Source organism: Castor canadensis, chromosome 4, assembly GCF_047511655.1.
Source record: "Castor canadensis chromosome 4, mCasCan1.hap1v2, whole genome shotgun sequence".
In the NCBI taxonomy this organism is placed as follows: Eukaryota; Metazoa; Chordata; class Mammalia; order Rodentia; family Castoridae; genus Castor; species Castor canadensis.
Genome location: NC_133389.1, coordinates 85,880,967 through 86,025,145, shown reverse-complemented (window position 1 = coordinate 86,025,145; position 144,179 = coordinate 85,880,967). Strand labels below are relative to the sequence as shown.

The 144,179-nt window shown below is 36.2% G+C and overlaps 1 protein-coding gene across 1 annotated transcript; it reads right to left on the bottom strand.

The window, feature by feature from the left end:
* Positions 1–111,773: 111,773 nt before the first annotated feature.
* Positions 111,774–112,640, bottom strand: LOC109702867 (lys-63-specific deubiquitinase BRCC36). Its single transcript, XM_020188107.2, has one exon. It carries the CDS (start codon positions 112,638–112,640, stop codon positions 111,774–111,776), a length of 867 nt encoding a protein of 288 aa, XP_020043696.2.
* Positions 112,641–144,179: the final 31,539 nt, after the last annotated feature.

Genomic DNA, 144,179 nt, shown 5'->3' with positions numbered 1-144,179 from the left:
AAGGTCAGTGGCTTTTCACAAGGCAGATGCGCCCTACTGGCTGTACCATGCAGGGATTTTTCTGGCTGTTAGATGCAATTAAAAGCTATTTTCAGGGTCAGTCTTTGAACTTTATGTGTGCCCTATATGTTGGCATTTATTTAGTTGGCTAAAAAGAATAAGAATTACCCAAAAGTAGCTATCATGACTCCAAGTATTTTCTGAAATCCTGGCGCTCAGCAATTCTGATTCACTCTCCTATCCACCATTTTGGATCTCCCTGTGTTAATTTTCAAAATAATCTTCTAACTTTGCACAGGAAATCCTGGTTCTACCATTTTAACTATGTCATCTGAGTCATTGAAATAAATATTAGGACAAAGACTGACATTTTATTTGAACAGATATTATTCACTAAAAGATACAATGTTTCTGTACCATTTTTGTTAACAATCTTTAGTCTACATCTAATCATTTGGAAGCAGAAGGTAATGTCCAGTAATAAACATTCTATAAAATCTTTAACTTGTGTTCTTCAACAATTTCTAAGTGAAGAAAGATAAAACATATGCTTCAGTGTGTCCCAGATAACCAAGTTACCTGGTCTGTTATGTAATTCATGGAACTCTTAGATTGAACCATTGAGGCAGAGATAGTCATTGGCTAGTATCTTTAGAGAATATTGTTTAGACATTTAAGAAAAATTTAATATGAACCGAGAGCTATTCATTAGCAGTGTATAAAAGTAAAATTTGTTGATTTTTTAAATTATCATATGGTTTTGTAAAGAAAGCCCTTATTAAGGAGTAAAGAGTGATGATACCTCTAACTTCTTTCAAAGTACTCAAAGTTTTTGTACTGTGCTTGTGACTTCTCTATAAATTTCAAATTACATAATTCATTGGCTGAATTTTGTATGGGAAGATTTATAAAAACTAATTAACTCTAGAATTATGAATACATTATATATACCTTTAATTATTGAGTTAAAATGCATCAACAATTAATCATGCAGTGTTAAATAAGCAATGTCTGTGCACATAGGTATTATTCTAAGAATTTGGAGAAATAAAAGTACTTTTAAATATGTCTAGTTTTCACGAAGCCTATAATCTTGTTAAAGAATCAAAGCTATCAAGTATGAAATTGAGTAAGTGTGTGATATATGGAATATTGAAGTACAGGAAAGGAAACGTACCATGAAAGGACCAACACATAATGTAATGGATTCTTGGAAGAAGTGACTTTGTGGTTCCTTCAGTAAACGTGGAACAGAACACTGGAAATCTGGGAGAAGGAAGTAGGAAGTTAGAAAAGGAAAAAAATCTGATCAGTATCTGGCATTGCTTGGTATAATACTCAGTGTTCGCTACTTTAATTCATATAACAGTGCTATGAAGGGGGAATTTTTGTTTCTCACAAGAATGGTTACTGAGAAAGTTTAAATAACTTACAATTTACCCAAGATGTTGTAATTAGGGTTTGCATTCACATCACTCCCATTCCAAAGCCAATTCTAAAAATAAACTATGGCAAAGTATTAAAGATCTTAATAAACTTTTCTGATCTTTTTTTAAATTTCATTTTTCTATTTGCAAATCAGTGTATGGGTAGCATTCTTCTTTATCATTAACCATCTTGGGAAAGAAAAAAATGATATTATCTAAACCAATTCCTTTATAAACATGCTAGTAACAGAATTCCATATAAAAGAGGTCATTATATCCTGCTCTAGTTTTTATTTGTCCTTATCCATGGAATGCCTTTAGCATATCAAATCAGGACTATTTCTGATTTTTTATTTTTTCTACAGTTTTTTTATTATTATTCATTTATTCACATGTGCATACATTGTTTGGGTCATGTCTCCCCCTGCCCCCCTTTCCCATCCTCTCCCCCCTTCCACCCTCAGTTCCAGGCAGGTCCTGTTCTGCCTTTATCACTAGTTTTGTTGAAGAAAAGAGACAAGCATAATAAGGAAGACAAAGTGTTTTTGCTAGTTGAGTTAAGGATAGCTATCTAGAAATATTCTAGGTTTGCTTTCGTGTACACATGTTATGACCCTTGTTGATGAATCAACATCCATCTCTAACTGATATTTACCCTGGATACTGATCCCCTTCTCATAATAACCTCTGTTGCTTTAAGGATTCTGTATTAGTTCCTCTGGAGTGGGGACATCAAATGCTTTCATGTTTTGGGTTTTCTTTTTTTTTTTTTTTTCATTTATTCACATGTGCATACATTGTTTGGGTCATTTCTTCATCCTGCCCCCTCCTCCATCTTTCCCACCCCCCTGAGTTCCAGGCAGGTCCTGTTCTGCCATTATCACTAATTTTGTTGAAGAAAAGACATAAGCATAATAAGGAAGACAAAGCATTTTTGCTAGTTGAGTTAAGGACAGCTATAAAGAGAGATTCCTACTATTGCTTTCATGTACCCATGTGTTACTACCCATGTTGATTCAACTCTAATTGATCTTTACATTGGTTCCTGATCCCCTGCTCATGATAACCTCTGTCATTTTAAAGTTTCCTCTGGAGTGGGGACATCAAATGCTTTCATGTTTTGGGTTTTCTACCTATTTCTATAACATCCATATGTGCTCTCCCCATGTCATATGGTCCCAGTCCAATCACATTATTGCATTTGCCCTAGATCTAAAGTCCACATGAGGGAGAACATACTATTTTTGGTCTTCTGAGCTTGGCTGACCTCGCTCAGAATGGTGCTCTCTAGTTCCATCCATTCACCTGCAATTGATAAGATTTCATTCTTCTTCACGACTGAGTAAAATTCCATTTTGTAAAAGTACCACATTTTCTTGATCCATTCATCAATAGTGGGGCATCTTGGTTGTTTCCATAACTTGGCTATTGTGAAAAGCTCTGCAATAAACATGGGTGTGTAGGTGCCTCTGGAGTAACCTGTGTTGCATTCCTTTGAATATATCCCCAGGAGTGGGATTGCTGGATCATATGGCAGGTCTATGTTTAGATTTTTAGAAGCCTCCAAATTTTTTTCCAGAGTGGTTGTACCAGCTTGCATTCCTACCAGCAGTGGATTAGGGTTCTTTTTGCCCCACATCCTAGCCAACACATGTTGTTGGTGGTGTTTTTGATGATGGCTATTCTAACAGTGGTGAGGTGGAATCTTAGTGTGGTTTTGATTTGCATTTACTTTATGACTACAGATGGTGAGCATTTTTTCATGTGCTTTTTTGCCATTTGAATTTCTTTTTTTGAGAAAGTTCTATTAAGTTCAGTGGCCCATTTTTTAATTGGTTCATTGAGTTTAGGAGGGTTTAGTTTCTTAAGTTCCCTATATATTCTGGTTATCATTCTCTTCTCTTATGTATAGCTAGCAAATATTTTCTCCCAGTCTGTGGGTGGTCTCTTCAGTTTAGAGACTATTTCTTTGGATGTGCAGAAGCTTTTTAATTTTATGAAGTCCCATTTGTCCATCCATTCTCTTAGTTGCTGGGCTGCTGGGGTTCTATTGAGAATTCCTTGCCTATACCTATTAGTTCCAGAGTGTTTCCTGCTCCTTCCTGTAGTAACTTCAGAGTTTCAGGTCTGATATTTAGGTCCTTGATCCATTTTGAGTTGATACTAGTACAGGGTGATAGACATGGATTTAGTTTCAGTTTCTTGTAGATGGATAACCACTTTTCCCAGTAACATTTGTTGAAGAGGCTGTCTTTTCTCCATTATATGTTTTTGGCACCTTTGTCAAAAATGAAGTGGGTATAGTTGTGTGGATTCATATCTGGATCTTCTATTCTGTTCCACTGGTCTTCATGTCTGTTTTATGCTAGTACCATGGTATTTTTATTGCTATTGCTTTGTAATATAGTTTGAAGTAGGGTATTGTGATACCTCCAGCATTGCTTTTTGCTGAGTATTGCCTTGGCTATTCGTAGTCTCTTGTGTTTCCAAATGAAATTTAGAGTAGATTTTTCAATCTCTTTGATGAAAGTCATTGGGATTTTGATGGGAATTGGATTAAACATGTAGAATGCTTTTGGTAGTATAGCCATTTTTACTATGTTGATTCTACCAATCCATGAGCACAGAAGATCTTTCCATCTTCTGTAGTCTTCCTCGATCTCTTTCTTCAGGTGTTTGTAATTCTCCTTGTAGAGTTCATTCACATATTTTGTTAAATTTACTTCTAGGTATTTGATTTTTGTTTTGAAGCTATTGTGAATGGAATTGTTTCCATATATTCCTTCTCAGTTTGTTTGTTGTTGGTGTATAGAAAAGCTAATGGTTTTGTAGGTTGATTTTGTGTCCTGTCACCTTACTGTATCTGTTTATGGTGTCTAAAAGTTTTTGGGTCTTTAAGGTATAGGATTATATCATCTACAAATAAGGATATTTTGACAGTTTCTTTACCTATTTATATTCCTTTTATTTCCTCTTCTTGCCTAATTGCACTGGCTAGAAATTCAAGTACTATGTTGAATAGGAATGGAGATAGTGGGCACCCTTGTCCCATTCCTGATTTTATGGAAAATGATTTCAGTTTTTCACCATTAAGTATGATGTTGGCTGTAGGTTTGTCATAAATAGCCTTTACAATGTTGAGGTACATTCCTTCTATTCCTAATTTTCTTAGAGCTTTTATCATGAAGTGGTGTTGGATCTTGTCAAAGGCTTTTTCTCCATCTATTTAGATGATCAAGTGGTTTTTGTCTTTGCTTTTATTAATGTGCTGTATTACATTTATAGATTTGCATGTGTTGAACCATCCCTGCATCCCTGGGATGAAGCTGACTTGGTCATGGTGTTTGATCTTTCTGATGTGTTGTTGGATTCAGGGATCCTGCCATGCATGGGTCTGGCACAGGGCTGTGGCCTGGCACAGCCTGAGGGGCAGAGAGCCTGGCAGAACTGAGCAGTGGCTCTGCAGACCTGTGGGGCGGGGATTTGGCAGGCTGTCTGTTTTTTTATTAGACTGTGGCATGGAGAAGACTTCCATGATCTAAGTGTTTGGAGTGTCATATTTTTGGCTCTCCCTGTGCTTTTTCTCAGCCAGGTGTGTCTCCAGCTTCTCAGCAGGGGCTCTGGGGCAGGAGCTCATGAGATCTACGGCTCTGTCTCTGTCACCATCTTGGATCTCCCTATTTCTGATTTTTTAAATCAAGTAAACTGAAATGCATGACTTTAAAGGGCATAAAGTATCATTAGAACTATGTGATTATCAGAATATGAATTAAGGATGTTTTATAAACAAAATAGTCCCCCTTTGTGATAATGTCCTATGTATATGTTGAATAAGAGCCATTGTAATATGGTCAGGAAGAACCTAAGGAACAATTTGGGTGCTCAATTCCTCACATATATCTTATAATTATTACCTATGCCCTTAAAGTTATTACTAAAATTTGAGACTGCATAAGATTTCTGATTCTTATGGGCCTGACATAAGAACTCATAATAACATGACAACTCAATCTTGTTATCACATCATCCTGTCATAGTATTCTCTTTGAGAATTTCTTCATACCATTGTATTTATTGATTTGATACTTACTGTAAAGTCACTGTATGTCAAGGTGGGGCTGGTCAAAAGATATACAATGCAAAAAGCTAAGATAAATGTCATATATTTTATTACTACTTCCTTGACATATTAGAACTTATGTTCTCTCTGATGTTCTTTTTGTTTTTATTTTTGGGCTTTTTAAAAATCATTTTTGCATTTACTCACATGTGTATACATTGTTTGGGTCACCTCTTCCCCATCCTATCCCCACTTCCATGCAGAACCTGTTCTTCCCTCTTGTTCTGTGATTTTGTTGAAGAAAAACATAAGTGATAATAAGGGAGACATAGCATTTTTGCTACTTTGAGGTAAAGATGGCTGAACAGAGAAATTCCTAGCATTGCTTCCATGAACATGTGTATTGCAATCCATATTGGTTAATCTCTACCAGACCTTCTCACTAGTTTCTAGTTCTCTTCCCATAGTGGCTTCGGCCAGTTTAAGATACTATATTCTCTCCTATAAAGTGAGCACATCAACCACATTCAAGTTTTGGGTTTCCTTTCCTTTCCCTATTCCTCCTGTTTGTGTTCTCCCCTTAGTGTGTGACCCATGTCCAGTAATATTACTGCATTTGTTTTAGGTCTGTAATCTGCCTTTGAGGGAGAACATGTGATTTTTGGCCTTTTGAGCCTGGCTAACTTTGCTTAAGATGATATTCTCCAGTTCCATCCATTTACTTACAAATGATAAAGTTTCATTATTCTTTGTAGCTGAATAAAATTCCACAGTGAATAAATACCACATTTTCTCAATACATTCATTGGTAGTGAGGCATCTTGGCTGTTTCCATAGCTTGGCTATTGTGAATAGTGCTGCAATAAACATGGGTGTGCAGGTGCCTTTGTAATAGCCTAGGTTACATTCCTTTGAGTATATCCCTAGGAGTGGTATTGCTGGATCATACAGCAGATCTATGTTTAGTTTCTTAACAAGCCTCCACACTGTTTTCCAAAGTGATTATACTAGCTTACATTCCAATCAGCAGTGTATGAGTTTTCCTTTTCCCCTGCATCCTTGCCAGCATTTGTTGTTGGTGGTGTTCTTGATGATAGCTATTCTAACAGGAGTGAGGTGGAATCTTAATGTGGTTTTGGTTTTATTTCCTTTATGGCCAGAAATGGTGAACATTTTCTCATGTGTCTTTTTGCCCATTTGGACTTCTTCCTTTGAAAAAGTTCTGTTTCATTCAGTTGCCCACATTTATATTAGTTTGTTGATTTGGGGGGAGTTTAGATTTTTGAGCTCCCTGTATATTCTAGTTATCAGTCCTTGGTCTGATGTATACCTAGTAAATATTTTTCCCACTCTGTGGCTGGTCTCTTCAGTTTAGAGACCATTTATTTTGTTATTCAGAGCTTTTTATTTTCATGTAGTTCCATCCATCCATCCTTTCTCTTAGTTGCTCGGCTGCTGGAGTTCTACTGAGGAAATCATTGATTTGTTGCTAGTGCAGGCTGATAGGCATGAATCTAGTTTCAGTTTTCTGAAGGCAAATAACCACTTTTCCCAGCAACATTTGTTAAAGAAGCTGTCTTTTTTTCCATCGTATGTTTTTGGTGCCTTTGTCAAAAATAAGGTGGGCATAACTGTGTGGATGTTCTGGTAGCATTTCAAACATTTTGCTGTAATATTACCTTATCATATTATGTAATTCATTAATAACTGCTCCCAGTCACCAAACAATACATAAAGACAAGGACTTGTTCTTTTTCTTCATTGTATCTTTCCTAATCATGACCACAGTACACTGTCATAGTAAGGACAGGTTAAAAATTCATGAAAGAATAAAATGTTTTTCCTTCTTTCTGATGTTATTCTGACCAGGTCTGTGGTCACTATTTTTTTAAACTAATAAAAATGGAACAATTTTATATTTATCATTTCCCTTGGAGGAAAATAGTATTTCCTCAATATTGGTAAGGAGTATTTATACCTCTTCCCTCCCTGTTGCTTTTCTTCTTACTGAGTTTGCTTCCAAAAAGTAGAATCATAAAGGACAGCAGAGAGTAAAGTTAAATTTCATACCTTCCTCTTAGACAACTCTAAAGAATTTGGTGTTAGTTATTAAATTTATCATACTTTTCCTGATTTGATTAAATGATTTTGCAACAAATTTAATTCCTTTCTTGAGCACCCAACTTCTCTGCATGAATAAGTCAAAACAAGCACTGCTACAGCAAGTGGCTGTACTATGTATCACAAATTCTTATGATTTATTAATTCAAGGTACGTATAACAGGAAAAGATGAATCTCCCCTTTCATCCTTGGTGAAGAGACTTATTCATTCACTTGCATTGAATTCCACAAAACTTATGGACTCTATATCTTAATTAACATTTTAACAACAAAACAAAAATAAGAATTTGGCATTTTTCCATCTTTCTCTATTTCCTAATTTAAATTCATTTTTTCTTATAATGCTCCAGTTCTGCAAATACAGCCAATTTTCTTAAGTAATTAGGTTGTTTATTTTGGGTAAACATGCTTCAGTGTGAGGATATGCAAAAGCGTCTGTGTGACTTGATATAAACTGTGTTAATTAAACACACCATTGTTTAGAAGAAACATCTAAAAACAAGCCCTAGAGAATTCATTTTCTATGCAGTAATCAGATTCCTGTGCTTGGAAGATTTAAGCCTAATGAGCTCTAGCAACTACCATCTAGGAAAGAGTTTTTGTTCTCAGTGGTTTGGGCCAATGTGGATCCAGGGAGTTGGGATGGGGCTTCATGACCAAAATGTCTCATCCTATGGATAGCGGTGCATATGACAGTCAGCTGAAAGTGAAGCTGGGCATATTGATCAAGATCTTAGCTATGCCTCATCCCAACAACTGGATGTGGTATGTCCTTCTCATGGCATGGCAGCTGAATTCCAAGAGCTATAATAACAGAAGAAATAACATTAAGGATGGACAGATTTTCTTAGTCCTTTTAAAGAGTTGCTTCCAGTTGTTACATAGGCAGCAAGAAAGAATTTTTGGCTGTATTCAGTCCACCTCTGAAGAATGGACAAAGATATCCTACCATATAGATTGATAGAGTGCCACAGGCTTTCAACACTCAACAAGCAAACAAACTGGTTATAACCATCAGAGTTTCAAATTATTTACCAAGTCAAATGAGCAATTCTATTACTTTCTGAATTTCTTTTTTTTAGATGCTGATGCAGTAAGTAGAGAAAAAAAGTAATATATTACCCTTGAGGTAATCTAGATTACACTTATTCCCAGAAAGAATATTTTGAACTAGGAGAATAAAGATTATCAACCACACTTATTTTATATTATGTATTGAATACTAGACAAAATAAACTTGCCACAGTGTTTCTCAAAGTTACATGGGACATGATAGATTAAGATTAATTGTGGGTTTCAGCACCCTTCTGAATATGATTACGTTTTTAAACACTTGCATATTAAAGAACTAACAAGTTTTCTTATGTAAATTTACCAAAGTTTAAATTTAGACACATACAAAAGTATGTAAAATAAGAATCTAGGTTTTTAGCTTGAATGTATCATAATGCAAGCTTCTCAAAAGGAAGGGGATGTGTCTAAATGCTCAATTTGCATCTATGGAATTTAGTATAATGTCTGTAATCTGCCTTTGCTTAATTGCTTTTAACACAAAGCATAAATCAATAGCATCAATCCACATACCAAAACATGGGAACTGAGGATGTGCAATCTCTCAGAGTAGTGAACATTTATAAAGCAATACAGGAAGTCACTAATGATAAATAATATCTTAACATTAAACTTAACTATAGTTAATTCATTAAAATGATTTAAAGTACATTCTGGGATAATATAAGTAATAAACTGGCCTAATCTCCTATAGCTGGTACTTCCTTCATTTTAAATCACATTTCATTAAGTGACAATAAGAATCATTAAACTAAAAGCCTAAGTAGCCTTAGCACAGAATGCTGTGCATTATAATCTTCACAGACTTTTAGAAGGTTTTCATGAAGAGAAACTTAAAACTGACGTAAGAGAACACACATTTACTAGTCATCTTGCCATCAGACTGAGAGTAACTGAGAACTGAAGGCATTATCGGTAAGAAGAAATATCTTAGCTTTCAGTTTGTTTCCCAGAGAAACATGGATGCAATGGAGAAGCAGAACTGAGACCCACATTTAAACCAGATCCCCAAAATCTCAAATGTAAAAGTGCATCTGGTGACCTTTTCAAGTTTCAAGTTTTCTCTAAGCCTGGGTTGTAAAGCAATGAACAAGAAATATACTGGGGTTTGATGTTTTGGGTACTCGTGTTTAAAATAGAGAAAAGTAATTATATGACAATGTAACTGGAATAATGTTGATGAAAACAACTGATAGTGTATGTTTTACTAATAATATTATACTTAATACATATTTATGTAATTCATACTTTATAACAATTATTAGTATTTATTACTAAGGCCTGGGGTGATAAATTAATAGTTAAATGTTACCTGTGAAAACTAGAAGGTTTCCTTGGCAACATATAAGAAGATGCTCACCCTCTGCAGTGGGAAGACTGAAAAGGATCAGGATTAGTGCAAGGACATAAGAATTGCAGCAAAACTCCAGAGAAGGCTGAACTTGTGGTCCCATCAGATCTACTACCTCAAAGTGAAGATTCTGACTAAGAAGGAAAGGCATTCTGAAAAATGAATTTAGAGACTTTTGAAATGGTGCCCTTGGAAATATTCCATCCTCATGCCGTGCAGAAATGGCCCACTCCTCCATATTGAAGACTACTGCTACCTTTTGCTCGAAGGCCATCAGAGGCCTCTCTTAATCTTCCTCCAATTACCTTTTATCCATTAAACCATTAAATTGGGTAAATTAGCTTAATGGAGAAGTACTTAGCCTTCAAAAGAAGATGATCCTATGCTGAATGCCCTGCAGAACCAGCCAATGCATAGGTAAGACTGGGGAATGGATGTTAGAGGTATGGCTCAAGTGGTGGAGTAACTGCCTAGCAAGCACATGGCCCAGAGTTCAACCCACAGTACTGCCAAAAAATGTTTTTAAAATGGGAAATTGGAATGTGCAAATGGATTCTGGGTTTCATGATCAGGAAGCAGGGTTTAAATACAAAGCTTAATAAAGATGATTTTATTTATGTGGGATCCCTCTTTGTATTTATCATGGGAAAACACAATTCAAGATTGTAGTAAAAAGTGCTTACATGGATACTGGAAGCTTGAAAAACCCAGTGGAATGCAGTAAGTGAAGTAGAAATACTTCAACTATTTATGATAGATAGTAAAGTAAGGAATAAAAAAGCTTATGGAATTAAGTGTTCTAGAATACATGATATGAAAGGAAGGGATGGCCAAAAGATGACTTTGCTCCCAGAGACATTTCCTTTACCCAAATCATAAAGAATACATTGACGAGAGAGGAATTAGCATCACTTTGAAGCCCTTAGTATGTGTTCCCTGAAGTCTAGAGTATATGATAGGAAATACAGTTGCAGAGAAAAGCTAAATGATACCAATGGGAGTTGTAGGCTTTGTAAAAGATAAGACCTAAAATACAATTGGTCACAATTTTTTATTGTTGTAAAGAGCAAATCAGAGAAGTGGGAGTCTGGTACAGAATTCAGGAGATGATCAATAGTACATGGTATTCCTTTCCAAGCTAAAAGCAAATGATAACATTTTGTATTCCTTACCACTAAGAAGAAAGTATGGCATATTGAAGGTTTCTTTTAGACACTTGGGAGTTCTGCTGAAGTTATAGATATGATGAGATATAAGACTAAATATTTGAGTTGGACCCAACGTATCCAACAGCTTTGTAGCAAATAAGGGTATCTGACCATGTGGACCCTTGATATTTGAAATATCTCTGTTGAAAAAAGAAACTATGTAGAATTTATAGCAAGACTCAGCAGAAAATTGTAATTCTCAATTGTTCTGGAGCAAGTTCATTCCAGTGGAAGCAAGAATAAACACCATTCAAAATCTGCTCCAGGCATGAATATTATCTCTTGTATAGACCAACTGCTTGATGATGAGGCACAAACTGATTATGTAGACAAAGCTGGAATGACTTGGCTTTCACCAGTCAACTAAAATGTCAGCAACACTTCCATTACTGTACAGGCCCATAGGACAGGAAAAGTCTGTACAGGAAGTAGGCTGCAACCTCACATTATTTACCACTTTTTCCCTGGGTCCTTTTCTTCATCTCACATAAACAACTACATGGGAGTTTCCTTAGGATCCACTGACAACAGAAGGAAAAGTCCAAGAAGGCTACATGGTTGAATAATTTGTATTGGCTACTGAGCTGATACAAATTGAAACTGGGTAACTATAGCCCTACTCAGTGATGACCTGGAAAAATAGTGATTAGGGAAATCCTTCAAAATGCAGAGTTTCATAGTATATCTGGTCATCTACCTTGGAAAGAGATAGGTCCCAATGTTTAAACTTATATGAACTCAAAGGGATTTGGTGTGCATATATTGGAACATGTATAGAACATTTGTAGAAGATACTGGATGGATGATGGGAATGGTCAGAAAGTATGAAGTTATTTTGTGCTGTAAATTGAGGCTCTAAACAATCAAATAAACAAAATTACACAGTATGGAGCAACCAGCCACTGGATTGGCCAAACCTGTGCTAGTGTAACAAGACTATTTACAAATTAGCTATGTTGGCTGAGATAAATGTTATATGTAAACACTAAAGCAAGAGATATCTCTTTCCAAAGCTGGTTTAACTTTTACAGCAATCATAACTGTAAAAATTAGACGAATATCAGGTCTTACATATGGCATCTGCCCTCAGAGACCAACCAATCCCTTCAAAAGTAGACTACATTGAGCCCTTCCATCCTAGAAAAGATAACAATTGACCCACAACAAAATAAAACCATATTGTTGCTATAAATTCTTCTTCCCTTCCCATAAGACCTAAAAAACTCACATGGTGTTTTGGATTCATTAACAAGTGAACTTACTGTACAGCAAGGAGGTCCTTGTATAATGTTTTAGCATTATACAGAAGCTGATGGCCTACTATAATATTGAAATATCCTAGCAAAGGTATAGCTGAGTCACCAGCTTCAAAATGATACCACAGAACGGGCCACAGTTACCTAGCATGTAGTACGTGCTCAAAATCAAACACTATAATCCATCACTGTGTCTGAAATGAGTAGAGTATGAGTCCAAAAACTAAGTAGAACTCATTGTGACTTAAGTGTTTGTCATTTTCTTTTTTATAATTCTGTGTTCTACAGGTTTAGATCTTTTCAAAATTTCAGAAGTCAGTCTCACATATAAATTAAACATCATGGCAAAGAGTTTCAAAGAATACCTAGTCATGTAAAGAAAAAAAAAATAAGAATCTACTTCATTCCACTGAGTATGTTTTAGAATAATGAGTAATTTTAAATGTGGGAGAAACTTTCAAAATGTTATAATCTGATCATCTGTATTAATCAATGGAAAGATTAAAGTACAAGGAAGTCCTGGTATTTTATTCAGGTAATATGACTAGCTAAAGACATAAAAGTAAGTATAATCTTATTATCCTAATCCCCTTTGTTTTTTGATAAGACTGTCTGGCTGTGTATTACAGTCTGCCTTGAAACTTGTGATTTTCTTGATCCAGCCTCCCATTTGCTGATATGTTGTCACTCCATACCCAGATTAAGATTCTGTAATAGTACATTTTGACTTGATCAGGACATTTATCTTAGAAGCTCTGTATACAAATTTAAAAATTATATTCTGTACTATTTTTCTAACTAATTATCTGTGGTGAGAAAGATAAAAAATAAGTGTATAAACAGAAAAAATTATCACATCTTAATTAAAGGAGCTAATAAAAATGTTCATGACACAAGAAAATATTCAAGAATTAATTGAATAGTCGATTAAAATAATTATTATCTCTTTACATTAGGGAACTGAAAGAAAAACCTGTTAGGAATAAATATAATCTCCTAAATATTTCTCAGAGATCATTTCAAACTAAGGGATAATAAGGAAATATTTAGTAAGTTCTCCCAAGGGTATATAAACATAAAAAATAGCAAGGTAAAGGAAATTAATTAAAACTTTTTAATATAAAATTAAATTAAAGAAAACTCTTATAGGACACAGTTTTTTATTACTGTAATGTCTGGAGAATAGAAAGAAGAAAAGAAAACTCCCTGTCAATGCATGAATGGGTACATGTTGAATCTCTTCCATATCACATTAATTAGAGTGGAAATAGGTCACAGACAGGTATTTTCAAATTTCTAAGGGTCTTTTTATAGGTTTCATTTTCCACAGGGAACAGGTGAACGTGATTTTAATGAGCTGTGAGGCCACTGCCTCTCACTTCTATGTATATTTTAAGCTGAGTAGAGATACAGTAGTTTGGAGCATCTCCCTAGTCTGCTTTGTGGCCTTCTCTCTCCTGCCTCAGAAGAGTTAATTTAGATGATATGGGAATAGAAACAGCTCTTAGAGAAACTGATGCTATATTGAATAGTGATACTGTATAAGCAGAATATGAAGTGAAATAAGATAAGTGGTCTAAGACAAACAATACATTTGTGACAGTGCAATTCTAAGTTCTATTCATCAAAACATTTGTATCTTTAATTTGAGCCTCACATAGGATTTTAAATAAAACCATGTATAAATACACACATAAAAAGCTATTGCAAAGTAAGTAATTTTCAGTAAAAATCCACAAAACTATTACTATATCACAATAAATGTTCATTTATAAAAGCAGTGAGTTATTCTTTGTTCACATGAAGACTGAGGAAAACATAATGAAGGGTTAAAGGGTTAATTGACCTATAAGTGTAATTAGAACATATTAACAAGCCTGGAACTTCTTGTTGTTGAGGCTTAAACTATTCTCATCTTTTTTGAAATTAGAATTATTGTGAGCTGAGAGAATTTCTCTGTGACTGCATTACTTTGATATATCCTGATGAAAAGAAAATGTATGATCATTCAGCCATCCACCAGAAGCTTTGTCTACATAGTGTCAAGTATCCAGATATTTGGAAACATATTATTGACTGAGGCTTCAACTAAAAAAGCCCCAGTTCTGAACTAGAAGCTCATTTTAGAATGATTGGCATATCCTAAAATCACACATGTTTTGAATTGCCATGTTATTGGGCTGCAAATTTGAAAGAAAAGAATAAAAGAAATGGCTATAGTTTGGAACTGGAATGTCCCCAAAGACGCATGTACTAGATAAAGGCTTAGTCCCCAGTTTGGTGATATTGGTTGATTGTGGAATCTTTAATGGGAAGTGGTGGTGAGGCTCATGGGAAGTCTTCCTGTCACTGGGAACATGCCCTTTAGGGGATGTGGGTTCCCTGCTTTGTAATGCCCGTTATTGCCATGTGGTACCTGCATCAGAGGCCTAAACCAATGAGTCCACATGACCTTGAGCCTCCAAACTATGTGCTAAAATACAACTGTATGCTTTATAAATTGATTAGTTCAGGAATTTGTTGTAGTAAGAGAAGGCTAGCATAGAAATTGTCATGAATTTATACACAAGCCATATTAAATGCTTAACATAAATGTACAAATTTTGATACTTTTATAATTTCTTACCATTGAAGAAACTTTTATCAATATAAAACATTTCAAATGTTATTTTACACTGACTATAAGGTATTTTATACTTTTAAAATTTGGCTTGCATATAACTTTAATTGGAGATTTCTTTTTTACAAAACAAGTCCTCTTCCATTAGATTTATTTCTACTTAGAATGAGAGAAAATTAGCTTACCTTGATATATACTGTTCTAAATTGTAACTCCATAAAGGAAGGAACCATAAACTATTTTCCTGTCTTCACACATGTATGTCAATGTCCAGGCAGTATCTTTCATACAACAGGAACTCAATAAGTACACTGAGTGTTATTCACATTAGTAAATGGAAAAGAGAAGTTAAATACATCATATCTATCAAAGGTTTGTGACATTGCCTCTTCAACAGTCTCTCACATTAAAAAACTATAGGTATTATTCCTGGAAATTATGAAGATAACATCATATGGCATGTACACAGGACAGTATATATGACATAACATTTTAAAAATTAAAATAGAAATTTCCTTCTTTTATTGTATGAATGAACATTTTGACTTTCCAGTCACTAACTCTTCAAATACTCTGGTAATTTAGGTAAAAATTCTGATATGTAGTAAGGATAAAGTAATGGATTGGTTCAAGTACATACATTTAACCTTTCTTCTCTAATGTAACCCCATAATGACTCTGTATGTGTGTACACATATACTGGTATGTGCTTATGCATTCATGTAAACACATGCAAGATTTTTTTATGTCTAAATTATTATTTTTTAATTTCTTATATTCATATGTGCATACAATGTTTGGGTCAGTTCTCTCCCCTTCCCCCCACCCCCTCCCTTTCCCCCATCCCTTCCCTCTCCCCCACTACCCCCTTGCTACCAGGCAGAAACTATTTTGCCCTTATCTCTAATTTTGTTGAAGAGAGTACAAGCAAAAATAGGAAGGACCAAGTGTTTTTGCTATTTGAGATAAGGATAGCTATACAGGGAGTTTACTTGCATTGCTTTCCTGTACATATGTGTTACATTCTAAATTAATTCTTCTTGAACTAACCTCTTCTCTAGTTCCTGGTTCCCTCCTCCTATCGGCCTCTGTCACTTTAAAGTATCTGTATTAGTTTCTCTGCATTGAGGGCAACAAATGCTATCTGGTTTTTTGGGTGTCTTACCTATCCTCATACCTCCCTTTTGTGCTCTCACTTTATCATGTGTTCAAAGTCCAATCCCCTTGTTGTGTTTGCCCTTGATCTAATGTCCACATATGAGGGAGAACATATGATTTTTGGTCTTTGGGGTCAGGCTAACCTCACTCAGAATGATGTTCTCTAGTTCCTTCCATTTACTTCCAAATGATAAGATTTCATTCTTCTTCATGGTGCATAAAATTCCATTGTGCCCACTATCTCCACTCCTTTTCAACATACTATTGGAATTCCTAGCCAGAGAAATTAGGCAAGAACAAGTAATAAAAGGAATACAAATAGGTAAAGAAACTGTCAAAATATTGGTTTGCCATTATTTTATTGAGGATTTTTGCATCAATGTTCATTAAGGAGATTGGCCTACAGTTCTCTTTTTTGGAGGTTTCTTTACCTGGTTTTGGGATAAATGTAATATTGGCTTCATAAAATGTGTTAGGCAGTTTTCCTTCCCTTTCTATTTTGTGGAACAGTTTAAGGAGGGTTGGTATCAGTACTTCTTTAAAGGTCTGATAGAATTCAGCAGAGAATCCATCAGGTCCTGGACTTTTCTTTTTTGGGAGACTCTTGATTGTTACTTCAATTTCATTTTGTGTTATAGATCTATTCAAGTGATTATTGTCCTCTTTGTTCAGTTTCCAGCTATTTGCATGTTTTTTTTTTATTTTTGTTGTTGAGTTCTAGATTTAATGCATTGTGATCAGATAGAATGCATGGTATAATTTCTGTTTTCTTATATTTGCTGAGGTGTACTTTGTGCCCTAGGATAAGATTTATTTTGGAAAAAGTTCCATGTGCTGCTGAGAAAAATGAATATTGTGTAGAAGTAGGATGAAATGTTCTGAAGACATCAACTAGGTCCATTTGATCTATGGTATGTTTTAAATCTAGGGTTTCTTTATTGATTTTTTTGTTTGGATGACCTATCTATTGATGATAGTGGGGTGTTAAAGTCTCCCACTAACACTGTGTTGGAGTTAATATATGCTTTTAGGTCCTTCAGCGTATGTTTGATGAAATTGGGTGCATTGACATTGGGTGCATATAGGTTAGTAATTGTTATTTCCTTTTGGTCTATTTCCCCTTTTATTACTATGGAATGTCCTTCTTTATCTCATTTGATCAATGTAGGTTTGAAGTCTACTTTGTCTGAGATAAGTATTGCTGCTCCTGCCTGTTTTCAGGGGCCATTGGCTTGGCCACTGTCAGCCTTAAATCCTAAGCCTATACTTATTTCTATCATTGAAATGGGTCTCCTGTAAGCAACAAATTGTTGGATCTTCCTTTTTAATTCAGTTTGTCAAATGGTGCCTTTTGATGGGGGAGTTAAGTCCGTTAACATTAAGTGTTAGTGCTGATAAATATGTGGTGATTCCTGTCATTTAGTTGTCTTAGTTGTTTCAGGGTGTGTAGTGAAATCGATGTTACTCTCTATTTTCTTGCTTTTTCTTTTCCTGTAGTTTGGTACTGCCTGCCCTTTCATGGTTATGTGGGTTTCACTTTCTGTGTGCAGAATCCCTTGAAGAATCTTTTGTAGTGGTGGCTTTGTGGTCACATATTGTTTTAGTTACTGCTTATCATGGAAGACTTTTATTGCTCCACCTATTTTGAATGATAGTTTTGCTGGGTAGAGTATCCTAGGGTTGAAGTTGTTTTCATTCAGTGCCCAGAAGATCTCACCCCAAGCTCTTCTTGCTTTTAATGTTTCTGTTGAGAAGTCTGCTGTGATTTTGATGGGTCTACCTTTGTATATTTTTTGTTTTCCTCTCTTACAGCCTTCAATATTTTTTCTCTAGTCTCTGTATTTGTTGTTTTAACAATAATATGTCATTGGGTAGTTCTATTTTTATTAGGTCTGTTTGGTGTTCTGGAGGCTTCCTGCACCTGTATGGGCATAATTTTCTCTAGATTTAGGAAATTTTCTGTTATTATTTTGTTGAATATATTTTGAGTCCCTTTTGCTTGTGTCTCTTCTCCTTCTTTAATGGCCATGATTCTCAGGTTTGGTCTTTTGATGGAGTCAGTAAGTTCTTGCATTTTCTTTTCACAGGTCTTGAGTTATTTAACTAATAGTTCTTCGGTTTTTCCTTTAATTACCATTTCATTTTCGAGTTCTGAGATTCTGTCTTCTGCTTGTTCTAGTCTGCTGTATTGGCCTTCCATTTTGTTTTGCATTTCTGTTTCATTCTTTTTTCTGAGGTTTTCCATATCCTGAGTTGCTTCCTGTTTAATATTGTCTATTTTTGTCCTGAGTTCATCTTTTTATTTATCATATTGTTTGCTTTACTTTGATGTTTATGCAGTGCTCCTATAGTTTCTTTTATTTGTACTGTGCATTCTCAAATTCTCTATTTTGGTTGTCTTGGAATTTCTTGAGTGTCTCCTGTACATTTTGGTTGACCATATCCAGTATCATCTCTGTAAAATTCTCATTGATTACTTGCAGGATCTCTTCTTTCAGAGTGTTCTTGTGGGCTTCATTTGGTCCTTTGGCATAGTTTATCTTCATTTTGTTGGAGTCTGGATCTGGGCATCTGTTTTCTTCATTTCCCTCTGGTTGCTGTACTAGTTTATTATTGGGGGAGAATAGTTTCCCTCTTTTTTCCATCTTCCCATCATTCCCCTTGCTACTGTTACTGTCCCTGTACTGTGTGTAATTCAGTATTGTCTAGCTTGTAATAGTAACAATGATGATATCTAAAATGGAAGGGAGAGAGGAAAGGGAAAGCAAAGAAGATAAAGAAAAAATGGAAAAAACAAAACAAAACAAAAAAACAGAGCAGAAGAAATAAGCAGGAGAGATAGTGCGCTAATCAACAGTGAGATAAACAGGCATTAGAGGGCAGAGAGAGGATAAAAAAAATAAATAAAATAAAATAAAATTTCCCAAGTTAAAATGAAATGAAGTTTCAGACTTAATAGATTTCATGTTGGTCCTTGAGCATCCAGTCCTGGTGGTAATGTCTCAGTAGTAGTTCTGTTGTTGTCTCAACAAAGGGGAAAAAAAAATCCCAGGTTCAAATGCAATACAGTTTCAGTCTTAATAGTTTTGGTGTTAGTACTTCAGTATCCAGTCCTGGTGTTGGTGTTTGAGTAGTACTTTTGTCACTGTGTCATCAAAGGAAAAGAAAAAGGGGAATCTGGAAACAGCTTTGGGAATGTCTATCTGAGACTCTCATCTGCCTCCTACTGTCAGCCATTTGCTTCTGCAGGCCTTGTTTATTGAGAGTTCTCCTGGATGCATGCCCCTACCCACCTGTTACAATTGCAGTCCTTTTTTACTTTGGTTCATGTGGGGAAGTACCCCTCCCCCACTCTCCAGTGTAACATGCCACACTTCAGCCGCTGTTGGATGCGTTCTCCTCTCCAAGCACACTGGGGGATGTGGCGCCACTCCTGCCTTCTCTGGCTGGCTTGCTTATTTACAGTTTGTGAGAGGGAGTGCCCCTCCCCTTCTCTCCAGAGCTCAGGGTGCCCCGTCCTCTTTGCTATGTGTCTTTTTTTTTTCAGCTGCTTGTTTATTATTCAATTTTTTTTCTTTTTTCTCTGGGTGGGGGGTCAGTCTGTCCAGGGGGCTATTCTGATTTGTCCCAGGGAGTACTGCATGCTGCTTATTTGCTCACCTGGTGGTCTCCCAAGCAGGCTAGGGGCTGGCATCTGGTGGGCCTCCTGGTTTCTCCATTTAATGTGGAATGGGGATGCTATGCATGGGCTGTGGGTGTGGAGATGTTGGAATTTTGCCTCTTCTTGGTGGTTTTTCCTGCAAAATGTTTCTCCAGCATCTCTCCAAGAGTTTCCTTCAGGAAGCATGTTTTCTGCTTCCTACCTCTAGTCACCATCTTGGAATTTCCCCCACATGCAAGATTAATTTCCATAGAAAATATTGTGGAAACCCCAAATTCAGAATTAATGTATAGGAAGAAGCTGTTAGTATCCAATAGACAAGAACAGAAATTCAACAGCCCAAATATGAGTAGCAGAAAACTACGAAGAAATTAAATGCACTAATTTCTGAGCAGAGGAATAGAAAACATCAGAGCAAGTACTGGGACACTGTGAGTTAAGAAAGAAATTCTAACAAGTGATCAAATTGGTCTACTTCCACTCTGTCTATGGCCACTAATATCAATGCCAATCAAAAAATTAAAATGAGAAGCTGTAGCCCAAATGAAGTGAGTAACTTTGTTTGGGCTCAGATTTAGTTGGCCCAGGGAAAAATGAGAAAAAAGGACAGGTTCTGGGGAAAATCTGAACAGATTGTGGCATAAAGTAGAGTGGTGGGAAAGAGCTGTTTTGTTCGTGAAGGAAATTTATATAAATTCTCAGTGCCAGAGAAAACTCCCCTGGTTCTGGAAGTTAGAGAAGGTCCTAAGTTTTTCTTCTAGCTTCAATCCAATGGACCCTAGAAAGAAGAGTAATCTTAACAAACAACCCCTTTTATGGAAAGTCTGTGACAGTCTTTTCTCTTTCATAAACCTATCAGTAATCTAACCCAGTCACAAAGAATCACAAGCTCTTTGAGAAAAATAGTTTTAAAGAAAAGAAACAAAGTCAAGAAATAAGTCACAGTGGCAGGAAAATATGCTGACAAGAAATGTAGGTAGTAGTAGAAATTTTAAAACAAACTCTGTTTATAATTAAGATATTTGACAGATTGTTATATCCTGGAAAGAATGAGGGTTATGAAAATTAAGCAACTGAAATAATTATAGACAAGTAAGTCTGGCATTAGTAGCTCATGCCTATATTCCTAATTACTTTGGAGACTGAGAGTAGGAGGATCAAATTTTGAGGCCAATCTGGAGGTGAAAACAAAAGCACCTGAGACCCCATCTCAATGTAAAAAATTGGATATGGTAGCATATGCCTGTAATTCCAGTTAGAGTAGGAAGCATAAAATAGGAGGATCACAGTGAAGGCTGGACTGAGCAAAAGTGAGACTCTATCTTCAAAATAACCAGAGCAAAAACAACTGGAAATATAGCTAAATGATAGAAAGTCTGCTTATTAAGCATAAATCCCAGGGATCAAGCCCTAGTACTTCCAAAAAGAAAGTCATAAGGCAAGTGAAGAAACATAACCTAAATTAAAAACAATGTCAAGATGAAAAATGACATGAAAAAAACCCTCAATCTGAAAAATTAGAATACTAGAAGGAAATTACAACAGCATTGTAATACTGTATTTAAAAGTTAGATGCCATGCAATATTAAAGTACAAGGGCAATTATTGTTTTAATTTGGAACAACAGAAAATTTAAGTACATAGTGAAATTCTATGTTAACAAAAGGTAATATCAAGAAAAATAAATTAACCATAAATTAATATTTTAAAGCTTCTAAATATATAAGGCCAAAGTAGAAACTGAGAAACTAACACTCAGAAGGACAGTGGTAGAATGCAGTGCAAAATTCTCCTTGATCAGTAAAGCAAAGTATCATGGTAATAACGGAAGCAGCAAAGGATTTGAGTGATACAGTTAAGACACTTCTAGTCATTTGTTCAACAAATGCTTATTGGGCACTCACCAGTGATTACTTTCTTAATGTTTGTGATAGCAACAGTTCTTTTTTTAAAGTCCCTCCTGGAGTTTATATTCATATTTTTAGGGGAGAAGAGGAAAAATTTTTAAAAAATAATTAAATATGTGATATGTTGAAACTTATATTTGGAGAAAATAGTGCAAGGAACAGGAAAAGCTAGTCTGGGTGATGAACTAATTAGGATTTCACAGGGGTTCTTAGGGATGCCCTTACTAGAATGAGACACAATGAGCACAAAGAACATGAAAGCAAACAGGAGATTTTTGAATACAACAGTGACAAGATCCAGCTTCCAATAAACATTCTGACAATCCAGGCAAGACATGAGGACAGCTCAGACCTGCTTGTAATGGTGGAGGTTGTTATAGATGGCTTCTCCCTGTATTTACTGTGAAACCAAAGAGAATATAATAATAAAAATATGCTTGATTTTCTGTGTCTTCATCTTAGTCTATATCTTTAATTCCTATATCTGTATCTGGTGAGCAATCCATAATTTTGTCATTTATAAAAGGAATTCAAATTACCCTCAAATATTTAAAAAATTCATTAAAAAAAAGAAGAGTATTTTATATAAAAATTAAAAGAACAACAGACTGGTTTCAATTGAAAATAACATTGCCATCTGTGTCAGGTGGTTCACACTGTAATCCCAGCACTTGGGAGGCTGAGGCAAGAAGATCAAGAGTTTGAAGCAAAAATGGCTTATGTAGTGCTACCTTGTCAACAACAACAAAAAAGGCATTATTCCAAAATAATTATTTATCCACTAGGATTTGTTTTCAACATAGGTAACTCAATAATTTGGATGTTAAGGAAAGCACTACAAAACAAGAACACTGAGGTACACCTAAGGAAGAATTTAGGTACAATTCATTGTTCAACAAATGTTTTACAAAATAAGAAAAACTAAAATGGAAGTCACACAAGAAAGATGAAAATGGAAGAGCCAAAGGAACTCTTCCAAGGAATAAGAAAAACATGATTAAAGACTTAAAAACAAAAGAAATGTTTTTTAAAAGCCACTACCAAAAATAATTCTTGGAATATATAAAAGATGGTCCTTTGAAATGAAAATAATTTTAAAACATGAGAAAAGAGGAGTTAATTAAGAACAAATTAAAAATATAAAGGAGTCATAATTCTACATATATGAGAAATCAAATAATTTATGTATAAATTAGTATCATGCATTTTAAAACACTCACTAAATGTATATATTCCTGATGAAATGTTACTAGAAATATTCTCTCCAAAGAAATAAGAAACAGAAAAAAATCAAAGAACGAAAGATGGATAAATACTTTCATACCAAAAATATTCTTCTGGAAACCCTAAATGTGCTGTAAAGTAAGAATGAGTTAATGTACTGGAAATAAGTATTCCTATTAGATCCCTTTAATACGGAAATATTCTTCTGAAGTATCCAACTGTTATTAATGTTCTCACTCACTTGTAAAGATGTATTGTATCTAATGCAAAGTAATCTCTGATAATAACTTAAACAAGGTAAGATAATGTGTGAATAAACTATACTACAACAATATTTTTTGTCAACAATTTTGTAGTTTAAAGTTCAGGTAGATTTATGTGAACACACACAAAATATTTTAATATAAATAAAAATAGGTTATGAAGTTGTGTGTGTATGTATGCAAACATGCAGAAAACTATCTTGAAGGAGTTAGAGGGTTTAGCAGGGTTAAAAGTACACATTCATGAAGAAAGGAATTGGGTAGAGGGAGCAAAGGTAAAGAGAACTTTAGGTTTTCCTTTGTATTACTCTACTGTTTTCATTTTCTGCAAGCAAGATGATTTCATATGTTTTTGGTAAGATAGGAAATTAACATTTAACCACAATTAACACTATGTTGGTGCTCAGGGTGTAACTGGAAAGCAGGAAGCATTGTGAGTATACAATAAAGAGAATATAACACAGAGTTTGGTTGCACAGATGACGGACCAGTTGAGGAGCCAACAAAAGAGAGCAAGGCAGTTCAGAGACTTGCAAACACAGAAAGTCAGTACATCATTGGCATCAACAGAATGCCCCTGGGCATTGCTGGATCCCAAGGGATTGAGTCACCCTGCAGAAACAGGAATAACCACAAGAGGTTGTGTTAAAGAGAAGATATAATACTGTGATGTGTACTGCCTGAGGAACCTAGTTGCCCCAACCTTTACTGCTATGTGCTCTTCTCTGAAATCAACTGCCACCATCTCCCACTGGCTGAAACCCAATTGGCCACAGGTGACAAAGTAACTTGGGAAACAGTTCCCAAAGGCCATCCCACCTGCACAGCTAGCAGGAAGTCAGAAGGATGAAGAATGGGTGTTAGTGTACAAAAGCCCTGGGCAGACTGAAATGTGTATAATGACTAATGATTTGTGTGGCAAAAATACTTTTTATAATTTTGCAAACCAATATTTATATTGAACATATAGTAGTAGATATTCAGACTTGTCAATTAGAAAATTGAAAATGCTCAGAATGTCAGAGGATGCAGCTTTCATATAACTGTATACAATAGAAATGGACTATAGGTGGCATACATGTCCTCACTGGCATGATTTTTTGCTCTTCTATTTTTCTAATATGCAATAAGACTTGGAAACTTATACCATATAGAGCAGACTTTAAAATTTAATACTAATTCAGAAGTCAAGAATTCTAACTTTATAAAAACTGGCAATGATTTCAGTTAAGTAGATATGTTATGCATTCTTGCTTGATTTACAATACTAAAATTCCTGATTTCCCTTTTTCCAGGGTTAAATCATTATGTAAATTTTTTCTGTGAGGAAGCTTACACAAAAGCCATCAAGTGTTTCAAGAGGAAACAGCAGGCTCTTGAAGGCCTGTGAAAAGTCTAATGGAACTGGGGGAATGGTCTCCCGAGGAGGTTCTTTTGTTGAACTGTGAAGTTTTAGGAGCTGTCTTCATTCATTCAAGTGAATAGACACCAAAGAAAAGAAATAAGAAGTCATTTTGAAGATACAAACATAATAAGGACTTGCTCTTTAATTATCAAGAAACTACAATACCTAGTCAAATACTGAATATTTGTGCAAAAGAACACATACAAATAAAAAAGGACATATATAACAGAAAGATGAACAATTCTATGAATATAAGAAACAATGTTTACAGTGAAATGAGCAATTCTATAAATATGAGAAATAATGTTTGCAGTGAAAACATGAACTTGGACTAAATGCATAATTGCATTGATAGTACAAGGATGTGAAATACATAATAAGTCTGGAGTAGCTTTAAGTAGCAAATGTTCTTTGGTAAATAAACACACTCTAATTGGGTACTGGATTCTAATCTCACAACAATATTTCCCTCAGCATGTTGGTCAGCTTTGTTCCTAGTCTCTGGTATTGCCTTGGAGGAAGATAAATGCCATTCATTTTGATTATTACATGTTTATCGGCTATTTTGTGGTTTTAAATTTTCCTTCTCTAAAACTTTTTAATATTATTTTTTATTCCTGGTACTCTGAGATCTCACAATAGTGTGACTTAATGTAGGTATTCTTCCATTCATTGCATTTTTCCTTTTTGCTCTCTGGAACTCTATTATTTCTGTAAAATTATGTTCACTTTCACCTACTTTGTCCATTCATTAGTCAGATATTGCAATGTAGATTACTTCATTTGCTTTTCTTTTCTCACTTTTTTAATATTCTTGATACTTCCCCTTTTTCTTCACAAATATATTCCAAATATACTCATTTCAAATTCCTCTGTCAGATTTGCATTTTCTGCTACCATAGTTTAACTTCCAACTATATTCTTTTCACTATGATTGTCATTTTTGGAACTTAGTATTCCTATTCAATAGCTTAAATATGTTATCATATTTCTCTGAATATACTAATTCAAATTTTTCATCAGACATTTGACCTCTGTATTATTTCTGCTTGTTCCATATTGGCTTTTTTTTCTATTTGCAGCTATTTCTGTAGAAGGTCTCAAACCTAAAAACAAAGGTCAACACCAATCTCTGGTGAGCACACAGAGCAACTAGTACTTACCTATTACTGGTGAAAAATGTAAAATAGTACAGTACTTACCCATTACTGGTGAAAAAATGAAGATAGTTTGGCAGTTTCTTCACGGCATTAAACATAAGGTTACCACGCAATGCAGTAATTTTGCTCCTTGGTTCTTACTCAATTGTCCTTAAGGTTTTTATGCATAAAAACCTATGCTTGCATGTTCATAGCCATTTTCTTTATAATTACAAACACTGGAAGAAATCAAGATGTTCTTCTCTAGATGAATGTATAACCAGACTCTGGTACACCAGACAATGAAATAGTGTTCAGAGGTGGCTTAGTCCATTTATATTGCTATAGCAAAAATACTCAAGACTAGGTAATTTATAAAAACCAGAAATTTATTTCTCATAATGCCGGAGACTGGGAACTGAAAGAACAAAGTGCCAACCTCTGGTGAGGCCCTTTTTGCTACATCTTCATAAACAGGAAGGCAGAAGGACAAGCTAGAGTACAAGAGCAAGCTACATAAGCTACAGTGGAAGAACAGAGTAGCACCCCAGATAAACTCTGTATGGAGCCTATTTAATAAGGTCCATAATCCCATTAACAAAGAAGAAGACCTCATACCTTAAAGACTCTGCCTTTTAACACCATCACATTGCTAAGTTCTGAATTTTGGAGAAGGCACATTCAAACCATAGCAAGAAGTAAAAAGGTAATGGATTCAAAGACATGGATGAAATGTAAATGCATATTGCTAAGTGAAGGATGTTGACATAAAAAGCATGATGATATGAAATGATATTCTAGAGAAGGTCAAGTTACTGAGATGATAAACCGTGCAGTCCCAGGGATCACAGTGGGGGAAGGGCTTGAATAGGTAAAGAACAGGAGATTTTTAGAGTGGTGACACTAGTTTTATGACACTGTAATGGTGGACATATGGCACTACTCATTTTTCAAACTTTAAGAACTTTACACAAATAATGAACCTCAAAGTATGCAAATTATAAAAAATCTTCAGCAACTTGATGAATTCCAAGATGGAATGTTGAAGGGACAAGAGAATCTTACTGGATTACAAACCTCACTGTAGGGGTCAAGGAGAAAATGTTCTGACTTCCATACATTTGGAAATGAATGGAGCCTCTAATACTTAAGGCAGAAGGATCCAAACACACACTTTCCTCCAACTGATGATGTTGTTCTACACAGGAATATGGATATCGGTTCTGAAACCACCACACATGAATCATAAATAAAAGAATTTAACATTTACTATAGGTAAGTGGGAACCAAGTCTCTCACTGTTAGTAAATTTTAATAAGCAACAACAATGCTGTAATAAATTTAAAGAAAGAAGTATAAGCTACTCTTAGCTGACTACAGTCACAGGTAATTACATATAGATATGTTAATGCATGATATGTGTATATGTAAAATCTGATCAATGCACACACATGTATTTCCTTCTGTTAGCTTATAGGGCCTATGAAGCAATAATACATTGTTAGAAAGAAGTATATTTATATCTAGATCTTATTTTTTTAAGTACCATTATTCAATAAAAGGGACCAAGGGTAGTGGTAGGATTGGCTGATTCTAGATCCATGGCCATATATATACAAGATAGACTAGGAGCATTTTGTAGTGTTAAGAAGCGTAGAAGTTTTAAACACCACACACACACACACACATACACACACACATATACACACACACACATACACACACACACATATACACACATACACACACACACACATACACACACACACACACATACACACACACACACACACACACTGATAGAAGTATGTCATAAGATAAAAGAAAAGAACAAACTGAAAGAGCTCCCAATGGTCAAAGTTGGAATCACTTGGATAACAAAATTAGTGAAGTACTAGGGGATTAAAAACCAAAGTATAAAATACATATTCTTATAGAAATACATGCATGAGAAAGCACAGACAAATCTCTACAAAGAATAACTAATTTATCCAAATATTTCTTTCAAGGAAATAAAGCATGCCTCCTCTCTCCTTTCATATGGACTATACATGATGAGTCCCTTCCAAAGAGTATAGCAGAAAGAGAAAGAGAATAGCATTACAATGAAGAACCTGACAAGTAGTCATCCAGGTGGGCAAGGTTAACTTCAACAATAAGACTTCTGATAGCATGACTCCTAAAAATATGAGGATAACAGCACTTCACCTCCTCCTCCCAGACATGTCACCCAGTCCAGTGATAAGAAACACATTAGGCAAGATGCAGCTGAAGGGTGCTATACAAAACTCCTGACAAGTACTTCTCAAAATGTTCAAGGTAATTAGGCAAAAGCATAAGAAACTCTCATGGTCAATGTAGCCTAAGGACAAATGATGGGTAAATGTGATAATGTATCCCGGATAGAATACTGAAACATGAATTTAGTATAGTTAAGGAATAGGAAGTTTTGTTAGAGATCTTTGCTAGAAATCAGCTAATAATGTATGAGTATTGGTGCACTAATTGTGACAAAACTGCCACATCAATGTAAGAAGTTAATAATAGAAGAAGCTGCTGGGAAATAAGAACTGTCTGTATTGCATAATTTTTTATTAGTAAAATTATTCTAAAATCAAGTTCTTTTAAAAAATATTACACTGAGGCGTCAAATATCACAAGATTTATTTTTTTGGTAGTAATTTGTCTGAATTTTGTGCTTTGTGCTTGCTAGGCAGACTACCACTAGAGCCAAACCCCAGGTCTTTTTGCTTTAGCTATTTTTCAGATGGGGTCTCTGAAATTTCCTTGGAGTCAACCTCAGAGAGCAATCCTCCTCCCTGTGTCTCCCATGTAACTGGGATTACAGACATGAAGCACCATGGTTGGCTTGTTTGTTGAGATAGAATCTCACTAGCTTGCTTTGTTTTCTTTTCTTTTTTTTTTTGGCAGAGGGGAACACAGCTGGATTGGAACCTAAGATCATTCTACTTTCTATCTCTCTAGTAGGTGGGATTACAGATATGAACCACCACAGTCAACCGAGATTTTTTTTTTAGTGTTTTATTATTCATATGTGCATGTTAGGGTACAAATGTTAGGGTACCTTTGAGGCTTGCAGCCCACTCAGCCTGAAACCGGCCATGGCTAACATGACCCAAGCCACCACTTACTGGAACTAAGGGAGGTGGGATGGTTTCTGGGAACAGGGACTGTTTCTGGTTAATCTTGCTAAAATGGTATGTGAGTCAATGAGTTGAGACACCTGGTGTTTACCAAATTCCTGATAAATGATCTTCAAGTAATCTTGCCCCACCACCAGGATGTGGGAGATATCAGAAATATGTGACCCCAGGGACCATAAAAATTGCTGTGTAACCATGACTAATGTCTAAAAAAATATAAAAGCAGCCTGAATTTTGTATTCAGGGTCTGTGTTGAAACCCACTGCATCGGGCAGATGCCCGGACCCCAGCTGGCTGGAAATAAACCTCGCTTTGTGGCTTACATTATCGTGAGTGTCTTTTTGTTCCTCTGAGGGGTGGTCAACTTTGGACCCCAACATCTGGAGGTTCCACCGAGATCTCAGCCCCTCCCTGAGAGGAACAAATGGCCTCCGATACCGAGGTTTAATTGGGAAAGACCGTGGAAGGAGGATTGGCCACCTCCATTTGGAGGGACTTAGAGTCCCTGTCTGAATTTGGTTGAGAATTCTCATTGAGTGGAAGGAAGGGGTTACAGCCCTGGAGGCTTCACTATTGGAAGTCGTGGGAGACATCCCCAACGGTCAGGAGCTGTGCCGGCGTCCTCAGTGGATGCCGTTTGGGCAGTCTTTGGGTAAGGATCCAGAGTCTGGTGTGAATGGAGGTGCACCTATGAGAGTAGTCTGGTTGACTGGCCGGTACTTGTGTATGTTAGAGAGTCCTGTGCGAATTTGTTTGTCTGCTGGAATTGTCTCTTTTGTTCTTTGCTGTCTCCTCTGTCCATCTCTCCTGATCATCATGGGACAGGCTCAGGTAACTCCTAAGACCCTTTTTCTGAGTCATTTTTCAGAAATCTGTGCTAAGGGACACAATTATGGTGCGAAAATTAAGAAAGGTAAGTTTGACACCCTTTGCTCAGTGGAATGGCCAACCTTTAATGTAGGCTGGCCTCCTCAAGGTACCTTCTCCCTGGACACAATTAAGAAGGTCCTAGATGTCATTAATAGACCCGGTCTTCATGGCCACCCTGATCAATATCCCTACATCCTTATGTGGCAGACTTTAGTAGAAGACCCCCCTTCCTGGCTGGAGCCATTTATCCATGGAGCACTTACAGACCGGCCCGCAATACTGGCCGTGTCAGGGAACACCCCCACTCCCGTTAATTCCCCTAAGAAGCCTATTCTGCAGGAAGACCCAACTCTCCATCCATCCTTGATAGACTTAGATTGTGAAGTAAATCCCCTGCCATATGCCGCTGCTGCGCCACTCCAGCCAGAGGCAGATGGCTCCTCTGAGTCTCCCCACTCATCAGCCTCCCCGTCTGCATCCCCTGCCCCGGTCTCCAGACTGGCAAGGGGACTCAGGCCCCGTAGGCAGCGAGAAGAAACCCCAGAGGAGGAGCCCTCCTCCACTTCCACTGGGCCCCCCATCCTCCCGGTGCAGGCCCTGGGTGATGCTGGTCCCGATGGGGGATGTACCTATCAGTATTGGCCTTTTTCAAGTACTGACCTGTACAACTGGAAAGCCCAGAATCCTCCTTTTTCTGAGAACCCTAGAGGCCTGCCTGATCTGTTCGAGTCCATTTTGCATACTCACAGTCCCACATGGGATGACTGTCAGCAGCTCCTTCGGACCCTATTCACCACTGAAGAACGGGAGCAGATTCTCACTGAAGCCAGAAAGAATGTCCCCAGTGACAATGGGCGACCGACCACCCTGTCAAACCTGATTGATGATCGTTTTCCTTTAAACAGACCTGACTGGGACTATGGGACTGCAGAAGGTAGGGAGCATCTCTGGGTCTACCGCCAGACTCTTATGGTAGGTCTCCGGGCTGCAGCCCACTGCCTACCAATTTGGCTAAAGGTAAAGGCAATAATGCAGGGGGCAAATGAAAGCCCAGCCATGTTCCTTGAGCATCTTTATGATGCATACAGACAGTATACCCCCCTAGACCCATTAGCAGAGGTGAATCAGTCAGCTGTGATAATGTCCTTCATAAATCAGGCTGTCCCTGATATTAGGAAGAAACTATATAAGCAAGAAGGGCTTGGGGAGATGACTACCCAGGATCTGATGAAAGTAGCTGAAAGGGTTTTTAACACCCGAGAAACCCCGGAAGAATGAGAGGATAGAATCAGGAAGGAGAATCAGGAACTACAAGAAAGGATTCGGAAGGAGGACTGGGAACACCAGAGTAAGGAAAACAAGAATCAGCAAAAAGAGATGGCTAAGATATTGCTAGCAGGAGTCCAGGGTCTGGCTGGACCGAGTTCTGGACGGGCCAGCCCCACACATTCCCAAAGAGATTGACCTAGGCTAGACCAGGGACAATGTGCCTATTGTAAGGAATATGGACACTGGAAGAAGGAATGTCCCAAACTCCAGGGTCACCCGGGACCAAATAGCAGCCCTAATAATGACACCCGAGTCCTGTTAGCTGGAATGGACAGTGACTAGAGGGCACGGGACTCGGACCCCCTCCCCGAGTCTTGGGTAACCATATATGTGGAGGGAAAACCCGTGAGATGCATGGTAGACACAGGGGCCCATATTCAGTCCTTAATAAACCTACTGAGCCACTGTCCCAGAGAATTAGCCTTGTGCAGGGAGCCACTGGATCCAAGGCATATCAATGGACTAGCAAACGTCAGGTGGATTTGGGCCGACATCAGGTGACCCATTCCTTTCTGGTCATTCCTGAGTGCCCTGCCCCCCTTCTGGGACACGATCTGCTAACTAAGGTGAGGGCTCACATTCACTTTGAGCCGGACGGTATCAAAGTGACAGATGGACAAGGACAGCCCCTCCAAGTCTTGACCATGTCTCTCGAGGATGAACATCGCTTGTTCTCCTTGCAGGACCCTCCCCTGAAACTTATTGAGTGGTCCCCTGAAATGGCTTATTGGATTCAAACCTATCCCCAGGCTTGGGCAGAAATAGCAGGTGTGGGGCTGGCAGAACATCGAGCCCTGGTAATAGTAGAGATCAAGGCTTCAGCTCAGCACATCCAAGTCCGTCAGTATCCCATGTCTTCCGAGGCACGGAGGGGCATTGCCCCTCACATAAACTGTCTCCTGGAGGCTGGAATATTATGGCCCTGCCGTTCTGCTTGGAACACTCCACTCCTCCCCGTTAAGAAGCCCGGGGGAAAAGACTATAGGCCAGTCCAAGATTTAAGGGAAGTAAACAATGGGTTGAGGACATCCACCCCACGGTCCCCAACCCTTATACCTTGCTGAGCCATTTGCCCCCCCTCCCATGTTTGGTATACCACTTTGGACTTGAAAGATGCTTTTTTTAGCATAGCCCTGGCACCCAATAGTCAACACATTTTTGCCTTCAAATGGCATGATGAAAATACGGGAACCCCCGGACAGTTAACATGGACTAGACTTCCACAAGGTTTCAAAAACTCCCCTACTCTGTTCAATGAGGCTCTTAATCAGGATCTGGATTCATATCGCCGGAGGCACAGTTCTGTCACACTTTTGCAGTATGTAGATGACTTGCTTCTGGCAGCTGCATCTGAAGCTGAGTGCTGGCAAGCCACTGGAGACCTCCTCCAGGAGCTGGGGAAGTTGGGCTATCAGGCCAGTGCAAACAAGGCTCAAATTTGTAGACAAACAGTCACCTACCTGGGGTAGGAACTAAAAGAGGGAACCAGATGGTTAACGAATGCTATGAAAGAAACTATTCTCAGACTCCCCGTCCCCACCTCAGTTCAAGAAGTCCGCAAGTTCCTGGAGATGGCAGGCTACTGCCAGCTGTGGATATTAGGATATGCTGAACTGGCAAAACCCTTATATGAGGCAACTAAGGACAAGGCCCCTTGGGCCTGGGGGCCAGATCAACAAAAGGCCTTTGAGGAGCTCAAGACTGCCCTCTTGAGATCCCCAGCCCTGGCGCTGCCAGACCCTCTAAAGCCCTTCACCCTCTTTGTAGACAAAAGAAGGGGGATAGCAAAAGGGGTACTAATGCAGCATCTAGGGCCCTGGAAGCATCCAGTTGCTTATCTATCCAAAAGGTTAGACCCAGTTGCAGCGGGCTGGCCCCTATGCCTGCGGATCATAGCGGCAGTTGCCCTAATGGTAAAGAATGCAGATAAGCTCACTTTTGGGCAACATCTGAATGTGGTAACCCCCCATGCAGTAGAGGGAGTCCTAAAGCACCCTCCAGGTAGATGGATGACCAACGTCCAACTGACTCATTACCAAGGGCTCTTGCTGGATGCTCCCCGAATCCTCTTCTCTGACCCAGTTTCTCTAAATCTGGCCACCTTGCTGCCAAATCCAGACCTGGAAGCCCCTCTACATGACTGTCAGGAGATTATAGCTGAAATCACCCAAGTGTGCCCCGATCTCCAGGACTCAACCCTACCCAACAGTGAGCTGGTATGGTATATAGATGGGAGTAGTTTCATCTCGGATGGGGTGCGTAAGGCAAGCGCAGCGGTGGTGGACCAAGGTGGGAACATAATTTGGAGTGCCCCGCTGCCCCCGGGGACCTCAGCCCAGAAGGCCGAACTGATCGCGCTGGCAGAGGCACTCGAGCAGGCTGAGGGAAAACGAGTGACTGTTTATACTGACAGCCGTTATGCTTTTGGCACCATCCATGTACATGGCGCCATCTACCGGGAAAGGGGTTTCATTACAGCCGAAGGAAAGGAGGTATGTAACCTCCCGGAGATCCAGAGACTACTGACTGCGGTGCAGAAGCCCCAAGCTGTGGCGGTAGTACATGTTCCTGGTCACCAATCTGCCCAGACTCCAGAAGCTACAGGGAACCGGCGTGCGGACATAGTGGCCTGAAATGCTGCTTTGGCCTCCACGACCCTAGCACTGACCTTACCCGTGCCTGAGCTTCCATGCTTGCCACCACGACCCGAGTACATCCTGGAAGACAAACAGTGGATCCAAGATCACCGGTGCCCAGAGCCCAATCAGCAAGGCTGGTATTATGATATCAAAGGCTGGCTGATCCTTCCTGAAAACTTAGGACTATTTCTCCTCTCCAATTTACATCAAGCCAACCATTTAGGCAAGAAGAAACTACTTGCCCTCCTCGAGTCGGCCCGCCTCCGGTTCCCGCATCAAACAGCCCAGATTCAAAAGATTGTGGACCAATGTGCCGGGTGCCAGGCTATGAAACCCAGCAAAAGGGGACTCCTACATACAGGTACACGGGTACGGGGGAGGGCACCAGGACGGAGCTGGGAAGTGGATTTCACTGAGGTGAAGCCGGGAAGGTATGGGTATAGGTATTTGTTGGTTCTGATAGACACCTTCTCAGGCTGGGTGGAGGCTTTTCCTACAAAACGAGAGACTGCTCAGGTTGTAGCTAAGGTTTTGCTGGAGGAAATCATACCCAGATATGGCATCCCCGAAACTCTAGGCTCTGATAACGGTCCGGCTTTCATCAGTAATGTCCTACAAGGGCTGGCCCGGGCAGTGGGGACTAATTGGAAACTGCATTGTGAATGTAACCCCCAGAGCTCAGGGCAGGTAGAAAGAATGAATCGGACCCTAAAGGAGACCTTATCTAAATTAGCCATCGAGACTGGTGGAGACTGGGTGGCCCTCCTACCCTATGCCGTCTTCTGGGTTCAAAATTCACCATATGTACATGGATTGACAACTTTTGAAATTCTATACGGGGCTCCGCCCCCCATTATTGTCCGAACCCTACCGGACCAAGACCCCAGTACGGCCCCAAATTACTTGGCCAGCTTAAAAGCCCTACAGGAGGTCCAACGTGAAATCTGGCCCATAGTGCGCGCCTTGTAGGAGACAAAGGACACATCGAACCCGGAACATGGCATCATCCCAGGGGATTGGGTATGGGTAAAGAGGCACAGAGCCTGCACTCTGGAAGAAAGATGGAAAGGCCCTTACCTGGTCATTCTGGTTACCCCCACTGCTCTTAAGGTTGACGGCATCGGGCCTTGGGTCCATCACTCCCACGTGCGTCAAGCCAATCATCAGGAACAGAAAGAGGCTAGAGAGTGGACTGCACAGTGGCACCCAGATAACCCATTGAAGCTGAAGCTTTTGCGACCCTGGGAACATGCAGAGTCTTCAGGAGCAACCACAGATGGGTTGGCTGGTCGCTCTGATCTTGCTCAATGCCCAGAGCAGGAGCCTCGCAGAAACCAACCCTCACCAGCCCTATAAGCAAACCTGGATACTCACCGATGGGGAGACTCATACCACCCTTAATGAGACTACTCACACTGCCCCCATAGGAACTTGGTGGCCGGAGCTTCAATTCTGCTTCAGAGACATCAATCCTGCCTACAAGTCTACTGCCCCGGAGTCAGCCTGACGTTATGGTTTTTATGCTTGCCCCAGCCACAAAAAGAACAAGGACTGTGGGGGGATACAACACTCCTTCTGTAAGTCATGGGCATGTGTCACATCCAACGATGGTGAATGGAAGTGGGAGATATCAAAACCGGACCTAATCAAATTTGCCTTTGTAAACGGGATATCCTGGGGGCGCAGAATTCCATCACCCACCCATAAATGCCAGCCCACAGATACAGATAGAATCAAGGTCACCCTCACTGACAGTGGCAAAGAGGACACCCCCGGGTGGATACAAGGTAAGGTGTGGGGACTTGTGTTTTATAAATATGGTGGACATTCTGGCTCGACCATAATAATCAGATTAAAAGTTGAGCCCATGGGGCCACCATCCAAAATGGTAAGCCCCAACAAAGTACTTAAGCTGCCCTATGTAGAGCCACCTCTCCAACCTTGCACAACCCCAGTCCCTACCCAGCCTCACACAAAGGCTAGTATTAAAACTCCAGGACCATTAGGCACCGGCCCTCCCTTGGTGAAGCCCAGTCTTATGACTGGGTCCACGGACCCCCTCTGGAATCTAGTAAATGCTGCATTCCTAACATTGAACCACACCAACCCTAATATGACTACCTCCTGCTGGCTGTGCTATGATGTGAGGCCCCCATTCTATGAGGAAATAGGGCTAAATGTCACCTACCATATCTCAACTAGTGAAAACCCTACCCAATGTTCCTGGGGAGACCGTAACAGAGGTCTGACCACACAACAAGTGAGCAGCCAAGGAACCTGCTTAGGGAAGGTGCCAGTGGGAAAACAGGACCTATGTGCTGCTGTAAAAGACAACCCCACCTGGGGCGACGGTATTAAGTGGGTATTTCCAAAAGGCAATGGATGGTGGATATGCTCACAGTCCAGCCTCACCCCTTGCCTATCAACTAATGTGTTTAACGGCTCTAAAGAATTCTGTGTCCTAGTGGCTGTGCTGCCCCGCATCATCTATCATCCCGAGGAGAGCCTATATTCATACTGGAATACAGGAACAGGTGAGAGAAAGAAGAGAGAGCCCATTTCTGCATTAACCATTGCTACCCTACTTAGCCTAGGGGTGGCTGGGGCAGGAACCGGCATAGCCTCCCTGGCTACTCAACATAAAGGGATGTCCTCACTGCGCGCGGCCATAGACGAGGATATAAAAATGATAGAAGCCTCCATTAGTCACCTAGAAAAATCCCTTACCTCTCTATCTGAGGTAGTGCTTCAGAACCGACAGGGCCTAGACTTACTGTTCTTTCAGCAGGGGGGAATATGTGCTGCCTTAGGGGAGGAATGTTGTTTTTATGCTGATCATTCAGGGGTAGTTAGGGATTCTAGGCTAAAGTGAGGGAAGGACTGGCAAAAAGGAAACGGGAAAGGGAAGCCCAAGAAAATTGGTTCGAAGCTTGGTTCAATAGGTCCCCCTGGTTCACTACCTTGGTCTTTACCCTGGTGGGCCCTCTGGTCATACTACTGCTTATCTTAACCTTCGGTCCTTGTATTCTGAATAAGCTAGTGACCTTCGTGAAAGATCGAGTTAGTACAGTCCAACTAATGGTCCTGAGGCAGCAATATGAACAATTACCTAGCCCTGAGGATGTTTACGCTCGCTGCCCAGATGAGCATGATTACTCATTATGAACAACTAAAGGGGGGAATGTTAGGGTACAAATATTAGGGTACCTTTGAGGCTTGCAGCCCACTCAGCTGGGTCATGGCTAACATGACCCAAGCCACCACTTACTGGAACTAAGGGAGGTGGGACAGTTTCTGGGAACAGGGACTCTTTCTGGTTAATCTTGCTAAAATGGTATGTGAGTCAATGAGTTGAGACACCTGGTGTTTACCAAATTCCTGATAAATAATCTTCAAGTAATCTTGCCCCACCACCAGGATGTGGGAGATATCAGAAATATGTGACCCCAGGGACCATAAAAATTGCTGTGTAACCATGACTAATGTCTAAAAAAATATAAAAGCAGCCTGAATTTTGTATTCGGGGTCCGTGTTGAAACCCACTGCATCGGGCAGATACCCGGACCCCAGCTGGCTGGAAATAAACCTCGCTTTGTGGCTTACATTATCGTGAGTGTCTTTTTGTTCCTCTGAGGGGTGGTCAACTTTGGACCCCAACAGTGCATACAAGGCTTGGGTCATTTCTCCCCCCTGCCCCCACCCCCTCCCTTACCACCCACTCCGCCCCCCTCCCTTTCCCCCCCACCCCCTCAATACCCAGCATAAACTATTTTGCCCTTATCTCTAATTTTGTTGAAGAGAGAGTATAGGGAATAATAGGAAGGAACAAGTGTTCCTGGTTGAGATAAGGATAGCTATAAAGGGAGTTGACTCACATTAATTTCCTGTACGTGTGTGTTGCCTTCTAGGTTAATTCTTTTTGATCTAACCTTTTCTCTAGATCCTGGTCCCCTTTTCCTATTGGCCACAGTTGCTTTTAAGGTATATGCTTTAGTTTCTCTGCGTTAAGAGCAACAAATACTAACTAATTTTTTAGGTATCTTACCTATCCTCACCCCTCCCTTGTGTGCTCTCGCTTTTATCATGTGCTCAAAGTCCAATCCCCTTTCAACCAAGATTTTAAAAAGTAAAAATTTGAGAAACTCTGGTCAAACAGGCACAAACTGCACATTCCCTCTAGAGATGAGTTTGACAGAACCAAAACTTCAAGATTTTAATTTTTAGAGCCTCACACCCACCAACTTTTAAAAATTAACTCTGTGACATATCTCCATTTCTGTAAGTACACATTTCCATAAACATTTTTCGTTGCAGTATTCTTTGTAATAACTTGGAAAATCCCAATTAAATGCCCACACATAAAATAATATTTGATAACATATGGATCACTAGGAATCTATACAAATTAAGATATTTATGAAATAAAATGGAATGAGAAGATCATAGTGCAAAAGAGTATATGTAGCCTTCTTTATCATGTTAATAAAGATGAGGAAATGGATAAGGAAACATTTTTAAATATCAGTATCTGTTGGTCTTTCTCCATGTTAGTGTTTCACCACACAAGATTTCTACAATGACATTTTGGGATGGGCATGTTGAACTCTGAGCACCATAGTTCTATGATCAGCTGGAGTGGGGGTGGGGGTCCCGGAGTTCATTTAGTAATTTGTTTGTTTATTTGTTTAAGTAATTATTTTCTAACAGAGCAGTCAGGACTCCTTCAGCTTCACCTTGTTTTCCTGAAATTTTCAGGTTAATGATTTCTCAGGATTAAATATCAGTTCTGCTCTTTTTAGTATCAGGACCTATCCTGGATCCTACATCATGAGGTAAAGAATCTATAGACTTTACAGAAACTTTTTTCCATTACCTTTTCAGATTTTATTCTCACTCTGAGCCTTGCTTTTATATGCCAGTGTTTCAAATTTCTGAGAATTTCTGACAGAAATTATTTGCTTCTTATGGTTTCTTTCCCTGAAGGTTTCAGAAGAGTTTTCTGAAATAAATTAGAACCTTCTCATTTATTTCCTTCTTGACTTCCAAATTTTTGTTGTTTTATCTTTTTCTAATAATTTTTACACCTGTTATTTTTCCTTACCTGTTATGTTCGCTTAGTATTAAGAAAGAAAAAAGAGAAATTCATACATCAATATAAGTGTTTTACTTGTCAGTGTTAGGGTTTTATTGTTGATGTTCTGAACTCTACCACATGAGCCACACTCAGCCCAAGATTTGTTTTTTAATTTGCAATATATTGGATCTAAGTAAATATTAAACTATGTTTTACTTGGTAGAGATTCATTTTTGCCAAATAACTTAATTTTTTTTGTCTTCATAAAGTTATTCAACAAAACAAATTCACTTTAAAGATAGGTGAGAATTTTTCTGTAGCCCAAGCAACATGATATAAATTCCTCCCAGACTATATTAAAATATTTACTTCATATTTTAAGTAAAGCAGGAAATTCTTATGGGTTTTAAGTAGTGTTTCAAAATTATAAGGATGTATATTTAAAAGTAGATCACATTAGCTGCTACAAATAAAATAAATTGAAAAGACATAATGTTTACACCAGGGAGACCAGTGTGGGAAGCAATTTCTGAAGGGAAAGTAAATGTAGACAGTGACTTGGACACAGTCTTGCTAGAAAAGGAGAAAGGATAATGAATTTATTTGGGAAATTGAGGTATTTATTGATTGAAAGGTAAATTATACAATTTTTGACTCTATCTAAAGGGTCAATTCCATTCCTGGGGATATAGCCAAAGGAAAGTTAGTCAGGTTGCAACAAAGACACCTGCACACCCACGTTTATTGCAGCACTATTCACAATAGCTAAACTATGGAAACAACCAAGATGCCCCACTACTGATGAATGGATTAAGAAAATGTGGTATTTATATACAATGGAAATTTACTCAGTCATAAAGAATGAAATTTTGTCATTTGCAAGTAAATAGATGGAACAGGATAGTATCATCTTAAGTGCAGTTAGCCAGGTATGGAGAATCAAAAGCCACATGTTTTCTCTTATATGTGGAATATATACCTAATACAAATACAGCCACCCTTTGAAAAGAAGAAGGGGACCAAGGAACAAAGGAGAAAACTATAGATGAAGAACCAATTTGAGCTATAATACAAATATTCATGGAAATGTCCCAAGGAAACTCCCTGTATAGCCATCTTTAACAAACAAAAATGTCATTTTTTTTCTTTCTTTTACAAAATCATTGAACAGGAGGGCAGAACAGGTCCCGTCTAGGTAGGTTTTTTATCAGTGGGAGAGAAGAGGAGGTGGGGAAAGGGTGTGGGAGGGTGAATATAGTACAAATACTATGTACACACCAATATAAATGGAAAAATGCGACCTATTGAGACTATTCCAGGAATTACGGGGAAGAGGGGTAAAAGAGAGTGATGAAGGATGTGAATTCAAGTATGATATATTTTCTACATTGTAAGAACTTTTGTAAATTCCACAATGTACCCCCACCCAGCACAACAATAAAGGAAAAAGAGAAAATGGGGGAACAAGCACAACTCTTAATTTCTGACTTTAACAAGTATAGTGGTTACTTAACTGGCAAGACAAGTGGTTAATGAGTTTGTTTGGAAGTAGAGAATGAAAGGAATGTGTATTCCAAAGGCTACATTTCACATGTTTGCATCCAAATCCTAACTTCCAGAACAATCTGCAATTCCATTAGAGTAAGCACCAAAGCCAGAGAGATTCAACTTTCTGCTCTAAATTCTTGAATTAAAAATAAAACAAGCTATAGAACCTTTTCTTATTGATTGGACAGAAATGTGACCTTTGGCTAAATAGAAAATTAAAAGTGTTTAGGAGCCCAATTTTCAGAGATACCAATTCAACAACTACAGTGCTGCTTACTAAGATAAAGTTGAACACTTGACCTGACTTATTAAAAAACGTAATTATACAGCATTCATACCATCAAAAATGGTATTCATATTAGTCCTTAAGTATTTTTCTCGCAGGTTAAGGTTTGTGTTTTATTTCCACTTTTTGGCAAAAATGACAAAATTGAAATGTGTACTGTGTGTCATCAGTGGTAATATATGAGAGCAGCATTGCCTTACTGTATGTCAGCTCCAATATGATAAGGCAGAGGTAGAGTAGAGTCATTATATTGAGAAAAATACATTTTCACTTCAGGTAGTAAAATCATCCTCAGTCACTGTTATCTGGACTTGACTGTCTCCCATTATCAGAAGCCAATACTTGAAATGAGGAGAGGTTGCTGTAATGAGGTAATTAGACACAGTGGTTCCTATTAACATAATCACCCTTCCTGCAGGAATAGGTCTTCTCTCTTGCATGTTTTCACTGTTAAAATGCTTTCAGTGGAGAAAAGGTGGGGGAGAGGCTTAGCACTTAAGCAATACAATCTAAAGCTAGAACTGCTGGTTAATGGTCCCCTAGTTTGTCAGACTGTATTTCCTTATCTATCAAGCAATAGTCTCCTAGATATTCATTTCATACCCAATAAGTATGTGGTCTCTGTGTTTTCTTGAGTATTTTTCTACTAACCTATAGAGGCCAGAAAATGGGGAGAATGTTACTGCTAAGATATCACACTAAACCTTTTGTTTGTTTGTTTGGTGTTTTTTGGCATTTTATAGCTCATGAAGTGGATAGAATCATCACTAGGAGGGTTATGAGACCACCCAAGACAAAGATATTTGCATCACACAAACAATAATAGCTCTTAAGATTTTGCCTTAAATTTTTTTTTCAATTACTGATGTGTGTTTTCTTGTGGTACTGGGGTTAAAAATAAGTACTGAATTCATGTACACATTTGAAAAATTTGGACAGTTCTATTCTTTGACACTGTAAGCCAGGTTCTCTTGAGCTTTCTATTTCCTGACTTGATCCTAAGGAATCATGTAATGAATTGTGAGCAAACTAACAAATCACTGAAATACTTTCTTTTAATGGTGGCCTTCTCACCCATTCCTGCCTGCCTTTTTATTAAGTCTCCAGGAGTTTTCCAGACACAAGTCTTGACTTAAAAATCACCCAGAAACTGAGGCAGAAATCATAACCACATTTAAGGTTTGGTCTTCTTTGTGGCTTTCTTTCTTCCTCAATGTAGGCAACAACTCCAGAACTGCATTCAAGGTACAAATACCCAGCTTTGCTGCTAGCCCTGCCCTCTCTTGCCTAGCATTTTAGCCAGTTAGGGGCTGCAATTATTTCCATCTGCAGCTGTGAGGTCTTGATGGTGCCCTCAAGTGAACCAGCAACAAACTCACAAATGTTAACTGTCAGAATCAAGATCAGTCAAGGGTAGACTTTCTATTTTTGCCTGTTTTGTGACTCTTCCTAAGGCCTTCAAACTGTTATGATTGCTGCGGTTTTAATACTTTGTTCAGATTTCATAACCATAATGTGCACCTAGGTTCACTCAAGGAATGTAACTCACCAAATCTGGAGCCAGGATAAAATGGCAACAGAAGTTTACAGAAACAGAATCCAAAGGTGTTAAATTTGACCATAAATTTTTTGAGAGCAGAGTTTTTGACTAATGTTTGTCTCTGTCTGAAAAATATATCATACTAACCGGAGAACGTATACTCAGTAAATAGTATGGAACATACTTTCAAATATAAGAAAGCTACAAAAGATGTACTACCAGATTCTGTTATGCACATAGACCAAGGAGGGAGAATTAGTGTCAACACCAATTCTCCTTCAGCTGATGTCCTTGTGAAAGGAGACAGAAGTTGGTAGAAAGTTGACTGGGATCACTTTAAAATTAATACATATCTATGTAACCAGGACTACAAAAGGGAACAATCTTTAGTGGTAGCCAGCTGATGTTGCTAGTTAGTTTTGCTGTGCTTTGTTATTCAGAGATTCAAACTTAAACTGATTTTCTTTCTCTCTCTCTCTCTCTCTCTCTCTTACTCTCTCCCTCTTTGGTGGGTAGACCAAGGTTAACACTGTTTCTTTTTTCCAATTAAACCAACCAATCTTCTCTACACCTCCACTTTGACCTCTTTGAAGAAGTAAACCACTGTCAAAGGAGACATACCAAATTCAGGAATGTGGTGTCAGTAAATTATGAGTAGTGGCAATACCAGCACCTCACCTGGGACATGCATTTCATCATAGATGTGGAAAACTCCTGACCTCCCTGTTAAATACTGGACATTTGCTCTCAAAAGTAAGAGTGTAGCTTTGAGGTAATAGCCCATACAGTCCTCACTTTGCCTGACAAAATTGATAAGCATTATTTTCCTTTTCCTCAAAACTCTGCTCTCATAATTTGTAAATTTTCATTGAATTCAGGGGACTGAATTTCCTATAATATTTAAATACTTCTAAGTAACTCAACTAAAATCATAACAGTTATTATTTATTCAGTGCATGCAATGTGCCAGATACTGTATACAAAATGCTTTTTATATTTGACCTTATTTTAAACATAAAAACAAGTGTGGTTTGGGAATTATTTCCTTTTTATAAATATATTTGGGCAAAGCAAGTATATGCAATTTCTAGGAACCACACCCTCAATAAGCACTAGAATCATGATTCGTATCCCACAAACTCTCATTACAAAGACTCCATTCTACCCACAGTGGTAATTGTTTAACTAGGAGTTTGCCAAATAAATTAATATACTCTATAAGAAGAGTCCTTCATACAAACATATAAAGGATTAAGATCTATATTATGCATAGAACTCTTATAAGTAAATAAAAAACAGTGAAAAATTCAGTAATATTTTAAGCAAAACAATTTGTCAACTAATGAACAAATACATATGCTTTTTATATAGCAAAAAAATGTAAAGCAATGCAGGTCTCATATTTTATTAGGTGAAGAAAAAATATGAAATATGAGCTGAAGGATGTAGATTCAGGTTAACCAAAAAAAAGAAGAGCTGGTAAAAGAAATAGAAAGAGCACAGATTTCAGGTATAGGCAGCAGTCAATTTTAATGAGTTACCTAGGAAGCTGTAGCTGTAAGATTTGCTATTGGTTGTTAAGACAATCTCTTTCATAGAACTCACTTAGATTTATTTCATGCTTTCAGTACACATCAATTCTTTTCCTACTTGACAAACCTTAGGAATTTATATTATTATTACCTAAATAAAATGGTCTATCAATAAAGAAAGAAACAATGTATGGTACCTCAGTGATCAAGCTCACTATTGCTATACCCAGTCTTGTATTGGCTTCTTCAACCATCTCTTCTATGTTTTCCTTATGATGCAGGGGTATAACCGAGTAGATAATTTGAAAAGTACCTTGAATAAAAATGAAACTAACCTGTTTATTCACTTCTCTATAGGGAAATCCTGTGAGTAATATAACTTTTCATAAATAGCACTATCATTTTTACAGTTGATGTTACCACAGAAGACCTTCAAAATTGTCCAATGTAAGAAAAAAAATCATGATTTTTAAAAGAGAATGGAATATGATCAAGATACATAGTTCTTTTGGAAGTTTTTTTGTCTCAGATATATAATCAATAAGCCAAATGTACAGATTTCAAGGGAAACACCATGTATTTCAAGAAAACTTTGGCCTATATGTAGGATTAGAAATCACCACATAATTGAAAACATTTAAATGTACACTTTTAAGAAGTATCACTATATTTCACAATAGTGTTGGAATTAACATCAAATTTCACAAGGTCAAGATTTTACAGAGCATATTTGCCAGTCCCTCCAAAAAAGATAAATTTATGCAAAAAACTTGTAAAAATTAATTTCCATATATGAGTAAGAAAAAATATCACATAGGGCCTTCCATGAACGTAAGCAGCAACTCCAGAATTGCATTCAAGGTACAATTGCAAGCCTTGGTGAAGGAACGTGTGTATCTTCTTTCCCTCCTGATGTAGAGAGTTGAGGACAGAGTAAGCTTGTATAGGAATGGTGTTAGAAAAGTTGAAGACGTGATGAATAATACTGAGTCAGTTCTATTCTTATTACTTATGATATGGGTCAGAGTTTGTATAAATTATGTAGTTTAGCCATTATTATCTGTAGGTTTGTACCAGCTAGAAATAGATACCGGTACTCTGCACAGGTTCTACATAGTAGTTCATTTGGCGACAAAACAACATTCAAGCAGAAAGATATGAAGTAGTAATTTCAGTTTCTTCAGTGACATCTTCAGTATACTTCCTATCTACAAGAAAGATATGATCTTTCCTTCTTAGTTCTTTTGATACTATGTCTGAGCCACTCTTCGAAAATGTACCAAATGTTATCCTGTACTACTGGAATGTTTTTCATTTATATCCTTTACACATTTATTCAAAAATTCACTATCATTCAATCAATATATATATCAGAAACCAAAATCACCTTAAAAAATCATTAGATATATGAATGCAAAATACTGCACTCAGAAAAATACTTCTTGTTAACACTGATCTAAAATATTTCTACTGAGATTATAATATTCATAAAGGTAGGACTGTAGTTTGTTAATTGCCATTTCAAATAGTGATTCCTACCATTTAAATAAATTAATTAGAAACACTGCCTTTTCCTTTAATAAAGATGGCCATATCTTTGACCAAGCAATTCTGGTTGCTTTAAAACTTTTTTGATTGAAATATATAGTAACCTTCATTAAAAAGTACATTTTAAAATCTAAGTCAGCATAAATATATGTGAACATATGTGACATACATATTCAATGTATAAAATCTAAACATTGATCTACCATTGATCCAGCAATACCACTCTTGGGGATATACCCAAAAGAATGTGATGCAGGCTACTCCAGAGGCATTTGCACACCCATGTTTATTGCAGCACTATTCACAATAGCGAAGTTATAGAAATGGCCAAGGTGCCCCACCACTGAAGAATGGATCAAGAAAATGTGGTATTTATACACAATGGAATTTTATGCAGCCATGAAGAAGAATGAAATGTTATCATTTACAGGTAAATGGATGGAATTGGAGAACGTCATTCTGAGTGAGGTTAGCCTGGCCCAAAAGACCAAAAATCATATGTTCTCCCTCATATGAGGACATTAGATCAATGGCAAACACAACAAGAGGATTGGACTTTGATCACATAATAAAGGAGAGCACACAAGGAAGGTATGAGGATAGGTAAGACACCCAAAAAACTAGATAGCATTTGTTGCCCTCAACGCAGAGAAACTAAAGTAGATACTTTAAAGCAACTGAGGTCAATAGGAGAAGGGGACAAGGAACTAGAGAAAAGTTTAGTTTGAGTTAAATCAATTTAGAAAGTAACATACATGTACAGGACATCAGTGCATGTCAACTCCATGTATAGCTATCTTCATCTCAACTAGCAAAAACTCTTGGTCCTTCCTATTATTTTTCATACTCTATCTTCAACAAAATTAGATATAAGGGCAGAATAGTTTCTGCCGGGTAGCGAGGAGTAAGGGGGATTAAGAGATGGGGGGGAAGGTAAGGGAGGGGACAGATGGGGGTAAGGGGGGAGAAATGAACCATTGTATGCACATATAAATAAAACAAAAATTAAAAAAAACAAAAAAACAAAACCACACATACACATTTGAACACTAGCTATTACAATGTGCATTATTTTCCATCAATTATAACCCCTTTTATTTTATTTTATTTTATTCTATATCATTTTAAAATGTTGGTTGTGACTTACTGTTAATTACAAGTCCCCTAATGAGTTGTAACCTGCTGAAAAAAAATACCCTCAGGAATGTTCATAACATTGATGAAATAACAACCTATAATAACAAATTTGGGGATAAATATCAGAATGGAAGAATAAATTTTGGTATACATAAAATTGTTGAATACATGTGAGTAGAAATTAATTCTATATATATTATATGAATGGACTTAGAAATAATATTGAAAAAGTATGGAGTCACAGAATTATACGTAGACTATGTTTTAGTTTATGTAAACTATTGAAAGTAAAACCAACTAGCACTTTTTGGGAAAAGAAACACGTGGAAAAAAGAGCAATGACACTAATATGAAACATGTTCACTATTAAATTCAAAATAATGGTTACCTTAAGATTTTAGAAAAAAATATTTTAGAATAGAATGTTTTTATGGTAAGGAAAAGGTACATAGTGGGATGTAAAGGGATAAGGTGGAGTTTTAATGGAAGGGGATGAATGGAACAAAGTAAAATACACCCACGGTGGACATACAATGAGACACCCCTTTGAACATCAACTTAAATATTAATAATGAAAACTAGGACTGTAAAGTAGATACAGTGGGGGGGTATTAGTTGGACAGGGGAGGAGGATTGATGGAGATTAAGGTGACGGTATGTGGTAGATGGACTATATACCTATATGAAGCAGAACTAAGAACACTCTTGCAATTGCTTTAAGTGGGGTGGAGAGGGGGTTGAGGGGGAGAGACAATGGGGCCAATGTAACTAATGTACAATATAAGTCTAATAGGAATTGTCACTATGAATCTCCACCATATAATAAATATATACTAATAAAAATTTATTTTAAAAGATTATAGGAAATGTGTTTTTCTATTAAATGAGCTTTAAACATAATTATGCTATACTGTGTGGTGTATGTAATATAATAAAGTATTTCATTAAAAATTATAAAGAAATTAATTTTGTATAATGTTTAAGAGAATTTTTTAATAAAGAACTCTGTCAAGAATTTTATACTAATAATTATAGCTATTTATATGTGTACATTATAAGCAAATTACTTTCAAAACATAACTTGGAAAAGTAGTCTTAAGAAGAAATAGAAAATATGACAGATCTACTTTATTGCTAATGGAGTTGAGTGAGTAGCACATACACAATGACCCCCCCACACACACACACATGCACACTCCAGTTTTCTTGGAACTTCTAACAAAATTACAAAGGACACCTACTTTTCAAGTTTAGAAAATACCTGTTGACAAAGATTTTCAAATAAAGTAAGTTTTTTTCAAATAAACTGTAGCATATATTTATAAAATATATAAAAGCATCCAGAGACTGTTTTACAAATAAGTATAAGTAAATCCCAGGTTAAGAAATTGAATGTTGCTCACTTTCAAAATCACCTACTGAGTCTTGCCAACCACATTTCTTAACATACTCCTAAACTTTTATTATATTTCTGTTGTTTTATCTGAATTTTACCAAATATCTATGAATCTCTAAGAATGTAGAATCACTTTTCTGAATTTAATTTTACTCACAGATAGGCAGATTTCTTTTTTTTTTTTCACCTGTATTCTTGTGATGGATGGGGGGACATTGTGGCAGTTGCATGGTTCTTACAATGTATCAAATATATCATACATGAATAAACCTCCTCAATCATTATACTTCATCTCCCCCTCTCCCAATTCTTGGAATAATTTCAACAGGTATATTTTTTGCATTTATATATATGTGTACACATTTTTTTTGCACCATATTCACCCTTTTACCCCTTTTTCCCAACACCACCCTACTCTCACTGGTGCCAGCCCTGTCCCCTGGGCAGGAGTTGTTCCGGCCTCTTGTTCTCTGATTTTGTAGGAGAAAAAAGAGTAAAGACAAAAGCAAAAAACATGACATTTTAGCTTGAGATAAAGGTAGCTACAAAGGGAATTTCCTTGTGACATTTCCATATATATATGGAAATGTATATATATATATATATATATATATATATATATATATATATATATGGAAATATATATTATAGCCCAATTAGGTTTATGTCCTCTATTTTTCTTCTTTCTACCTTAGTCCATTTCTTATGATGGTTTCAATAGGTTTAAAAATTCTACATTCATTCTTGTATAGAGTGTATGTCAACCATATTCACTCTCTTAACTTCATTCTTTTACCCTCCTCCTGTCATATGTGACCTGCCCTTACCATGACCTGTTTTTAATAGCATTGTTATATTTGTATTAGGTCTTTATTCAACATATGAGAGAAAACACGTGGCTTTTGACTTTTTGAACCTGGTTAACTTCAATTAACATAATGCACTCCAGTTCTACCCATGTACCTACCAGTGATAAAATTTTGTTCTTCTTTGTGGCTGAACAAAATTCCATTGTATACAAATACTACATTTTCTTAATACATTTATGAGCAGTGGGGCATATTGGCTGTTTACATAGTTTATCTATTGTGAATAATGCTTCAATAAACATGGGTGTGCCTTTCTTGTAACCTGACTTACTTTCCTTTAGGTATAATCTTAGGAATGGAATTGCTGGATCTTATGGCAGTTCTACTTTTAGTTTTGAGGAGCCTCCTTACTGTTTTCCATAGTAGTTGTACTAATTTACATTTCCACTAGCAGTGTATGAGGGTTCCTTTTGCCTCTCAGACTTGCCAACATTTGTTGTTCTTTGTGTTCCACTAAGAACCATTTTAACAGGAGTGAGGTGGAATCTTAAGGTGGTTTTGATTTTCATTTCCCTTACGGCCAGGAATGAGCTTTGTGTGCTTTTTAGCAATTTGGAATTCATCCCTTGCAAAAAACTCTGGTTCTTTTGCCCGTTTCTGCATTGGGTCATTGATTTTTTAGGGAATTTAGTTTTTTGAGCTCCTTGTATATTCTGGTTATCAGTCCCTTATCAGTTGTATAGCTGTCAGAGATTTTCTCTCATTCTGTGGGACCCTCTTCAACTTGTTGTACAGAAGCTTTTTAATTTCATATAGTCCCATTTTTCAATCCTTTCTCCTAGCTGCTGAGTCATTTGAGTTCTATTTAGGGAGTCATTGCCTAGGCATATTAATTCCAGAGCTCTCCCTGTTCTTTCCTGCATTATCTTCAAAGTTTCAGGTCTTATATTAAGGTCTTTGATTCTCTTTGAGATGATACATGTACAGGGTGAAAAGCATGGATCTAGTTTATGTTTTCTGCATGCAGATATCCAGTTTTCCTAGCAGCATTTGTTGAAGAGGCTATCTTTTCTCCATCATATATTCTTGATGCTTCTGCCTAAAATCAGGTGGGTGTAACTGTATGGATTCATAGCTGGGTCTTCCATTCTGTTCCAGTGATCTTCATACCTGTTTTTGTGCCAGTACCATGCTACTTTTATTGCAATGGTTCTGTAGTATAGTTGAAGTCAGGTGTTGTGATACCTCAAGTATTGCTCTTTTTGCTCAGTATTGCCTTGGCTATTCACAGTCTTATGTGCATCCAAACAAATTTTAGGGTTACTTTCTGAATTTCTGTGATGAATGTCATTTGGATTTTGATAGAAATTTCATTGAATATGTACATTGCTTTTGGCAATATAGCCATTTTCATGAAGTTGATTCTACCAATCCATGAGCATGGAAGACCTTTCCATCTTCTGTAATCTTCTTGGATTTCTTTCTTCAATGGCTTGTAGTTTTTCTTGTAGAGGTCTTTCACATCCTTTAAGAAGTTTATTCTTAGATATTTTAATTTTTGATACTATTGTAAGTGAAATTATTTTCCTATATTTTTTCTTGATCTGTTCATTCTTGGTGTATAGAAAGTTTACTTATTTTTGTAAATTGATTTAGTAACTATCTACTTTGCTGAAGCTGTTTACAGTGTCTAAGAGTTTTTTGTGGAATTTTTTGAGTCTTTTAGGTATAAAATCATGCTATCTGCAAATAGGGATAGTTTGACTACTTCCTTTCTAATTTGTATTCCTTTTTTTTTCTTCCTGCCTTATTGCGTTGGTTAGGAATTCCAAGACTATGTTGAATAGGTGTGGGGAGAGTGGACACACTTGTCTTTTTCCTGACTTTAGAGGAATGGTTTCAGTTTTTCCACGTTTAGTATGATGTTGGTTATAGGCTTGTCATATATAGCCTATATTATTTTGAAGTATTCTTAGTTTCACAGAGCTTTTATCATGAGGGAATGTTGAATTTTCTCAAAGGCCTTTTCTGCATCTATTAAGATTATCATGTGGTTTTGTCTTTGCTTCTGTTAATATGCTGTATTATATTTAATGATTTATGTATATTGAACAAACACTGCATCCTTAGGATGAAACTGACTTGATCATATTGTATGATCTTTTTGATATGCTGTTGAATTCAGTTTACCAATATTTTATTGAGGATTTTTGCATCTATGTTCGTTTAAGAGATTGGCTTGTAATTTCTCTTTATTGTGTGCTTATTCAATTTGGGAATGAATATAATGCTGGGTTCATAGAATGCGTTTGGCAGTGGTCCTTCCCTTTCTATTTCAGGGAAAAGTTTGAAAAATGTGTGTTGGCATTAATATATGATTTTAGGTCCTTCAGGGTATGTTGGATGAAATTGGGTGCATTGACATTGGGTGCATACAGGTTGATGATTATTTGCTTTTGGTCTATTTCCCCTTTTATTAGTATGGAATGTCTTTCTTTATCTCATATGATCAATGTAGGTTTGAAGTCTACTTTGTCAGAGATAAGTATTGCTACTCCTGCTTGTTTTTAGGGGGCCGTTGGCTTGGTAAATCTTCTTCCAGCCTTTCATCCTTAGCCTATGCTTATTTCTGTCAGTGAGATGGGTCTCCTGTAAGGAACAAATTGTTGGATCTTCCTTTTTAATCCATTTCATCAAGCAGTGCCTTTTGATGGGTGAATTAAGTCCATTAACATTAAGCGTTAGTACTGATAGGTATGTGGTGATTCCTGTCATTTAGTTGTCTTAGTTGTTTGAGGGTTTGATTGTGTGTACCTAAGTTGAGGTTACTTTCTACTGTCTTGCTTTTTCTTTTCCTGGGTTTGGTGCTGCCTGCCTTTTCATGGTTAGGTTGGGTTTCACTTTCTGCATGCAGAATCCCTTGCAGAATCTTTTGTAGTGGTGGCTTTGTGGTCACATATTGTTTTAGTTTCTGCTTATCATGGAAGACTTTTATTGCTCCATCTATTTTGAATGATAGTTTTGCTGGGTAGAGTATCCTGGGGTTGAAGTTATTTTCAATCAATTCCCGGAAGATCTCACCCCACGCTCTTCTTGCTTTTAATGTTTCTGTTGAGAAGTCTGCTGTGATTTTGATGGGTTTACCTTTTTATGTTACTTGTTTTTTCTCTCTTACATCCTTCAATATTCTTTCCCTAGTATCTGAACTTGTTGTTTTAATGACGATATGTCGTGGAGTAGTTCTATTTTGATCTGGTCTGTTTGGTGTCCTGGAGGCCTCTTGCATCTGTATGGGAATATCTTTCTCTAGCTTTGGGAAATTTTCTGTTATTATTTTGTTGAATATATTAGGCATTCCCTTCGCTTGCACCTCTTCTCCTTCTTCGATGCCCATGATTCTCAAGTTTGGTCTTTTGATGGAGTCAGTGAGTTCTTGCATTTTCTTTTCACAGGTCTTGAGTTGTTGAATTAATAGTTCTTCGGTTTTTCCTTTAACTACCATTTCATCTTCAAGTTCTGAGATTCTGTCTTCTGTTTGTTCTATTCTGCTGGATTGGCCCTCCGTTTTGTTTTGCAGTTCTGTTTCATTCTTTTTTCTGAGGTTTTCCATATCCTGGCTGTTTTCCTCTTTAATGTTGTCTATTTTTGTCCTGAGTTCATTTATCTGTTTATTCATTGTGTTCTCTGTTTCACTTTGGTGTTTATACAGTAATTCTATGGTTTCCTTTATTTCTTCTTTTGCTTTTTCAAATTCTCTATTTTTGTTGTCTTGGAATTTCTTGAGTGTCTCCTGTACATTTTGGTTGACCCTATCCAGTATCATCTCTATAAAATTCTCATTGAGTACTTGTAGTATGTCTTCTTTTAAATTATTCTTGTGGGCTTCATTGGGTCCTTTGGCATAGTTTATCTTCATTTTGTTGGAGTCTGGATCTGAGTATCTTTTTTTTTCACTCCTCTCTGGTTCCTGTACTAATTTTTTGCTGTGGGGAAACTGGTTTCCCTGTTTTTTCTGTCTTCCCGTCATTGTCTTTGGTGTTGTTAGTGTCCCTGTACTGTGTGCAATTAAGTATTTTCTAGCTTGTAATAATAACAATGGTAATATTTAGAACAGAAGGGTAAGAGGAGATGGAAAGCAAGAAGTTAAGGAAAAGGGAAAAACAAATAAGCAGACAAGAAGGAGAAAACAGAACAAGGAAACAGACAAGAAAGTTTCAAAGGTATAAACAGGGAGCGTTAGTGTACTAATTGACAGTAAGCTGAACAGGCATTAGAGAGACAGAGGATTGAAAATAAAAAGTAAAAAAAGAAAGATAAGAATAAAAATAAAAACTAAGTAAATGAAAGAAATATATACATATATATATATATAAATAAAGTAAAATGAAATGAAAAATAGAAAATTTTTAAAAAAACAAAAAAACTTCCAAGTTCAAATGCAATACAGTTTCAGTAAGTTTTTCCTCTTGCAGGTGTAATTCGGTTCTTTTCTCATCAAAGGTAGGGAGAAAAAGAAAAAAAAAAGAGTCTGGGAGACAGTTCTGTGAATGGTATCTGCAGCTGTGGCTTGCCTGCCGGCTGCTGTCAGCCTGCTATTGCTGGAGGCATTGTTTATGCAGATCTCTGGGGTGAGCTTAGCACTCACCTTGCCCTGCAGGCTTTGTTTACTCAGGGTTTTCCTGTGCACCTCTGCTACAAGCTTTCCCCTTTCCCAGCACACTGGGAAAGGTGACACTGTACCCGCATTGTGAGGCCTGCGTGTTTACTTACAGTTCATGTGGGAAGTGGGTATTCCCCCCTCTCCTGTGCAGTTTTCCTCCCACCACCACTTTCACAAGCTTTCCTGCTCCTGATTAGTGGGCGGTGCTGCTGCTCCTGCCAGCCGCCATGTTTGTTTACAGCTCACGTGGGAAGTGGGTCTTCCCTCCTCTCATGTGGAGTTTTCCTCCCTCCACCACTCTCACCAGCTTTCCCACTCCTGGTTGCTGGGCACGCCCCCACTCCAGCCAGAGCCTCTCCTGCCGGCCCAGCTTGTTTATTTACAGTTCCGGGAAGGATTCCCTTCCCCCAACTTCGGTGCTCAGTGTGCCCCACCCTCTTTCCCACGTGTCTTTGTTCTTATTGCTTATTAGTTAGTTTCTCTTTTTTCCCCGGGTGGAGGTCAGTCTGTCCAGGAGGCTATGCTGCTCTGGCCCAGGGTTGTCTGTGGAAGTACTGCAGTACTGCAAAGCTCACCTTGTCTGCATCTTCCCAAGCCGTCTAGGCACGGGAGACTGGCGGCCTGGGGGCCTTCCTGGTTTCTCTGTTTAAGGTGAAGTGGAGATTCTCTGTGCCAGCTGGAGTTGTGGAGGGGTCAAAGTTTTGCCTCTTCTCAGTGATTTTACCTGAAAAATGTGTCTCCAGCATCTATCCAAGATTTCACTATTGGAGGCTTGCTTTCTGCTTCTTCCCTCTAGCTGCCATCTTGGAATCCCTCTCAATAATGAAATTTTTAAAAAGGAGAAATAAAAACCTTCCATAATAAGCCTAAACTAAACCAATTCATGACCCTAAGCCAGCTTTGTAGAAGATAATGAAAGGCATACTACATACACAGATGTGGAAGAAAGATATAAACAAGCATGAGAACTCGGGAGAGAATAAATCTCAATACAATACTAGATAAACACATGAAAATTAGGAAAGAATGTAGCATTATTAACTTTGTAAACCTGCAAACCTCTAACATAAATCTTTCAATAATAACCCTAAATATAAATTGTCTTAACTCTCCAATTGAAAGATTCAAAGTGACTGAATGGATTTTAAAACAATATCTATTTGTTACCTACAAGAAACTCACTTTATGGGCAAAGACATTCAGAGAGTGAATGTGAAAGGATGGAAAATGATATTCCAAGAAAATTGACTCTGAAAGCAAGTAGGTATAGCTCTACTCATATCTGACAAACAGACTTTGAGCCAAAATTAGTCAGAAGGTGTAAAGATGGTCACTACATATTAATAAAGGTAAAAATCCATCAAGACTATATAATGATTATAAATATATAGGCACCAAATATTGGTGAACTTAATTTCATAAAACAGACACTACTGGGTATTAAAAAGCAAACTTCATAGCTAATCTGCATCATAGATCAAAGAGACTTAACAGACATCTTCAAAATATTCCATCTTACAGCTTCAGAATACACATTTTTCTCAGAAATTCAAGGACCTTTCACCAAAGTAAAACACATTTTAGGCAATAAAGCATATCTTAACGAATACAAAAACATTTTATGCATCTTGTCAGATTGTAATGGAATAAAACTAGAAATTAACAGTAAAAGAAGATACAGAAGATGTCCAAACACATTCAGATTGAACAACACACATTTGAATAATTAGTTTGTCACTCAAGAAGTCAGAGGTAAATTCTTAAACATTGCTAGAATCAAATGAAAATTAATAGATAGTTTACCAGAACCTTCAAGATATAGAAAAGGCAGTTCTAAGAGGGACACTTAAAGCTATGAGTGCTTACATTTAAAAAAAATCACAGCAATCTAAAATAAATAACAGAAAAAGAACAATCAAACTCCAAATTAATGGAAGTAAAGAAATTATAAAACTCAGTGCAAATTAATGAAATGTAGACTCAAAAAACAATGCAAAGGAACAATGTAGCAAGAAGTTGGTTCTTTGAAAATGTAAACAAGACTGGGGAATTTAGCCAGATTAGCCAAAAGAAAAGCATGAAATCCAGAGGATCATTAAGGAATATTTTGAAAATTTATGAGCAATTGAAATGGAAAAATCTAGAAGAAATGGACAAATTTCTAGACACATACAATTTTCCAAAATTGAACCAAGTGGATATAGATAATAAAAACAGAGTAATAAGAAGAAATGTGATTGAAGTCTCTCAAAAAAGAAGATCCCCAAACCTGATGGATTCACTGAAAATTCTACCAGATCTTTAAAGAACACCAACATTCCTCAAAATATTTCATAAAATAGAAAGGGAAAGAATTCTTCCAAACTTATTCTATGAAATATATCAGATAAGGATACAATAACAACAAAAACAAGTGTAGGCCAATTTCACTGATGAACATAGAAGCAAAAATCCTCAATGAATTACTTGCAAACTGAATTCAACCACATATTAAAGGAACAGGTCCTGCCTTGGGGTGGGGGATTGGTACCAGTGGGAAGGGAGGAGAGGAGGGGAAAGGGAATAGAAGGGTGAATATAGTGTAAATACTGTGTACATAAGTTTGTAAATGGAAAAAATGATGCCTGATGAAACTATTTCAGGAATGGTAAGATGGGAGATAAAGAATAATTATGGAGTTGGTGAATTCAAGAATGATATATTTGATATATTGTAAGAACTATTGTAAATACCACAATGTACTTATACCTAGTACAACAATAAAAAAAAAAAAAAACAAAGACCATAAACTATGACTAAGTTGGTTTCCTTTCAGGGATGCAAGGATGGCTCAATATATACAAATCAACAAACATAATACAGTGCATAAAAGGAATCAAGAAAAAAAATCACATGGTCATCTCCATAGATGCAGAAAAGGCCTTTGACAAGATTTGTCATCCTTTCATAGTAAAAGCCATGAAGAAATTAGTAATAGAATAAACAAACCTCAACATAGTAAATGCTAGATATGATGAACTTGTAGCCAACATTATACTGAATGGGGAAAATTGAAAACATTTTCTGTAAAATCAGGAACAAATAAAAGTGTCCAATCTCTCCAATTTATTCAATAAAGTGCTTGAATTCTTATACAAAGAAGGCAAGAGAAATAAAAGGGATAAAAATAGGAAAAGAAGTCACCTTGCAGATGTTATAATCCTATACTTTAAAGACCCTACAGACTCCACCAAAATATTCTTCAACCTGACAAGCCCTATTGGTAGAATTGCAGGATACAAAATCAACATGCAAAAATTATTAGCTTTTCTTTATATCAGTAAAAGAACCATGTAGATAAATAAATTAGGGAAAAAATCTCATTCACAATATATTCAAAATAAAATACCTGAAATAAACCTACCTAAGGAGGTAAAAGTCTTCTACAATGAAAAATATAGAACACAGTGGAAAGAAATCAAAGACAACACTAGAAGATGGAAAGGCATCCCATGTCCATGGATTGGCAGAATTAATACTATGAAAAATGACCACATTAACCAAAAATGATCCATAGCTACATTACAATTCCCATCACAATTCTGAATATATTCTTCACAGAACTAAGGGGTAAATTCTTAAAATTCTTATGGTTGCACAAAATATACCCAACCAATCCTGAGCAAAAGGAGCAATACTGGAAGTATCATAATACCTGATTTCAAATTATACTACAGAGACAAAATAACAAAAACAGCATGAGTAGGGCTGGGGATATAGCTCAATGGTAGAGTGCTCATCTGACATGCACAAGGCCCTGGGTTCAATCCCTAGCACTGCAAAAAAAAAAAAAAAAAGAAAAACAGCATGACTCTGGCACAAAAACAGGAATAGAGTAGAGATCCTAGGAATAAACCAACAGAGCTACATTCATCTGATTTGCAACAAAGTTGCCAAAAATATATGGTGTAGAAAAGACAGCCTATTTAAAAAATAGTGCTTGGAAAGCTAGATATCCTCATATACAAAACTAGAACCAGATCTGTATCTCTCACCCTGAATAAAAATTCATTCAAAATGGATCAAAGACATTAATGTAAGACTTGAAACTACTGAAGGAAAACACAGGGAAAAGATGTAGGCTTAGGCAAAAATATTCTGAGTGGGACCCCCATTAGCTCAGGAAATGCTAGCAAGATGTGACAAATGAGATTTCTTCAAATTACAAAGCTTCTGCATAGCAAAGGAAACAAATAAGAGTGGAAAGATAGCTTTAAAATGGGAGAAAAATGTTTGCCACTACTTATCCAGTAAAATATTAATATCCAGAACATAATGAATTTGAAAAATTACGCATGAAAAGAGCAAATAGTTTGACCAATAGATGGCAAATTAAATGAATAGACAGTTCTCAAGTAAAGTGGCACAGCTACTCAAAGAGAGCATTTTTAAATATTGAATACCTTTGGTCGTCGGAGAAATGCAAAGAGAAACTATATTGAGATTCCATCTCATCCCAGTCAGAATGGCTGTCATTAAGAAAACAAAACTAACCAATGCTGGCTAGGATGCAGAGTAAAAGAAATCTTTATACACTTTTGGTGGGAGTATAAATTAGTACATTCGCTATGGAAATCAGTGCATATATTTCTACAAAATCTAAAAACAGAGCTAACACATGATCCAGTCATACACACCTATGTATGTGACTGAAAGAATCAAAATCAGTGTATAACAGAGATACCTGCACACCCATGTTTATTGCTGCACTATTCACAATACCCAAGCTATGAAATCAGCCTAAGTGCCCCTAAATGGATGATTGGATAAACAAAATAATAAATGAAATCCTATCATTTTCTGTAGAATGGAGCTGGAGACCATCACATTAAGTGAAATAAGTCTGACTCTGGAAGACAAGTGTTACATGGTTTTGTATATATGGAATCACAATGAGAGGGATGAAGGTAGATGGGGTGCTAGGAGAGAACAGGACCACAACCTGCAGGAGGTGGTAAGAGGAATAAGAAAGGTAATATAATGATGCTTATTATCAAAAAAATACATATATGTAAAAATTATCATAATGAAAACTATTGTTTTGTAAAAAAATAGAGGAAAATGAATAAAGCACTGGAAAAGAGAGGACTCAGTAACAGGGATTAATATGATACATCTTTACTTCCTGAATGACAGATGGAGTTCTGCATGAAACAAAAGCTGAACCTCAGGCTATTGGGAAAAAGTAAAAGTTAAAAGTTATTTGTGGAATTTAAAAATGATAATTCAGTTCCAGAGATTTTGTTTGCTGAGCTTTCTAGCTGCGTTTGGCTATGGTGATTGGGGTGAAAATTAAAAGATGCACTTGGGATGATGTCTTTGGTTGTTTTGTCTCTTCCCAATGGAAGGAGAAACAGCCCGAACATTTCCAAATGTCAGCTTTGGCTCATCCAATAATGTCAAAATTTTCTTATTTTCTCCCCTTCAAGTGGGACAAAATGAATTAAATTCCTTCCCAGACCTGGAACAAAGCTCCCATTTTAATAGGGGGTAAAGAGGAAATCACTCTTGCCCCTTCTTCAGCCTATTCCTGCCTTAGCTCCTGATGCTTGCATTCTGGCTAGATCCTGTCAGCAACTATAATCTCAATCCCGTGAACATGAAATTTACCAATAGAAGTTTTAATAAATTTGCATTAGTGCAAAAAAAGGAAATTTTGACTTGTTTATCCAAATATGTAGTAAAAATGGTTTCAAATGTAATACAATGTCATAAATTCTAAGTGAGTGTTCATAATTAGTGAAAGCCACAATGAAAAGTGTTAGCAGAACATGAGTTCTTTGTTTTTTTTATCACTCCATGAATTGGATTGCCTATTGCTAGAGTCTCTGATAAAAGAAAGACAATGAATAGAGAGTAAATATCCCAATATCCAAACTGAAATGCACTTTTGACTTTGTAAAAACATCTTTAGCTGCTAATGAGTTCTTATGTGATGATTTCTTAGCCTAATGTGCATTATAGTACATCAACATTGTTGGTACTGAAGAAAATCTGCTGGTTGATTTTAGAAACTGGATCCAAGCATTCTGATTTCCTGATTTCAGCACTAAGCCAATACCTAGTATTATCTATTACGAGCTTGTTTGTCTGAGCATTAGTGTGGGCTTAATGAACAGAACTTAGAATCCAAGGCTAGCACAGGTTAAAGAATCCTCTCTGTGAGCCCATGAACCAGGAAAATACCCTTATATTGACAGGACCATCTTTGTCACATACAAATGCCATAGAAAAGGACTTTCTGAAGGAATTGTCTGAGATTTAGTTCATAGTCAATTCCATACTTCCTATACTGCTTTGTACCAGAATTTGTATGCTAATTTGTGACATCTGCAAAAAGTTGCAAGTTGACAGAAAGCCACATTCCGGGAAACTTGGCCTCCCTGGAGGATGTCTCGCTGCTGTTGAGTTGTTATGTTTGGTTTACGGGATTAGTTGCAGTTTACAACAATCAATTAGTGTGAGTCTCCATCCTTGGTACACATACCTCAGTAAAGATATTTTATTACTAAATGGAGCTGTCCCTAGAAAGATTTCATTATTTGTAAGATTCTCAGGAAGTAAATGATCAGAATGAAATAGAAGAGAGGTTATGTAATTTCAAAAACATTTGAAAATTCAGGACTTCTATAGTGACCAATTTCTAAGCATGATGTACCTTTCTGATTAAATTATATAAAATGTTGTTTTATTTCTTTAATTTTTTGCCTGAGAAATTGATTTTGGCTCTCGTGCATGCAACCTCTTAAACTGAAATATCTAGGTAAGAATAGGAGATAATTTTAAAAAGTTATGATCAATTTTTTAAAGGGCATTTTGACTTTATAAAAACAGAAAAATCAACATGATTTTACATGGACAGGCATGGGGAAATGGAGAGGTGATGACCCTTATTTTTCAAAACTATTACCAAGATTTGCCTACTTCAAAGGAAAAAAAATCATCTTTGCTGACTTTTCAAGCTGCTGTGAGCACTTTGAATTTATTCTGATCACATCTGACTGTAATATACCTGGTGGGTAATCCCTAAACTTCCATACGGAACACCTCCATATTCTCCTCACAAAGGTAAATGAACTGGTAACTGTCTCAGGTGGTCCTGAAAGCAAAGAGTGAACTAAACTAAAATAACTGGACTTAGAATGCTAGGATGATAGTCCCCATTGTGGAATCCACAATGGGGGTGTTATTAATTTCACTGTCTGACTAAGGTATGTACCCAACAATTGTTAACTCTTCCATTGCAAGATACAGCAGGTGACTTCTTGTATTGTGTATGTGTATGTGAGTGAGCATGTGTGCATTCGTGTGTGTGCCTTAAGTGTTACAAGTATTATTGCTTCAGCCGTGGAATGCATTCAGATAATCTTCAAACTTACAAAGCGTGAGTTACGTTATTTTTGAGTTATTACTTTGGACCAAATAAATTTTTAAAAAGGTGAAGGGAAGAAGGCACCTATTTTGTTTTGTCTGTTTTTCTTTAACATAGACTTTGATGGTTAAAGTGATTCAACTGAATAAATATGTGACACCTAAAGGTCATAACTGAGATCAACATTTCGTTTGGTCTCACTATGCTGTCTGAAGTATTCCTCATAATAATTTTGCTATAAATATGCTTTGGTCAGATGGCAAGAGTACACTGTGTAAGTAAACCACTGGAAACTCACTCCTGGTTTCCTCTGGGTTTTATCCCATGTGACGTTTTCTCTTGTTGATTTTTCTTGGTATCTATATTTGCTTATGATTACTGTCATAACAAAATACCACATATTGAGTGGGTTAAATAATGAATATTTTTTCTCATGGTTTTGGAGCTCAAAATCCAAGATTAAGGTGTTGGCAGGGTTGGTTTCTACTGAAGCCTTTATCTTTGGACTGCAGATAGCCATCTTCATGCTGTGACCTCACATGACCTTTTCCTATTTTTGTAAGGGTACCAATCATGTTAAATTAAGGCCAATTCTAAAAGCCTTATTTTAGTTGAATCACCTCTTTACTGGCACTACCTTTAAATGGACTCGCATTCCAAGTACTGGGGATTAGGGCTTTGACATAAATTTTTGTGGGAAGGACAGGGTTCAGCCCATAACACTTCTGTAATAAGTCATAGCCACGATTGATTATGTGTTGCTTTCTCTGAGTTCTCTGAGTGAATTATCAAACATCAATAATCTTTTTCTAATAAAAAAAAACCCTATATGTTCCTGCTATTTTAAAATGTGTTCCCCAGTATTTGGGTGTAAACACTTATGCATGTAAGTTCATTTTAGTTCCATTTTCCATTGTACATTTTTTTCTTTTTCTGTAATCCTCTTCAATTCTTTTTGCTTCTGCTAGTTTTCTCTCATGTGCTTTTTCCTTATTCTATGTCATGTTATTTTTCATTTTACATCAGTCATATGAGAAATTATTTTTATCAATGCTTTGGATAAAAAGAGATTTACTTTTTCTCTGGGAATGTGTCTGGTAACACCAGCAATCTGAAATAAACTAATCCAATTTTAGACTTGGAAGTGATTTGAATTACTTGTAGCTGTTGAGAAAGCTGAACTATTTTTAATTAATCATTAATTTGGGGATATACCTTTCAGAAATCCAAGGTAGAGTTTGCCATCTAAGCCCTGTTGGGCTGTCAGTAGCTTGGATGTACTTCTCAGTTATTTTATTTCCTTTACTTGGGAAGTAAAATATCCTAGGGGATAATTAATTAATCTCCTAGGGGAAAAGCTTCTCAGATTTACCTCTCTGAATTTCTATTTTATGTTGTATGTTGGTCAAGAATGTTTCACTGTCTTGTAGGCTGTCATGTATGCTTTTACATTTTTTGTTTTGTTTTATGTATCTCAGGCTGTCCTTGAACTTGGACTCCTCTTGCCTCAGCTTCCAGGGTATAGAAATTATAGGTGTGTGCACCTGTATTTTATAAAGGATCTCTGATCATCCTCAGTAGGTAGATAATTCCAAACTACTTTTAAATTAATGATCTTTTCTAACCTTAGTTTCTCACCTATTAAATATTATTATCCCTCTACTTAAAGAAACATGACGTGCTGTCAGAGTAGCTCAAGTGGTAGAGGGTCTGCCTAGCAAGCAGGATGCCCAGAGTTCAAACTCCAATACCTACCCCCAAAAAATGAAAAGAAAAATAAAAAGATATATTATGAAAGTCAAATTAGATGTTTGAGAAAGAACTCTCTTGGCTACTGTTTTACAACTAAATACTCCTTTTTTCTTTGTTTGATCTCTCTGGGCTAAAAAAAAAATATGTGTGTTCTAGAAGAAGCCATTTTCAAATAATAAGTCCTTTTTGAGTAAATGACACATTTATCTATCACAAGAACATTGTGCTGTTAGAAAGAGCCATTTTAGCCTGATTTACTAAGAAACTTTTCATTTGATCTGAAATCCATATCTCTTTGGAAGATTAAGTCAAGGTTTTTGTATTTCTGGAAAATGACAATGAACTGCTTCTTTCTTAATAAATATAGCTATAGACTTTCTCAGACACTAATATTCTTTTCTAATATATTTTATATAAAATATGAACCTAGACTCTACAGTCATCTTCTAATAAGAAGGACATAGTATTTGCTGGTAGAAACTATATTACTGCTATGAGACTGAACATGTCCATACAGATTACTTTCATATGCAGTGTGTCCCAAATATTCCCAGAGGTCCTATAAACTGGAGATTACAAAAGAAAAAAATGTATTCAGCAGCACTAAGAGAGTGTTTTTAAAGAAATGCAGAAAAGAAGAGGAATACACTTTGAAATAATGCACTTTTAAAGAATGTCTAACAAATAAACATTGGTAAGAGGAGCATCTTAGGTTTCTCCTTGGCTAGACTAAATGTCTTTTAAGTATTACAAGTGCTTCTGTATAACCAAAATATCATTGAAAATTTATGTTTCACTAAATTGTATTCATCAAGGTAATATAACGTAATAGTACTGAAGATAAAAGACATGCAGAAGATCCTTAGCTCAGTAGAGGTATAATCTTTTCTGTAGAGGTCATGGATAGCTGAAGCATGTCTTTGAAATCATATATATTAACAGAGTACCTTAAATGATACTAGGAAGTTGTTTCATTAAGGAAATCATGCAAAAAAAAAACTTTTGCCAATAAATATAGTTATCATGTGATAAAAGTTTGAATTTTTGTATGTTGGAACTTTTGAAAGCATTCTTGCTCTGTGTCATTTATGATAATATGGGAGCTAGAGAACAAAACAGAATTTTGGTTGGCTTTTGATTTTGAGTGTTCATAACATTTTCACTCTTCAATAGCAATGAAATTTTGTTTTCTCATTGTTTTGTCTTTACTATGCCTTTTTATAGATAAGGACCATGTGATCCACTTGGCCAATCAGACTCTGTAGAGAATTTGGATCTTGAGCAGGTCAATTAGGTTGACAAAATGTTTGGAGTTGCTATGTAACAATGATACTGCTAAAGGGCTCTATCTGCTACCTAGATCCCAGAAGATGCCTTGGGTTCTTTCTTCCACATTTCTTAGTTATATTGCTTTTTCTTTAATTAGAGTTATACCTTCTCCTTAGACCAAACTTGCCCTCATTTTTTGTTTAAATTGAAAAGAATTGTCTTGTGTGGGTTGCTACACAAGCACAAAAGTTCCTCCCTAACCGAAGATTTTCACACAGAATACACATGGAGTGACTGGCAACATTCTGACTAGTTTTCAAGGTTCACTCCTAAATGCGCACAGTATTCCTGTGCTGAACTCTACTGAAGTTGTTTTAACAACTGTCTTGAAATGAAGTTGCCAAATAATACTGAGTCCTAGTTGTAAGGAAAAGGCACAAGTGTTTCCTATGTACTTCTTTGTTGTTTTATCTCTGTAATAGCTTTAACAAGCAACAAGTCTAGGAACCACTATTTTATGATTATGCTAATGAGAAATACTACATTGCATTTGGTAGTATGTAGCTATTTATATACTTAATTTCAAGACAGACATTATATATTGGCCATATTATTAATGATTCCCCTGGAATCATAATAGCCAAATGATATACCAAAAATGTTTAAGTTTTAATGGTTTTTAGAGGTTTAAGAGGTTAAAACTGATATTAAATACTGTTTAGTGAGTGCCTTCCTAAGATATGAAAGCCTCCAAGCAATTTCTCAAGAAAAAAAATCATATGATATTTTTCAATAAGCATTTGAAAATTACTTAAGTATGAGTCATTATTCCTATTTAATATTATAATTACTCCTGAATTCATATTCACATCTTGCGGAGCTGTTTTAAGACTATCTATTCCATCTGAGTGATGGGTTTTTTCCTTTGCCTATTTGAGTAAGTGAAGTGAACCACAATATGTTAGGAGAACTGCAGCACAGCAAAGGAACTTTTAGAAACTGGTTATGCTAAGTAAAGAACAAATAGTCTATGATCTTTATATCTACTTACCTATCTATCTATCTAGTCATGACCCTGCCCTGTATCAATGCTCTCACTACTAATGGGCTCATACCACTCTAATCCAGTTATATTACCCTCATGACTCCTTGCTTCCTTCAAAGGCAAAGTCCAATAAACAAATATTTACCTTTTTCAGTTACAATTAGTGACTTTAGGCTTTACAGTATGTTTACTCAATAAACAATACAAAGCAAGATGGAAAATCTAAGTTCCAGAATCTGTACTGATTCTGTCTGCTAAACTCATTCTAGCTTTTCAATATCATAGAAAGTCATAGTGATAAATCAAACTCCACCTCAGAAAAAAAATTAAAACTCCAATATGTTAAATTGGAAATAGCAAAATGAAAATAAATAAACAAAAAGTAATATTTTCCCATGCTGTTATTCAAAGAAGACCAATAATAAACAGCAAATTTCTCTACTAGTGCTTATATTTTTTTTATGATATTTCAATACATTCTCTACTGGAAGAACAGCTATGATCCTTTTTTGAAATGTGATTGATTCTATGTTTAGAAAAATTTCAGCCTGGGCTTACAATATACTATTATTGCTAGACTGCAAGAATTATTTCAGGGTACCTGAAGTGGGTACAATAATATAAAAATGACTCATATTGGCTGAGCTGTTAGCATCTTAAATTATAATAATGGCATAAAAACTCCTCATAATTAATGGAAATAAATCAGTTTTTAAAAGGCAATGATTTCATAGTGATATCTGAAAGTGAAAAAGTAACATAAATTGTGTTATGTTACTTGCAAAAACAGAAGTGTTAATGTATATACATAAAGTGTTTCTTCTGTTAAGCGTATATTGACTTATAAACTGCTAAAATGTATTTTCTTCTATCACATTAAGTAGAAAATGGTGAATACATGGTGGGTGAGTTTGACCATGCAAATAATCCCAGAGAGCTTAGTGCTTATACCAAGAATAGGAAGGAAAAATCAGCCCCAAGGTCATTTGGAATATACATGCAAGAGGGTTCAAGAATATCCTATAGTTTGTTGAATTACCTAAATATTTGAAAAGGGGACCTTACCAAGTAGACTGGATCCTTCATCCAGTATGAGAAAATTTTTCAAGGATCTGTTAATGTCAATTAGATACATATTAATATATCAGTAATTTTTTAGTAATCTCTAAGAACAGACATCACAGTGAGTTATATTAATTCTAAGAAAGTTACCATGTGCATAATTTGCAGAGAAAAACTAGTTTTAAAATTTTTATGAAAATGGACCAAATTATTAACAATATAAATACAGTATATACATGAAAACAAAGCTTGAACTAATGGTCAGTATCTGGTTGAAATTGCTTTTGGAGAATCAGCCAAGTCTAATGACCCAACACAAACATCAATTGCTTGATAATGCAGAGCCTATAATCACTTTGGGCTTGAGAATTTAATGTACATATTTTGAGTCTATAAATATTCACTAAGCTTTGTAAGGTATAAATGTAAGCACTAATATAAATATCAGAAAAGACAAAATTTGAATAGAAATCATGATGAAATGGTGGTGAGATTTTAAAAATAGCTTTAAATTTTCTGGTTTCTAAGTCTGGCATGTAAGAAGCTAGGAAGTTGCTACTCCATCTTAACAAGTACAAGCTGAAAACAGTGATATCAACAACTCTTCTTGGACCTGTTGGAGAAATGAGGTCATAGGGCAAACTGCTGCTCTCAAAATCAGAGAAACAGACAAGCAACCCCAGATATTGCTATTTATTTGAGTAGAAGTTCACAAACTGCAGCCTCTGTGGAACCAGTGCTGAGGAAGAGAAAATTGAATTGTAGCTGAATAGCTGAAGTCATAATGTGGACAAGTCTGAGAGATAAAATCTCCAGCAGAACAGTCACAGGATATCCTCCAAAGTTGTATGAGTTTTATATCTAAGACCTTGACCAGGTTCTCACAGTAAATATCAGAAAAAAATTCCCAAAATGCTTCTGGTAAAGGGTGAGGTAAAGAAGCCATTTTGAAACACAACACAACATTCTGTTCTTACCAATATAGTGAGTCAGGCTAGATAGCATAGAGAAAGAGTCAAACACACTGGCAATTAAAAGGTGATGCAATAGCAGAGCTGAATTTCAGCAGGAAGTCATGTGACCATTCAATGAGTGACAATTAAGACCACCCAACACCAATTAGGACCAACATGGCCAACCAAGACAATCTCTAACTGTCCTTTGTGTCATATAATGGTATGTCCACATCATTAGTCTTATAGAATTGGCTGTTCTCATCAGGCATCTAACACCATACACATCTGACAATCCTCTATAGGGGAATAAACCTTATTCCAAAAATTCCCCCACTTTTGCTCATGGAAAAATCTTACTTTTCATTAAAACCTTGACCATAAAGTCTACTTTCAAACTATAGTCTCTGAGCAGCCTCACTACTTCTCCCCTCATCTCCCCCACTGAGTGTGTGCATCTTGCTATAATAAAACCTCTCTCCCAGTTACTTAATTTGTTTTGATAGTAATAATATCTGAAACAAACACTGGGTAGAAGGCTTTTTAACTGGTCTCTTTCTTTCTCTAAGACTTCCCCAACCTTTACCACTGGCAACATAACTTTTACCAGAATCTTACCTTCTGGGTTTTTATCAGAGCCTAACCTACCTGGGAATGAGAAATATATAGCTGTAACCCACTATAGCTATCTAGTCACTCCTAAAAGTATGTATTGAATAACCTGTGTGAAATTCAGTCTAGAGATTTAGGCAGAAAAAAGCTGAGACCTATTCATAGGACTGTGTGATTCTTCCCCTTCTGTGACATCTTACTACCATATTACTGATGACTGATTTATAATACTTTCTTTTATCTAGTACTTCATGTCCAGGTAAAGAAAAAATTTATAAGACACAGAGACAAAAGCACTATTTGGAAAGACAGAGCAAATATAAAACCATACTCAGCCTCAGTCAAGGCAATATGTTTGAATTGGACCAGGAATTTAAAACAACTACAGTTAACAGGATAAGGTCTCTATTAGGTAGAGTAGACAACATTCAAGAGGAGACAGGAAATGTAAGCAGAAAGATGAAAGTCTAAGAAAGGACCAAAGGAAATGCTAGTCATCAAAACAACTGTGAAAGATTTAGTAAAAATGCCTTTGTTGGGCTTAGTAGTAGATTGAATACAGCTGAGAAAATAACCTGTTTGGTTTAATCTTTCATCAGAAACTTCTGAAACTAGAAGACAGAAAGAAAAAAATCTGAAAAAAATCCAGATTAATTAAGCACTATAGGACAACCATAAGAACTGTGCCATTTACAAAACAGGAATACAGAAGTAGAAGAAAAGGGGAAATAATAGAAGCAACATTTGAAATAATAGCAACTGAGAATTATCCTCAAATTAATTTCAGATACGAAGCTCAGAACTCTAAGCAGGATAAGTGACAGAAACACTACACATGGGCATATTATTTTCAAATTACAGAAAATCGGAAATAACTTCTAAAGGAAGACTAAGGAAAGCACCTCACTTATATAGGTGCAAAATAAGAATTTCATCTGACTACTCTAGTAATTATGTTGGCAAGAAGACAGTGATTTATTTAAAGCATTTAGAGAAAAAACGAATAAATAAAAAACAACAAAATTCTGTGCCCTGTGAAATTATTCTTCAAAAGTGAGAGCTAAATAAAGACTTTTCAAAGACAAAAAAATTGAAATTTATTGGCAGCAAACCTGTCTGGGAAAAAAATTAAGATAAGTTCTTTTGGAGGTAAATAAGACGATATGTATCAAAAACTCAGCTATCTTCATTAAGAAAGGAAGAGCATTAGAGAAAGAATAGGTTAAATTAAAACACTTTTATTTTATTTTTATTTTTATGTATTATATCTAATTAATAAAACATATAACCACTCATTCAAAATAATAACAGCAACAACATATTAGAATTTGTATCCTTATGCATTTATGTATAAATAGAAGCTTAAGTGGAATGAATGGCAGCAATGATTCAAGGGGAGGAAGGAAGGAATTAGCATCTTTTGGTAGTATAGAATACTTAAACTCTCTTTGAAGTCTTATCTTAAGTTTGTTTGCTGCTGTTATAATAAAAACAAATCTACACTACCTACAAACAAGGTAAATTATAAACAAAGGATGATATTCATTTAATTCACAATTTTAGGTACTGAGAAGTCAAAAACCAAGTAGCCTTCTTTGGTGAATACTTATTGGTTTATCATAACATGGTGGAAGACATAACATGGCTACAGAACAAATGTGAAAGGAAGGGGTTTCTGAACTTTTCCCTTGTGTCCTTTTATATCATGTTTGCTACAGTTGCCTCAGCCCATTCATGTGGGTAGTGACCTCTCCCCTCTTAAAGATCCTACCTCTTCATGATATTATAAGGTCAGTTGAATTTGAGCATGTATTTGGAAGGGGCATTGCAACCATAGCAGGGGCAATAATGTTATTTGAAAGTGGACTTACATAAGTGGTAAATGTACACTACAAACTACAAAGCAACTAGTTAAAAGGAATACAATTGATATGATGAGAAAGGAGAGAAAATGAAACCACAGAAAACACTCAATTAAAATCCAATGAGCACAAAATCAGTGAAAGACAAAAAGAAGAACAAAGAGAAATGGCAACAATAATAAATAATAACAATGAATAATAATAATTATAGAACAATAATAAATGTGGTAGGTATAAACCCAGCTATATCAGCAAGCACTTTGAATACCAATTGCCAAAATACACCAAGTAAATGATAGGAATTGCCAGAATGGATATAAAAACAAAACCCAACAATATGTAGCTCAAAAGAAACTCACTTTGAATATAAACTCACATATGGATCAAAAGTAAATGGATAAAGAAAGATATGTTATGCTAATAATAAAAGAAAGGAGTATTAATTTTAGGGGAGAGGAGACTTCAAAGGAAGGAAAATTATCAAGGATATCTATAACTGGTAAAATTAAATGAGAATTCTTAGACAATGACTAGGATGTATATTGGTCATTTTTATGAAGGAGTATATGAGAATGTTTATCTATATCTTACATTTCATCCTTTTTAACTTTAGCGACAAGTATTTTGTTCTCTAGTTACACAGTACCCCTTACTGACAGGAACAGTTCTGCCCTTGAGTCTTCCAATTCTGTCTGCTATCCAAGGACTTGACTTCCCATTGCCACTCTCACACTTACCTTCAGACTTCACAAGTGCTTCTATGAAAATATTTTTTAATTCATGGATTTTCCACAAGTTTTACTAAAACAAAATTACAAATATCTCTATTTGCAATAGAGAACAAATCATATATAAAATATTTTGTGTCAGGAAATTGCTTGGCTATAAACAACACCATTTGTCTGAGAGGGCAGAATGGACTTCAAAAATATTTTTAATGTCTATAAAAAGATTCAATTATTGAAAAGGCACAATTAGAAACTATTCTGCAGCTGAGAGTTTAGGCAGCATTTTTTTCCCAAATGGAGACACCTATACCTAATAGTGGAAGAATCTAGGTTGAGTATCCCTTATCCAAAATGCTTGGAACCAGAAGTGGCTTGGATCTCAGATTTTTTTCAGACTTTGGAATATTTGTATACACACACACACACACACACACACACACACACACACACACACTGGATGTAGAACCCAAGCCTAAACATGAAATTAACCTATTTTTATGTATAATTTATGCACATGGTTAGAATATAGTTTATGTGGTTGCATATTTGCTTATTATGTGAGGTCAGGTGTGAAATTTTCAAAGTTTTGGATTTTGGAACATTTCATATTTTGGATTTTCCAAATAGTTACATTCAACCTACACCATTAAACACCAGGCAGGATGCTGACACTACAAGTGTAGCATCTAAGATTTACTTCATGCAACTGTCACAGATTCTGGAGGCAGGTTGTTTGTACTTCAGTACTTGATTTCTTGAGCTACTTGAAGAGATAAATGTCATTTATTTCCTATCTGCACACAAAATTTCTGACTTGGACTTAATGCTCTGGTTTTGTCTTTAATATTCACTAAAGTAAAATACTGGATTGTGGAAGAAGCAGGTCATTCTCCAGCTTCCAGTGGAATGCAAGGTGAATGCCCTCTGCCCTCTCCTAATGAAAATGCAAGAGTGCTAACAAAATGGTCCACAAAACAAAAATATTATGAACAATATTAATATTATACATGTGTTGATCATTGTGCAGTCATGATGGTAAATTTTTGTGAGCAAACATCTTTCTGTTCTGAAGCAATGTAGGAAAACAAATATGATAGCACACTTATGTTGCCATACTTCAGGTATAGTGTCTTACACAATATACTGGATCTTAACTAAATCAGTGTCAGAAAGAAATTAAGAAAACAATGCAACAGGGCTTGGGGCTTCACTTAAGTGGTAGAGCACCTGCTTGGTAAGTGCAAGACCCTGAGTTCAAACCCCAGTACTTCCAAAAAAAAAAAAAATGGCTTCGCCATACATGAGGCTCTTGGTTCCATCTCCAGCATTGGGAAAAATGCAACTTAAAATTTTTTTAAAGCAAATAATAAATAAAGAAATGAAGTGTATTTTATTTCTAATAGTGGAAAGTCTTGAGTTCAATCTCTGAAATACATTTAAAACTCATAAGTAGGAAACTATGACATATTTCTGACCTAGCCTCATCTGATTGCTTGACTTGATACTCTAGTAAACTGGATATTGGTTAATTACACAATTTATCAATCTGCAAACTGCACTGAAGTCCAGATGCTCTTTAAAATGTAATCATTCTAGACTACTGCTGCAGTTTTCATTTCAATTTTTGATCACATCACAGTAATACAATATTTTCTCATTACATTTCACTATAGATCGTGACCTGACATTATTTTCTGTACTTGCTTGCCAAATGCTTCTTTCAGGCAGTGTTCCCAGCAAAATGATCATTCTGTTAAAGTGGAAACTCTGAGTTCCTCAGATAAGGAGGCATCCTTCCTAATCAGAAGTTCTTTCTTAAGTCATTATAGTCAGTGTAGGTCAATGGAATTTTTAAAAATGCAGAAAAACATGCTAGAAAGTTGATCATTGCAGCATTTTCTTCTCACAAGAAAACTTATTAAGCAAGATCTTAATTTTGCATTTGTTGTTTTTCCTACCATATAGATAATCCAAATAACTTTTCTCAGCAGCTTAAGAAAACGTAAGGCATCCCTGGTTAAACCAGAGTGTCACCTTCTAAAGGAAGATAAAAACTTTAAAATTTTAAAATACTATTGTTTTTCAAACAAATAATAATTTGGTGAATAATATGTATACAAGTTTCAAATGATATTTTAACTCAACTTGTATTTTGTTCTTATAACAAGTTAATGTATTCATAATAAAAAAAATTATAAAGTAAAAAAAGTATTCTTAACAGTTTTAAAAGTCAGTTATAAATATAGTTGATAAATTAACACATAAAGTGTGCATTTTTCTTTTAAAAAAATGTTAAATCAAGTATTACAAAAGATAAAGTTGACAGGTTAGACTACAATAACTTAAAACATCTGGAAGGGAAAAAATGTTAAAATATGCATCTGTGGCTCAAAAGTGTATTCATTTCCAACTTATTTGACTTTAATTACTCCACTCTAATTCTTCCCATGATACTTTCAAGTATATTCTCCTTCTCTTGGCAGTTTGATTGCTGTCAGGAAAGTTGATCTTACCTTCAGATCTAAGAGCACACCCTGAGTTATTGCCAACACCTCTAGTTATTAAGAAACCACATTTAGTTAGCTGTGACCTAAGCCAGTCAACAGTGTATGGAAGTATTCTACTTAGAATGCTGAGATAAAAGATCCTGTCTTTCTCTGGATAGCACTGAGATAGATATGATACCTAGAACTCCTGCAACCATTTTCCTACCATGAGAAATGACAGTCAGAGTACAAAGTTGACTCATTAAGAAGAGAATTCCCAAGAGAATTAGGACAATATCTGAAAAACCCTTGCTGCAATCTACAGTGCCTCTGATCCTCTGACTTACTGGCAGTCTTTGGTGTTCATTTGCTTTTGAAGGCATTATGCTGATCCTTATTGATTTCTTTTCATGGGCATTATTTCTATATGCGTCTCTGTGCCCAAATTTCCTCCTTCATATCTGTCGTATTAGATGAGGAACCCACACTGATCATAGTTTCAATTAATTATATTTGTAGTGACCTTAATTTCAAATAAAGTCACATTCTAAGATACTGTAGATTTGGAATTCAGTGTATGAATGAGGGGCACATTACAACTGATAACCTTTCCTTTATTGTTTGTCAAGTTTTTTGTTTAATTCCGACAGTTAAAATGACCCAAAATAAAGTCAAGGGAACCCTTACTCATTTCTACTATTAGTATTTGAAATTCTCATTTAACTACCAAATTAGCTAATTATCTTTTTAACCTCAATGTCACTTTAGGATGCCATTGCAAATTGATTCTTCGAAGAATTTTGACTCCCCTCATATAGTTAATTATTTATATTTCTGTGTAGAGACAGGGTAACCAAAATTTTAACTCAGATATTAACTCCCAACATCTCATACAAAAGACATAAACTACATTATTTTACAAGTTAAATGTATTCTTCTCCTTTAGTATACTAAAAAAAAAATTCCGATGTCTTAAATGGATTCCTAAATTCATTTGCAAGGGTGTGACAAGAGCTGTGAGATTTTATAGAAAAGAGGAAAAAAGAAGGAATTAGGGTATGCATAGCTGATGGAGCCACTAATTTTGGTCATACTGTTGTTGCATTGATTGCTAATTCTGGTTCTGCAAAGGGTTCTGGTGAAGTTATTATTCATGTCATCACTTAAGGGAGCTACATGGTTCCCATGAGATGTTTACTCCTTCTCTGAGTTGTGACCTCATCGTTACGGATCCTCATTTGGGATATGATCTGTCCTGGGAGGTTCTTTGATGCTAAGGGATAAGTTCAGTACCTTGTCATAAAGTTGTTTTTTTGATCAATACTTCGTTCCTAAAATCCGAGGTAACTGCAGAAAATAATGACTCTAGAAGAAAAAGTTACAGATGCAAAAATAGAGTTAAAGAAGGACAAAATACAGTTGGTTAGGCCAATGACTGATACCCCCTTCTATGACACCAGAATCCAGCACCCATCCCCCAATTTAGCTTATAAACTCATAGAACATTGTGGTAATTTCCTATGATTGATAAAATGAATTACCATACATTTGGTAAATCTAAATCACAGTAGTTAATTCTTCCACAGTTCTGAAAAACAGAAGTCTGAAATGAAAGTGTAAATTTAGACCATGACTCTGTATTAGCTATTGGTTGTTGCTGGCAATTCTTGCTGTTGCTTGGCTGTGGCTGCCCTTCATTCCATGCCTCCATTTTCACATGGTTTCTGTGTGCCCCTGTGACTCTTTTCCCTTCTCTTCCTTTACAGCTTACCACTAATTTATTGAATTTAGGGTCCACCCTACTCCTGAGCCATCTCATCTGGAGATCCTTACCTTACTTATATGGGAAAAGATCCTTATTCCAAATAAGGTTACATTCTGAAACTCTAATTAAACTTATCTTTTGAAGGCCACAATCCAGCCCATTACAGTCACTGAATATATACAGCATTTCTCACTTTCTAATGCTTATAAATAGTCATATGTGTGTAGGTGCAAGGTGACTGAGGTCAGTGTCCTCTGGCTTGGCAGTAGCTTCCAGAATCTGCTCTGATATAGAATTGATACTATGCCTGAAGAACTTTGGTGGTCAGCTAGCCTTCACTGCCATAACACTAAGACTGGGGTTTAGCCATTATTCATAACACCACAGATGTCCTGACAGTTCCTATTTCTACAACCAACATAGACATATGATGACAGAGGGAGAATACACTTACAATTGTACACAGCACCTGGTCAGAGCTGAGGAAACTCCCAAGGAACAGGAAATGAGATCACTGTAACAGATCTATTGTAAACTGTCCTTGGAAATGTCCTCTAGTAGATTATGACACTTAAAACTTTTGCCCCTTCAAATGTGTAGTGACAACTTGATGTTTCAATTCATTCATTAATTTTTAGTATTGTCCTTGGAATTTTCTGTATTCTGACCTTATTGCTTACTAGAGATAATTTATCTGGATTCTACATTAATCCTCAGTCCTATCCGTATTCTTTTATTATTAGAAAAATTTTAAAAGTTCACACTCTGTTTTAATAGATGCTACATACTTTAGCATAATGGAATTACTTTGACCTTCTGAATTTTGTATTTCATAGTAGCCCTGGCAGGTGTTTTATTTTGCTACAGTACAAATTCATGGCAGAAAACATGCTCACAAGCCTGTGCTCACGCATCCCCACTGGGATTATTTACACAAGGTGACTAGTGAAGGCTGGTGTGACTGAATTGCTCCAGTGATTAATTAGCAAAATATATTGGCAGAACCAGAAATCTTCCAGATCTTTCTCAACAAATCTAATTTAGCTCTAAGTATAACTAATTAACAGGTAACAGAGTAATTTAGATCAAAGAAGATGATCAAAAGATAAACTATAAAAAATTAAAAAATAATTGTAAAGAATTTGTTCTAGACTCTCCAGTCTCTCTCAATATGTATTATTCTGCATTAGTTTTATTTCAAGCACTTTGCATGTAGTAACTCAATTATTTCAGGAACATAGTCAAGTTTTATAAATAAAAAAATGAGGTCATCAGAAAGCAATCCATTTATTTAAGTATACTTGATATTTGTTACACATTGTTATAGGAAAATAGTTTACTCTGTAATGTGAATGACTATTTGGAGATTTAGAAATTCTTTTCTTGACATTCCTAGGGACTAACTTCAAAAGATTTCATTTCATCCCATTTAGTTCCAATTATTACTTATTTTAATAGTAATACATGTGTTAGACTTGAGAGACACCTACAAACAGTAGTTATCCCCTAAACAACACTCTTCACTGAATGGAACCATCTGTTCCTAATGAAATAGTCACAATTTGAAGAAACACAATTAGTACATTTGCTATCAGCTGTGTCTTCTAAAAATTGTTTAACCTTCAACCTCTGTAATTCTGATCTTTCCTCTTTAAATCTCTGTGTGAGATGCATTTGAAAGACTTTTAAAATTAATAGTATTGTCCTGTGATTTCATCCATTCATGTTAATAAAAGGAGCAATTAATACCACATGAAAGGTAACCACTCAAGTATCAGCTTTGTAAAGACAGCAGAAATACTTTCTTTCAGTTTTTCTTTTGTCTGCCCTTGGTGACACCAGTATACTTTGGTTGAATGCCCAATGACTTGGCTTTTAGTGGCAGATCCTGGACACATAGACATGGAAATATGAACAAGTCATACAGTATGAGGATCTCATGACTTTATTCTGTAAAATACACATGGATAAGATGTTGAAGGAGATCTTAAACCATAACTAATTTTTCATTTATCCAAAATGAAGTGACAAAAAAGCCAACATAGTAAAATATTTTAAGAAATTTTATTTTTTCATTTCTTTCTTTGTTTTTTGATGAGACTGGTATTTGAACTCAAGCAGGTGTTCTACAGCTTGAGTCACACCTCTGGTCCACTTTGCTATGGTTATTTTGCAGATGGGGTCTTCCGAACTATCTTCCCCAGCTGGCCTCAAATTATGATCTTCCAGATTTCAGACTCCCAAGTAACTAAGATTATAGACATGAGCCACAGGTACCTGGCCATTTTTCCATTTGTTTATTTTTAATTCTGGGAACATAATCACTAGTCCATTTTATTTATTTTTTTTTTGTGGTATTTTGGCTTGAACTCAGGGCCTATACCTTGAGCCACTTCAACAGAACCCTTTTTTTTGTGATGGATTTTTTCAAAACAAGGTCTCAAGAACTATTTGCTTGGGCTGGGTTCAAATTGAGATCCTCCTGATCTCTGCCTCCTAAGTAGATAGGATTGCAAGTGTGAGCCACTAGCACCCAGCCATCTTAATTTTTGAAAATATAATACCAAGCTTTGGCAGAGTAATAATAAAGATAGGGCGAATTATTTAAATATCAGTTTTTTTGTCTTGTAAAATAAAGTTACCAAGCATAAAGTAAGTTTTTATTTTAAAATAATGTTTGGGGCTGAAGGTGTGCCTCAAGCAGGTTGCCTGCCCAGCAAGTACAAAGTCCAAAGTTCACACTATAGTGCCATCCTGCACACACACACACACACAAACTCTACACTGGGCACCAGTGACTCATGTCTGCAATCCTAGCTACTTGGGAGTCTGAGATCAAGAGGATCACAGCTTCAGGCCAGCCAGGAAAAATTTCATGAGATCCCCATATCTGGGCACAGGAGCATGTACCTGCCATCCCAAGTTATGTGGCTCAAGTGGTAGGGCACCTGTCTAAGCAAGCACAAACCTCTGAGTTCAAATCCCAGTATCGCCAAAAATATATAGAGAACATAGAAACTTGAGGCTACTGAACTAAAACTCACTAAGTTTTCTTCTAGTATTAATGTTCTATAATTCTATCGGTTTAGAACTCTGTTGCTAACATTGTCTGATTTCTCATTCATAATCTTGAGGAATGACAAAGGAAACAAATCCTCATTAAATAACAGACAATGTCCTCTTTAAATAATTGTCTATGAGCAAAGATACTTTTATCGAATCAGAAATTTGTATCTGTCATGAGCGCATATTGACATGATCCGTGTCATAGCATTCCATAATTTAATGTAAGACTGATAATGTTTAACATATTCATACACATGTGATCATGATACAGTGAAGAAGACAAACATATTCATCACCTTCAAAAGTTTTCTCATGGCCATTTGAAATCCCTCTATCTGCTTCCCAGGAACTGTGACTTTTTTGTGTGTGTGGTCTGCATAGACAGTGAGGGTGTGTTACAGGACAGAACCCCTGATATTAGATACTCTACCTCTGAATAGAAACTTTTAGAAAACCTCCCATTAGTCAAGAAGTGTTCAGACTCCTGTTCCTTCTATATATTATGGTAGAATATAAGGATTCCATGTTCATATTAAGTTCCAAGGGTTCTTAATAACTTTAAACTTAAGCAAGAAACTTAATGAAAAAACAATGAAATTGCTGAAAATAAACAGGGACATACAGAAATGAAGAGTATATTGTACGCTGAGCTCGTGGACAGGGTCCTCCCAACCAAAGAAGGATTATAAACAGGTTAATTTTATCATTAGGTTTGTCTTTTAGAAATGTGACTCTCCTAAGAAGACAATGAGAACTGAAGAAAAGTTGTAAAGTATAAAACTTTCACATTTGTTTACACTAAATGAAAATATTGCCAAACTGACAAGAAATGTGAAGAGTTAAATTCAAGAGTTATCAGTGAGATAGAATTCACACATCATGATTATGAGATGTCCTAAGTAAGTAGATAGAGGGTTTTCTACATATCTGATACATTACTTCTTTATTGCTCTAGTGAACAGGGAAAGAGGAGGTTTCCTTTAATCGTGGAGTGGCTTCAAGAACAAATTACACATGTGGAATACAATGAGCCTGTGAGCATCCAAGTGAACCATCCTGAGGTACAGAGAGCTTTTCCCAAATCTTAAAAGAATTATAGTCTGGCTGTTATAGTTTATAAGAGTTTCTAGTAGTGAACAAAAAATAAGTAGTAACATAATACATAGTATAAAAATATAACATTTTTATAAGGCTATATACATGTTATTTTTCAATTTTTATTTTATTTGGGGCACTAAAGGTGCACCTTTCCAAAGGTCTCTTTTACTGAACAAAATTTTCTTAAATTTTAATCTGGGAACTATCTTTCAATCAGCTCCTTAGGTGTTTCTGAAAGCCTGGCAGGTGTATCAGCTGCTTTAGTGTCACTATCGTAAAACTGTGATCAGAGAAACAAAAGCTTATGAATGTATTTAGCAGGCATTCCAACAACATATTCTTCTGTCAAACAAATATGAGTAATTATGTGTACATGATTCTTTTTTTGGAGATACATAATAAACTTTAGTTTGGTAAATAAAAAAATTCATTTAAAGGGCTCAGTGGTTTTTAATCAGTATCTTTAAATGAGCTCTTTTAGTTTCAAACCTTAACATAAATATTAAACTGTTTTAGATATGAGCTAACTTTTGATCTTTGTAGCTAAAAATCCATTTAAATGTAATAACTAATTGATATATTTACCTTCATAAGTCATAATTCCAAACATATTGTAATATTAAATTTTACAGGGGGCTCCAGGGAAATAATTAAAATTATATTAAGATCAAAGGAAAAGCAACATCTTTACACATGTTAGGACTCTCTAAAAAAAAGACTGTTTTGTATAGATTTTTAAAAATTATCATATCCTTGCCATTTCTTAAGAAAAGGAATGTACAGCCAACTCCCAGTATCCACAAAGAATTGGTTTAGCAACATTCCTTGAAAATCAAAATCCATGGATACCAAGATCCATATGTGCTGAAGTCCCTCATATAAAACGGTGTAGTATTTGTCTGTAACCACACACATACTCCTGTATTCTGTAATAATCTGTTATTTACAGTACCTAATACAAGTGACAAGTAAATAGTTGTTATACAGTATTTTAGAGTAATAATGATAAGGAAAAATTATAAGCAGCAATATAATGCAATCATCATCATATCTGTGGGTAGAACTTTTGTGAGCAGGAGCATGTTCACTAATGTTATTTATTTATTTATTTATTTATTTATTTAGTGTAGCTTTGTGTATGTAAAGATGGCTTATTCTTTTCATTTGACTCACCCAGTTAATTCTAGGAGGAAGCAAACTAAGGGTCATGTCCATATCTGCCAGCAACATTTTTTTAAAGGAATATTTTTTGTATTTTAAAAGAGTGACTATGTAAATGGTTGTATATAATCATATAAAATAATGTTCTGAACTTTGTGTTTTGGTAGTATTGGGGTTTGAACTTAGGGCCTTGAAGCTTGATGGGAAGTGCTCTACCACTTGAGCCATGTCTCCAGCTGAACTTTGGGTTTTGGATTTCAAAAGCTGAGGTATTCTCCAGTCTCTTAAGAAAACATTTGCCAACTCTTTCGGTGAATGATTTCTAGTTCAAAAGTGCCCTCTTCTGTCAGTGTATCAAAATGTCATCTCTTTACTGGAGTTTCTGGGGGATGGGATGTATGCAGTTTGGAGTGGAGTTCTGTATGAGTTTCGTACGATTTTCATAACAAATTTTGCAATATTAACATAGTACTTCTCTGTGTCTTCCTCTTTTACTATAAGGATGCCAGAATTGGATTTAGGGCCCTCTCTAAATCCAAGAGGTTATTTCTCAAAACCCTTCACTAAATCTATCTGCAAATTTGCTACTTTCAAATGAGGTCACGTCTTATGTTAATCAATGCCCATATTGAAATAAGGTAGGTATGAATTTGGGTGGGGCATCATTGTAATTATGTATCGTTGGTTTTATAGGACAAAACAAAACTTCCTCCTTGCATCTTTTTCTTCATCACAATCTCAGAAGGATGACTGTCCATCCTGTTTGCCTTCTTCTAGTATCCAAAACATCAGTTCCCTTTCCATACTGGCTCCTTAATTGCATAGTCATTATAATATTCTCCTAATATCTAACTGGCTACATTGGGCCATTATTTCATAATTTGTTCAGTTTTTATGTGGGGAGGGCTTTTTCTTTTGGGGTATGATTTTACCTTTTTAATTTTTTCCAGGTAGTTTTCTACACTCACTTTGCATTGGACTTACTTGTGTACCTGAAATTATTTGTATTGCTGGAACTTGAGGGATTCTCCTCCCATAGATTTAAAATTAGTATTCTACTTATAGGTAATTCGAAGTTTAGATATGTTCTTCATCAGCTGCTTTCCTCACAGTCTGAATACTAAATATCAAAGATATGAGCCTTCTTATTTGAATATGAACTACAATTGATTATAAAAAAAATCCTCAATCTAGAGAAGACCCACTTTCAGTCTACTGAAGTTCTATTATTTTCTTACTAAACTTTGCTATCATTTTTGCTGTAAAACTAGACTATTTAGGGGCTGGGGACATGGTTCAGTAGAAGAAAGACTGATATGCGTAGGGCCTTGGGTTTGATCTCTAATACCACAAAAAAGACAGAAAGAAAGAAAAAAGAAAAATGAAGATATTAATTGGAAGCTTTCTCAAGTGCACAACTATAAATAATCTTGTCACTTTAGATTAAATTACTTTTTAAATTATATCCAGATAGAGGAGATTCCAAGATGGCGGCTAGAGGCAGGAAGCAGAAAGTGACCCTCCTATAGTGAAATCTTGGAGAGACACTGGAGACACACTTTGCAGGCATAATCACTAAGAAAAGGCATAACTTTGACCCCTCCACATCTCCAGCCGGTGCAGAGAATCTCCACTTCACGTTAAATGGAAAAAGGAGGAGGGCCCCCGGGGCCGCCAGTGGCCGGCGCCCATATGGCTTGGGAAGACGCGGACCAGGTGAGCTTCGTGGTACTGCAGTACCCCCACAGACAAGCTGGGGCCAGAGCAGCATAGCCCCCTGGACAGACTGACCTCCACCCGGGAAAAAAAGAGAAACTGAGTAATAAGCAATAAGAACAGTTAAGACACGCTGGAAAGAGGGTGGGGCGCCCTGAGCACTGAAGATTGGGGGAAGGGAATCCTTCCCGGGACTGTAACTAAACAAGCTGGGCGGGCCAGAGATGCTCTGGTGGGAGCGGGGCACATGCCCAGCAACCAGGAGCGGGAAAGCTTGTGAGAGTGGCTGAGGGAGGAAAACTCCACAGGAGAGGAGGAAAGACTCACTTCCCACGTGAACTGTAAATAAACATGGTGGCTGGCAGGAGCAGCAGCACCGCACAGTAAGCAGGAGCAGGAAAGCTTCTGAAAGTGGCAGTGGGAGGAAAACTTCAGAGGAGAGGGGGAAGACCCACCTCCCACATGAACTGTAAATAAACACGCAGGCCTGACAATGCGGGGGCAGTGTCACCTTTCCCAGTGCTTGGAAAGGGGAAAGCCTGTAGCAGAGGCTCCTGCACAGGAGAACTCTGAGCAAACAAAGCCTGTGCGACCAGGTGAGTGCTAGCTCACCCCAGAGATCTGCATAAATAACGCCGCCAGCTACAGGCTGAGAGCAGCAGGCAGGCAAGCCACAGTTGCAGATAACACTCTCAGAACTGTCTCCAGATGCTTTTTTTTCTTTTTCTCCCTACCTTTGATGAGAGAACAACCGAATTACACCTGCAAGCCGAAAAACTTACTGAAACTGTATTGCATTTGAACTTGGAACACTTGGTGGGGCTTTTGTGTGTATGTGTGTGTGTGAGTGTGTAGTTTTGTTCTACTTTATGCATCCCCTTTGATGAGACAACTACAGAACAACATGTGAGGGACCAACTCCAGGACTGGAGATTGAGATGGACACCCAAATTATTAAGACTGAAACTGCATTGCATATAAACTTGGAAGTTTTTTGGTGTGTTTTTTTTTTTTTAATTTTCTATTTTCCATTTTATTTTAATTCATTTTTATATATAGATATCACTTTCATTTACTTATTTTTTATTTTTTTATCTTTGATTTTCAATCCTCTCTCTGTCTCTCTAATGTCTGTTCAGCTTACTGTCATTTAGTAAACTAACACTCCCTGTTTATACCTTTGAAACTCTCTTGTCTAATACCTTGTTCTGCTTTCTCCCTCATGTCTTTATATTTGTTTTCCCCTCTTCTTTAACTTCTTGCTTTCCATCTCAGCTCACCCTTCCATTCTAAATATTACCATTGTTAATATTACAAGCTAGAAAATACTTAATTGCACACAGTACAGGGACAGTAACAACACCAAGGACAATGACGGGAAGACAGAAAAAAACAGGGAAACCAGTTTCCCCACAGCAAAAAATTAGTACAGGAACCAGAGGGGAATGAAGAGAACAGAAACTCAGATCCACACTCCAACAAAATGAAGATAAACTATGCCAAAGGACCCAATGAAGCCCACAAGAATAATTTAAAAGAAGACATACTACAAGTACTCAATGAGAATTTTATAGAGATGATACTGGATAGGGTCAACCAAAATGTACAGGAGACACTCAAGAAATTACAAGACAATAAAAATAGAGAATTTGAAAAAGCAAAAGAAGAAATAAAGGAAACCATAGAAGCACTGTATAAACACCAAACTGAAAGAGAGAACACAAAGAATAAACAGATAAATGAACTCAGAACAAAAATAGACAACATTAAAGAAGAAAACTGCCAGGATATGGAAAACTTTAGAGAAAAGAACAAAACAGAACTGCAAAACAAAACGGAAGGCCAATCCAGCAGAATAGAACAAACAGAAGACAGAATCTCAGAACTTGAAGATGAAATGGTAGTTAAAGGAAAAACCAAAGAACTATTAATTGAACAACTCAAGACCTATGAAAAGAAAATGCAAGAACTCACCGACTCCATCAAAAGACCAAACTTGAGAATCATGGGCATAGAAGAAGGAGAAGAGGTGCAAGCAAAGGGAATGCCTAATATATTCAACAAAATAATAATGGAAAATTTCCCAAATCTAGAGAAAGATATTCCCATACAAATGCAAGAGGACTCCAGGACACCAAACAGACCAGATCAAAATAGAACTACCCCACGACATATCATCATTAAAACAACAAGTTCAGAAACTAAGGAAAGAATATTGAAGGCTGTAAGAGAGAAAAAACAAGTAACATACAAAGGTAAACCCATCAAAATCACAGCAGACTTCTCAACAGAAACATTAAAAGCAAGAAGAGCGTGGGGTGAGATCTTCTGGGCACTGAATGAAAATAGCTTCAACCCCAGGATACTCTACCCAGCAAAGCTATCATTCAAAATAGATGGAGCAATAAAAGTCTTCCATGATAAGTAGAAACTAAAACAATATGTGACCACAAAGCCACCATTACAAAAGATTCTGCAAGGGATCCTGCACACGGAAAGTGACACCCAACTTAACCATGAAAAGGGAGGCAGCACCAAACCACAGGATAAGAAAAAGCAAGACAGTAGAGAGTAACATCAAGATAGGTACACACAATCAAACCTTCAAACAACTAAGACAACTAAATGGCAGGAATCACCACATACCTATCAGTACTAATGCTTAATGTTAATGGACTTAATTCACCCATCAAAAGACACTGTTTGACAAAATGGATTAAAAAAGAAGATCCAACAATTTGTTGCTTACAGGAGACTCATCTCACTGACAGAAATAAGCATATGCTTAGGATGAAAGGCTGGAAGAAGATTTACCAAGCCAATGGCCCCCGAAAACAGGCAGGAGTAGCAATACTTATCTCTCACAAAGTAGACTTCAAATCTACATTGATCAAATGAGATAAAGAAGGACATTCCATACAAATAAAAGGGGAAATAGACCAAAAGGAAATAATAATCATCAATCTGTATGCACCCAATGTCAACGCACTCAATTTCATCAAACATACCCTGAAAGACCTAAAAGCATATATAAACGCCAACACAGTGGTTGTGGGAGACTTTAACACCCCATTATCATCAATAGATAGGTCATCCAAACAAAAACTCAATAAAGAAATCCAAGATCTAAAATATGCAATAGATCAAGTGGACCTAGTAGATGTCTACAGAACATTTCATCCAACCTCTACACAATATACATTCTTCTCAGCAGCCCATGGAACCTTCTCCAAAATAGATCATATCCTGGGGCACAAAGCAAGCCTCAGCAAATATAAGAAAATAGAAATAATACCGTGCATACTATCTGACCACAATGCAGTAAAAGTAGAACTCAACAACAAAAGTAAAGACAAAAAACATACAAACAGCTGGAAACTAAATAACTCATTACTTAATGAAGAATGGATCATCGATGCAATAAAAGAGGAAATTAAAAAGTTCCTGGAAGTAATTTAAATGAAAACACAACCTACCAGAACCTATGGGAAACAGCTAAGGCAGTCTTGAGAGGAAAGTTTATAGCCATGAGTGCATATATTAAAAAGATTGAAATCCCAAGTCAATGACCTAATTATACATCTCAAACTCCTAGAACAACAAGAACAAGCAAATCCCAAAACAAATAGAAGGAGAGAAATAATAAAAATAAGAGCTGAAATCAACGAAATAGAAACCAAAAAAACCATACAAAGAATTAATGAAACAAAAAAGTTAGTTCTTTGAAAAAATAAACAAGACCCCTGGCAAACCTGACTAAAATGAGGAGAGAAAAAACCCAAATTAGTAGAATTAGGAATGCAAAAGGGGAGATAACAACAAACACCATGGAAGTCCAGGAAATCATCAGAGACTACTTTGAGAACCTATATTCAAATAAATTTGAAAATCTAAAAGAAATGGACAGATTTCTAGATACATATGATCATCCAAAACTGAACCAAGAGAAAATTAATCACCTGAATAGACCTATAACACAAAATGAAATTGAAGCAGCAATCAAGAGTCTCCCCAAAAAGAAAAGTCCAGGACCTGATGGATTCTCTGCTGAATTCTATCAGACCTTTAAAGAAGAACTGATACCAACCCTCCTTAAACTGTTCCACGAAATAGAAAGGGAAGGAAAACTGCCAAACACATTTTATGAAGTCAGTATTACACTTATCCCAAAACCAGGCAAAGACACCTCCAAAAAGGAGAACTATAGGCCAATCTCCTTAATGAACATTGATGCAAAAATCCTCAACAAAATAATGGCAAACCGAATTCAGCAACCCATCAACAAGATTATTCACCACAACCAAGTAGGCTTCATCCCAGGGATGCAGGGTGTTTCAACATACGAAAAAGAATAAACGTAATAAACCACATTAACAGAAGCAAAGACAAAAACCACTTGATCTCAATAGATGCAAAAAAAGCCTTTGATAAGATCCAACACCATTTCATGATAAAAGCTCTAAGAAAACTAGGAATAGAAGGAAAGTTCCTCAACATTACAAAAGCTATATATGACAAACCTACAGTCAGCATTATACTTAACAGAGAAAAACTGAAACCATTCCCTCTAAAATCAGGAACCAGACAAGGATGCCCACTATCTCCACTCCTATTCAACATAGTACTGGAATTCCTAGCCAGAGCAATTAGGCAAGAAGACGGAATAAAAGGAATACAAATAGGTAAAGAAACTGTCCAAATATCCCTATTTGCAGACGACATGATCCTATACCTTAAAGACCCAAAAAACTCTACTCAGAAGCTTCTAGACATCACCAATAGCTATAGCAAGGTAGCAGGATATAAAATCAACATAGAAAAATCATTAGCATTTCTATACACTAACAATGTGCAAACTGAAAAAGAATGTATGAAAACAATTCCATTTACAATAGCCTCAAAAAAAATCAAATACCTAGGTGTAAACCTAACAAAAGTTGTGAAAGACCTCTACAAGGAAAACTATACACTTCTGAAGAAAGATTGAGGAAGACTATAGAAAGTGGAGAGATCTCCCATGCTCATGGATTGGTAGAATCAACATAGTAAAAATGTTGATACTCCTAAAAGTAATCTCCATGTTTAATGCAATTCCCATCAAAATTCCAATGACATTCATTAAAGAGATTGAAAAATCTACTGTTAAATTTATATGGAAACACAAGAGGCCACGAATAGCCAAGGCAATACTCAGTCAAAAGAACTATGCAGGAGGTATCACAATACCTGACTTCAAACTATATTACAAAGCAATAACAATAAAAACAGCATGGTACTGGCACAAAAACAGACATGAAGACCAGTGGAACAGAATAGAGGACACAGATATGAAGCCACACAACTATAAGCAACTTATCTTTGACAAAGGAGCTAAAAATATACGATGGAGAAATAGCAGCCTCTTCAACAAAAACTGCTGGGAAAACTGGTTAGCAGCCTGCAAAAAACTGAAACTAGACCCATGTATATCACCCTACACCAAGATTAACTCAAAATGGATCAAGGATCTTAATATCAGACCCCAAACTCTTAAGTTGATACAAGAAAGAGTAGGAAATACTCTGGAGTTAGTAGGTATAGGTAAGAACTTTCTCAATGAAACCCCAGCAGCACAGCAACTAAGAGATAGCATAGATAAATGGGACCTCATAAAACTAAAAAGCTTCTGTTCATCAAAAGAAATGGTCTCTAAACTGAAGAGAACACCCACAGAGTGGGAGAAAATATTTGCCAACTATACATCAAAGGACTGATAACCAGAATATACAGGGAACTTAAAAAACTAAATTCTCCCAAAACTAATGAACCAATAAAGAAATGGGCACGTGAACTAAACAGAACTTTCTCAAAAGAAGAAATTCAAATGGCCAGAAAACACATGAAAAAATGCTCACCATCTCTAGCAATAAAGGAAATGCAAATTAAAACCACACTAAGATTCCACCTCACCCCTGTTAGAATAGCCATTTTCAGCAACACCACCACCAACAGGTGTTGGTGAGGATGCGGGGAAAAAGGAACCCTCTTACACTGTTGGTGGGAATGTAGACTAGTACAACCACTCTGGAAAAAAATTTGGAGGCTACTTAAAAAGCTGGACATCGATCTACCATTTGATCCAGCAATACCACTCTTGGGGATATACCCAAAAGACTGTTACTCCAGAGGCACCTGCACATCCATGTTTATTGCGGCACTATTCACAATAGCCAAGTTATGGAAACAGCCAAGATGCCCCAGCACTGACGAATGGATTAAGAAAATTTGGTATCTATACACAATGGAATTTTATGCAGCCATGAAGAAGAACGAAATGTTATCATTCGCTGGTAAATGGATGGAATTGGAGAACATCATTCTGAGTGAGGTTAGCCTGGCTCAAAAGACCAAAAATCGTATGTTCTCCCTCATATGTGGACATTAGATCAAGGGCAAACACAACAAGGGGATTGGACTATGAGCACATGCTAAAAGCGAGAGCACACAAGGGAGGGGTGAGAATAGGTAAGACACCTGAAAAACTAGCTAGCATTTGTTGCCCTTAATGCAGAGAAACTAAAGCAGATACCTTAAAGCAACTGAGGCCAATAGGAAAAGGGGAACAGGTACTAGAGAAAAGGTTAGATGAAAAAGAATTAACCTAGAAGGTAACACCCACACACAGGAAATCAATGTGAGTCAATGCCCTGTATAGCTATCCTTATCTCAACCAGCAAAAACCCTTGTTCCTTCCTATTATTGCTTATACTCTCTCTACAACAAAATTAGAAATAAGGGCAAAATAGTTTCTGCTGGGTATTGAGGGGGTGGGGGGGAGCGGGAGCGGGTGGAGTGGGTGGTAAGGGAGGGGGTGGGGGCAGGGGGGAGAAATAAACCAAGCCTTGTATGCACATATGAATAATAAAAGAAAAATGAAAAAAAATGTTCATAACTAACTAAAAAAAAAATTATATCCAGATAAAATAATATAATTGGCAGGAACCAATCCCTGTTCAATTAATGTACATATGCATAAGAGTGGTGACAGGCAGTTTTCTATGAGTTGAGAATTCAAAATAACATCTTCTTGAAAAATAGTGGGGAAATGATACTTTTGCAAATATTCCTTAAATGTACTTTTCTATTAGTAAGTTAATAGAGTTTTGACTATAATTTATTGTGTTCATCAGTAATTTTTTATTAAAAAAACCTAAGGTCATTTAAACATGCAATAGCAAATACAGTAAGATAGCAAACCATTAGCTTATTTACCTGAAAATGTCTAGTTAAATCTTACTTCTAATGTAGCAGAATTTAGGTCAATTGTGATGCCAGATTTTTTCATACCCTACCTTAAATTTAGAATTCTGACAGAACATGGTGATAATAGAGGAAGAAAATATTTTCCAATCAACAGCTCTGGACAACTTTGGACAAATTATTTAAATTGGCCTATTTGGACTCATTTAGCCATTTTCAATGAATATATGTGTGCAGAAAGGGAAAGAGGACCATAATTGACCAGTATAGTTAATGTGCCCAGTCCTGGTCTAGAGCGAATGAGCTTGCTCCTATTAAACTCTGAGACTTAGCAAGAGTATTACAGAAGTTGGAAAGCAGATGTTCCCCCCAAAAATGGAATGTGAAACCCCTTTACTCCATACCAAAATATCAACATTGATTTTCTCCTGTTTGAAATTGCCACAAGTGAGCATGCACTACTTCTTAATAAAAAAAATGTAGTTTGTTAGACTAAATTAATACTTATATAGTAATTATGCTATTACTTCTTTTTAACATAGTCAGAAGCTCATTTGTTGCAGTAACGTTTTTTGTAATGACATTGTTTTCATCCAATCACTTCCTGGGAATATGGCTCAGAGGAACACTGTTTGATTATATAAATCGATGGCTTTTCGTTTTGATGGGTCTAATCTGATATCTCAAAACAGGATCTCCTATGAGCAGATTTACACACCCTTGCTGATTTTGGCTCTGTCATTCTCACCTTTATAATAAATACAGCTGAAGAGAACTGGAGAAGTTTCTCATTGATTACATTCTTGTACAGGCTGAGATATCAGAAAGTCCACAATTATCTCTGGATAATAACAGAATTATGGAAGCAGACAAATTCTAAGAGTTTCTAAGAAGGATGTCACAATTTCAAGTATAATTTCATTTTGACTGTGATGTGTGAGGACACAGAGGTTTATTTAAGTGTAACTCTTAGGAGAAAATATTACAATACAGAAAGTAGCTACCAAATATCAGCCTTTCCCACTTCATATTTGGTTCTTAGACAAAACTAATTTATTTGGTGGAGGGGATGCATTTATCCAATATGATTGAAAAAGTAAGAGGTATATACAACTGCAAATACCTAAAGCAATTGCAGAATTATTGACCATTAGCTAGCAAAGAGTTATAATTGAGATAACATATATATTTGCATTTGTTTTTACTCTTTTCACTCAAGTTTTGATATTGAGCATTTCCAAATGCCAAAATATTTTAATTGCTACCTTATATGTAGCAATACAGCTTTAGTAATAACTACTTAATAAGGTTCTTATTTTATGAATATTTCTAGCTTTTAGGAATCCAAAATAAAATCAACACTATTTCTGTACTTAGAAATAGTTCAAAATGTATCTTTCAAGAAATGCAAAGCCATTCATATTTTGAGGCTCTTAATAGATAATTCCAAGTTGTTCAAAAATTATGGTGACCAAATTATAGTATACTAAATATGAAATTGTACATTAAAGTTATGAAAATTATTTGACAAAAGTTTTAATTTACATTCTCATTCAACTTACATTGTTTTATTTATTCTAAGCAAGTCAAACACATTTAATCATTTTTAAAGTAACGGTTCTTTATACAATACTAAGGCTTATTTTGAACTTATGATAGGTTAATTACAAAAACATAAAAGGGGAAAATACTAAAACTTTCAAATATTAAATTATTTCTTTTTGAGAATAACAAGAGCATAATCTAACATGCTAAAATTATTTCTTAGTCCACTTTCTATTGCTATAATAAAATACATGAGATCTGGTCATTTATAAAAATAGAAGTTTATTTCAGGAGGCTGAGAAGTCCATGGCTCCAGCATCTGCTCAGCCCTGGGGAGGCCTGTGCACATCTCAAGACGCAGAGGCTCTGTCAGAGTGAAATGGAGCAAGCACACTAGCTGAACTTTCTCTTCCTCTCCTTAGGAAATCACTACTACCATAAAATAAAATGAAGGACTGGAGGGTAAAGCAGGTCTTTTCTGGGAATGGTAAGAATGAGGGGGGTAGGCACAAGTAGGAGGTGGGTAGGCATAAGGAAAAGGGGAATAAGGGTGAATATGGAGGAAGTATTTTGTATCCATATATGAAAATAGACGAATGAAACCAGTTGAAATTGTCCTAAGAAGTGAGGAGTGAGGAAGAGGGAGAACAATGGAGGGGGTAAATCTGACTAAGATATATTGTAAGCACATATGTAAATATTAAAGTGTATCCCCCTATACAACTATAATGTGCTAATTAAAAATATAATACCTCCATAAAGCTGAGGGGCTCCACCCTCATTATCTCAATTAATCCTAATCACCTCCCAAATGCTCCACTTCAAAATGCCATCAACAGATATGTTTGAAGATTAAGATTCTAACACAAAAACTTTGGAACAATAACATTATCTATTCAGTTGCTAGAATTTTTCTTCTTTCATATAAAATATTTACAGTATAAATACTTTATTTTATTCATAAAATTTTGATTTTGTGAAATTAAAATTTTATTATTTTATTTTATTTTTCTTTAACTTTTTATTAGTTTTGGGCATGGGATAATAATTTCCTGACATGTTTGGACATTACAATAATCTTTAATATCTCTTGGAATCATTTTACAATACAGATTCCCCAAAATTTAAATTAAAATTTACCTTTACCAACACATCCTACCAAATATATCAACCAAAAAAGAAGTAGAAAGAAAAAGGAAAGGAAAAAGAGAGGGAAAAAAAAGGAATTATTTTTTGTTTTCATCTTGGGGAAAAAACACAGTCTAAGAAAGCAAAATGCTTGAAAACCAAAATGCCTTATATTAACACTGTGTGAAATAGTTCAGGTTTAGGACATCGGAAAACATCACACTCTATAGACCTTATCTATTCAAAAGGAGGAAGGTAAGAAGAAAAATCATAGGAGAAGTTGAGAGGAAGAGATAATAAGGAAGGAAAGAAAATTATTACAAATTATCTAAAGAACAGTGTTGCCTTAAAACATAAGGCCAGGTGTGATGGCTCAATCCTATAATCCCAGCTACGTAGGAGGAGAAGATCAGGAGGATTTTAAGTTTTAGGGAAGCCTGTGCAAAAATTTAATGAGACTCCCATATCAATAAATAGGCCAGACATGCTGGGTATGTGTCTATATTCCCAGTTACAGGGGAGGCACACATAGGAGGCTGACCATCCCAGACTAGCCTAGGAAAGAAGTGAGACCATGTCTAATTAAATAATAATAATAATAACCTAAAGCAAAAGGATCAGAGACATGGCTCAGGTGGTAGAATACTTGTCCAGCAATTGTGATGTCCTGAGTTCAAACTTCAATACTGCTAAATAAAACAAAAAAGAAACACAAAGCATGAACTGAGATAGTCATGTCATGTATACCTGCAATCCCAGCACTCAGAAGGCTGAAGCAGGAGAATTTAGAGATTGAGGCCAGACTGGGCTAGATAACAAGACCCCATTGCAAAAAACTACCACTACAAACAGCAAAAAGACTAGAATTTGAAAAAAGCATGAACTGAAATTTAGAATAAATAGTGGTCCTTGGTGAAAGCACAATTCTTCAAGGACTGATTGCTAAAGTATCGATTTAAGAATCTGTTTTACGATTCTACAACTACCTCTTGGCCTCTTCCGGGGCAAGTGTGGCTGATGTATTGAAAGTTCTTGGACCATAGCTGTCTTCTTTACATCTGTTTTACTTTAACAATAAAGGTACATTCATAATATTTTAAATATACTCCTTTTGTACAAAATATAAAGTCATCTGTATTTTTAATTTTTGAAAAAATATAATAAATTATGAATGACATTCACATTATCCAGAACCCTGTCACCCACAAATAACCATAATTAAAATGTTTCTGCTTTTCTTCAGAGGTTTATATCCAATAGCACTTTTTAAAAACAAAATTAGCCCCTTACTAGATGTAATACTTTTTTTATTCCTACTTTTCCCATGAAATCATGTTTGGAAAACATGATTTACAAATATTATATGTCTTACTCATCTTTTCTCCTTTGATCTTGGCTTATTCTACTTCATTTCTAGCTCTTCTTCCTAATTTCTGATTTTTTCTTTGACTTTTCTTTTTTGGTGATGGGATCAAACCCAGGTCCTCATGCATGCCAGGCCAACGCTGTACCACTTAGCTACATCCCAGCCCCTAATTTCTGATTCTGTTGACGAACAATAAACTCAAGTTCACCACCAGACATGATGGAAACAGTTTTCCCCAGCCTTCTTCATCAAGCTCTGCAGCTATGTAGCTGGTATGCCAGGCTTTCCTGCCAGCTCTGACTTTTCTACCTGCCATGGGCTCAGCAAGGTGAGCTCAGGCTGTTCCCGTCTCCAGCTCTCCTGGTTGCCCCGACCCTAACTCCTTCAGTTGTATGATGTCTATTTCCCATCGGAGGAGGTCCTTTTTCTGTAACATTCACAGTGGTCCTCTTCCCCTGATTGAATCCTGAGTCATAAATTTTTAAATGATTTATTTTATCCTTACAAGTATAGTTTGAAACTATTTTGTTTAGTTTATTTAGGATTCTGTTGATGGATTATAGTCTCATGTAATTGGTACTCAAAGGTACAAACAAAAGTCATTTTACTGGTGTTAATGTAATGCTAACCATTAGGTTGTTGCTTAGTTTTTAGGTATAATGTCTAAATAATATATAACTAGTTTGCATTAAGAAAAAGGCCAAAAGAAGAAATTCAAATGACCAAAAAACACATGAAAAAATGCTCACCATCTCTAGCCATAAAAGAAATGCAAATCAAAACTACACTAAGATTTCACCTCACCCCTGTTAGAATAGCCATCATTAAAAACTCCACTAACAACAGGTGTTGGAGAGGATGTGGGGAAAAAGGAACTCTCTACTGCTGGTGGGAATGCAAACTAGTACAACCACTCTGGAAAAAAATTTGGAGGCTTCTTAAAAATCTAAACATAGATCTGCCATATGATAGCAATTGCACTCCTGGGGATATTCCCGAAGGAATGCAACACAGGTTACTCCAGAGGCACCTGCACACCCATGTTTATTGCAGCGCTATTCACAATAGCCAAGTTATGGAAACAGCCAAGATGCCCCACTACTGATCAATGGATTAAGAAAATGTGGTATTTACTCACAATGGAATTTTACCCAGCCATGAAGAAGAATGAAATGTTATCACTCACTGGTAAATGGATGGAATTGGAGAACATCATTCTGAGCGAGGTTAGCCTGGCCCAAAAGACCAAAAATTGTATGTTCTCTCTCATATGCGGACATTAGATCAAGGGCAAACACAACAAGGGGATTGGACTTTGAGCACATGATAAAAGCGATAGCACACAAGGGCGGTGTGAGGATAGGTAAGACACCTAAAACATTAGCTAGCATTTGTTGCCCTCAATGCAGAAAAACTAAAGCAGATACTTAAAAGCAACTGAGGCCAATAGGAGAAGGGGACCAGGAACTAGAGAAAAGGTTAGATCAAAAAGAATTAACCTAGATGGTAACACACATGTACAGGAAATATTTTTTCCTTTTTCTTTTATTATTCATATGTGCATACAAGGCTTGGTTCATTTCTCCCCCCTGCCCCCACCCCCTCCCTTACCACCCACTCTCCCCCTCCCTCTCCCCCCCTCAATATCCAGCAGAAACTATTTTGCCCTTATTTCTAATTTTGTTGTAGAGAGAGTATAAGCAATAATAGGAAGGAACAAGGGTTTTTTCTGGTTGAGATAAGAATAGCTATACAGGGAGTTGACTCACATTGATTCCCTATGTACAGGAAATCCTTTCTATTATTGCTTATACTCTCTCTTCAACAAAATTAGAGATAAGGGCAGAATAGTTTCTGCCGGGTATCGAGCGGGTAGGGGAGAAGGGGAAGGGGCGGAGTGGGTGGTAAGGGAGGGGGTGGGGGTGGGGGGGGAGAAATGACCCAAGCATTGTATGCACATATGAATAATAAAACAATAAAAATTAAAAAAAAAGAAAGATGCTAAAATAAAAAAAAAGAAAATGTGGTATTTATACACAATGGAATTTTACTCAGCCATGAAGAATGAAATCTTATCATTCACAAGTAAATGGATGGAACTGGAGAGCATCATTCTGAGTGAGGTTAGCCAGGCTCAGAAGACCAAAAATTGTATGTTCTCCCTCACATGCGAACTTTAGATACAGGGCAAGCACAGCAATATGGCTGAACATGGGTCACATGATAAGGGGAGAGCCCACACAGGAGGTATGCGGATAGGTAAGAAACCCAAAGCATGATAGTATTTGATGTTCCCACTCCAGAGGAACTAATACAGAAATCTTAAAACAACAGAGATCAACACAAGAAGGGGATCAGGAACCAGTGTAAAGATCAGTTAGAGATGAATCAACTTGGGTCGTAACACATTTGTACATGAAAGCAATGCTAGGAATCTCTCTGTATAGCTATCTTTATCTTAACTAGCAAAAACACTTTGTCTTTCTTATTATTGCTTATACTTTCTCTTCAACAAGATTAGAGATAAGGGCAGAACAGATTCTGCCTGGAAGCGAGGGGGTTTGAGGGGGAGAGAGAAGGGATGGGGGAAGGGAAGGGGGAAAAATGGCCTAAACAATGTATGCACATATGAATAAAGGAATAAAAAAAAAAAGCCCAGAGAGGGCTCAAATAAATAACACAATGATGCACCTCAAGCTCTTAGGAAAATAAGAAAAACGGAAAGAAAAAAAAGCCAAGCCCTGTGTACATGTACAAAATATGTGAGAAAAAACTGAAGCATCATCAAGTATTTACAATACTACAAATATTTTACATTAAAAAAGTTGAGAAATTGAGTAAAGTGGTCAAAAGTATGACTTTGGAGTCAAATAAATTTAGCTTTGATTCCATTAATCCTTATTTTACTACTATTTGGGTAATATTGTCTGTTTAATGTCTTTTTTATCATAAATTTTTATTAGGATATTTTCATTGTGGGGGAGGATTCATAATCACAATTCCAAATAAACTTATGTTATACATTATTCACATTTGCCCCCATCATCTCTTTCCCTCAGCTCCCTCCCCACCATATTTCAAGCAATTGCAAGAGGTTTTCTAGTTCTGTTTCATATAGGTGTATGAAGTCCATCAGCCATATTCTGTCACCTTAATCTCCTTCCTTCACCATCCCCACTTCTACTACTAACCCCCCTGCATACTTGTGCTTATTTTACAGTCTGTTTAATTTCCTAAAATGTTAATTTCCCTACCTGAGATAATATTTACTCCATGACTTGAGAAGATTACTTAGTACAGTTAATAAAATCTCTGCCACAGAATACATTGTATTGTTATGAGGCTACTACTGTCAACTTAGTATTTCACACATTTCAATTTTAGTAAATTATACAAAATGGGTCAACTTTCATAATCTTACTTTCTGCATAGGAAGTCTGAGATTTGGGCCCATTTTCCCTATAGACAGAATATCTGTATTATAAAAATTTTTCATAATCCAAGCTCTTTTTCTGTTCCTGTGGAGTAACAGAAAAGGCATAATAATTGTGGCTCACTAGACTAACTGAAGAACGTAGAGTTGTGAATAAACCAAAGAGGCAGGTAACCCTAAATTGTGTCCATCTGATGTTACATCAATCACCTGCTGCTTCTCTAGTAGATTAGTCTCCTGATTCCAAACAGTGAGCATGTTTTGTACTTTCTTAATAAATATGACTGGTGCATAATGCCGAGCTGTTTCTGAAGGATGCTGAAACATAGAAGCAAGCTGACCTCATACACAAAACTGTTCACCAATAACCCACAAGATGCCCGGTCTCCCTAAAATCAAGGAGAATTGATACACTTTTAAATCTTAGAAGAATTTACCAACTGCATGAGTGTTGTAGTCAGACAAGTTTGTCTTTTACTCCAGCTCTTAACACCTGGTGTCTGAGTATCCTTGTACATGCTTTTAGTTACACTACTCATGTTTGTTATCTATTTTAGATAAATGACTATCCTTTTGGAAAGTTATGAATACTAAAATGAGAAAATACTTAAAGAACATAAAGGAGTAACATAAAGAATAAAAGTTCTAGAACAAATGGGCAAAGAATTAGAACAGACTTTTCACCAAAGAATATATAGAGATGGCAAATAAGCCATGACAATATGTTAAAGTGCTGGTGAGTGTGCAAAGCATGGAGAATTCTCAAAGCTGATGTCTGAAATTGTATCACATAGCTACATTGGACAAGAGTTTATATAAAGTTAAATATGCATTTATCATGTATCTCAGAAATCCCACTCCCAAGATTTCATCCAAGAGAAATTAAAAACTGTTCACACAATAACTTGTATGCCCATATTTATAGCAGTTATCAAAAAGAAAAAAAATACTCAAATGGCCATTGGTAAATTTATCAATAAACTGTCAAAAATTCATACAACAAAATGCTTTCCAGCAGCAGAAAGGAACAGAATCATGCATAAAACAGGATGAATAAATTTCACCTGTGCTATGCTAACTGACTGACTACAGACTCAAGGCAAAATACAGGGAACAAAAACAACAACAAAATCACGTGTTTGCAAAGGGCTGAGATTATGTGTACAGCTTATTATTAAGAAGGAAAGGGCCAAGTGTGATGGTCCATAACTGTAATCCCAACACAGGAAGAAGACAGGAGGTGGAGAAATGAGGATTGAGAGTTTGAGACCAGCCTTTGCTACATAATGATATCCTGTGTCAAAAAATCAAGGGCTAGGGATCGAGCTTGTCAAGGGATAAGGATGAAACTGTTCTACACTGTGATTATTGGACAGTTACATTACTTTCACAAGCATACATTTCTACATGGTTATGACAACACTCAAAGAACTGCACATTGAGAAGAGTAGATTTTACTTCATGTAAATTATAACCTAATAAAAGACAATATTGTATTTGTTTATCCTTTTATAATATATAAAATACATTTCATAAGTCATCAATTTGATTATTATACAATTTTGCTGGCAGATATTATTTTTCTCTTCATTTCGTAAGTAAAAAATGAACGTTGAACACAAAGAATCAGGACCAATTACTAGTTTCATGATTTTTAACCATGTGTCCTTCCTATTTAGATCCTGAGGTGAGTTCCTCGGTAGTTTAAAAACACCCCATCATATTTTCCCATTAAATAGTTTCACAATGAATAATATTCCAAGGTACTATACTTCCTATGATCTGTTTTTATTTTTCTAAGGAAAAGTTGAACATTTCTTGGGATTATTGACTATCCTTTGAAGTTTTATACAGTGTACCTTTATTCTTTTAATATTATTTTCCTGAAAAAAAAATTTTAAATGTATCAGCAACACCCCTGCCAAACAACTGCATAACTGTGAGGGAGCTGCTTTTGAAGAACATAAGAATAGGTTATTTTTTTTCTATCTATAATCTTTCTATCCAGGGACAATAAATTAGGCAGGCTAGTGGGGCAGCTTTGAAGGCATTCAAAGCAGAAATGTGGCACCATATAGGTTACTTTTCTTTAGTGAGACTGATATTTATCCTGTTTCTTTCCTCCCATATAAAAGAAAGCCACAAAAGAATTAAGACCTCATGCAACAAGTGAAATAACCACTCAACCCCAACATAAGGTGCTCCCTGCAGAGCCATAGCACAGCTCTTCTCTGCCAAGATTTAGCCTGCTCTGGAACTGAGAGTCTGAAGGGGAACACCAGTCACCCCCACTCTCAGCACAATTAGAAAACTTTGTACCTTCTACATTGCTAAGGAACTTTTGACTGATTTCCAGTAGGGACTGACTGGATAGCCTCACAGGAACTGAAATAAAATTGACTTGTCCATTGTAACTAATGAACCACCTTAACTAAAGGCTATATATTAGTGAAAAACAGATACAAAGAACTACAGAACCTGTAAATTTGGGTCATCAAAGTGGGACAAGTGGAAAAAGACAATTGGGGAGATGCTGCATTTAAAGTTATTTTCAGGTCTTTATTAATGGCAGCTTTAGTCAAGGCCTGTGATTTTTTTACTTGTTGGCTACTTAGAACATGAGATAGAAAATTGACTAAAATTGCTTATAGGAAAAGTCAAATGTAGTATAATGATGCTGGACGACCTGTAGAACCCAAAACAAGAAGAAAGGCAGGTTAGCAGAAGAGGTAAGATGAGGAGCTGTAATTCCATCAAGGCAGTTGATCAACTTCATCAAATTCATTTCAAATGCCCACAACTATACCAATAAGTTATAGTCAAAGGGATGGACAACTATCTTCACCAGTGTTGAGCAGGTAGTAACCCTTGGGGAAATAACTAAGCAGCCATGGAAATAATTTCTAATATAACTTCTACATTTGAAACCATGTTGAAAGGGATGGGGGAATGTCTAGTCAAGCAGTGATAAGTCAATATTCAAACTCTCCAACAATCCACTGCTTCTGAAAGTGTCCCCTTGTATCAAAGTCCTAAAAAATTCTTTGCAAAATGTGAAATCCTAAAATCTACCCCAGATTCTCAGATTAGCACCCAAGAATTAGCATTACTATAATATTTCCTAGGACATTCTTATGCACACTAAAGATTGAGACACAGTAATTTTCTTTTATAAGCTGAATACAATGATTTGAGTGCTTACTAATGCCACTTTCAGCCCTAGAAACTGAGTCTTCTTAATAAATGTAACATGTAGAATCAAAAATCTGGCTGTGTAGCACTACGTGAGTACTTGTCAAACAGCATTTTTCAGAATGCAAACTTTCAAAGTTTTGATCTCTAATGTTTTTCTGCACTTAGAGTAAGTGGCTGTCAAGTAGTAGGCATGAATTATAATTTTTTAAGTTTCTATGTATATGTTATTGTAGACAATAATTTTATGTGTCAATTGGAGTGGGTCACCAATGCTTAGATTAAACACTTTTCTCTGGGTGTTTCTGTAATTAAATAAAATTAGCAATTGAATTGGTTCACCCGACTTTTTCAATGTGGGCTTTCCACATCACTCAATCCATTGAGGGCCTGAATAGAAAAAAGGCAGAGGAAGGATGAATTCATCCATTTTGTCTGCCTCATTGTTTGACCTGAGAGATCCAATCTTCTCATCATCTGCCTTAAAACCAATTTGCATCATCAGCTCCCCCAACTCTCAGTCCTCTGGACTTGGTCTAAATCGCTCTACCAGATTTCCTGGGTCTCCAGCTTGCAGATGGCAAATTGAGGCGTTCTCAGTCATCAGCCTACTCAATCAATAAGCCTTTCTTTCTAAAGCTCATTTTATACATACATGTAAATATATATATAGTTCTGTCTCTAGGAGGGTATTTGGCAAAGAGATTTGCACATTAGAAAAGAGGAACTGTCTACTCAATTTTTCAAGCACCCTTAGACTCCTAGAAACTTGAAACAATGACAAAATAAATTTGGAATTAATCTGTGAAAGAGACACACAAGGTAGCAGTCCAGTAGACTCTTGTTTAGTATAGGAAGACATAGCCGGGAGAAAGGAAAGGGGAACAGCCAGCACCATCTGACAATTTGTTAGATGGTAGGAGCAGAGGGCTCCATGTGTGGTCTTCATTTCAGGGTGTTTATGTCCTCTAACTTAGCTGGGAGTTTCCAGTTCAGAATGGGTCACTGTTGTATGGTTTCCTAGAAATTATTCAACTATCCTGTTTTGATATTACTGCCCAAACCTGGAGACAGTGAGTCTGGATTGGCCTTATAATCAAGGGTCTTGTGACATTGATGTCTGTTTTCTATGGTTCTTTTTTGTCATTCTTCCAGTCAAAGATTTACCAAAACTAGTCATTTTCTTTTCCTGGACCTAATTACTCATCTAGGAACTCTACATCTCATTTAACATTTAAAAGAGAAGGGAGGGTGATGGGAGGAATTCATTGTTGAACTGTTTATTCATTTTCTTGCCTTTCTAGTAATTTTTCAGACTTATTTCTTAGTTCTGTCTGTTTCTGAACCCAGTTTAGTTTTTGTATATTTTCCATTCTCCCTGCCCCCTAACTTAGATATATTGCCTTGTTTATATATTAATTAATATTACATATAACACACATATACATACATATGTATATATATTACTAATATATACATTTTCACAATGTGGGTCAAAGGAAAGTAAAGTTTTCATTTTACTGAACTCCTCCACATTTGATTTTTATAAATTTATATTCTCACTTGTAATGAGTGCTCACTTCATAATATCTTTATTCATACTACATATTGCTCTACTAGTTTTTCCTAATTTTATAGACAACATGTGTCTCACTGTGGCTTTAACCATAATTTCCCTAAACTATTGAAGAACATACGAATTTGAGCAACTTTTCATAAGATCATTAGCTATTTTGTGGTGGTTAAATTTCAAGGAACATGGAATGCATATTTAAGGCATCTCTCAAGAAAAGCTTCAGAGACTCTACCCTTAACTTGATAAAATGAAAATACATTACTTGGTGTCATGTATATGGGTGCTAACACCGTGAGAAAATAGTACCATACGACAGTACTGGACTTCTGTCTTTGTCAGGGAAAGAAGTAAGAGAGATCGTTTTGGGTTGACGAAGGTACTATTAAATGTGGTAAGTACTTAACACCATAAGAAGATTAGATTCAGAGTAGTTCTGGGAGACTTATGGGCATTTGTGAAGAGCAGGGCTGTCCTGTGATAGTATGAAGAAAGAAGAATCTAAATAATAGGAAGAACAGCCATAGAGAGCCTTCTTTACCTCAACCACTGCTAGAGCAGCCTTCAACAGGTAAAGATCCTTTCTGCAGAGTCAAAATGGAATGTTCTAATTATTACTATAAGAGGTGCTCAAATTGCATTTGCTGAAAATCAACTTCTTACTCAGGCCCACAAATTAACTAAAAGCAGGAGAAAAGCATAGCATCTCTCCTTAATTTTGTATTTGTCTTTGCGCTAGGCCAATCTCTTTGCAGTCATTTTGCAATCACCTTGTATTCCAGGAAAGACAGAACTGATAACATCTTCATGACAAGGTATAGAAACTACCCCTGACAGCACAGCTTCCTCAGGATGGACCACCTGTCATTCAACAATGACTCAGGAGACGTGACTATGGATAACAGCTCTGGAACCTCTCCTAGAATTAGGACTGAAACAATGAGCAACCAAGACCACACCTTTGATTGGTACTGTTTAACTGGGACTGTTTAACTGTCCCCTGACCCCAATTCTTTTGTCTACTTAAGCCTATAGCTCATGTCTATACCCTGAAAATGGCTGAAGATGAGCTGAGTGCTTACTCTGCCTCTTCCCAAGGCATATCAGAGCCATGTAATAAATCTTTTCTTGCCCTTCACCGTGCCTCTTTATTTGGTGTATAGGGATGAGTGACCAGACCTAGCATGTGGAATTCCAGGAGCTTGGGCCTTGGGTCCAAAACTCCTGTTTCATTACATGAAAGTCATACATATATCAAATGTATAAACACTAACCAACAAGTAATTTGTTCTTCTGGGTCAATTCTGGCCCTATTGTGAAAGCTCTGTTTTCTTCTGAGAAAAACAGGAAAATGAACTAAAGCTCCTGAGCAGCATCCAAATGGCCATGGTCTGCTGACCCAGAAAAACACCAGGCATTTAGTCACAGAACTCTTACTGCTTGTTCACCAACCTGTGGAAGGTCAGGCTCCTGCATGTGTATGGTGATGGATGCAAAGATCCAACTGGACAGAATTACCTCTGATGTCTCTCCCATTCTTTGAAGCCATTCCCCACCCTGGATATTCACTTGTATAAGCCTGATGGATCTAGAAATTTCAGACTTATTGACATTGTCATTTCAGTGACTGTCATACAGTAATGCAGCAATCCTTTTCTAAGCCTCTGAGCAAGTAGTCACCAGGGCCTCTCTCAACAGAGCTGTCACTTGCTGGAAGCCATGGGAACAGCAGGCTAACTAATGCTATAACCTCTGCATAGAGATAGGTCAGCTAGTCTTGTCTGAGGTCTTCCTGAATGACCTGATGCAAGGTAGGCTAACCTTTCCACAGAGAGAGCTATGTTCCTGCAGAGAAGAGTCAGTTTTCTTTAGGAAAATTACACAAACACATCACACAAAACAGACTGTGGAAAAACTAAAGGCTGCTGAAAATAACCATTGTTTTTCTTTTCCAAAAGAGATGTGTTGGCATAGTGGACACATTCCAAATAATTTGAATATTTTGCCAGGTTAATTTCTAGGAACAAATGAAGAAAAAATTACTACCAGATAATCATGTCACTTTAGATTTTTCTTCCAAAGAATAGTGTGCCCTCAAGATGAGTCACATTGTCAAACCAAATGACATAAAGAAGCAGAGCCCCCAACAAAAAAACATTTTACCTTTTCGTAAAACCACTTGTGACATAAATCCACTTACAATGTAAGTGAATTGCTGTTGATTTCCAAAGTGTTTATATCTGAGTATAACAAATCTGAGAAAAAAAAATAACACGAGAAAAGAGACGTGCTCAATATCAAGAAAAACAGGACATTTTGAAGACTTGCAGTGAGGCAAGTTTTTGATACATCAAACTATGGAAAGTAAATTATAAATGATCTTAGTTTCATTGTGAGAGATGCAGCCTCTGAAATGATGGAACAATATTTCCTGGTATTATTCCTTTGGAACCTTCATCTGATTGATTTTAATGATAGTTCATATTTAATAATAATATAATGGCATTTATATGTACTATTCCATCAAAAGATTGTCATATGAGCATATGTATGTGCATTCATACATAACAAATGTGAAGAGAGAAGACTTAATTTTATATGTGGGGATTAATGCCACAATATTTTTATAATTTTATTTCACAAAATGCTACTGCTGTAATATTGATTATTTCAGACCAAATTTAGCAGATAAACAACATGTTAACAGTATTTTATAAAATAAAGTAATTGCTTTGGAGCATTTAAAGGACAAGATAACCTATATAATAAACCTGAATCTTTCATGTTGGAAATGAATTGATAAGTACAGTATTGATTTTTTATCAAAAAATCATTGGGCTATTATAGAATCCTCTATAAATCTGTGCTTATCAATACACCTGTGAATCTAAGGTTATCGTATAAGTTCTGTGATCCAGATCCTTTGAAGTCAGTGAATTTTTAGTTGCCGAGAAGCACAATATCTGCAGGTAAGAGTCTTACATTCTAACAGGGGCAGGCCTGAAACAATGACAAAAAAAGAAATGCATGCAATATTTGAAGCACGAATAATTGCAAGAGCTTGTAAAAAAGAGCACATAACTTAACCTACAGGAATAAACTAAACCTTCAAAGAATAAATAAATTAGATTTTTAGACAGTCTCAGAGTTTTCAACTCTTAATATTGGGAGGGCATTCTGTGTGTACATGAGAAATAATTGTGCCTTAGGTTTATTAGGTTGAAATAAAAAAATTCCTCAAAACATAGGTTGACTACAAAGAGTTGCTGACAGAGAAGAGTCATATCATGATGGACCTCTTATGTTAGGAAATTTTTTCCAATAAATGATCAGAAGGAATTTAAGAATATGGTACAAAAAAGCTATCTGAGTAGCTTTGCAATGTAGAGAGATTTTAACTGTGCCCATGATGCACTAGAAAATGGTGGGAGTCAGGTGAAATGAAGGTTAGAGTGTCCAGTAAGAAAAATACTCAAAGTATTAAAACGCATTTGACAAGCATCTGAACTGTGAGATTTCATCTAAGTTGTCACATTTATGTGTATAGAGTTGTTTATAGTATTACCTTATTATTTTTATGGTATCTACATGGTTATCAATATCTTGTGTTTCATTCTTAATATTAGAAATTTTTCTCCTTTATCATTAGTTTTTTTAAAGTTGTATCAGTTTTTTCATCCTATCAAAAATGTTCTTTTTGATTTGATTTGTCTATAATGTTTTTTCATTTCAATTTTGTTAGTTTCTACTACGATCCATGTTAATTTCTTCCTTCTGTTTATTTCCCTCTTCTCTTTCTAGTTTCCCTAATGGGAAGTTTTGGTAATTAATAAAAAACTTTTTTCTTTACTAATAAAAGCATTTAATGCTATAACAATACTTTTAAGCAGCATTTAGCCTTACTCAACCAAATTTTCATTTTCATTCAGTTCGAAGTATTTTCTAAATTATGTAATGTTTCCTTATTGACTAATAGATTATTTAGTGATGTGCTGTTTACTTTCCTAGTGTTTGGAGGTCTCCCTCTTATTATTTCTAGTTTAATTTCAGATGATCTAAAAATACACTTTATATGATTTCAGATATTTTAAATTTGTTGGTTTATGGCAAAGAGTATTATCTATCTGTGTTAAGTATTTAAAATTCACTGAGGTGGAGTGTCCCCTAAATATCAATTAGTTCTAGGTAGCTTACTGTGCTCTTTGCTTCTATATCCTCTTTACTGTCTACCCACTAGTGCTATTTAATTAATGAGAAAGGAGTGCTGAAATCAAATATAACTGTGTTCTCCTTCATCACATCCCTGTTTTCAGGTACACACATTTTTAAAATTTTTAAGTTTACCTGGTGAAGTGTCCCATTACCAATGTGTAATATTTCTAGTTATCCTGGAATTTCTTGTTTATCAATATAGCCACTATCACTTTGTTTTATTCTATCATTGCACAGCAGAACCTTTTCAAAATTTACTTTTATTCTACATATATGACTGTGTTTGAAGTGAATCTTTCATAGACATCATAGAATTTGATCCTATTATTATGTTCTATTTGAAAATCTGTCTATTAATAAGTATATTTAAAGTAAGACCCTTAATGTAATTATTGAATTGCTATTAATTAAACACAATATTAAATGGTGTTGGAATATCAGTCACTAGTTCCAAATTGCATTCTATTTTTAGAACTTTTGTAGTCATAAGATTTGTTCCAGCCATGTGCCTTTCAGTGGGAATTCTTGGATGTAAATGGTCATTCATCACTGAATTCATTCTTTGTGCTAAATAAGATCAGACTTCCATGTAGAATGTGGAAGTAAACCTGAACTACATATTTTGTTTTTGCTATTGGTGGTTTTGGGGATTGAACTCAGGGCCTTACACTTCTAGGCAAGCATTCTATCACTGACTTGCACCCCCATCTACATAGCTGAGTAGTTTTTTCAACCTATTCCCTGTGGGAGAATTTTGTACTCTTTCTGACCCTTTAACCTAAATTACCATTGGTTGTGTTGAATAAGCCAAGTGAGATTCTTGTGTTTGTTCACTTGAATTCACTCCACTAAGTAGGAGGCCCCTCTATAGATCGTTCCTAGAAACCCCTGATCTTTTGTGACATTTTCCTCCTTAAGCTTCCAAGATTCTCCATGCTATCTCTGAGTCACATTTTTAATCTCTTCGGAGTTTTTGATTGAGTGTCCTGACCTTTTCACCTTTGTCAGAAAGTAGCAAATGCTTGCATAGCCACATTCTCAAACTTCTTAAAGGATTACTTCTTGATTAGGGATCTCTGAATTTTAGCAGCTTTTATCATCTTAATTGGCTGAAAATATCCAAAATCATTAAGTCCTAATTCCTTTTGGTTTAAGTTCTAATTTCTTTTGTTAATTCCTTCCCTCAATTTATCACATCCTTCTGCTATTTTACTGTAACTACCAAACAGGAGCCAGACCATCTAACATTTTGCTTAGAAATTTCCTTAAATGTCCAATTTTATCATTTCCTGGTTCTATTTTGCATCTAACTGTAGGACACAATTGCACTGAGTGTAGTGCCACTGTAAAACAAGGATCTTCTTTTCTCTGCTTTCTAATAATATGTTCATTTTCTGTTAAGCCCTCCCTGCAGCAAACTTAAAGCCTCCATTTCTCTTAACAGTCTGTTCACAACAATTTAGGTTCTCTAATATAACATATTTTCTACCATGCATCTCACTTTCTTCTAAGCCCTCACAGGTAGAAGCTTATATGTATATGTGTGTGTGTGTGTGTGTGTGTGTGTGTGTGCATGTGTGTGTATGTCTGTGTATATATACACACATATACATAGTCTTATGGTATATAATATATCATAGTGTAATGTTAACAAAATACTATTACATATTATCCAATATATACTCTTATATAGTAAATTTTTATATTATATTAAAATATTATTAATATTAAACAATATGTATTATGCATGAGTATTATTCAAATATAACAGCATATTAGTATATATTATAATATATTATATATCTGCTAATTATCTGTGCAAGGCAATATAAAGATTTTTCCATCATATTATACGAAATTATTCTACCCCCTGACATAATCAATTCCCAAGCCACTTCTGCAGTTTTAGGACTTTATTTCATCAGTATTTCACTTTCAGTTACCAAAATCTTTCTTAGTTTCTATTGTGCTGCTATAACACATTTCTACAATCCTATTGTTTAAAAACAACACAATAGAGTAGACATCCAACATGTATGTCACTGGGTAAAGCTCAATGTGTCAAAAGTTTTGCAATCTTTCCTGAAGGCTCTAAGGAAGAAACCATTATCTTACCTTTTCTAGCTTTTAGATGCCCTCCTTGGCTCATGGCTCCCTTTATCTACCACCTTCAAAGCCAGCAACATCACAATTTCCCTGACTCTTTCACTGTTTTCACGTTTTTTGTTGATTGAATCTGAGAAAGCTTCTATTTAATTGATCTTCCATGTGTAGATGTGCTTTAAGATATTATTAGAGTTGTGAGATCAATTTCAAAAAAAAAAGAGTGTATTTTTAGACTTATTATAACAAAATCAAGATTAATACTTCAGGAAATTAGAAGAAGGGAATGAGATTTATTCAAAAGTTTGTCAGGTAATTATGGTTAATAAAAAATTATTCCTTCTTCTACCTGCCTTAAATGGGAAAAGTTGCTTTGAACCAAAGCAGTCTTCATGCTACCTTAATAAAAGTTGCAATAGGCAGACTTGGACACCATCAAGCCAAAAGAAGCTGCCTCCTGGGTATGTCTATAAATCTAATTTTCTTTAAGTCTAATCTTAATATGTTTCTAATTAATAAAGTTAGTATAAGACTTGTAGCAATTATAGTTTCATGAAAATATTTGGGGACTGGAGTCTTGAGTTAGGGGATAGAAGGTTGAGAAGGGGACTGATTACTAATTATCAAATACACTGAAACATTTAATACCACTCCAATCTTCTTATATAGGTTCTCTGTCAGTTTGCCCTTGACTGAGTGACTGATCACAGGACAGGCCCAATTTTGCCAGTATGAGAAAAATGTAATTCTCAACATCCAAATGGACATAAAAGGGAAATATGAAAAAAATGTAACTAGGGAGAAGAAAGCATGATCTTAGGGAATATTGACCTTAGAGACAAATTATTTTATCTAATATTTATTGATATGCTTGAATTGCATCCTGTCAATTTTATGGATTTTTTTACAGCTTCTATATTTTTGGCAACTGGTCTGTCACTCTTGTCAAAGAGGATGTCAGATTCCTAAAAAGGACCTTGAAAGCCATTTTATTTCCCTTTCTTTGTGGGAGCTTAGCTTCTGTACTCTGAATGCATTAGCTGTGTGTCTGACTCTAACTGAATTTTACTTATGTCAAGTAGACTACAAGATAAATAGCAGAGACAAGGACAAATGCCAGGTTTAGGATTCTTTATTTGGGAAAGGTGTGAATAAAAAACTGCATATTCAAAAATGAAGTGCTTTCCATCTGAGGCATTTCATAAGTCTCCAAAAATCTCTGCAACAAAGCAGAATTTGCACTCAGGTGTCCTCCAATTTCTTTGCATGCAACTGAAAGAATAGTTAACACTATCTCCATTCATAAGGAAGGAACAGATTCTGGTTCTATTGGACCATTAATTTGTTAAATGGTTGTGAATAACTTTTGCCCCTCCTTACAAACCACTGCCACTAAAACTCTACTGCCTCAATTTGGGTATTTGATTTGGGCAAGTCCACATGCTCCATATGAAATAATTTAGTATGTCTGTGAGATAGATGACAGGGCTTGGATCTCTTCTCCTGGGAGAATTAACCTGGAAATTCTTTTTAATGCTAATGGCAGTTATTCATGTCAAGGCTGGCATATTGATGGTAGAATACACTCCTAAATCTGTTTTTACAGTTTATGTATACTTCGAAGGATTTTACCACCATATGGCCCTTAAAGATTTGTTATCAGTCAACCCAGAGTGGTTACAAAGTCAGGAGGATATCATTCTTACAGGTACTCCATGCAGTCATTTTGGGAAAGAAACCTAAAATAAAGATGTTAACTGATAGTAGAAGATTAGTAGAAGTAACCTGTGTGACAAGTCAGATTCTCACTTATCTTTTCACTCCCATAACATGACTTGGTAAGGAACAGATGGCTAGCAGAGGAGTGATGTATACATTCTCCCTCTTTGTGTCTGCACAGGGAAGAAAGAAATAAAGACCACAAGAAATTAGTGCTTTCTGGAAAGAAAACTTGAGTAGGAATTAACAACATTTCAATGAAGAAAGCAGATGACCAGAGTTCAAGTTCTAGCCCTACCTCCATCTAGCTACATCATCTTAGCAAAGTTATTTAATCACTTTTTGCCTCAGTTCCCATGTTTATAGTGAGTAAATAATACTACACCTACTTCTGAAATCAAATCAAATCAAATCAAGGCCTCAAACAAGGTCTGGCATAAGGTAGGCATTGAATGATTTTCCTTCTTAATACAAGATGGCTCACTGTCACTAAGCAGATCAGTTTCTTCACCCAATTAGAGACTCTTCTACCTGTCTTAAAAGATAATAACTCTTGCCTCAAATACTTCTCTTTTTGAGAAAAAAATGTGACAATATAAGTGAAGGTGTTTAGAAGCATAAATGTAAATGAAGATTATCTTTGTTGGGTACCAGTGGCTCATGTTTATAATCCTATCTACTCAGGAGGCAGAGATCAGGAGGATCATGGTTCTAAGCAGGCCCAGGCAAATTGTTTGTGAGACCCTATTTGAAAAAAATACCAAACGAAACAGGGCTGGTGGAGTGGATGTAGTGGTAGAGTATCTGCCTAGCAAGTGTAAGTCCCATGAGTTCAAGCTCCAGTATCACCAAAAATAAGATTACTATCTTTACAGTCATTCATCTATGGGGTTACAGATTTAAAATCAAAGACCTTAGGACCACAGGGACTCAATCATGTTTCCTTTAATCACAACTTCTGTAGAAGAAAGGAAGGAAGGAAGGAAGGAAGGAAGGAAGGAAGGAAGGAAGGAAGGAAGGAAGGAAGGAAGGAAAGAAGGAAGGAAGGAAGGAAGGAAGGAAGGAAGGAAGGAAGGAAGGAAGGAATTACATGCAAGGTATTATTTGGAAGTACATAAACACTGAACATCCTTTAATTGTGATTACTTATTCTGTTCTCATCCAGAAATTTGGAGTACTATCACTAGAGTCCATTTATTCTCTTCCTTCTATAGCGCTAGAAATAGTTAGCTTTTTTCTTCAAGTTTTACTCACCAATGTTCCAAACAACAGCACAATAATAATAGTAATAATAAATTATGAAGTATCTTATAAGTTAGCATGGGATAGAACTTCATCACATCTGCACCAGTTAGAATGGACTTTGTAATTGTATATAAGGCAGAAAAACAGCCTTGCAAAAATTTCACACACCCCCCCTGCCCCCGATCCCTACAATCTGGGTATATGTTACTTTACATAGCAAAGGAAGCTTTGTTTTTCTTTTTTGTAGTACTGGGGTTTGAAGTCAGGACCTGTGCTTGCTAGGCAGGCATCTATCACTTAAGCCACACCCACAGCTCTTTTAACTTTATTTTTCAGATAGGATCACACAATAGTTCCCAGAATCAACAGCAGGCCACAATCATCCCACTTATACCTTCTGCACAGCTGAGAATAAGGTGTCCATCACCATGGCTGGCTTGTGTGTTGAAATGGAGTCTCATTATTTTTCTTTTTTGCCTAGGCTGACCTCAAACCTCATTCTCTTTAGATCTCTGCCTCCTGAGTAGGTGCAATCGACTACAGATCTGAGCCAATCTTAGGCTAGGCCTGCAAAGGAGACTTTTAAAATTGTGATTAAGGTTTAGACTTGGGAGGTTATCATGGATTATCCAGATGAGACCAACGTAATAACATAAATCCTTAAAAAAAAAAGTTCCTTTCTCAGCTGTGGTCAGAGAGATGTGACCACAGGAAAAAAAGATAGGAGTGGTAAAAAATGTGAGAGGACTTCAATCCACCATTGCTTGCTTTAAATTGAATAAAGTAATGCAGACAATTTCTAGAAACTAGGAACCTGCCTTACCTGACAGTCAAGAAGGAAATGCAGACATCATTCCTAAAACCACAGGAAGTAAATTCTGCCAGCTATCTGCATAATGAAATAACTTTTCTGTTAGAACCTCCAGAAAGGAGCACAGTCTTGCCCACACTGACATTGTAGTCCAGAGAAACCCATTTTAGACAATCTGATATCCAGAAATGTATTATAATAAATTTATGATGTTTTGAGCCTATCAGTTAGTGCAATTTCTTTATTTACTTTTACTGCTAAGCATACTTTTTTGCCATATTTTTCATGTATTTGAGTATATATAGATGTATACAATTTTAACAGAGGTATAGATTCACACACTCAACACTACAATCAAGATACAGAACTGTTCCATAAGTACAGAAGAACGCCTCATGTCATTCAAATAGTTACACATATACCACACCCCACACCCCACCCAGTCCGTGTCCCTGCCAACCATTAATCTACTCTTCACTCCTATGATTTTGACATTTCAATGTTATATAAATTCAATCACATAATATCTGACCTTTTGAGATTTTAAGTTTTATTTACCATAATACCCCAAGGTCCATCTAAATTGTATGTATGAATGCTCTGCTCCTTTCCGTTCAGAGTAGCAGTCCACGTTAAGGATGACCTGTGCAATGATTTATCTGTTGTAAGACATCTGGAGTATTTCCATTTTTTTTTTTTTGGTTATTACAAGTATAGCTGCTATGAAATTTTTTGTGGCAACACAAAATTTCTCCTCAAAATTGATTTAACATAAATAATTTTATGCTGAGTATTTTCTTCTGTCCCATTTTTGTCTCTATTTTAGGGAAGAAAGTTTTTCCATAAGATCTTCCTTTTCGCGTTGCAACACCTGCAAATGCTGTTGGTTTTGCTCCAATCTGTCTTCCAACCACTGTAGGAGAGGCCCACTGACTACTGACATCTGATTGCACAGATTCTTCGTAAACACTGAGCCATTATGGATCTTGGTTACTGAGTCCAGATGTGTAAGGCTGTGAATCCTCCTATACACATCTTGTTCTTCCTGGCACAGGATCTTGGGCAGTTCTATTGCTGATTCAAGGCACAGATTCCCAATGGAGACATGAGGTACTATATGAATTGGGATTTCATTTCTCCTATACTCTGAGTTCTTTTGGGCTTGTATGGATTGAAAGCAAGTGTAGAGGACCCGGCTGGTATTTGTGTTTTTATCCTCAACAAAACAGGAAAAAATAAGTCCTACAAAGCCTGGATCCATCTTCTGGTACATGGCTTGCGTGCGAAGATCAATGTGTGAAGGCCAAACAGTTATATGAGGATGAGAATGATACCAGCCCACGACTCTCAGGGGGCGTCCTGTTAGTTCAGCCATACTCTCTGCCTTTGTGGAGGCTGCAGACAGCTGCTCCGGAGAAATCTCTACTCGATCCTTCCTCTTATCAGAACGCTGTAAGATGATGACAGAATGGATGTGAACAATTCTGACAGTGTCAACCTTTTCATCAACTGTGAGCAATTCAGCTCCAGTCCACGCAATTTCGGAGTCACTTCTGGTGCCATCCTTCAACTCCCCTATACATAGACCCATTACCTCTTCCTTTTCTGTGCTCAGAGCGTGGTTGAGACACATCAAGAAAGCATCGGACGCGAGATGAACCGCCTGCACCACCTGCACAGCCATTTTGGTCCTCTCAGCTCGCGTCCACCTTGGGTCGACCCACCAACCAACCAGGTGCAGAGGCGCAATCCGCAAACTTCCGGGCACCCGACACTATGTCTGATGGCAATTAGTTTTTTTTTTTTTTTTCATTTTTCTTTTATTATTCATATGTGCATACAAGGCTTGGTTCATTTTTCCCCCCTGCCCCCACCCCCTCCCTTTACCACCCACTCCACCCCCTCCCGCTCCCCCCCTCAATACCCAGCAGAAACTATTTTGCCCTTATCTCTAATTTTGTTGTAGAGAGAGTATAAGCAATAATAGGAAGGAACAAGGGGTTTTGCTGGTTGAGATAAGGATAGCTATACAGGGCATTGACTCACTTTGATTTCCTGTGCGTGGGTGTTACCTTAGAAAGCTAATATGTTGACATAGGCTGTTCACTCTTTGTAGGTTTTAAATTATTTTGTTAACAATATTATCGCCATTTAATTTAGTAGAATCATGTGACAACTTGGACAATTTTTGGTCCTTGATTTACATATATAGCTCATCCCTGTGGATTGATACCTGAGCTCTGCTCTACATGGTGGTGTTTGGGTACCCAGGCGCAACGATGGGCTTAAAGGTGTAATTCTTTGACAAGATAGGCAGAAGGATGAGAATTAACTTCCAGTTCTTTCTCAAAGTCAACTCTTAGCTACTTAGAGGAAGTCATCAAGATGGTTTCTGCTAGAAAACTCTTGAATTTTTTCAAAAGATTGGATTTCTTATCAGTTGCTTGAAGAGTTAATTCTAAAGTTGGAATTAGAGAGCTTAGCAAGATCAGTCATTCTTAACTGCTTTTTGACCCAAAACAGCACTTAAATTGGTCCCTAAAATACCACTTCAATGACTTCTGAGTGCTTTGTGTTAGACAGATAGGGAGGCAATGCTCAGGAGACGAGGAATCGATGCTGTATGGCACTAGTCAGTACTTTCCTGGTCTCTTGATCTAAGTTAAAATTTTCTCCAAACTACTCATGTCCCTGCCTTACTATGTCTAGCTCCTTAGTGTAGGCCACAATGTTACATGAATGGGAAGAGGACTCTGATCCCATTTTTTGATGTGCAACAACTGACAGGTTTAAGCTTCACTGCTCCTCCCTCTTCCCTTCATGCTCCACATCTGAACAGTCTGACTGGGAAAAAAAAAAAAACTTGAGGATTTCCTCCCTTGGCACCAGTGAGAATTTCAAGATGCAAGACCTGACCACATGCAAAACTCTACCTCTTCAAATCTTTTCCTGTCTACATGCATAACTCTATTTCTTCAAATCTTTTCTTCTCTCAAGCCAGTGAAAACCTGCCTGTGAGTCTTACATAGCCCTCCCTAGAGACCTCAATCACTTTCCTCTTTTGTGTGTGTGGAATGCCATAAGAACTAATATCACAAACAAATTCTGGTATGTCTTTCTGCTCATTTTGCAAGGTTACTGCATAACAAATAATTTCTCAATATATCTTCATATTTTCCTGTATCTCCAATTAGAATATAAATTCCACTAGAGAAAATATTGTTTGTGTAATTGACTGTACCCAGAAAAACTGTAAAGCGCATGAACATTTGGCATTGTATGTTTGTGTGTGTGTGTGTCTGTAGGAATTTTATTTTTAGTAAACTAGATACCTAGGAAGCAAAAATCTTAACCATTCACTTATTTCTTCTTTTGCAATAAAAATATATAAATAATTGAAAATGAAATGAACTCATAGAATTTCACCATTCTCCCACCAAGTCTCTGAAAGTCAGCTATACTTTAAGAACTAGAGTGCAAGGCCAAGTAAAAGAAACTCAATATCTATCATTTGTCTTCATCCATTTATGAAATATCTATTTCTTCTGCCCATGGATGTGACTGAAGAATCATTATAAAATCTAACTTCCCTCTGCCATCATGTCTACATCAGGATTTCCTAAGGAGTCCAAAAAGCTGTAGAAGATCTTCATTGGAGCATCAAGTATTGGAATATCTGAAGAGAGTCTATGCAGCCATTCTAAATAATTGGGACACTCATGGACTGTGTCATAATCAGCGATCTAAACACTAAGCATTCCAGGGCTTTGATTTTGTCACTTAGGGCACTGTGGAGTAGGTAAATGCAGGTGGACATAAGAGTTGCAGAGTCAAAGATGGATATTCAAAAGAATATTCATAGAAACCAGGTACCCATTGAACTGTGAAGATCTTTGTTGGTGACATTAAAGGAGACACTGAAGCACGTCACCTAAGAAATTATTTTGAACACTATGGGGAAACTGAAGCAATCAAATTCATGATGGACAGTGACAGTGGCAAGACTTTGTTTTTGTAACATTTAGTGATTATGATGCAGCAGAAAAGACTGTCATTAACAAATACCATTATATTTATGACCATGCTGTGAAATTAGGAAAGGCCCTGTTCAAACAAGAGATGGTTAGTGATTCATCTAGCTACAAAGGTTGAGGTGGTTTTGGAAACTGTTGTTTTGGTGGTAGTTGTATAAGTAATTTTGGTGGCAATGACAAAAATGATGTGGAGAAAACTTCATGGTGACATTTGTGGCAGATGTTAAGGTAGATATGGTGGCAGTAGGGATGGCTACAAAGGAATTGACAATGATACTGGTTTTGGAAGCAAGAATCCTGGTTAGTCTGTAGGAAGCAGATGGAAATGGTGGGCAGGTTATGGGAACCAGGTCATGGCTCTGGTGGAAGTGTCAGCTATGACAGCATTAACAAGGGTGGAGCTGGAAGCAAGCTTTGTTGATGAATTGGAAGCAATTTTTGATGTGGTGGAAGCTACGTAATTTGGACAGTTACAACAATTACTTTTCAAATTTTGGACTGATGAAGGGAGGAAACTGTGGGTGCAGAAACTCTGGTTCCTGTGGCGGTGGAATCCAATACTTTGTCAAACCACAATATTGAAGTAGCTACAATGGTTCAAGAAATAGCAGTAGCTATGGCAGTGGCAAAATGTTTTAATTACTTCCAGGAGACAATGAATATTAAGAGAGGAGAGCAAAAGAAGTTATATGGAAGTACAGATTACTACAGATTTGTGAACTCAACCAAGCACAAAGTTGGCAGGACCTAGATCCTGCAAAAAAGGCAGGTTTTAGACAGTACTTATGAATACAGACAAAAACTCGAGTACTGTACTTTTAACTAATTGTATCACACATTATTTCAGTTTCTGTTCCATGGAAAGTGTAGTGCAGTGTATTCCAACAAAAAGTTTTAATGCAGATTTTTTTGTACCCATGCTATTGACTGCTAATTATAATAATCTGATCACTATGCTGAACAAATGTGTCATTTTTAAAATATACTGTATAAAGTTAGTCTGCTTTGAAGCCAGATTTTTAAATGGACCCAAAAGTGTGAAGTTAGAACATCTTCAGAGTTGTGTTGACTGTAAAAAAATAAAACAGTACTTGAGATAACCAGCTTATAAAGAGGAAAGGATTATTTTGTCTCACACTTTTGGTGGTTTATGTTCATGATTTGCTGGTCTTGTTGCTTTGGGGCCTGTGGTGAGGCAGAAAACATTGTAGCTGCACATGAGAAGACCATATACTTCATGACCAGTACATGAGAGGGTAGAAAGGGGGAGAGATTTTAGTCTCACAATACCTCTTGACAGTGGTGAGAATAACTTGTAGCAGACAACTCCTTCAAGTTTCACCACATCCTAGTTGTGGTGCTTTGGGGAGCATGCCTTTAAAACATGGACATTTGGGAGACACTGAAGACCCAAACTGTAGCAAGAATGATGTTGGTTCTATTTGAAATTTATTTGCAACCTGCTTGGGTGGAGAAGCCATTGTCTTCAGAAACCTAAGTATAGTTGAACTGACAATTATTGTGACTTTCTGAAATTCACCTTCAAAAAAGATCAGCCAAGACAATTAATGGAATTATTTGATTATACAAATGATGAATCATATACAATAACTGTAGATTGATAATGATACCAGAAAAGTGATTGATGTTGGTGAAGCTTGTGTGTCATCCTTTTTCATGTGTAATCAATAAGTGAGTTAATTCTCTTGAAAATACAAAATATTTATTAAGCATTATGTACCAAATAGTAGTTGAGGGTTCTTATGATTAATAAGACAGATAAGAAGATTGATTTCATGGAACTTATTTACATTCTACCTGCTTTTGCAATATACTTTTACCTTTTGAAAAGTAAAGACTTTATATTCTGCACACAACCTGATTAAGAGCCATCTTAAATGTTAGAATTCAATACTATGTCTAGATTCCTTAAATGTGTGTAATGTTTTTAAGTCAATTGCTCAGTATCATTGGTTGGTTAGACAGAAACAACACTATGTTAAAGCTTTCCCTCTTCTTAATTATGCAAATCAACTATATTTCCTGCATTCAACCTACACTCAGGCTGAGACTATATGACTGAATTCTAGCCAATAACAAGGGGAAGAAATTAATTGTAGCTTTCTTCCACTCTGTCTTTAAAATTTACCCATACAAATCTTTCAAGCTTCTATGAAAATCTTAGAAGCTGTATGTTTCAGAAAGTTTCCCAATATAGTAAAAGTTATATGAGCCAATGAGACACTCTTTGGAAAATAGACAAGGAAGACGACTCTTTTGAATGACTGACAGATACTCAAGAAACAAAAATTTTGTTCTTTTAAGGCTTTGTGGTATGGAGGATGATTGTTATTGTAGCAGAACCAGAGTGGCAGGATGGATCAAGAGAATGGGATGTTATTTACCTGCTTATTTCTCTGATTGATACAGTCATTATCACCAGCTCTCTAATGATGTTATCTCTCTATGTTAACAGTTATATTGACCACTCACCACTTTCTAAAATATTGTTAGGAATAATTAATGTGTACATAATTGAAATTTTAACATAGCTCAGTTGTTAGACCACAGTATTAACACACTCATTTCTTATTACATTAATTTGCTGCTCAATTTAAGTTCATCAAATCTTGGTTATTTCCAAAAATATAAACACCTATCCGTATTTCCCTACTGTTAGAGGTGGAAATATAGCTACTACCTTAAATATTTCTATTGCCCAGTTGATTTCCTTCTCTTTTTTCACTAGCTTTGGGAAATTGCTCTCTAAATGACTAATTAAGACTGGTGTCCTGAGGTACTGAGCACTCCTAAGTGATAATTACTTGAGATTAAAAGCCAAAGACAAACCAGCTTTAAAGTGTTTAATGGGGCAAAGTAACAAGGCTGATGTATGTGTTTCTCTGGGTTTGCAGCAGGGATGGCTTGGGAAATGTGGTCAAATCTAGATTACTAGGAGAGTCTTACATTACATTCATGGTGCTCAAGAATTAAGGAGCTTGGGGAGTCATTGAATCAATACTTATATTACAGAAGTAGCTTCTATAAAACAGTGAGAAACACTTGAAGTGGTCAGCTCTTAGAAACACATCAATGGGAAGATTTTTGCACCACATTTACTTTAAATACATAACTTTTCCATGATTAAAGAGGTATCTTTATAGCTAAAACTGTTGAATTAATATCACACACCTTTGGAATAAGCCCCAGCCACTGAAGTTGAGCTCCAGAGCCTTGATCTCCTAGCAAAAAGGTGACTGAACCATTGTCTATTGGAAGGCAATTTCTTTAAGAAATTAGGAACTGAGATTTAGAGATCCTTGTGAATCTGTCTTCACTGTTTAAGTGTAAATACATGTGAACTTTTGGTGGACATTGGTTTCTTTGTGTGTGAAGAATGATCAACAACCTACAGAGAGAGAACGTTGAAGACACTTCAGAGGAGGAGCAAAAATGGTAATATTTCCCAGGAAAAGGGACAATACTCCATAGCTCCTCTTGTTTCAGATTCTATTCTAAAGCCACATCTCTCTCACACTGAATATGGTGGTGATACAGTGTCTGTACAAGTTTATAACATGATATGGGTTTGTCAAGGGTGTTGAATAACAACAAAACACTAAGAAATGAGCACAGTTAAAATTAAAGAGAGTATGTGAGATTATCTTGAATCATCTTTTTTATATTAAAATAACCATTCAGTTTTGCCTATCATCTTCCATACAGTAACTAGGCCCTGGAATAATACCTATTCTAATCACCAAGTGAACACATAGTCAGTCCCAGTAAAAAAAAGATCTGACTGGCATGATAGGTTTCACTGACAATTTGTGTGACCTGGTTGCTCTGGAACCAGTTTTCTGGAATCAACAGAAAACTCAAAGCTGATGGATGCACTGTACATCTTTTTGCCAGTTGTTTTTCTCTTTGGTTCTTTGCACTCCATTTCTCTGGTAAACAGAGAAGCAGCAGTGGATGTTATGACTTGGGAAACTGCTTTCTAATTTCAATGTTCAGCAACCACAGCACTCACTAAGATTTATTTGCAACAAGGAAATTGTTTGGGGAACACACTTTTTGTGGGACATCACAGCTCTCTATGCTTTTCACAGCTTCCACTGATAACATTTGTGACACATCAGGGGAATGTGCAAACTTTTATAAAGCTACAAAACAGGTCTCCAAGGGGACTTATCTTAGTTCAGTTAATAAAAGGTCTCTGAGCATTTCAAACTTAAAAAAGGGGCAAAGAATGGAGACCAAGACATCAGGACAAGCTTTCTTTCAAAATAGATTTCTGGATATCCCAAAAAAGGGAAGAGATGAAAACTGGCATGCTAGAGCAGGAAGTCATGTATTCCTTATAGAATATTTTGTCCAACTATTTTCTATTTAATTTTATATTAGAGTCATATTGAGAACAGGGACAATCTTTTTAGGCAACCTGCTCTTTATCCTTAGTTTGGAGTGACATAGAAGAAAATATAAAGGAAGGAAACCTAAAGAAAAGGAAACATTTTGAGAACAGTTCTTGTAAATGACATTTAAGCATTTCCTGGAAGAATGGAGTCCCAATGAAAACTTATAAAAAAGCACTATACATTTTTATTTTTGCCATGTAGGCATTATAATTCATAAATGTAACTTTGTACTTTAGTAAGAAAGATGTTAAATTGGAAGCCAGATAAGTGGCCATAAACAGTCTGGCAAGTTAAAATAACTTACCTAGGCTTTAGTTTTCATACTATCAAATAAAAAAAGAGGAAACTAACTGCTTCACTTGAATTTTATCGGCATTATTGTCAGCAAAAATACTGCATGCCTATGTGACTGTGGTTGGCACCCTAATAATACAAACATTTCAGAGTTATAATATCAGTTGTTGACATGTTTGAAGATTTTAGAAGTATTTTGAAACACATAATGCAGTCCTAAGGCTAGAATCAGAAAGCTACTATACTGAAAACCTATTGAATTAATTCTAAATGTAATTCAAGTGAACAGTTAAGTTGTATTATTTCTCTTAACACATAATTAAAAAGCAAATAGGTTTAAAATATGTCCTTGAAATAGGGAAGTTTTAGGGTTCACAGACAGTAAGAGAGACAGTGAAAACCTAGTTATATTTGTGAAGTAGGTCAGTATTGTCAGTTTCTTCATACTCTAATGGAACAACATGAGAAAATATTTTACTAAGTGAAATATAGTAGAAATGTACAGCCAATCCTTCATTAAAAATTTAATAATTCATTCTTTCAACCAGCTATTAGTCTACATATACTCATATGCCATAGGATATGAAATGCATAAATTCTAAGGACAATGTACATTCACTTAAGTGGTTCATTTTCCAGCATAATATACTAACAAGTGCATCAATGAAATAACCAATTTCAATATAGTATAGCTTATGTAACTATGGTAGATGTGCCTACGTTTACACTATAAAAATGCTAATGTACATATTTTGTGCATTTATTGAGTTCTTTAGAATAAATTGATACAATTGGAATCATTACCTCAGGCTTGTAGATTTTAAAGAGATTTCAATACTTGTTTTTAAAAGATTCTTAAAATTTTATGTTTGGTCCTTGTGATTCTACATCAGAGTGTTGATTTCCCTATACCCAGCTAATAATGGTATTGTAACTTCTAAATCTTCCAGTTTAGTAGCCAAACAATTGGAAAGAGTTTTACTGTTCATTGTTTTTTAATACCAATGAGATAGTAAAAATACATTACTAAATTGACTATTTGTATTTACTCATTTGGTAATTGCTTGTTTCGGTTATTTTTTATATGCTTGCAAGAAAAATTACTGTAGAAATACACTCAAAAGCCAAAGCAGCTGCATCTGATTATTTAAGCAGGGTGAGTGATGTGACATCTACTCAAACTTCCTCAAGGATGAAGTTCATGCTCCTTGATTAATTCAGGAAAGCTGCCTAGCAAGCAAAGGTATAGTGTGTGAGCTGGCTTACTCAGCACAGGACTTCAGGGGCGTGGCGAGTCTCTGACAGACCTAAGTTTTTGGCAATGCCAGCTTGTCCAAAACAACTTTTGTAAGTACTAATCTCAACAAAGCCTTTTCAAAGAACAGGAATTCTATCTACTCAATTATAAAGCTTCCAGATTCTGAGATAAAGGGTGATGCTTGGCTCAGAAGTAGGATTACAGCCATCAGGAGTGTATTCCAATGGGTTTTTAGGGGCCTTTGATGACTGCTGTAACTATCATGTGTTCTCCCAGTGATCCCCCATTATAAAGTGACTGTTCTATCATGTGACTTTGGTTATGTGTTGAAGACGGGTAGTACAAGTAGGGCCAGAGAAGCAGGGCATCTGGGTGAGAACCGAAGTATGCTTTCAGGTCTAACACAGAAAAGAAAACGGGTTGTTCTAGAAGATTTGGTAGCTAGAAGTTGTCTCTTCCTTTATATCCCTCTTCCTTGCCTGATGGCATCCTCAAATTACTAAAAAATATATATATCTTTCAAAAGCATTGACTCAATAGAAAAATTAAGTATTTGTCCATTAATTCCTATGCTGTGCATGAATTTTAATCCTAATTTTTTATCTGAAGTCATTTCAAACAGAGAAAAGTTGCAAGCACAGAACAAAAAACTTGTATACTGTTTTACTTAAAAATAGGTTGCAGTTGTTACATTCCACAAACCATGAATACTTCAGTAACTCCAATAACAAGTACATTCTCCTATATGATAATAATAAACCATGAAAATCAGGAAATTAACATCCATATGTTATTTCCATCTATTCACAGGCACATACACAGTTTGTTATTGGGTCCTTGAGAGCTTGTTTGGTGGTTCTACCAGGGGAGTGCAGTTACTCACGTACCCTTGACTCAAGAATGGTTCTCCTTTATTGGAGAAGATTATTGTCTTCAGCCAACTATGCAAATCACGGGGGATACACGTGGAGCAGTGACACGTGCCTAGCCAGCCACATTAGTTGGGTGACAGACATCTCAGTCAGATTTCATGGACAACCTGTTATTTGGATTTTTGTAGCAAAAGAATCCAATCCAGGGTTGCACATTGCATTTACTCACCCTATTTCTTCAGTCTCCCTCTGTCCAGAGCAGCTTTTCTGTCTTTACTGTACTTACAGAATCTTGATGCTTCTGAAAATTTGTCGACAAGTTATTGTACAACACTTTGTTCTATTCGGGTTCGTCCAGTGTTTCCTGATTACATTCATGGCATGCATTTTGGGCTGGAATACTGTAGTATTAATGTTGTGTTCTTCTCACTGCATCCTACCAGGTGGAACACAGTTTCTATGTATCACATTATTAGTGACATTAACTTTGATTAGTTGATTAATGTGGTGGCTGATGTTAGATTTGTCCACTGTTCTCTTTTCCTCCATCAGTGTGCATTTTGTGAGGAGATACTTGAAGATTATGGAATTATTCTACTTCTTAAAAGCTTTGATTCATTTGTTTTGGTATTTGCTGATGATTTTTGCTAAATTATTGCAATGAAAGTTGCCAAATTGTGGTTTTATAATATGGTAATATCTTCAACATTTATTATTTTCAGTTCCCCTGCTAAGACAATCTTTCTCTCTCACCCATTATTTAATCATTCAGTTATTTATATTGATATGGGTTTATGTATTGCCATTCATGCAATAGGCTATTATCAGTTACTTTTTGGGGGAGGGTGGGACTGGGGACTAAGGTTTGAACTCAGGACTTCATGCTTGCTAAATAGGTACTCTTCCACTTGAGCTATGCCTTCGGTACATTTTTGCTGTGATTATTTTGGTCATGGGGATCTCACAAACTATTTGCTCAGGCTGATCTTGAGCTGAAATCCTACCACTTTTAGCCTTGCAAGTAGCTAGGATTATAGGCATGAGCCACTGGCACCCAGCAGTTGCTGTTGTTATATTGAGGTTTATATACCCTTGATTTGATCAAAGAGCATACCTTTAAGCTGACTTCTATGTCCGTTCACTATGTCATTGTCATTCTTCTATTTCTTACTTTTCAAAACAGTATTTTTCTTGGTTTATCATCTATTTTCCATGCCTGGTCTTAGAATGACCTGAAGTTGGCCATCTTCTGATGAACCCTAGTTTGTTTTTAATAACTAATGTTATTATTCAGCCATAAAGAAAAGTGGAATTATGTCATTTGCAGGAAAATGGATGGAAGTGGAGATAATTATGTTGAATGAAATAAGCCAAGATCAAAAAACCAAATACTTCACGCTCTCACTCATTTGTGGAACCTAGATCTAAAATGATGATGATGATGATTATGGGATGTGAATGTGAAAGGGTGTTGGTCTGAGGGGGAGATCAACAAGATGGAGGAGGGGGAAAGAGAACCAAAATATGCCATGTGTATGGGATCGAATACAGCATAATGAAACCCACAAAGACCATATAATAAGGGGGTAGAAGGGTAAGTGAATGTGAATATAATTGAGGAGATGAACTTGTTCAAAGTACACTGTACATATGTGAGGAATTACCAGAATGAAACTCCCATGTATTATTAATTTATATTAATTTGAAATAAAATAAAAATAAAGTTTTTCTACAAGTTTTGCTTTCTACAAGTATTCAAAATTCCAAGTGACTAGCAGTAGATTAATGTGAATTTAAATAATCAAAAATTAACTTTGGAATCAAATGAATGAAGAGTTTTATATTAAAAATAGAGTTCAGATCTTGATATTTTAATATTTTTTAAATCATTTCAGTCCCCCTCCCCTCCTATTTTTTTGTTTGTTTGTTTGCTTTCTTTAGTTTTGAGATAGTCTTGATGTGTAGCCCAGGATGGCCTTGAATTTGTGATCTTCCTGTCTCTGTCTCTCAATTGCTGGAGTTATAAGCATCTTGATTTTTTGTTGTTGTTGTTGGTACTGGGGTTTAAACTGAGGGCCTCTACCACTTGAGCCCTACCTCCCAGATTTTGATTTTCTGAGCATAATTTTTGCATTGAGTCTGATAATAAATTTAAAGCTGCTTATCATACAGTAAAGCACACTTTTCTGATTTAATTTGTATTGTGAAAAACTCAGGATTGTACATGGGATTATCAAGTATGCCTCATTTACTATGGAAAACATTTGACATATGTTCCTGCCCCATTTTCTGGATTAGATCTGGGTATAAAATGTAGGCAAGAATAATGTCTCTATCCTGTGATAACCTTGACAGAAAATAGAGTAGATATATTTAAGGAACCACCATGAGATAAACATGTTTTGTAAACTTCACGGCTTGAAAAAAATCAAAAAGAATGCATGTGAGTTGACATACTTACTTACTCTAAGGAGCTTACTGGACTCTCAAGAGCTAAGATATTCATTAAATTTTCTTCTCCCTACTGTTCACTCTTTCCCTATTATGTTTTGAATTATGGGAATATTTGCCTCTTCTACTTGTATTGTCACTGCTGCTCATGCTGAAAATAAATTTCTCCAAATTCCTGCTGTTGTTTTGAGCATTTTCCAGAATACAGCAATCAGATTTCCCAGTTAGTGTCCGGTGATTGGTTAGATCAGGTTTCAGGTACATAGAATCCCCTTATAACTATTTTTCCCTCCTCACAAAAAAATACCAAGGTGTACTCAGCTATGTTCTTCCTCTTATACTTCTCACGCCAACTGGTAAAGAAACTAAGCCACAAGTAAGGCATTACGGTGTAATTCTATAATCCCACCTACTTGAGAGGTGAAGATCAGGAGGATAACAGTTTGAGTCCAGCCCAAGCAAAAGAAAAAAAAGTTTAGAAACCCCATCTCAATGATTAACCTGGGCATGGTGGTCACACCTGTTATCCCAGCTATGCAAAAATGAGAGAATTTATCCAAAAAATAACCTAAAGCAAAAAGGTCTGGGACCATTGTTCAAGTGGTAGAGTGCCTGTCTAGCAATAAGACCCTGAGTTCAAAAACCCCAGTACCTCCAGAAAAGAAACAAAACAAAACAGAGACTGAGCCATTCATCCCCTAAAACTACAGTCCACACATTGTATTGTTTTGTTCACATGTTCACCTTGTCTCTGAATAGACAAACCACCCCATGCAGAAGCATCATCAAAAACCCAGGTGTCTTAGACTAAAGGAAGAAACAACAGGACACATGAGGTTGCCCAAGATCTTGGAGACTAAGCTACTTTCTATAATTCATTTGCAACAAAAGTTCTGCATTTGTTGTAAACGTTAACCTACCTATGATAAAAATTGCATTTTTCTTTTTACATCAATTAAGATAGCATTCAAATAGAATAAATGCTTGCAATAAACAGTGCAATAAACAGTGGGTTTTAAAAGATTTCTTGGTTAGTACCATTAATTATTATTATTATTTCTTTTTTACATAACAAGAAAAGTGGAGTTGGAGCTAAGTAGCCTAAGACCAAGGAAGATGTTTGGTGGTCTTGCCAGTGATATAAGAGTTGCTGAGTGGTGATGCAGCACTTCAGAGAACATGGACTTTAGAGGACATGACATGGAAGAAATATGTATTGAGAAAATGTTTTTTAACAAAAAAATTAAATGTACATACATTAAGAAAGAAGCATTTATAATTATTCTGATTTGTAAGGGAGGAAATATTCCTCAGCAGAGTTTCAAAAGTCTAAAGTAAATATTAATATGTCACATAGGTGTGAGAAAAGTAGCAAATGTAGTGTCAGGCATAATCTCTCAGAGAGTCCAGAGAAATAAATTTAACAGTGCATAATTAGAGTCCTTAGCAAAATTTGGAGAATAGTGGGAAAGCCAGAACAGATAAAATACAGAGTCTGACATTAGAGTCCCTACAGAAAAACTGATAGTGAACCCACAAAAGCTTTTAGCCTTCTCTGAGAACTCCTAGACATATCAGTATCCATCTAGGAGGAACAATGTGCAGGACTTTCCACAGACTATGTAAGCTGTGCTTGGGAAGGCAGAGGAAGATGATAGCAATGGTACATTTCTGCTGGAGTGTGGCCAGAGGACTGCAATCAAGGGACATGCCCAAAATCGTCTGTGAAATGTGCTGGACAATAGCTGTCATGTGAGAAAACTGTCCATCACTCCACCAAAATAATGGATCTCTCCATTGACGATATAGTAAAAAGGTAACCCCTGGAATTTCTAAACCAAATGGAGTAAATAACCAGACTATATTTTAAAAATAGCTACAGCTCAACAACAAAAACTATAAAAACAAAATTAAAAAATGGGCAAAAGATTTTGTGGTTTTAAAAAAGTTATACAAAAGGCCTGCATTAATAACAATACTCGAAATCAAATCAATACCACAAGATACTACCTCACACCCATTAAGATTGCTACTATATGACAGAGATAAAAGAGACAGAGAACACCAAAAACTGAGGGTACAAGGATGAGGAGAAATTGACACTCTTGTGCACCGTTGGTAGAAATGTAAAATTGTGCAACATCTATGGAAAAGCTTAGTAGCACCTCAGAATATTAAGCATAGAATTACATTAAGATCCATCATGACTACATTTCCAGATGAATTAACAGCAGGTTCTCTAAGAGCTAACTGTATGCCATTTGCATAGCAACATTATTCATAGTAGTCCAAAGGTGAAGGCAACCCAGTACCCATCAATGGATGCATGAATAAGGAAATAGAATAATATATGTATAAAGGAATGTTATGTAGTCTTCTAAAAAATAAAGAATTTATAACACAAATCGCAGCCTGGGTGAAACTTGAGGACATAACATTACGTGAAATATGCTAATTACAAAAAATAATGCAGTGTGATTCCACTTAACTATAGGTACTTATAGGTACTTATAGTTGTCAAGTTAAAAGGATAAAAGGTAGAATGGAGGTTGCCAGGCACTGGGGAGGGTAGGAAAGGGCATTGTTTTATGGGTATATCATGTCAGTTCTACAAGATAAAAAGTGTTCCGGAGCTTGGTTGCACAACAATGTGAATATACTTAATACCATTGAATTATTCACTAAAGGTCATTAAGATGATTGAATAAAAGAACAAAGGGTGCAGAGTGAAGGAAACTGGATTTCCTACAGTCAATGGATAGGTAAACACTGAATCTGTGTAAAAATTCAGGCTTCACAAATATCTTCTTAGCAACATGTGGAGGATGAATATAGGAGGGGGGATTGGAAGTTGCTAAGAATCTATCCAACATGTAAGAAACTTGAAAATATTATGCTAAGTGAAAGAAGCCAGACAAAAAAACACATATTATATGAGTCCTTCCATATGAAATGTACAAAGTAGACAAATATAAAGAAACAGAAAGTATATTATTTCCCTAGGGCTAAGGGGCTGAGCTGGCTGAGGGGAGACAGGTGAAGGACATGAAGTTTCCAGAAGTGGTTATTAAAATTGATCACGGTGATAAGTTGCACAACTGTGAATATACTAAGAACCACTGAATTGGATAACTTAAATGGGTGAATTGTGTATTATTTAAGTAGCAATAAAGCTGTTAAAAATTATATGCCATATGAATCTTATATCAATAAGAGCTGTTGCTAACAACTGAGATCTTAAAATTCTTTCATGGGGTTCAATTTATTTAATCTCATAGGGTTGTAATCAGGAAGGTCTTACAGCCAAGCTCTCACCAGTAAATATTCTTGGGTCTCATGAGCCTGTGGTCAAGGTAGTAAGATGCTGAGCTTCCATCTTCAGGGTACTGAATTTCAATTAGGATGTGCCACACTGCATACTATCTCTTTTCTTGGTTTTTCAGTTCATACAGAATTTAGACAATCCAAGGGCCGTTTGAGTACTGGAGTCAGAACACAGGAGACGAGGCACTATTTGCTCCTAGAAAGCTGTGTTATTACTGAGAGTGGAGAATTATTAGGTGAGAACAGGTTAAAGACACTTCCCAGACTCTTCTACCCTCATCTCCCACTTTCTACACTGTGGGGAAGTTGGGCTGGGGAGCATGGAGAAGAGAAGAAAAAGCAGAAGGAAAGAGAAGATGGTAGAGAATTGCACCAACTTATATTGATTCAAGGTTTATAGATGGGAGTGCTCTTTAATAAGAGAGGCTACTGCTGTTTCCTGTCACAGAGGAGCCAAGAAAGATAAACTAACATTGATCTAGAGTAAACCTTACAGTGCCAGAAGTGGGATTTGGGCTGAAACCCTTTCATATTACAGTTTTATTCCAGAAGCACACTTGAGAGCTATCATGGTTTAGAGTTTGCAAGCTAGCTTGATTCTTTAGCCTATCATTTACATCATGATCTCATAAATTTCACATATTCTTTCTAAAAATATACATCTACCAAGTGCCTGATACTTTGTGAAGACAGTAAGAAGAATAGTAAAACATTGACATTACTAGGTCAATCCAAGAAAAAATATGGCTGACAGGAATGTAAAATACTGTTATTCATGAATTAATGAGGAAGGAAAATATAATTCTGTGGCCTTCTCTAAGCTAATAATTCAGTTGGCAGGAGTAAGCCTGAGGGGTTTGGCAGTAGAATTTTTCTCTCAGCATTCATCACTGTCCCTTCAAATCAGGATTGAAGTCTCAGGGGAAAGTGGTAAGAAAGATGTGAAACATTTAGGGTTTGGTTGTCATTTGCTTTCGAATTTAAAAATAGAGCTACTATTACAGACAACATTTTTTATATCAACAAAACAATAGTTTATAACTGAGATATTTCCAGAAAGTACTCCATTTCCCTCTTGAAGGAAATGGAGACTATGCTAGTCTAGGATCTTTCTATCAGCCCACCTCAAGACCCTCTTTCCCATGAAGTCTATCAGCACTAGCCTTAACTGACCTTCATTTCTCTCTCCGAACTTTAATATTTGCACTCAATTACAGAAATAGGTTTATATCTTTTTCTAATCATGCCTTCTCCAAAAGTGTTTTGGCTTTTCTGTTCCTATTTTTTATTTCATTTTATTTACTTGTGTGTTTTGCTTTTAGATGTGGTCCACCTGATATACAAATCAGAACACTAGAATCCAATGGGAAGAAAATAGGTGCTCCCATTAATGTGTAGAGAAAATGTATGGTCCACTATTTCTCCTGCATTTCATGTCCACTTCAATGTCTCTTTTTAAACTAAGTGTTGAACTGATAGCTTAACCACAAGTTCCAGGTCCCTAGAATCACCTCTTAGACATAATGACAGATTTGACTTTCTAGTTTCATTTTTATTCTTCCCATTCTTATGGAAACAATTTTTCCTGACACTCTTTGCTATTCTGAATTTTCTTGACTACCCCCTAACCTATCAGACCTTGGTTCCCGAGTCTCAGTGTCAAGACTGTTCTGTTTACCAAAGACATCTTGACCTGCTACAGAATGGCTCTCCTTTTATTATACATGTAACCTTCATGCTGCCACCCAAAATTTTGGGACTAAAACAGTTAAAAATATTTTTGGTAATGTAGATGATTAAAATTCTGTGAAGCCTATAGAGAAACCAAACAAGAAATTTTGTTTGCTAAAGCTCCAGAAGCAGGTTTAATTGATTTTTGTTGAGTTAACTGATTCGGTCAGTAGCCTTCGCCTTGAGTAGACTCAACCTAAATGAACCCTGGTAGTGAGTGGATCATTGCCTTGGAAAAGTCTAATTTGTCTTGAGCACACACAAAGAAGGAAACAACAATGGAACAATGGTATCTCATCTACTGCTGTTAACTACAGGTTGTCATGATTGCTGTGGGTTTTGCAAGCCTTTGAAATACTAGATTTAAAATGTCATGATGAAAGCCACCAAAATAAATACATAAAACATTTTTTAAAAAGAATAAGCATTTCTTCAAACTTGATATGAGCCAAAAGATAAGATCTTCTCCTTCACTGATAATTACTTTTTAATTCTTTTCTTTTTGATACTTTCTAGGAAACACTTGATATTTCTTTGAGGTAGCTATTGTAATTGTTTGTCTTCAATTTATAGACTGTACAATAAAACAAGTGCCCAAGCAAGTATCCTAGAAACTCAGTGCCTTTTTTTACTTCTCCCTGATGCTTATTTATTGGATGTTTTCAAGCCTTTTCTCAAGCTATTTAAGGGGCACATATGGCTAATCCAGAGCAACACACTTCATCTTGATCAAACTTCCTGGAAGTCAGTACACATTATCATGGATTATTCACCTCAAAAAGGGACCCTTTTGGTCATGAAAGATGTCAGGAGACTGGTAATAACTCCAAAAGAGAATTAAAGTAGACACTTTGAGAAAAGCAAGGTCACAGATTGGAAAAGGGTGACGGAAGAAGAAATGTCTCATTCTCCTACAGGGCTCTGGCTGTCCTCACACGAGCTGCAGGCTGTGATCCTTGACTGACTTCACAAACTCAAATATGGCCCCTAGCTCTGCCACACAGCAGATGTTTTTCAACAGATTACTTAGACTCTGGGTTATTCTTGATCAGGTCCAAGAGAATGCAGTGCCAGTGGTCTGGGACCTGGCACTCTGTATATCCTCAGAGGTGTTCACTGAAATCCCAAGACAAAAAGAGTTTAATGACACCCACATTCAAGGGAGTCAAAATGGAAATGTGAAGATCATGGTTTCAAAAAGGGCTTGGGAAAAGAGATAGAAAGGCAGAGAACTCAGAACCAAGAGAGAATTGTTCTTTTACCAGTACCAGAGAAAAGTAGAGATAATCCTGTCTTCTGGAAGTGGGTGGTTAGGGCTAGTGATGACTACACCAGAGGCAATTATTACAGCTTTAGGAATTTTGCAAATTGGTGATTAAATTTGCCATTATTAAAAATTAAATTATACAGACTCACAAGGAAAACATTAGAAACAATGATGAAATACTAAAGTCACAACTTTCTTACTATACGATTATATTTCAGTAGTAGCTGTGAATTGGTATTATTTGCAGTATGAGAATTGGCAAGTGGTACAAATCAGGCTTTGTTAGCAGGTTTGAGGTGGAGGGACAGCAGTATTGGCTTTCAGAGCTCTGTTTACTTATCCAGTGATACAATCAGCAAAATCGTCACCGTACCACAGAAGAAAAGTTATAAAAGAAAGTGACATGCTTGAATCAGACAGAAAATGGCTGTATCAGGTATGACCCCAAATCTACAAATAATTTTCCCTTTTTACATCCCATTTATTTTCTTTCCATAAAGTACAGAAAGCAAATCTTTGGTGATTTCATGTAGCCTGCAAATCCTGCTTAGCAGAACATTGTGTTGTATCTGAACCACACCTAATTCTCTACTACTCTGAGTCATGCCATTTTCTCAAGGGTAATAACACCTCCCATGCCTGTCTTATAGGTTTATTGTTAACAAAAAAAAAAGTGAGGAATGGATGGGAAAATGTTTTTAAAATACAGACCTGTTAAATTTCATTAAACGCTCTTATTTTTATCATCTCCACCAATGATATTAATTAAATTAGTAGCAAAAAGACACAAGTTGTACTTATGGCTGACAGTTCAAAAGACAAGTAAAATATGGGAAATGAATTTTTTTGTTGCATTCTACCCTCCTTTTACTCATCTGTTTAGAGTCACTTTACAGGGGTGAGTTTATGGCTCAAATTAAAGGAAATGTTAAATGTAAAAAAAAAAGTGGAATATTTAGTACTTCTTATTAAATTTATGTGACTAATTTTGCAGAGGGTTGTGAAGAAAGAAGCAAGAAGAAAGAAGGAATTTAAGCTGCAGCCAATAGGAAAGGCAAAGATTTTAGCAATATAATGTATTCTTTGCTGGTAAGAGACAGTCCAGAGGGATATGATATCATTAAGTTATCTGGGATTTGTGCAAATCAGAGGCAATCTCCATCAATGTGGATTCTGTAAGAAGCAGGTGTCCTGTATACCTAGACGATGGAATTTTACAAGCATTTGGGTTACCAGAGAGTACTATAACAGGCAAAGTTTGAAATAACCAAATTTAGTCAGAAAATAATCTTTAAGTCTTACAACTTTCATGAAGTTATGTACTTTAAATTAAGGATGAAAATATATAATAACTTTTCCAGGAACAAGGAAAATATTTTTGTTTTTGTTGTCGAGTTTCAGCTAATCTTTTTCTCTCTACTTTTACGGTATTTTGTGTAATGCATTATTTTAGTAATATCATAAAGATATTAGACACCAACAGAGATGAGACTCATGAATTGATGTGTACATTAATTTGTATCTACATACATAGTACAAAAAAAATTAAAGATCTAATAGTTAAGAATTTTCCAAAATTAATAGAAATCAACAAAATACTTATCTGAGAAGTTTAAGGAGTGCTTAAAAAGAATACAAAAGCAATCCTAAAAAATATATATGCATAAAAGATGTAAAAATGTTTTAAATACTTTCTTTTATTTATTGATTATTTATTTATTTTTGGTGGCACTGGGGTTTGAACTCAGTGTCCCACACTTGCTAGGCAGGCACTCTTATTGCTTAAGCCATTCCACCAGCCCTATTTTGTAGTAGGAGTTTTCAAGATAGGATCTCCCAAACTGTTTGAATGGGGCTGACTTCAAACTGAAATCCTCCTGATCTCTGTCTCCCAAGTAGCTAGAATTATAGGCGTGAGTCACCAGTGCCAAGAAAGGTTTTGAATAATTTCATTACAAAGGAAATGATAAAAGTTTCAGGAAATTACCATGTGTACCTTGATTTGAACATTATACAATCTACATATGTAGCAAAACACTACCTGGTACCCAATAAATATGTACAATTTTGTATCACCTAAAAAATAAAAGAAATTTACATATATGCCTAGAAGCTTCCTATCTAAATGGTAACCCGTCAAAAAAATGTAACCAGAGATGGGAAAGAAAAATTGTTTGTGGAATAAAATTAAGAATTGCTTTTTCCAAGGAAATCAGTGTCTTTTACATTATTATGATGAAGTTCAGCAGTCTGAACACACAATGTCTGTGGGATACTCTTCTGTGCTTTATCTTGTAACTTTAAGTGCCTTTGGCTCAGAGGGGCAGTTAGAAGCCCTATTTCCCCCTCTTCCCCAAAGCCTTCAGTGAATGTGAAATGTGTTCTAAACAGGGAAACCTGTTTAATTCTAGTTATTGGAAAAATGGAGCCAGGACCTTGAATTAACTCTATTCAGGGTGTCCAGTATTTTGTAATAGAGAAGTAGGAAATCTTGTTGGCTATGGAATGTCAATGCTTTAAGTTATGCACTATGTCGAATTAAACTGGTATCTGCTAAATGAGAAAAAAAAAAAAATTGCAGATGCCTTCCTGTCAAAGTAAATGTCAGAAGAAAATGGAATAACACGTCAAATTCTAAAAGAAGGTAAACAAAACTGTTCATGAAACACTAACGTAAACAAAAGTACCTTTCATAAATGAAGATGCAATTATTACTTTTGTATACAAAAACATTGAGAGAATGCGTTCCTTTAAGGATGTTCTTTATGAACAGGGAATATGATAGTAAATTAACATTGCATAGTATGCAAAGAAATAAAGAGCACCATATATGTTAAAAATAAAGATTAATTACACAGTGGGTTATTTTTATTGCTATGTAAAAATCTCCAGTGGAGAAGAATACCAGAAAATAAAGAAGATAAAAGCACAGGGGATAAAAATAGAAAGAGTTACCATAGTGGTCTATTTTAAAGTAAAAAAACAACTACCTTGAAAATAAATGATCTAAATTCCACAAATAAAATCAGATATTATCAGATTTGACAAGGAAAACAAAACCATATAATATGTTTTTCATAAGAAACTCATTATAAATATAATGACTGATCAGAAGTAAAAGAACAGAAACATTTTCCCCAACAAACGTTGTTCAAAGTAAAGCTTTACAAGATGTCAAATAAAGTAAATTTCAAAACAAGGAAAATAATGAAGTGCTGCATATTCTTGTAATCCCAACACTTGGGAACTGAGGGAGGTGGTTCTTGTGTTTGAGGCCAGCTTAGGCTGCATAGTGAAAGCTTATGTAAAACACACAAAAAGCAAGCCAACAGCAACAACCAAACAGGATTATACCAGGATTAAAGAGGAATATAGCATACCTATAAAAGGGCCAAATAAACCAGATAAAGTAATAACCCTAAAAATGTATAAACTGAACAGTAGAGACTCAAAATATAAGAACAAAGATTAATATAGAGAAATAGACAAATCCATAAATCACTGGAGATTTCAGCATTCTTCCCCCAATAAGTAACAGAACAAATAAAGAGCAAATTTCTAAGAATTTATGGATACCCATAATAAAGATTAAGGATTCTTGGCTTAGAATTTATATAGAAATAAGAGAACCCAAAAACAGCTAAACAAGTTTTTCTCATAAAATTAGGCACATAGATAGAAAAACAGAATAGGAAATCAAGAAATAGGACCATATGTACACTGCCAATTGATCATTATTAGCAGGTGATACTGGAATTTGAACCCAGGGCCTTGCGCTTCATAGATCATCACTCTACCAATTGAGTCACTCCACCAGCCCTGTCTTGTGTTTGGTATTTTTTGAGATAGGGTCTGGCACTATTTTCCCAGGCTGGCTAAAAATGCTATCCTCCTGATCTCTGCCTCCCAAGTAGCTGAGATTCCAGGTGTGAGTTATGGTCACCCAGCTGTCAATTGAATTTTGACAAAGTTACAACAAAAATGTACTAGAGAATTTGGGAATTCATATGTAAAGTAATAAAACAAAACAGAACATCAATTCATATTTTGAACCACACATAAAAAACGAACTCAAAATAGATCTTAGACTTATAAGTAACCCAAATATATAAACTTTAGATGAAAAAAATGAGGAAAATGTTTATGACTTTGCTCGACACATGAATTTCTTAACATAGAAAAATTATAAATAGAAGTTATAACTGACAAATTATTCTTTATGACAATTTCAAAGATATTCTTTGAAAGATACTGTTAATTATTTTCAAAAACTAAATTAGAATAAATATTTGCAAAATGAGTAACTTAAATAGGACATGCATTCAAAATGTGTAATAACTCTCTTCTAAGTCTAATTATAAAGTGACCCATTCAACATTTTGACAAAAGTTCTAATACACACTACACAAATGAAGAGATGCATGTAAGAAAATATAATTAACATTACACATTAGGGAAAAGAAAATTGAAGTCATATCAAAATACCACTGTGAACCTATTATAATGTTGATAACAGACCAGGTCTGGTTGTATAGACATGGAACCTCAGATACTCAGGGGGTGAAGATAGGAGGCTCTCAGTTCAAGGCTGACCTAGGCAAAAGCAGGAGACCTTATCTGAAAATAAGCTAAGAGAAAAAGGACTGGGGTGTGGCTGAAGTGGTAGAGCTCTCATTTTACAAGCATGAGGAATTCACTTCAATTCCCACTACTGCCAAAAAATCATTTAAAAAAAATAGCAGAAAACGAGCAATGAATTCAAATGAAGGAAAATTTATAGAATTTTATTGTACTGTAATTATATCTCAGTGAAGCTATATTAAAGAATGCCAAAGGAGGGTAATAAAAGAATCCTGACATTTATATACTTGGGGTTGCAAAATTGCCCTAAAACTTCAGTTTTGAGTGATGTGCAAATTCATATAGGATGGGATTTCAACTGTGACTACTTATTAGACTCACCTGAGGAAATTGTCTTAATTAAGATGAACATTGCAAAATTCCAACCGAGACTCTCAGAAGCTGGGCATGGCATGGTGAATGATGGTGACTCCATTACTCAGGAGGCTGAGGCAGGAAGATTGCCAGGGCTTTATTACAATTCATGAATCTGAACATCTCATTCTAGTAGGAGAATAAGATCTCTTTTGGACATGACAGAATAGTAGGTTTTATAAGATGGTAACAAGCAGAAGAAAAAATGTGGACTGAGTAACTTCAGATTACTTAGTTTACTTTTCAATAAGGGTTAAAACAGAGGGACCTCCCTATTATGTTAACTCAGGTTTACTGGGTTCTTTCTTGCGGAGACTCCTGTTTTCAGGGAAAACTGCTCTATTTGGAGCTATACCAGTTTCCTTCAAGTTTAATTAGGTGGCATTTATCATGAATGACTCCATTATGATTTGGTCTAGTCCACTAGGGCCTAGGGTAGGATCTCAGTGCAAAACTATTGCCTTCTATAATTTCATTTGACACTAATGAAGTCTTTAAAAGAAATTCTTAAGGTAAATTCAGTTTAAAGATATCCATTAAGATTCCTCTGGACCTATGTTGAATTCTGTTGACTTACTTGAAAAGATGTTATATTTTGAATGTAAATCTTTATTTTGTAAGAGCAAGTGCCCAAAGCCATTGGCAATCTTAGAATGAGTGGTTTATATGATTAAGATAATTGTTAAATCCATCTTACATACTGAAAACAACTGAGACAGTAGCATGTCTAAACGCATCTCCTTTACTGTCAGTTTTTTAAAAAACATTTTAATGACTCAGTGAGGTCAAAGAAGGCAGATATGGGAATACTCACCAAGATTGCCAGTCATCTACGATGGTCATTGTGATCATTCATTCACAGTATGAAAATGAGGTTATTTGTTTTTACAAAACAAATTGGGCTCTATTATATTCACAAAGAGTTTACTGTAAATCCAACTTATGCTGGGTGATGTACGGCTTTAAAAAAAATCTGGACGTGGTTGGATATGCCTATAATCCCCTCTTCTTGGGCAGTGAGGTGAGGATCACAAGTTTAAGGCCAGCTGGGCAAAAGTTAGTTAGACTCTATCTCAGAAAAAGTGGGGTCGGGAGGAAGACTGGGGATATAGTGCAAGTGGCACAGTGCTTGTCTCCCTGGGTTCAATCCATAGTACTGAAGAAAAGGAAAAAAGAAAAGAAAAGAAAGAATGAAATGGTCATTTCCTTTACTTCACAGGCATTAGAATTAAGTGCAAAGGCAAGTTCTATGCTTAGGATCCAATTTAAAGATAACAAAATAAACAGTGCAATTAGATGTCAAGCATGTGACATAATGCACACTGCACTGTCAAGAGTTCATGAAGGGAGAAAGCAAAATGAGCTGCAATCATTAGGAAAGTTAAAACAACAGCAGCTATCAGACAGAGTTCAATTACCAAAGAAGACTCACAGGAGCTAAAATGACAGTGCTTACTAGTACATGCTTTTGCTAGAAGGGTAATACTCTAGCTATGGCACTGAAGTAAGAATAGGCACCATGGCCAAAGGCTGCTTCACAGAAGGGGTGGGAGAGGCCAGAATGGACTCCACCTGTTCATCTCACTGAGAGACTTACCAAATAGTTTCTCTCTGAATAAGGAGCTACCAACATACATATGGAACACTTAAGATCTAAGAAATACTCAAATATAGTCTTGTGCTTGTCACACAGGTATATTCTGGCTTTGTTACAAGCCACAGTTCTGAGTGTCTCACCAAAATCAGGTACAAATCAATTAATTTCACTGCATTTAATATACAAATCTGACAAAATTGTATAAACTCCTTAGAAAATCATTGCAAAATATCACTATTGTTGTGTCATCCTTGATTAAGTAGGTATTTCAGCAAAACATACCAGGCTAACACCAGGCCTGCTGGAATCACCCCTATTGCAGAGTCTTCAAAAAAAGAGGTGGACTTTGCTGAAGACTTGAAGGACAGGCAAATTAAGGCTTAAGAGAAATCAAGACCTGCATTGGATTATTGCAGAGTTCTCAGAATGTGACCTAAGGATCACTGGTGCTTCCTAAAACCCTTTCAGGAATTTGTGAGGTTGACAATGTAATAAGTTACCGCTTTTTCATTCTCATTCTGTTTTGGTTGCTACAGTGGAATTTCCAAAGGACATACAGCATGTCTGTGGAAGTATAATCAGGTGCTAACACACAAAATATCACAACAACCTGAGCACAAAAGAAAATATAACAATGTGTATAATAAATGTCTAAATATTTTAAAACAAATGTTGCCCCTTATAGTATGTTTTAGTCATCTTTCATAAAAGTATTTTTAATATATGATTTTATCATTATTTTCATCATCTAATAAGCAAATAATAACATGAATAGTATAGCTATATCTTATTTTAATGTTTAATATTGTAAATATTGATAGATATAGCCAACATGAACAGAAACTTATTTGAATTCTCCATAATTTTTAAGTATACAAAGGGGTCCTGAGGCCAAAAAATTAAATGAAAACACTTTAATCTTAAAATTTACTAGATTTATAACAAAACATTTTCATATATTGAACATATCAAAGAAAAGATTTATTATAACCTGGAGAACTACCATAGGTAGGACTGTGAGGAGGGAGATATTAATTATGAACTTTATTATGTTTTTGCCCCCAGTCATGATACAATAGCACATTCAGCTTTTAATAATCTAAGCAAATGCAAATTAAAACCACCTCTTCTATATATAGACGTGTCTATTTTTGAACAGACATTGAAGAGAACTCTCCCAAGGGAGAATAAACAGATACAAAGTCAATACATGTCCACTGAAATTAAAATAGTTGCTAAATCCAGTGACCCTTAGAATCAGGTGTCTGTTACCCAAAGAACACTCATTCACACAAATGTTGTCACTATGGAGCTTCTGTTTTAAGTTTCTTTTGATCTGACTGTCCTGTTTTGTATTTTCCTGAGTAGATATACTAAATGGGAAAAGGCACCAAACAAGGATCAGAGGTGGAGCACTGAGGAGATTTGAGAACAGATAAAAGATTTGTGGTGCGAAGTAGAAGCAAATGTAGTAGGATGGTGAAGTGCATTGTGTTAGTCTTCTTTCCATCACTATAACAAATACCTGAGATAATAACTAGTTATTGTAGGCTGTCACTGTTGCTGTAGATGAGTCAGCATATCGTGGCAAAGGCACATGGCAGAGTAAAACTATTTTCATAACTGAGAAGTGACAAAAAGAAGGGTGCTGCATGATAATCTCCTTCAAGGGTGTGTTCCTAATGTTCTGAAGATCTTCTGCCAGGCCCTACCTCTTACAATTTCACCATCTTTCAAAAGCACTACAAGTTGGAGACCACACCTTTAACACATGGGCCTTTGTGACACACTTAAGATGCAAACCATAGCATAATCAATTTATGAATAACAAATTATAACAAATACTACCTATACTTCAAATAGAAGGTAATGAGAAACTTGAACAAGGGTCAAGTTAACTGGTTAAATAATAGATAAAAACTAGAGAGACTATTCTAGATAGAGAGATGCCATGAGATTAAATCATTTAGTTCCTTTGATCATTCATTTATCTGTTACCTGAGTCTATGGAAAAGAACTGGCACTGCTCTAAATTCCATAAACACAGATGACTACAACAGACACCTGGTGAATGAGTCTTGGGAATCATATCAGAATTAACTAAAATAAAAGATATCATTAAATTTAAAATGATTAAACTATAAATAAAATTGTCCCTCCCCAAAAATATTTTCACCAATTGCTTGACACTATTTAAGTATTTTCATTTTATGAATTCTGGAATAAATTTAGATTTTGGCATCTGATGTTTTCCCTAGCAGACTTTGGAAGAAATCACTTTGGCTTCAAATAAAATTAATGGGACTGGCATGGAGAATGCTTGTTGCCCCAAGGTTGATTTTTTTCACAAAAAAATGAAAACTGGTGGCCCTGTCCTTACTCGCTATTAATGGGAACAGTCCTGATACAATTACCCCTCCTCCTGCCCAAACATGTGAGCCAGAATAAAATATCTGATTAGAAGACAGATTGAGGCAAAGGTAAAACATTTCCCCACAAGTATGTTAACAAAAACCCATTCTTTTAATCAAATGGGAAAATATGCTTTCCCCCTGGATTAAGTCACTTGCAAGAAAATTTCAATTAAAAAGTCACATTCAATACTTAAGATGAAAAATGATGCCTAACACAAGAGTCACTGTTAGCAAATGGTGGCCATGTCAGACAGGCTCTGTTTGCATGTCGGACATTCAAACCCTCAGAAACGCTGAGCCTCCCCACACAGAGCGTTGTTTTGATCCTGGCCATGTGTTTCCATCAACCCTTCATGTGAAAAGAGCCAAAGAAGCTTTCAAAATGATTTATTTATTTATCATAGCAGTTTTAGCTCTTTTATTACCCTATACACTAATAATCAAGATTAAGATGGTTTTTAATACCATGACAAATGTTTGTAAATGTTATAGGAAAATCATAATTTTCCCATTAGTTACTATGCTTGCTTATACAGTTTCAGCTTGCATAGTCAGTCTGATGGTCCCAAAGTATCTTTCTATTACTAATTGTGTCTTTTGCTTCAAAATCTATGCTAGCTACTCTTTCTGTTTGTAATGATGCCACTGCACCCTTACAAGCAATAACTTACGCCCTTATATCCTTTTCATTATTATTGTCACATATCTCATTTCTGCATGCAAACTAAACTCCACAAGAAATTGTAACTACCTTCTTGGCCAGTCAACAGTTACTTATATTCCATCACATTTCACATTTCACATTTTTTTTGCCAGTTCTGAGTTTCTTCATCACTTCATACATTTGAATTTTAATTTCTGGTGCCATTTTCCACCTACTTGAGTAGTTCATCTTACTTTGTTTTCTATTCTTTGAATTTCTTGACTTTTTTATGATTTTGTTAGATATCAGGAAACCAAGTATGCCAGAGAATCTAAGGGACCCCTTCCTAGTCTCAATCAGTGACTCTTTTAAAACAGAATATAATTAAGTTGTACAAAATAATGGGTTTCATTACAATCTTTTCATATGTGTATATAATGAACTGTGATTGTTTACCATCCCACCCATAAGTAAATCTGTGCGTGTGTGTGTGTACGCGTATGTGTGTGTGTGCGTGCGTGTGTGTGTGTGTGTGTGTGTGTGTGCATGGTGTCGGAGATTGTGTCCAGGGCCTTGTGCTTGGTAGGCAATCAATCTTAACCCACACCCAGTCATCTGATGCTCTTTAAAAAAGCATTTTACTATAGAAAGTTTTAAACGCGGACAAAAATATACACCTATGAGTATATCTGACCTATGAGTCAGATCCAACACTTAAAACTTAGCTCTGTTGGGTCATTTTTATCCCATCCTCTCTCCTGATTATTGTGAAGTTAATCCTCAACCTGATGTTATTTTGTCTATGTGTATTTTCATATTCATGTCCAAAAGCTAAACACTCCTAAAATATAAAAGCATGTACAATTTTTATGTCAATTAAAAATCTATAAGCAATATCATTATTTTGAAAAAAATACCATATTATTGTAAAAAGTCACAATTCGTTAATATCATCAACTGCCAGAGTCTAATATTCCCCCAGATGTCTCATGCACCTTCTTTTGTTAACAATTTATATGTTGAGTGAAAATCCAAATAAGGTCCAGACATCACATTCAGTTGATATGACTCTAAAATGTTCTTTGGGATTTTGGATCCTCTCTCATTTGTTATGGCTTTTTGTTTGTTTGTTTGTTTGTCTGTTTGGTTTTTCTGGGCATGTATTTGGTGAAGGCAGTTGTCTACAATGTGAATTTTGCCAAGGCTTTGTTCTAGCAGCTAACCTGGTTCTGTGCTCCTGTTCCCTGAACACTCATCAAGGGATTCATCAAAGGCAGCATTCATACTTCCTCCAGGGGGCACAAACATCTAGCAGCCTCTCAATTGTCATGTTATCAAATGTGCATGGTGGCTGCTTGCATCTATCCATTCATTAGGATTGCAAAATGGCACTACAGTAATTCTTTAATTAGGACTACTTCTATATAAAGTAACATGCTTCCCTTCCACCTCAACTAACTATATATGTCAAGGTACAGATCTTAGGTGAAAGGTAGGATAAATGCTTAATTCTTTATAGCCCTATTTCCATGCGGAGTCTTCTTGTTTCTAACCTGACTCCCCAACACCTTTCAGGATGTGTTTGATCCAGCAGGCATATAAAAAAGTTGTCAGTTCCTCTCTTGCCCCTGGAGGAAAGAAGAGAAGAAGAGCACAGTCTCCATTCATCACCAGGGTACATGGCCACTGTCCATGTGAGGGTCTCTAGCTGGAAGATGAGGAAGTCCTACCCACAGTAGTTACCCACAGTAGTCCAAGCACTGGAAGCCTCTGGTGCTGAGGTTTCCTTGGAGCTCAAAGTCAGTGTGGCCTGAAGGGAGTGAAGGCCTGACTTTCTGTGGATGATCTATACAGCCCAAAACAATTTGAACACACACACAAACACACACACACACAGACACACACACACACACACACACACACACACATACACAAAACACACATAAGCATGCATGTGTATAACGAACACATATATATAGGCTGGAACCTAAAAACATGTTTCTGGGAGCTTTAATATGAGGCAGGTAGATTACCAAGAAAACTCCTTAGTAAGGACAGCTCATGTGTAGATGGAGAATCTCTCATGTACCCACAAGTAGGAAAAGGTCACTAAAATTCTGAGAAATTTGAATTCAGTCCTGTTCTCTTTCTTTTTTTGGTAACCAATCATATTCTTTACTCCATTTCTTCTACCCTAAACCTCCTTGTTCTTATGTGCCTCTTGGATGATCAACACAGCCTCCAATGACTCCTTCCTAAATATGTTGCATACTGAAAGATGACCTCCTTCAACCCTGCCTGTAATTCCCATAACGTAAGAGAACTCATACCATCTGGAATGATGTCCAGTGGAACAATTAGCAGATTGCTATAAATGGCAAGTACCATTCTGCCCAATTCCATATTTTAAGAGAAGATTTAAAGCCAGACATGGTAGCTTACATCTGTAATCCCAGCTACTTGGAAGGTAGAAATTGGGAGGATTGCAGTTGAGGTCAGCCAGGGAAAAAAATTACCATGTACCCATCTTGAAAAATAAACTGGGTATGATGTGAACATCTTTAACCCTAGCTGTGTGGGAAGCCATAGGTAAAAGGATCACTACAGTCCGAGGCCAGCCCTGGACAAAATTTTGAGACCCTACCTGAAATATAGCTAAAGCCGAAAGAGTCATTCAAATGATTGAGTGTTAGAGTGCCTGCCCAGCAAGCATGGGGTCCTGAGTTCAAGCCCCAGTACTACAACAAAAAAAGAAATTTTAAGTTCAAAGCAATTAACTTATTAATCTTTTATTGCTGTGAGATTCACAAAATGGAATTTTAACATTATTAATTCATGTTATAAATGTAAAGGAATCTAGAGTGTTCATAGAGTTATGCGATTACCTGATTACCTCCTCTCTCTCAAACATTGTTGTCATTCCAAAAGGAAATCCCATTCCCAATAAATAGTTGCTCCATATTTCTCCTCCCTCTTATAAATCACCAGTCTAAGCTCTGACTGTGGATTTATTCATTATTAGCATTACATGTGAATGGAATCCAATAATATTTAAACCTTTATGTTTCTAACTTCATTCACTTATCATAGTTCTGAGGGTCATCCATATTGCAATGTTTCAGATCCATTATCCAGATTTTCACTTGAGAATGATTAGTTTTTGATAGCAGGAATTCAGAGAAATGTTTAGACCCAAAGGAGAAGAAGGAAGCAAAGAGCCTCTCCCACTGTCTCATTCCTGCTTCCCTTAAGCTCCACACACTCTAGTAGACTAGAGAGACCAGCTTAGTCCAACATGTACACAATAGTGCTTCTAGCCTTTGAAAATAATTACCATCTACCCACTTCTTATAAGCAAACAAAAAACAAACTTGTTTACTTAGGGCTCCTGTCATTTGAACCTATGCAAAGCATTTGCCAGTTCTGCATTGTTAGAAGTATGGTTTCATTGCAATCAACCTGCACAGGTTCAAACACTGGCCCCTGACACTTTCTAGCTGTATGATTTGGGAAAAGCTGCCATGGTTATTTCTCTATAACATGAAGATAATTAATATTCCCACTTTATAAAATTATTGTGCCTATAAGAGTGGATAGTTATATTGTGACTATATAAGAATGTCTAACATCATCTATTCACATAAAATATTTTATAAATATTAGCTATCATAGTTTTTAGCTATCCTCCATTTCTCCCAAAGGCAGGCAACAAATTCAGAACACTCTGTTAATTGAATTGGTTGGCACTGGGCTCTTATGTTTCTTAATAGCTGTGTTTCTTCTCAGTGTCTCTTCATCCTTTTCTAACTACTGCAAACATATTCTCCAGACTTTCACACTTTCTTGTCCTAATATATAGGCTTCTTCTCCACCTAGATTGCTTCTATTTGAGTTACTATGTCCAAAATGCATTTTAGCCATC

Bases quoted from the DNA above. Each gene is read 5' to 3' on its own strand.
- LOC109702867 (XM_020188107.2), bottom strand. From the start codon at position 112,640: ATGGCTGTGCAGGTGGTGCAGGCGGTTCATCTCGCGTCCGATGCTTTC.